General features: G+C 38.8%; 1 protein-coding gene across 6 annotated transcripts; it reads right to left on the bottom strand.

Moving 5' to 3' along the window:
• Positions 1–35,994: 35,994 nt before the first annotated feature.
• Positions 35,995–133,328, bottom strand: TOX3 (TOX high mobility group box family member 3). Of its 6 annotated transcripts, XM_056500916.1 has the most exons (9): positions 133,213–133,328; positions 125,283–125,307; positions 121,113–121,372; positions 60,775–60,840; positions 56,600–56,854; positions 42,461–42,730; positions 40,914–41,141; positions 39,504–39,584; positions 36,025–37,863 (listed from the first exon to the last, which is right to left on the bottom strand). In XM_056500916.1, the coding sequence occupies exons 3-9, from the start codon at positions 121,128–121,130 to the stop codon at positions 37,123–37,125; spliced, it is 1,659 nt and encodes a 552-aa protein (XP_056356891.1). In that variant the 5' UTR covers positions 121,131–121,372; positions 125,283–125,307; positions 133,213–133,328; the 3' UTR covers positions 36,025–37,122. The 6 variants fall into 6 exon arrangements, with proteins under 6 accessions (XP_056356889.1, XP_056356890.1, XP_056356891.1 ...); XM_056500917.1 differs by lacking the exons at positions 125,283–125,307; positions 133,213–133,328 and adding an exon at positions 114,723–114,901 and having other exon boundaries at positions 121,113–121,350; XM_056500918.1 differs by lacking the exons at positions 121,113–121,372; positions 125,283–125,307; positions 133,213–133,328 and adding exons at positions 114,723–114,901; positions 120,035–120,083.
• Between the last annotated feature and the right edge of the window lie 10,851 nt (positions 133,329–144,179).

Here is a 144,179-nt window from a genome sequence, read left to right as displayed (position 1 = left end):
AGCACTTAAAGGATAAATCCTGAAGCCTTTGTGCTGCTTTTTTTGCTTTTTTTTTTAAATATTTTTCCCCCCTCACAGACATTGATTTTACCAAGAATGTACTCTGCTCTCAGCACTTATTGCAATCAACATGAAAATAGTGTGGTACCTCTTCTGAGGGTACCTTTCTTGTTTTGTCTCCTGTTACAAAAGATCATTTAAAGTGAATGATACAGCTGAAACCTGCTGCTTAACTCCTTGTAAAAATGTTCTCCTCTTTTTTTGTCCTTAAATACAGTACTTAAAGAAACCTTTTATCAAGCCTTCCTCTTGTCATGATGAAACTGGAAAATAGTGGGCTAAAGATAGTCCTGCAAGGTCCTCCTAATGACAATCTTTAAAAAGTTACACAAAATGCATGCCTTAAAGATTGTTTTAATTATCATCAGATAAACAAATTGTCCAACACAACTGAGAGAGTCAATCTTGGGACTGAACATTGTGGCCCACAAGATTTTGATTCCTAATTCTCCTCTGTGGTTAATTCTAAAGGTGCTTAGCTAAAAACAGTGTGCATGCCTCAAAACCCCACAGAGATACTGTCCAAGACACCAAAAACCTCAGTGAGAGCCACAAGGTAAACCACACAGTTTCTGACATCTGCCTGCATTACTTTCTTGTACACCATTTTTTAACCACCATCACATTTACCTGTATATAATTAATTTATTAACTAGGTGAGTAAATTCTATACATCTCATGTTACACTGGACATTTTGCTCATTTATTTTTCTACTATAGGGAAACACTTTTAGAGTAAACTTAGCTCTGTGATGAGGAGTTCTTTTTCCCCTTATAGCTTCAGCTGAAATTTAAGTCTTTCATGCCTTCATTGAAATCCCTTGCTGACATGCAGATACAAAGAGAAAAGAAATATTCAGACATCACTTTTATAAAGGATTAAATTCTGCTGGATATGACACTGAAGGTGAAGTTTTCAAAAGATAAAGTTTCCCATAGGATTGAATGATATAATTCTAAAAATGCTTTCTTAAAATGGCAGTTTATTAATAATGACCTTATGCAAGCAATTGCTGTGGAGCTTATTTTTGTGACACATTAGAAGTGAAGCAAGGCCATAAGATCCAGAATGTTATTTTCTACTATTCTTTAGTATTCAGACACTGAATATATTTTATTGACTTTTTAAAATTTTATTTTTATTTTAGACCAATGAGTTTATCAGATAAGTTCATTCATGATACCACACTACAGAGCCACCTTCCTTTAATCTGCAGGGCATGGCTTTGAGGATGAACTGGATATGTGACTGCAGCTCTGTGTCATCATGTTGCTAACAAAGTAAATGAGGAAAGCCAGCCTGAACTCTGCTTTCAGAGTCTGGTGAAATTAACCTAGTCTTTAATCAATTTAGTTTATTATTTAAAGGGAGGTGTGAGCTGCTCACCTCAGGTTTAGATCTTGTGTGTACTATTTTAATGCACAAAAAGATCTCATCTATGGAAAAGGGTGAATTAACTATAAATAAATTTCATTGTAATAAATTAATATGCATCACTGCTCCTTGTGCCACACTCTAACACTAGAAAATACAGCCACAAGCCCATAAGTTGAAAATACAGACCAGCTATAAATATAAGATACTTTGAATTCAAAATCCAGTTCATTAAATGCAAATGCCAAGAAAATTTACCAGAAGTTTTCAGGGAAATCCAATTATTGTAACTATGATAGCAAATCAATTCTAATTCCTACATATCTCTTTTTTACTATTTCTATACCATGTTACCTTTCCCTGGTTCTTATACTAATAAAACCCCTGAAGACTCTCATTATTATTTGACCAGAATAATTCCAAATAAATAGAATTTGCATGTGTTAAAGTGACTTTTAAAAACAGATTTTTCCAGTAAAATAATATGGACCTCAATACAGTAAGAGGGCTCCCAAAATATTTAGCAGTGGTTGTTTTTAAAACCCATCTGAATTTCATGGACAGGTTTTATCATGTGTGATTTCCATTCCATTTTCTTCATCTCTGTTATAGCATAAAATTTCATCAAGTGTAAATGTCAGATCTTTTCTTTATTATTTGCTAATGTCATAAAGAGCTGAATTGTTTGCTTTGTTAAAGGGCTTACTGAGCATTGACTTTTCTTTATTTGTATTTTACTACCAAAAATGTTTTAAAAATAAAATAATAATAAAAAAATCCCATCTGAAATGGAATTTAAATAACAGAGCAAGGTTTGCCATTATCATAAGTGTATAAAGTGCTTTGTGAGTAATAAAATGGATCATGGATTCTGGATAATTCAAACTGAAATGTTATGTTCAGTATCAAGATTAGATTACATTAATGTGGTTCATTTTAAATGGTTTAAAGGCCATCAGATGCATGTGAAAAGAATCTGTATCATAACTTAGAATAAATAGACTGAGACATTTGTTTATAATGTCAGTGCTAAACAAATCTATTACTACATTTCTGCATGTAACATTATGTTTCCACTGTTATTAAACAGGCAGAGCATGAAGATAAATTTAGCTTTAATTACAAACATTACCTTTGCATATTTATTAATTTAAAATGAAACAATGTTCACTAACCTCAGATTATTTATATTTTCTAATATTTTAATTAACTTTGGCTTATTTATATAAGCTCTTTGCTGCTTCTGGTCATACATAGCCACTTAACTTGTGTAATGTAATTTATCACACTACATATTATCCAGGAAATCGTACAATACTGTCATGGTTAGCTTTGCTGTAAGATACATAAGGGGAAAAGGAGAATTAATGAGTGAAGGGAACCCCCATTTAAGCTCACTCTTAGATATAAACTCCAGCCTTGCCTTTTTTCTTTTTTTATTTAATTGCACCCATCTAAATGAGATTTAAAGAAAACTCTTCTTATCCTGAAACTATTCCATTTGACACTATGGCCTTGATTCAAGATTGCTAACATTCATTCTTAAAGAGATTTGGGGAGGAAAAAAAGTCCTTTAAAGAGTCCATGTTTAGTATAGCTCAATAATGGGTAGATAATGGGCAAAAAGGAGGAATTAAGGTCATAATGCAGCCTGAAAATTTTCTTTGCCTGATTGAAGTATTTCAGAGGAAGAGAAACTGCTGAAGTTTCAAATCCCTGGATGAGTTTCAAATCCTTCCAACTTGCAGCAAGAAAATAGGAAAACAAGCTTAACAGTGAAATTCTTTACTGCTGCTTTACAATGAATGACTTTAAAACCACCAGTCAGCCAAACTTAGCTAAAGTCAAAATAGGACTCAGATGAGTCACCAGCAGCTCTGTCAGGCCCACCTGCAAAACCCCCATGGCAGGAGGGATGGGCAGGGTGGGTTTTGCCCAGCTCTGAACACAGTGACCTGGTTAAGGCTGTTACACAGCTTTTCTCTTAGGAGAGAGCTTTATGTATGACTGGGGAAGAGGCCAGGTGAAGAAGACATTCACATAGAAATTCTTCTGAAATTCACATAAAATTGTATTAAATATTAGTTTATTCTTATATGGGTTCTCTTTGTCCCACCTGTCTTGGAGAAAATGTGTTTAATGTTGATTCTAGTTTAAATATCAGTTTTAGAATTTATCATATTTTTTGTAATAAAGGTTTTATTAAATAAAATTTATCAATGCATTAGCTATCATTATTATTTTAAAAAATCTCTGCATCAGAAATGTCTTTAAATAATGTAAATAACATATTATTTTATTCCTGTCTCCAAACAGAGTTGCCTTAGTAACCACGAGCCAGAGACACTAAAGGGAACCAGATAAAGAGGCCTTAGAGTGGAATGAAATAGTAACATATTTTTAATATTAAATAGAAAGCTTAAATTAAGTTTTAGAAAGGCTTTAATCCCTGTGATCCTTATCTTTAGTATGCCACATATATCCTGAAAAAAAATAGGAAGTTTGATATACCCCATTTTCTATATGTTACCCCATTTGTACCCAATTCTGCAAAATTTTACCTGCAAAATGTTGAACGTGACTGGAATCAGCATCAGTCGTGTTGGGATGTAGCCAAATGCAAAGAGAGGCTGCAGGTGTCCTCCTCATCACAACCAGGTGCACCTTGCCAGCAGAACACTGAGCTTTGGGATCTGGTCAAGGTTTGGGATCTGGTCAAGGCTTATCAGGTCTGAGAGGAAATAAAGAGAACAAAGTCCAAATCAATCCTTTCTAACAGTGGAGTAGCAGAATAAAATTGAATGGGGTGGGCCAGGGGGAAGGGAGAAGGGGCTGGAATTATTTCTAAGGAGCAAGAAAGAGTTGGACTTTGTGGACACTTCCCCAAGATTTCAGTTCTCCAGTCATAACCTAACTAACTGACCATAAAGCCAAGATTCTCCTGCTACTTTAAGAAATTAACTTTTTTTTTTTTTTTTTAACTCTGACCCCCCAAAAAAGGGATTATGCCTTTTTAATTGTTGTCTTAATTACAAGTAAATGAGCCCTAATGTCATTTTTCTACTCTCTGCACCCAAGGCCAAAATTAGACCTCAGTCTTTATCTAGGACCATCTAAACTTCTGTGTCCTTAAAAAATATGCACCATGCTGAGTTACAGTCTAGCAACAGCAAAAAATAACCTTATTAATTATAAAGCACCCCTTTTCCAAAAGTTTATCACTAATCCAATCTAAGAGCAGTTGAAACTTTTTAGTGAGATCACATGTTAATTTCAGATAATCATCACTAAAACTGTCTAATTATTCCAATTCATTATGATGACTGAAACCTCCTTTGTCAGCTTTTTTGACCTCTATAGTTTTATTATTCTTTAAATCATTTATAGCATGTCTCTTGCCATAGCTGAAATTGTAATTAACCTTAGCAATATCTTCAAACATTTTATCAAGTTCTTCATCCAAAACTTTGGGAAAGGTTAAGAGTAGTAGGCAGAACTAAAAATAAAATGTCCTCAATGGTGGACCTTGTTCATCCAAGTTTGTTGTGAAATAATGATGTAAAACCAAGGTTATATATGAATGATGAAGGAAGAATCATCACTCTTCCTCTAAGAGAATATTGTCTTAGTTCCAGCATAAGATGACAGTATTTTTAATGATATCCAATTAAACTCAATAAACCAATTAGCATTAACTCTCAGGGTAATTACATCTCTGGGCTTGACAAAGATCATACTTCAACCAACATGCTAGCAGAGCTTAGAGACTGAATAAATGTGTGGTTTACCTCACAAGGTCATCTCCCTGATGTTATTATCCCTGACAAAGGAGTCAGCACTGCAAGAGCAGAGCAAGATGGCAAATGTGCACACTTGTCTGATCGGGCTCTTGCCCAATTTTCTTGATAGGCAAGAAACATCTCCTGGAAAAGCTTAGCAAAAATCTGCACCATTCCAGCCTATCTGAACAAAAATGGAGGAGAAAAGCAACCTAGCCATGCAGACATTAAAATAGGAAGTGCCAGGATAATGCAATTTTACTTTGTATGTGCTGGAAAAGCTGGCAGGGCAGAAACAAAAGCCATCCATGCGTGGCGTACCTGGGGAGAGGCTGCAACTGAGACACTCATATCTGCCTTGGAAATGGGGACTCATGCAAGTCTCAGGCTGCATTCACCAGCAATTCTATTCCTGTGCAAATAACTCACAGGAGAGGAAAATACCAAAAATTTGTTCAAAAACAAATTCTGCCAAGTTATGGCCATCTTAAAATACCTCAGAAAATGTTTGAAGATTGGACAGCTATCTACTCCACTGAGTCTAGTTCCAGTTTCAAACAAAAACATTTTCTTTAGATTTTATTAATATAGATTTTGCAGAATCAGTCTCCTACTAATCAAATGTGCAAAATGTTATTAGCAAAAGACAAGGAAAAAGAATTATCTTAATTTGATCCATTTTCTGAGGTGGGAAACTCTGCAAGAATTATTTATTACACAGCTTTATAACAGTTCCTGCTGGTGTTCACAGATGTCTTAAAATGCAAAATTGAAAAAGGCCATAGACATCTATTACTGCAATGTATACAATAAATTTATTTCTGATTTGAAACAAAATTGATCCCAAATTTAGTTCTTAGCTACTTTACCTTTCCCTAATGCCTTCACTTGTTCACATCAAGAAACCTTGGAAAAAGATAAGACCAAATCTGTTTGGGGTTTGTATCCAACATTTGGGAGCAACATTTGTGTGGCTGAGACTCCAAAAAACTTTTTTCAATTTCATAGCACATATCAGAGATGTTGTTCCACGGATGTTGTGTAAATAAACTTAAATAAACCAATTTAATCAGGCCTGCCACAGTACCTTAGCTATCATTTAATTTAATGTGATTTATATCTTGCAGATTTAATAGCTGTGTGATTTACCCACTTAACCAAAAAAAGACAAATATTAACAAATTTTCTACTGTGAACTCAAATTAAATATGATGGGTTTGTTTTTCTGGACTTTTTATTGTACTAAATAAAGCTCACAAACTAAATCTGTAGAGGAAAAAAAAATGTTCCTAATTATATCTTCCTAGTTTCTATCAAGAAAAATCAAAACATTGTTGCTGACACAGCTAAAAAGATCTCATTAAGTCATACTCATCCTCAGCACCAGATCTTTTTCGAGTAGCAGGTGATCCTTTATCCCCCTCTCTTTCCTTCAGGTTAACTGCGTCCAACATTTGTCCAAAAGACTGCAACACATCTCATGACATTTCATAAGCTTTATAAATTCCATTTTTCCGTTTTACTTGTTTCCTCTGGTAGTTTTAAATCAGTTTCTCTCTCCCACAGAGCAGAGGTCCTGACCTGACACAGACCTTTGACCGTGGCAGTGCTCACACAAGAGCTCACTTATCAGATCCCAGTGCCTCGGGAGCCCAAAGACAGCTGGCACTTACTGAGAATGGAAGCTTAGTAAAATTAATGATGCTGCACTGAAATGCACAAGGTAAATATTTTGATATGTTAGAAGAGCATATACACCCCTAAACCTCATCCATATGGACACTGCACATGAGTGGGGGCTGACCCAGAAAGGGAGAAGTGATGCTCAGTGCCAAAAAGTGGCTGCTTCCTCTCCAAAACAAATTTGATTCTTTTTCCTCACAGATTTCTATTTTCTGTAATTGAGCTTTAAAGTAAAAGGGAGGTCAGTCTACTCATCCTTGGCTTCCTTGGAAAATTACTGAAAGTCAAAGATATGTGGAGAGTACCATGACCCCTTCTGCACACCCCATGAAGGGGCAGCCAAGTGACATTTGTAACTCAATTTGTCGTAAAAGTTATGAAAATCAATTGAATTAATTAAAACGCTTGAGGAATAATATATCTAAAATGAAACTTTGGTATGAAATGCTAAGCAGAGGCAGAAGTGTATTTTAGCTAGAACATCAACTGGTTAATTTTCAAGAAAATTAGGAAATAGCTGCATTTCTTGCATAGAAACCTTCAGGAATTTAAAACATAAATTCTTATAAAAGCTAGGAATACAAAGCATGAATGAAGTCTTCATCAGAAATTCCATCAATTTTCACCACTGGAAAAAAAAGAAAACAACCAAAACTAGAATTTCCACAGAAAAAATAATCCATTTTTATTATAGCCCTATACAGGTTTGCTATTACTACCTTAGCGATCATGTTGGCTAAAATGTTTTCTATCTGAAGGAAATTCCTGGATAACTGCAACCTTGAGGAATTTAAGAGTGAATGTACAAAGCAGAGTGTCACAGAGTTCCCAGGCAGGTTTAGAGGAGAGCCCTTTATTGCCAAACCAGGCCTTTTCCAGCAATTAGTCCATTATCACCTTACATAGTTTTAAGGCACAACAAGCCCAAGCCAACCAACCACCATGCCCCAGGATGAGGACACATGGAGTCTGGAATGACAAAAGAGAAGTCAGTTGTAGTTTGATGGAGTTAAAGAATCAGTCTTAATGTGTTAGCTAGGTTTGAAATTTTATATTCCTTCACCAACTCTAAGTCTGTGCTAGAGCCAAAACAAGGGAAAACATTTTCAGGTCTGGGTTTAGAGCTGGAAAAGTGTAGCTATAGTCAGGAAGAGCACAGCAGGGACTGAACACTTAAATAACCACTATGCAGAAGAAAAAGGACCTTGGATGTAAGGGCTGTATTTCCTCCCATGTTCCTGGACTTACCTCATACATATAAAGAGGAGCACAGCTGCCTGGAAAGCCAGAGAGCTGCTTCCTAAAAGCTGTGAGATATCTGTAACTAATGTTTCCAACCAAGTTTTGTAATTGTCAGCAGAGACCACTGAAACTCACCAAAAATCCATCCAAGTAATCTGCATTTGTACCAGTAAATACATTGTGATTTAGGAATATTATAGAATGAACAGATTACTGTACTCCTTGTTAATCACTTCTGCTATTTAATTATCCTAATAATATCCTGCTGAGAAGAGGTACCTAGGCTGAGTCTGAATTACACTCCCTTCAAGAAGAAAAATTAAATTTGCACTGATTAGCAGAAAGAAGTGAGACAGGGGGAGAGAGCACTGAGTGGAGACCAGCAGTAGTCTATAAATTTGTGGAAGATGCTGGCACAGAGGAATTGTGTGATGGTCTCAATGGGGAGCACTGGGCAGCAGACAAGGAGTGGGAAATGCAATGGCTCTCCCTGCTGAGGCTTTGAGGGCAGACACAGAACATCTGAAATACCTGCAGCACCCCTGGCATAGTGGAGCTGCCCTTGGGAACAAGCAGGTGACCACTTGAGGAGCTCCAGCATAAATTTAAGCCATTCCTTATTTTAAATCTTGATATTAATTTTCTATGCATTGCATAAGGACTCGTGTTGGTTTGCAGGATTCATGAGCACCATAATGTCAGCTCTGTTTCTAACATATACTTACACCCACATATTAAGATTTTCACTCATCAGATGTAGCATGTCTTACCAAAAATGCAACTTTCACTTTCATGAAGACTCCTGGTAATATCAGTGGGATAAGGTTTATGAGTAGGAATTTGCAAACAGGTTCTTTGTTGGTAAACTTTTATTATTCTAGTGCAAACTGTCTTGGCACATAATAAAAGTTAAGAAATAAATGTTAACTGGAATATTAATATTACTGGTATGGTTGTTAAGATTCCAAAGATTTCAACTTTTTTTTTAACAACAGGATTTTTTTCCACCAAAAGGCTGCAGTTTAACAGAATCACTTTTCATTTACAAACAACTTGTGCATGTACCTTAGTGAGAAATTTCTTTTTTCCTGAGCACACGAAAAGATCAGGCCCTGATGTTAATAGGAAGCCCCCTGGCTTTATTAAACATAATGGCAGCCTTGCCATGGGCTTCAGTAAAAATAAATACATAATCAAGCTTTCAGTTCAGTGCTTACACATCCATTCTACTTTTCTTTTTTGCTAATAAGACATGCTCTAACTTGTTCTATGAAGTTCATATCCTTTCACAAATAAATACTTCTATGGCACTATCCTGTAGAAATGGACTAATCACAGTTAAGAAAATAAACTAAGGGAGCATAAATATAAAGCATCTCTTCCCCTCCCTTGTTCCATCTTCAAGTTTACTTTGATTGCAGTGGGATTGCTGGTAGAGTTGCACAGTTTACAAGCTGTCCCCTGAATCCTGAATGATGTGTCTCTTGCTGAGCCTGTGCCCCACAGGACCCACCAAGCAGACATCACACTAATCCAGTATTGAACTATTCAAGCATGTGGGAGTTTGAGCTGTCGAGAACTGTAAGAATCATGTGCAAGAAAGTCAGCTTTTTCTCTCTTTTCTTGCCCATTTCATATATGTAACTACATTTATCAATATATTATGTGTTCATCCCAGCACTCACCCATTTTGATTTCTTGCTTTGAAGAAGCCACTAAAATCAATCTAAACAAACCAATGAGTCTCATATGTTCACTTAGAGCCCCCTATGAAGAAAAGGTTTTACAATTCAAGCAAGGATGGATGTGGGGGGAGGCAGCTGCAATGGGACAACTCTCAAAGTGGTCACAGCTTCCACTGAACCCTCAACAACCACTGAGACAGTATGACCTCAGAAAAACTGGATAGTTTGGCAATCAAGAATTTATGCAAACCATTAACACCCTGGCTTCCTCTCCTGCCCAAGTTTAAGGGGAGGGGAGGAAAGGTGCCCATCTCCTGCAGGGGGACTGCCTGGCTGTGCCTGCCTCCTGCTCAGGCTCTCTGGGCTCCAGTGTTTGAAAAGAACCAGCCCCATTCGGTTCAACCACAGGGCTGGGCATGGCTTTAAGGATCCCATACAAAATTCCAAGAGACTCCTCAGAAATGCCTTGACAGATTTACTCCTGGGTTACACAGTGTAATCGACCCAGCACTTCTGAGAAAGGTTTTCAAGAAGGAAGAAAAAAGCCTTAAGCTTTTGGCCATGCTTGGTGTGGAGATGCACTATTGTGTATTGCCCAAAAAAAGGTTAAGAAAAGTAGATCAAGAAAGCAGACAGTTCCTAGAGTTATGGGACTCCATGAATGGAAAAATCCCAGCTTGAGCTCTCTGTAGAAAAGTGGGCAATATCTATTTCAGGAAAATTTTTATCATTTATTATGTCATAAGCAAAAGAGTAAAATAAACTGTTTATTATCATGTATAAAATGCTTTTGACCAGCCAACTGAAAAACTAATTTCATTTTCTCATTACACTGCCTCAGGCATCCTTTAACGTCAATTTTTATTACAGACAAAGAAGGGAAATTAAAATGATCAGTTACAGTGGAAGAAAAAACATTTGTTTCAGATTTTTAAAAAGTAAGACTAATAAGCACTGAACCTGCTACTCATTCTTGGTAATTACCATTATTTTTGCAAGAAATGGAAGGGAAGTCCTGGGGATCTGTATTTTAATGCCCCAGAAGGAACTCTCCTGTGTGGAAGTATTAAGGTTTCCAAGAAAATTTGAAACAATAAAACCAGGAGTCTCTGCAGAGACTGCTAGGTCTCATTGCACTGGAATAGGAAAGTTAGTTATAGAGATTCTCCCTAAAGGAGAATTAGAGACATTTTCTTGCTTCTAGGTGGAATTTATTGTTCTCCTTTGGGTATGATTAAGGCAGCTCCACCAGCACAGTCACATGCCTCCACATCCTTTCTACTTCCAAACTGCACCAGATTGCAACACTTCCATGGACTTGCCAAACACAACATCCACACACCCACAAGGGAGGCTGCTCAAAACCCCAGCCCAGGGGAGTCATCTCAGTCCTCTTCCTCCACACAGCCATCAGAGCAATCCCAGACTGAAAGTGGGACCCACAGGGATCCCTGAAAGAGACAGAGGAGGATAAATAAATATATAAATAAATATACAGGTGCCAATGTCCCAGTAACTCATTTTGTGCTGTGGTTTTTCACCAGGTCTGAAGCTTATTTGGAGACACATGTCTAGGAAATTGAGAAACAGAAAGACTGAAACAGCTGACATAAGCATTTCTCATTTTGCAATTTTTTTTCCTTTTAGTTAGTTTGGGTTTGTTTTCCTTGAAAGATTCAAATAGTGCTACTAAGCTGATCAGCACACAGAGCCTGTAGCAAAAGATTTCATCATCTTGCCTGCCAGAGCTTTCCTGATCATCTGCTGGGGGCTGGCAGCAGGGAGCACCTTCATGGGGATAGCATCAACTGTGCAATGGCACCCAAAGTGATGTGCTTTCCACAAGGATCTTCTGCCATCAACTCCTCCAAAGCAGCATTTCCAACAAGACAATAACACAGTAGGACACTTCATAAGCAAAGACAATGTCACATCTTTTTGTGTAACAATTTCATAGGCACTTCCAAGCCAATCCCCAAGCTACTGACAGATGTGGGAATTCAGGCTATTCATTTTCCTGAGACAGCTTTAGGAGCCATCCTGTTTCCTTTCCTTCCTGTTCCTTTTCTTCTTTCCTTTTTTGTAATTTCCTTTCTTTCTCCAAAAACCTGGACTTCACCATGAATGATGAATTTTGAATGATGACAGAATATTACCTTAAATTACTATTACTGTCTTCAATGGAAAAGACTCCAGGGAAGTATATTTATAAATATATGATGCTTTCATTCACCTACATATTAAACAAACATCCTAAGACAGTGGAGCTGGTGTTGGATGGAGGAAGGAAAGCAGAAGCATGTGCTATGGATGTGGTCAGCTCAGTAATTTCCTGGAGTCAAACTACAGTGAGTGGATCCTTACCCACATGCAAAGTTAGCAACCTCTTAAACCCTGCTAAAATGGTAATTTTTAGGGGTCATCTACTTTCAAAGCATCCTCCAGGACAGTTCTTCCTGGGATCCAGGTGAGAAAAATCACTCTGGGCAGTTCAGGCCTGATCCTCTGCTCTTGGATCTTGATGGAATTACTCTGATTTATTCAGTAATTAGGCCATAATATGGTTTGCACATACCTGTTTGCAGTGTCACTCATGGAACAAAAATGTCCTCATGTAGATCTGAGCCACAGACGTGTTTTACTCTTTTGTTTCCTAAAGTTTGCTTAAATATTTTAGGCCAGTGCTCGAATGACCAATGAAAGCTGACTTACTATCAATCTCCTTTCCAAATGACACTTTGATTTAGGACTGCAGGGCACATCAGTTACAATATGACTAAGCCCACCTAAGCTATTCTTTTACTTAACTCTACATATTATCTGTAGGTGTTTCTCTGCCAGGCTAACACTGACACTGTGGCAAGTACCCTTCACTTTAAAGCTCTTCTGGCTTTTACCAGGCAAAACAAATGTTATTATTAAGCTGTTGAATCCTAATATAATTAATCCTAAAACAGGCAGCTGTAAAGAGTTAGTGCATATAAGGATGAGGAGCAAATGATTCTCTTATTGCACTCACAGGAACCAACCACTAACAGCACTGCAATAGGGTTTGCTTGGGTCTGTAGAGCCATCCAGGCTTTCAGGACATAAAAGTAATAAAACATTGGATTAAAGGTAGAAGAGGTGCTAAAATAACATTTCCAGAAAGCAAGAGAGCCAGTTAAAACAGAATGTACTCCCTATACAGAGGTAAATACAGCATTGTGGGAATACCTTCTATTATCCCTGTGAATATTCTCAGGAGGATAAGGAGCCTTTATACCAGAGATAATTAAATGCAGGCTCTTTACTATTATATCTGTTGTATTCAAGAGAGCAGTAGGTTATAGGGCAATAGACTGAAATTAGATTTTAGCAGAACATGTGTCCTGACCTTTCTTTAAAGCAGATCTATTTACTTTATAATGCAGTTCATCTTGTAGGAACTGATGTACTCATAGCCAGTGTAAAGGTTAAGACATATGTGACTCTTAAACCTTCTTGCTCCTAACTCTGACATAATTCTCTTTGTTTATATTGTGCAAAGAGATATTTTAAATAGCCAGTGTTGAAAATAATCTTTCTTTGTGGCTATGTTAATTTTGGTTATGGCAACATTTACACATCCAGTGGAGCAAATGCATTTCTAAATTGCAAATCTAATGGGCCTGATCTTCCCAGAGTAAATCAGAGCAGCTCTACTGAAACAAATACTGAAGCCAACCAAATTTCACTGATTTATATCTAGGTGCCTAACTTGGAGCTTAAATGGATTGAAGCCAGATTTACATGATTGTAAGCAGTAAGATCCTGGCCTTGTGTATTTTGATACATTATGGGCCAGATTGTGCAACCCTTATGTCAGTGGCACAACTTGCATGAGAAAGTGCTCACTGATGTGGCTGTGGGCTGCACAATCTGGCTCTGTATTACACAGATGTAAACAAGTTACCAAGAGAAAGTTATTAAGTGGCTTTGATGATCTCATAAATAAACATGTCATGACACTTAAGTAGCTTTAATAGTATCAGAACCACAAGAAATATGAACAGTCCTATATTACAGATGTCCTGTGTTGTACTCCTTAAACAAAATTGATGAGAGTTGATTCAACTATATCATGCCATGATTCTGGATACCATTTGATTTGCAGAGAAAAACCAGCATAAAATAGGACAATGTCATACTATACAATGCAAATAGGAGGTTTTTCACATTTCTCTTACTCCTCTTATTGTTGTTGTCTATTGATCTCCCAAAATCTTTTTTCCTTCACATGTGATTTTATTTTTCCTCTTGATCTTACCTGCCTTAATGCAATTTATCTTCCTAGCAACACCTTCACATTTTGAGCACTGCTTTTTTTTTTTTTTTTGTTTGTTTTTTTTGCATTAGGTAAAATTATTTATTAATTCTGCTATTAATTTAACACTAAGGCATATAACAGACATTGTAAGTGTGTGTGCATGCATATTTCACTGCCATTAATACAAATATTAACAAATCCTGATTCTGTGTATATCACGTTGTCAAATTCACAAGAAACACAGTCACAAATTTAAGCAGTGACAGGCAAAGTCATCAGAGGTACACTACACAGTAACTACCCCAAAATGGAGCCACTACTGTGCCCTAGCAGAAACAGGCTTTGGGATGGGATGCTCTGCATCCACTCAGGCCCTGTGCAATCACATTGCCATAACACTTCTCTTACTCAGCAGAAGGTGACAGGTTGTTGAATCAGCTCTGTTCACTATTTACATTTACTATATCTGTAGCTCCTAAGCACTAAACACTGCACAACACTTCTACCCAAATGTGTGGTGCTCTAATAAAGCACCATGAACATTAAATACAAAAGAAATGAACAAAAATGTATTTTTCTTTCAGAAAAGTAGTGTTCATCCTAGGGAAGTTTCCATTGAACCTACTCTGTTTACCCATTTGGATAATGATCAAAATTTTCACATGAAGGGATAATACTTGAACCTTCAATTGGTTGGGAGGGGAAAGTAAAGGAAAACATCTCAGCAACTTCTCAAGCATTGCTGGAAGCAAAGCAGAAGACTTTTACAAAATAAGCATTTATTTATGAGATTGGCTTGCAGAGCCTCCTGGAGATGCTGTGCACTCCAACATGTCCCACCCAAAAGCTGTTTGCCATGGACCAGGAATCAGTCACTTCCCAAGTGCTCAGCTCAGAGCACATTCACCAGCACTGGCACCTCATGGGGCTGGAAATGCAGCTCTCAGGGAGCATTCTGTCTCAGCAGTTACTCTGAAAAATCTGTTTCCATTTATGTCAGAAGACAAACAAAGCTAAAGTAACCAGAACAAACAAAATAGAAAGGCAGAGGGGGAATGTGTTGTGCATATACATAGCAACACAAATTTCTACCTTAATCTTTTTGAGAAATATAAAAAATTATGTCTTAGAAAAATAATTACCTTTTTTAAAAAAATAATTTTCCTCATCTTAGTTTTTGTACTTAATATTGTCATTCCCCTCATGTATTGTATGGAATGCATATGAATTACAGATTCTAGCCTTTTAAACCAGATTAAAAAGCAAAAATCAGTTAAACTAGGAGGTTTCAAGGGGAGAGTGTGGACCAATAGCTCTGTTCTGACATGATATGATAAATATCGATTCACTGGGCTGTTAGGCCTTTCTACTGGATTATCCCAAGTCAGTTTTTATTACTGTGTGCAGAGACAGCCAGAGCTGTACCACAGTTAGCAAACAGTGGCAGCAGGGAGGAGCCCAGGCTTGTGAGCAGCAGCACTGGGAGCCTCCTGCACAACCTGCCCCTCCCAGCAAAGATGGGCATTGCTACCAAGGGCTTAAGGCAAGACCAGAAAATTCTCCTCCTAGGAACTGCAAGCCAATATAGCACCTGAGGGCATCTGATGAGCTGGTAATGAGCCATACACATAGGCACACAGAGGAAAGAAGGGCCAGGGAAGGGTGTTTGCCAGGAATACTCACTCACTGCACATTTTTTTCTAACCAAGGGAAGTAAAAGATGATTTTAAAGGAGGACCTAGGGTGGGAGTTGTATCACTGCCTGCTCAGCTCTGTGTGCAGCTGGGCTCTCAGCAGCAACTCCAGTTTTATGATAGTCCTATCCCTGTCACTCTTCCCTGTTTTACAGCTACTCAAGTGAACACCTGAGCCTTGCTGATGCCCTTCAAGAAAGAGGAAAACAATTCCAGGTTTCTATGCAAGAACCAGACTTCAGAGAAAACCCTTAAATATTTTGATGGAGCCATGCCTTTTATCAGCAGCACCACCAGGATAAAAGTTTCTGCTGGCTAATAAATACAGCTGCAGCCTTAGCACTATCACACCTGCTGTAGAAATGGAAATTTGGAGGTTTGAAACCATTAATGTTTCTCTTGATACCATCCCTGCAGCATCTTCTCTGGGTCCTAGAGACACCAAGGCATGACCTTAGACTCTACCCCTACCACAAGCAACAGGAGGCAGAAGAGCAGAGAAAGAAACTCCCTCTCCCTCCCCTCAGAACAAAGCTTTACTGCAAGAGGGATGATCTGTCCAGGAGTGAAAAACAGCTCTGAGAGGAGCCAGCCTGTGTGATGGTTGCTATATGAGTCCACTTGCAGGAGTGAGAAGGAGCTGTAGCAGCACATATGGCACAGTGTGGTCTGTGCTTCCCCACACTGCCTCAGAGCAGCCAGAGATTGTCACTGGGAGCACTGACGAGCACAGGCTGGTCAGGAAAAGTCCTTGCAGCCCTGGCATTGGTGTCTCTCCTTTCCCTCCTCTCCTTTCCTGACATTTCCCTTTAGTTTCTAAACTCACCCACTCTCCTTCCTCAGAGCAACACACACAGGGGCTGCATTATGCACTGGGAGATAAGGGAAATGGTGAATCATGAAAAACAGTAATTAATGCTGAAATGCCATATGTGGTGTTGTTTTTGAATACATTGCATAAGATTAGTGTTTTCTATAGATATTTTTCCCAATAAAAGACTAGGCTTTCTCTTAAAGCTAAAATAAAAAGCAAACTCTGAAACAGCACCAAAAACCACAAGCTTGGTAATCACCCTCAGTAATGCAATTTCAAGTTCCACAAAAATTTACTTATTCTGACAAACTCCAAATCTGTGGAGTAATTACCACTGGCATAAGAGATATCTGGACTGATTTTAATGTGTACAAAATGGCTTCTGCAGTGTTCTAAGAGGAAAAGTAGATATATTATGGAAGAGGCTTTACATAATAACCTTTTTGTAAAGCTTGGATGGCAAGATGATTCTGTAAGACACTGAAGTCACATGTCATTAATCAGAAATGACAGTCTTTATTCATGTATATTTGACTGAAACTGCATAATTTTAGCCTCCAATAGCCCTGAATAAATGACCTTAAGTATAGCACTTTTTCAAATTGACAGTGATTGATGATGGACCAAAAAATTATGAACACTGAAGTAAACATGAAAAATAGACAAACCCTTTAGTATCACACAGATTTCTTGTTTGCACTTTTCCGATTCTTTCGCTCATTTTTATCTCTATAACCTTGCTCATCATGCTTTAATCATTTTTATACTGCTGCATTTGTTACATTTTGCCTGCAGTGCCCCCACACTAAACCCTGAGCTTGCTGAAAGATTCATTCAGATAAATGGAATTGATTTCATATTTTCCCATTCATGAAAAGAGTCTTTAAAGTTAGAAACTCTTTATGCAGAATGAAACCAAAGAAACTGATTACTTCTAGGCAGCATTTATCTACATCTCTTGACAAAACTACAGAGCACTTACTCACGTGAGCAGCATTCCTTACACAATGAGAGTTAACCAGCCCCAGCAGAGCTGTGCAGCCCTTTAGCTTCCAACTCCCTTTTACAAACACAAACCACCTGACTAACCATGGGATAAATAATGTAAACAATGTTCTCTAAGTAATTAAAACCCCACCCTATTGATCCTCTTACAAACCACTGTATGCTCACACTAATTGATGAAACAGTAAAGAGAAACCAGAACCTAATTAAATTCATTGCATAAACTGGTCCTATCTGTAGCAGCATCCACTGCTGGAATTAATTACTGACCCACCTCAGACCCAGCTGATGTTCCCTAAATGGAGAGGACACAGGGCTGAGCTTGGAATTAAACACAGTTTTTATTCCTTCCCCAGAGGGTGTGCTCGTATTGGAGCCTGAGTTTATGGCCTGACATCTGCACTGGGGACAGCTTGAACAAGAACCCTGTGGCAGAGGGGGTTCACCATTTGCTATAGGACTGCTCTGTCTCTCTGTGACCCACCAGGGTGGGACCAGATGGGAGATGGGCAAGTGCTGCCCTGCACCTATTCCCTCTGCCTCTGCCATCAGTCACTCAGCAAGACATGGTTTCTGCCTTCAGATGGGCTTTAGATGCTTTACTCTACAGAACAGACTTCATGGCACGAGCAGAGTGGCTGAGCAAGAAAAAGCCAGTGGCTTGCAAAATGAAAACACATTTGGATGCCTCTTGCAATTATCTCCTTACAAAAAAGCTTTAACATCTAAAAATTAAATCAGAAATAGGTGTGGCCCTATATTTTTCCCTCAGATCCAGTACTGGCCAAGTAGGGGCATCACCCAGAAGTCACCATAGCCCTGCTGCCTGCCACTGGGGCTGGTGGCTGAGCTGATCCATCGTGTATGGTTTGATCTCCCTCACAGTCCACAGGGCTGAGTGTGTGGCAGTGGTTTGTCGTCCTGGCAACTGAAACACAGTTCTGGATGCTGCTTTTATCTGGTGCTGTACAACTACACAAATCCCTTCTCTCTGTCAGGTTTAAATGAAAATTTTTGGGGTTTTGTTTCATTTTCTGAGGGGTTCTAAAGTAAAAATATTCTTGGTATTACTAAGAGCTGGTAGTTGTTGTGAAGGTAAGGATGAACTTTAAAACTTTCAATTGGTATTAATTCACTGTATTCCAAAGCTTTGAACTGATTCTGGGAGATTAAAATTCTGAAATGTTTCATTAAGAGTACACTGATGCACGTGCTGCTAGACTGTATAAAATGAAAGGCTTTTATTAGCACTTTTCCCTAGCATGAGAGTGACTTTCATATTGGATTAATACAGCTAATATTGCCACTGCATTATCACTTTATGAAAATTTGCTAATGAGATTTGAAATTGCTTAATGGAAATGTCCCAGTTCTTCCAAACACCTACCCTGCTGGCCACCTGCTGGAAGCTGGACTGCAGGGCCACTGCAGAAGTGGAGAGCCAGCACCTGGTGAGACAAACTTTGATTTTCTCCCACACTGCAGCATGTGATAACATTCCACATGAAGATCCCCTGAGTTCCACCATGTCAGCCTGGCTTGGGGCGTCACACAGTGTGACAGAAGGTGCAATCCAGAGCAATGAGCTCTGGGGAGCCTGTTCTCTCATTAAAGCACTTGTGCAACGAGGCTGAGTGTGCCCTGATCAACATCCCTGCCCTGCTGAGTGCTCCCCTCACTTTGGCCCCACACCTCTCTCCAAACTGGGGTGTCCAGGCCATGCTGCCACCCCTCCATGCCCCCAACAGCCCTGGGCAGTGGCAGCCACTGGAGTACGTGGGGACATGCCCTGCTGACAGGTCCTCTATTTCAAAATAAAAATTAAAACAAAACCAACCCAGAACCAACAGCAGCAAAAGTTATTCCCTACTGTTTTTTAAACAGCTTCCATTTTGGGGTCTGTTTCCAGTTTTAAGCTTAGCTTGTCTCACTTTGCTATTCCTTGCTCTGAGAAGGCATAACAATGGCTTGGGCACTTGCAGCAGTAGCTGCACTTCTGCATTTGCAAGAGGGAAGATCTTGGAGACATTTACTAGTGCTCAGTAGCACTTTGGGACTAAAAAGCCATCCCTACAGATATACAGCCCAGGTCCACAGGTTTGCATTAGATCCATTAAAAAGGAGCACTTCTCACTTCTTACAATAACTGCTGAAGGCCATCTGACTCCTCTGGTCAGCAATAAAGCTCCATTTTTCCCCTTATTTCCAGCTGTCACAGCTTTCTACCGGGCCACAAAGACAATGAGAAGGAAAACTGGGAAAGTCTTGGTCATAATTCTGCATTCCCTGGCACATTTCTCAGCTGTGGAATTATGCAACAGAGGAATCTGTCCTCGGGTGTGTGCTTTTCCCCTGCCATGTGTCATGGCTTGTACACTGCATCCAGTGCCCGGTGAAACAAAGAGAGCCCTCGCTGTAGGAGGCATTTGGGCTGCTCTTAGCAGAGTGAAGAGCTCTGTGCAGGGAGCTGTGCTGTGCTCCAGGAAATGCTGAATGCCAGTGTTTAGCCAGCAGGAATCTGGAGCACCTGAATTTCTCTTTTGGTTTTTGAGTATTTATTTTTATTTATTTATTTATTTATTGCTATCTTTTCATCCAAGTGAAAAGCTTACGGGAAAGAGCCACTATACAGTTTAAAAACAGATTAGTGAGCAGATGTTCATCTAATCCAAGAACCCACCAGGAATTTTAGTTTATTATTGGATTACATTTAGGCCACAAGAAAGATAAAGCTGCTACTGGAGTGTGCATGCATAATGCATATCAGGGCCATCCTACTACAGGTTTTAATGGAGAAACCCCAATTTTGGACACATAACCACAGTAACACTAATAGGCAACCCTAGTCAAGTAGTTCCACTTTCAAACTCAGCTTCTGGAGTCACTCAGATTCTCACCAGCAGAGATTCACCAACATCCCAGAAACATCTGATGTCTGGCTGAGAGCCATTAGGACTTGTTTCCAAGATTATAATTCAGACAATTTAAGATTTACTCTTTGTTTTCTTCTCACATCTCCACAGGTTGCTATGATTTCACAGCACATGTTGGAAAAATATACACCTTGATTTTAGCTCTATGCCAAAGGCAGGTGGTTAATTGGTTATGTCATTAACTGGTCAATCCCTAGCACAAAGGCATAAACAAAGTTACATGAATCAATGTTAATAAAATACTAAAACAAGGACTCCCAAACAGTCACCATGATCAGACATGAAAAACCACAGAATCAAGCAAAACCCCAGCCTCTGAGCCAAGTTCCAGCATGGCAATTGAGAGACCCAGAGCTCCTCATTCTCATTCACACAAAGGTTTCTGAGGCATCACTCTGGCAACATAAAAATACCTCAAAGGGGATATAAATATTCAATCCTTAAGGTCCATTTACATTGCTAGAGGGGTGTAAAATGGCCTTAGGGTAAAAGGGAATTAAGATAATAGATTTTAGGGGCAGAAAGGATCCCTGTGATTACTTAGTCTGACCACAGAGTTTTACTCAATAATTCATTTGTTGAGTTGATATCTTCTTGTAGCAGGAGTGCCTCTCAGTACCACAGGTACTTCCTGCCCAGTGAGCCATAAGGATATTTTGCAATGAATATGCCAAGGCTGCACAGTGCAGTGAAGTGCTCTCATGGCATCCAGACATCCCATTTGTAAGAGCTGAGTTTGGGCTAGAGCCCACCAGGCTGGGAGAGTCCAGGCTAATAGTACCACTTGAGCATTTTGGCTGGGGTACAGCATCAGAAGGAGCATCAAGACAGACATCCAAGGAAAGTTTATAACAGGAATTCTCTCCTCAACAGTTAAGGAAACTGACTTCACATGTGTGCAGAAGTCACAGCCTGAAACCAGAACTGTGGTTATATAAACCCCACTGTTCTGCTGCTGCTGATCATGGTCATTGGTGCTGAGAAGTACAGTGCTGAGACACACCTCCAGCAAAAAGTGAGGAGGTGGGAAGACCAGCACTAAGGTGGATGCAATAGTTCTCCTCTGAAGTGCAAGAGGATGCAGCCCCTGACACTGGGACTCATCTCCCCTCCTTCTGGGTAGAGAAGTTCACATGCACAGTGCTGGATCAAGCTCTTTGTGCTCTAGATGACCTAATTTTTTTTAAAATTGGGTTCAACATGCAGGCTCTTTCAAAAAAAACAGATGCTGCAAGTGAGCTGAAAAATCTTGGGTAATTAAATTGCAATAAAAAATTTGCTTCATTCATTAACTATGGTAATTGACCAAAAAGCAATAGGACACCTGCTATTTTCATTATAACTGCCCTGCTATAATTCAGGGTGCAATCTCCATGTGGAACAGATCATTTAAGTTTAACATGGCTTCAGATTATTGTATTAAACAGCTCATAAATGTGCTCACTTTTTATTTCCAATCACTACTTTCAACAGAGTTTGACCAAAGCTGAATCCTTAGTCTAGGATTTATAGCAAACAGCATTTAACCAGATTTCTAAGAGTAGTCTCATCTCCTTTTACCCATTCCTCCAGGATCTATCTAGCATGAGATGTAGTCTCTGTAGATCTTTCAAAGGTCAGTGGGTGTTGCCTTGTATTTTGCTTGTTATTTAAATGTGTTAATGTACTGCTTTATTGTTATTTTTATATATTATTTACAATGTATCAATGGATGGAAGTGTCCCCCTTGCAGAGTACTGTCTGACAAACAGATGTACTGGAGAAGCAAAAGAACACTTCTATTTTTCGAGTACAGAGCTGCCTTTTTTTTTTTTTTTTTTTCTATCCTGCAAAAGAAGGATTTATTGTCTAACTATATGGATGTGAATGCTGAGCCAATTCTGCAGCCCAGTCAGACAGGGTTCTTACTGCAGTAATATATTTACCCAAATAACAAGCATTGTGGAAACTGGTTGCAAGGATCCAACCAAACACATTTGTCACACTTTTAATTTAAGTAGTAATGGAGTATGAATAAGTAACAAGAGCGAAAAATAAGATGGATTCATATAAAGTAATAATTTCAGTGAGTATTTTACTGTAAAAATTACCCCAGAGCTCCTAAGTTGTATCTTGAGAATTTTAGCTAAGCTGCTTCTTGGCCGAGCTTTGCAAGAGCTCTGCTTATTTTCAATTTCAGCTGTACAACTTGTACAGCACATTGAATGATTTAACCAGGCAGATTTAAAGTTCAGTAGACAGCATTCTTTGTTAGATTTTAGTCACATACCAAATTCAATAGACTCTGCTGCAGGCGTACGTCAAAATGCCAGGAAGGCATGAGACATTGTTGAATATGTTGGAGTTTATTGTTTAGAAAAAATTAAACTTGGTCTCTCATTCAGTCTTTTTAATTAAATAGTCATACTCTAAAGCTCAAGGGACAAAGGAAAAGAGAGAATAAAGGCAGTTATTCTGTAAAACACAACAGATATTTCTTTATATCTGTGCTGAAGAAGTCAGTATATGTCATCTTCCCCAAGAATAAATACAAGTATTTTGGGTAAATATGTTCCAACCAATGAATTACCATCACTTCTACTAGCCATTACCTACATAAGATCATTAACAAACAAACAGCTTTCCTGCATAAATAGAGCTTTGTTTGTTTCTGCATAAGAACTGCCATCATATTCTCTGCTGGTGAGTTTTGGAAAACAAGTCTTAGGTCTCTCTATAAAGATTTCACACAAAAACTGAACAGCCATATGTGATAGCTAGCTAGAAATCAAGTCATTTTTCTGCTCCCTGTCTGCAAATTTGTCCTGAAATGTGAGCACTGAGCAGACTGTATGCTAAATCCCAGGCATGAGCATTAAATTGCTTAAGCCCAGAGAACTGCCAGGGTTCTGCCGAGCCTCCTGCTTCAAGGAATCTGCTCAAAGGCCACTATTAATAGTCTGACCACAAACCCCACCACTGGATTTGGAGTGGGAACACTTGAAAAGTGCTCCAAGTGTGGGCAACCACACCAGAGAGAGCAGCAGCCCTTAACTCCATCACCCTGCCCTGCTGGAAGGATGTTCGCTCGGCAGAGGTCACGGTGGGAAGCAGGCTGCTGGCCAGCACAGTTATGGCTCTGCTTTGCTTTGCTAAACCATCAAAGCAAGATTTTCATCTCAGACCATCCAAGGGGTGTGGTCCTTTCCACTCCCTGCCATGTTTGCCCAGACAGTAATGCATGTCACCAACCAACATTAAAAATAACGATGGTTTTGGCTGCTCTTTGCCTTTGACTGTGTGATCACCAAAATAACAACAGAAACGATAAATCTCTTTTATCCTAGTTGATGCTAAATTGTGTGACAGAAGTGCTTAATTCCTGCAAATGTAATGAGAATGGGAAGTGATAGAAATTCTAAGCCATTGAATTACAATCTTTAAATTGTAATCCTGTTTTCTTCCTTGCAGACTAATTCACAGTAACTTGCAGCAAATCAATCAGTAACTCTTTAGATTAGGCTTCTTAATATTCAAATTCTCAATTCTCTATTTATGAGGGTAGAGATAGTTCATTATTTCTCTTCATTCCAGATATTTTCAAGTGAAAAGTGAAGTTTTTCAAGGGTATGACTAAGATATGCACTACTTTCTTACACCAAACTGCCCAGTCAGTGAAGTCACCCCATTAGTGGCGATCACACAGCAGCCCTGGACTTACAGGCAGGAGCCTCCATCTGTTCCTTCTGAGTCTGAGAGTTCCTTGGCCAGTTTGGCAGAGCAGGTCAGTGCTGTGTGTACTCATCTTTAGTAGTATCAGAACAATAAAATAAGGAAATATTTCTAATGTATCTACCGTTTGAGAAAGAAAGAAAGAAAAAAAATTAATAGTTACTGCTCAGTACTTGGCAGTTAGGCTTAGGGCTTGGAAAAGTTTAACTTAACCCAATAGAGTAAATTTTCCCACTTTACTTGCCTTCCCACTCATGGATATTGCCTATAAAGTTTGTTCATTAAACTAAGCTTTAGCTTCACCACTCTGAAACTTTCCAAAGCCCGAGTAACCTTTTCAGCCATTTTAAAATTAGTCCATTTAGCATAGAACTTAAAAATAGGGGTTACAAAGGTTTACCCAGCCTGGTCTCCAGTGTCCATAACGAGCTGCTCTGGATGAGGGTGAGCACAAGACAACATGCTATTTTCACAGATTGCCTTCCAGTCTCCAACCAATTTTATCAGGAGACTTCCCAAACCAGAAATGATTTCTGTGTTGAAGAACCCTGAATGGATTTTCCTTGATGGTTTTAACCTGTCCACACTTTGAACCTTCATAAACTTTTAGCATCCTGACAGGAGGAGTCTGACAGGTTAAATATTCTGCAGGAGGGGATGGGATGGCTGGTACAGGTGCTTTACAGAGGAGGAGTGCAGGATTTAACCTTTTGCATAAGAATATCAAAGCAGGTATTTAGCTGAGAGTACAGTAACTATGTGGCAGTTTTATTCTTCTTTTTTAAGCAGAAGTTAACTTTTTTATTTAGTTGAACAGGCTTGAAGTAAATTCTACCAACTTTCATTTTCAAACTACAATAGCCAATAATCACTTACAATCCAGGTGCTGGGGAGGTGTGCAGAACCTTTTAAAATGTAAAATAACATGATTCTCTGACAAATAGAAAGGAAATCATTTCCAATCTAAAAGCAGTTGGAAAATTCATGATGTGTACTCATTAAAAGTGCCTTCAAGATACCAAGACAGGCTTTCTCTGTAAACGCCAGATGAATAAGAATGGTAAGTAGCAGCTATGATGTTCAAAACGCTTCAATGAACACAGTTGGTTTTGGTTTATGCTGCTGGATTGGCTTTTTTTAATCAAATCTGTATTGCTTAAAAGAGTTGTATATGTACCAAAAGTAGGAAAGGAGCAGGGCAGAAAATCTAATCCCAGTTCTGTGTAAAGACGGGAAAACCAGAAATATTGCTGTTGCATTGTGACCAAATATTGGGACAGTGGAGGCAGCACCTTTTTTTTTTTAAATTGCCAGCTGCTTAAATGCCTAAGTGTGGAAAGCAAGATGCTTCACTCTCTCTATAAGGAGAAACAGTATCTACTCTTTCAGCACCAACTGAACCCCCAAATTTTGCCCAACTTCAGTATTGCTCACAATCATTCAAATTGGGCTGCAAAGGTGAACAGGTCTGTGCTGGGTTCTGAGTCCAAAAACCTTCACCTTGCTACCAGCAGGAATATAAGCACAGCTCTGAGTTATAATAATTCTTTTACATTATAAAAGTACCAAAGCTGCTCTTCTAGATTTGGTCCAGTAGCTCCAAAGCCACCACAAGCTTTTCAAGAGGTGACAGCTAAATCCCAGTGATGCTAAACAAAAAGCATGGGATGGAAATTCTACATATGATACTTTACTTTTTATTCAAGTGCCATTAACTTCACAAAGGGATGATCTACCTACTTTGTTCCAAGGACCCACCTGGAACACCTGACTAGAAGATCTCAGTCTCAGCAATATTTGTCTTGAGCTGCAGATGATCAGGCTCTCACCCTCTACTCTTCCACACAGGAAACCCAGGAGGATGTTTTAAAGAAACAGGTGCAGTTACCAACATTTAAACATCACAGATGTTAATTAATCACCAAGAAAAATAGTCACCTGGTTCAGTTTTTCATGAAGCCACCTATTTATTCTGCTCCTTCAGTTTTAACACAAAACCTGTGTAACAAACTTTTCTTCTTACTCCACTTTTATAGAATGAAATCCTTAACCAAAAAGAACCAAAAAGCAAAATAAAATTAAAACATCAATCCTTTGGAAAGCCTGATTATTTCTATTTTCAAGGTCTGGAGAAAGAAGAGATGGATTATGAGCAGTTACAGGCTCTTCTACTGTTCTTAAATCTTAATTATGTTTTAAAGTCTGCAATATACTTCATAAGGAGCTTAACTTTAAGCATGAGCTTAAGAGCCATTGAATCCAAGGAGAAGAAGGCAAAGTGTAAGAATGCTGGTAACCAGAAATGGTCTCTTGGCAGGCCACAGGTATCATTAGCTTATCTCCAGGTTGGCAGAGGCCATTGACACCTGAAAGAGATTTAGAATGGTTTGATTTAGCTGGGCTTTTACTGGTTCTTATTTTTCTGTTGCTTAATTTTTCTGTACTTAAAATGCATGAAATTTAAGCAGGTTTTTACATCTGAATGTGTGCTGAATCAGTATGGTCAGACTGGCAGTAGGCCTGAAGATGAGTTTCTGCAATGCACAGAGAGGGCTGGAATACAGTCAGGACAGCCCACACCCAATCCCAAGCCCAACATCCATCACAAAATCAGCCAGGTGAATGTGTCTGTGGTGGTGTTGCACTTCTCACCCACCAAACTACACCAGCAGGGAGGATGGCAGGGAGCTCCTGGAACTGCTGTCTTTTTGTAGGTATTTCAGTCCATTGCACCAGACCCACCTTTCTCCTCAGTGCTTTGTTTCCAGTGATTTTTCAGCGGTGTCCAGAGGTCAGAGACAGATCAGTGCTAAGAACACCCCAAGAGCATCCCAAGAGCAGTAGGGATTTTGTAACTCTGTCCTTGACCCCAAGATACTGCAATTTAAACAACCTTGTGTCAGAAACAGAAAGACATCAAACAATCAAACATGCAGAATCACAGGCTGGAAATCATCTCTCCTGCCCTTTCCTTCTCCCCACACCTTTAATCTTACATGGGATTTTTTGCATGTGCATTGAAATAATTCTTTCCCTAAAGTAGCATTGACTGTAGCTCTGGATCTTCCAGTGGAGGTGTTTGAAGGCAAAAGAATCACAGTATCATAGAATGATGTGGATTGGAAAAGACCTTAAAGATCATCTCATCTAGTTCCAATCTTCCTGCCCTGGGCAGGGACACCTTCCACAGAGACCACACTGGTCAAAGCCCCATCTGACCTGGCCTTTGAGCACTCCCAGCGATGGGAGATCCACAGTTCTGATTTCCACATGCCTGGTGCAGGCAGCAAAGTGCCCTTGGTGCTCAGCAGGGCCTGCAGGAGCCCACAGAGCCCCACATGACAGGGAAGGTTCCCTGCTGTGCCAGGGGATTGTGTTGATGGAGAGCCTGGTGTCACGTTCCCATTGACACTGCCTGCCTGGGACTGGTGCTGGTGAGAACAGCAGCAGGACTGATGGCATGGCCTCGGGTCTGCATGAACATGAGCCCTGAACCAGTGGCAACAAGCAGAAAGCAGCATTTGCCCTCAAGAGCCAGGCTTGGACAGTGCCCTGCAGGCACTCTGCAAACCTGTCATGTTATTCCCACTTGCCTGTTATGAGCAACAAATACAGTTCTGGAGGAATTTTTGCTACACATGAAAGCTCATACACTTTGTAATTTTGAGAGTGCTGTCTTTGGGGGTTTTTGTGCTTTTGTATTTTGCTTTTGTGAGGTTTTTTGTTTATTTTTGGGTTTTGGGGGTGGGTTTTGGTTTTGTTTTGTTTTGTTTTGCTTTGCTTTGTTCTATTCTGTTTTTTTTCTGATACTCTCAACCTGAATGCTATTTTATTTCTCCATGTAAGTGTTCAATTTTTATTTTCCTTTGCTGTCTGTGAACTGGTTCCTGTTGGCTGAGCCAGATGATGCTGATACAGAGTGCTCATGTACCCTTGCATTTCCTTGGCTCCCAGATACTGGCTGGAGATCTGTGTAATTAAAACCATGCTTCCCCACATGAATGCCTGTTTGGAGACTGTTCTGAGTAGGCCAGCAACTGCTCCTTGTTAGGCTTCTTAAGAGTGCAAATTATCCAAATACATAGTACATGTAGTTTGTCTCTATGTAGATGACCAATTATCTTGTCATCCCCTTTTCTTTTATCCTGTTTCTTGCCTGTAGCAGCAGAGGGCAGGGCTTGTGCAGTGCCCACCTCCCTCCTGGAAGCACCTGGAATCACCCTACTTGGGAGCCAGGCTCCCCCAAGGATTGTGTAACTTTCCAAAGAGGTGACCTTCCTCCACTGCTCAGCTTTCTGGTATCTCAGTCCATCTGTTTGTTTGGTCCTCTTGTGCTCCTGGCTCCCTTGGAATGGCCCTGGAGAACTGGAGTTACTACTCAAGATAAAAAAAAAATTATAAGGCCAACAGTCTTACCAGTGTGGATGGAAAGGATTTGAAATCAGCTTTACCACTTTTTTTGTGTTAACCAAAACTCCTGTCCAGTTAGGAACACTTATAAGCATTTTGAATTTTTTACAGATAAGGTACCTCATCCTGGCAATAGCTTTTACAAGTATAATTGCACTGTAGTTCTATAAAATAAAATGTAATGCAAAATTTACACATTTCCATTACACAACAGTAATTGTGAATAATTTCACAAAATCTACAGCCATTTTTATGGCTATTTCTAACTCTGAGCTCGTGCACACTCTATAAACACCATCTGTAGAGAATGTAAGACAACTTCTGTTGGAGCACAAATATATAAAAGTGTATCATCAACTTTTCAGTGAGTGTCCAGTCACACAGCTACTGTCTGTACCTTCTAAACTCCATCAATTCACCAGCTTACCTTTTGGATTCACACTCCTGCTTTATCAAGCTTAAGTACCTCCTGTACTTTCTGTTTATTGCCAGAACATTTGTGCCCCTAGAGCACCTCCATCCAGCCTGCCTGGGCTCCATCCGGCACGTGCACCCTCACGTCCTGCCCCAGCCCCTCCATCTGCAGCCTGATTATGCACCAGCAGTTGACACAGAGCAGTGGTTTCCAAATTCTTGCTGTGAAAAGCTTTTGAGGTGTTTCAGTAGAAGGCTGCTGGTTGTGAATACGAAAGCAGGGGCTTTCCCCTCTGCAGAGGCCCCTTCTTAAGTATAAAGTACAAACAATGAAAATGAAAAGCAATAAAAAAAAAGAAAGATCTGGGCTTTGAATGCTTCTTAGGGTCAAGCACTAAACCCTCTTTTGACAGCTACACAACCCACACTTGTTCTCCTCAAGAGAATTTGACCTCAAGTAAGGAATTGAACAAAGTGCATATTTTGTCTACAGTGGACAATGACGTTGTTCTAAAGCAACAAAGTGCAGATAAAATATACAGATAACTATAGGGGAAAAAACCCACACTCCCTAAAATTAAACCCCACTATAATTTATGCACATTTAAAAGAAAAAAAAAAAAGTATTTTATTATTTCATTGACTTTGTATTGTATGGCAGAAGCTTATTAAAACATTATATTTCTCCTCTGTTATTGATTAACCAAAGTTAAATAAAATTATCATTTTGCTTAATGCATTTAAAGCACAAATATTTTCCCAGATGCTCTGCACAGGCACTTTGCAGATTTCAGTGGAAGTTGTTTACATGCTGAAACATTGAGCCTGGATAGAAACACTTTGCTGTGATAGCAACACACACCCAACAGTTTTCATTTTCTCAATTCAGAAGGAAAATTGCTGTTCCTTCCTCTCCTTCAAATTCGGTTTCTCCAAAAAATATTCCCACGTCATTGGAAAAAATTACAAGCATGCTCATAATGTCTGCATTTCTCTGTCCATTTTCAGCTAAACCCCGGTCCAAAGTATCCTGAAACAATTTGGATTATTTTTACTGGCTTCATGGGCTCTCATTTAGTCCTGAGCATGCTGCAAAGCTCATTTTAATTTTCCAGTGGTGGACTGGCACCGGGGAGATCCTGCCCCACAGAGGCTGCAGGTCACACCCCACGGCCACGGGACCAGGGATGCACAGACCCACCATGGGCTGCCCTGCTCCCTCTGAAATGCTCAGTTATACCTTGCTTTGACTTTTAACACCAGAGTGACATGGAATTATTTAAGTGCTGCACCCACAGTGCCTGGGACCAGCACCCATTCCCAGTGGGAGCTGCCTTTGTGCAGCTGGAAGGGCAGGGATGCAGAATTGTGCATCAGTTCTTTTTTTTTTTTGCTGACCAGCAGCTTTGAAAACGGAAAGAAATAATCAGAAAAAACTCCACCTTCAGTTTAAAGCCAAGTACAGCTACAGGAAACATCAACAGAAATGAAAGTATCACAATTTTTGTTCAAGGATGTTTAATTTGTCCAAGCCTGCTAGCAAGTTTTGGTCATTTTCTGATGTGAAGGATAACTTCATTTGGGTTAAATGAGAAAAGGAAGGAAAAAACCCAAGAGATTGTCCAGAATTACAGAAACACAAGAATCTAAACTGACACTCAGAAATACATGTATTTCACCATGGGCTCAAGATTTTCTGTAATACTTTTGTCTGCTGTAAGTGACCAAAACTCTCATAGATTTATCTGTCACCATTCTATAATGGAGAAAGTCTGTTTAAGGATGATAATTATCACTAGCTTCATCTATATTCTGTCAGTGCCAAGGCATGCTAAGCAGTAACCAAATCCTTTGGCAGTCCATGCAGCAAAGCACCTAACATGTTAACCCCAAAATCCCCAAATGCATGCCTAGATTTATGTATATTTTAGACATTTGCCACATACAATTAAGTGCACCCATCTGGACATCTCTTTAGTAAAACAAATATGTATTTTGTGTGTGCAAAATATATCAATTTCCTTGTGACCTGCTGGAACAGGAGGAACTCAAAGAGGGGCTAGAAGAGAAGTTCTTCAGGAGAATCTTTCCACAGGTGGTGAGCAGAAAGGAGCAGGGTGCAAGATTTTGTTTATTCTATATGTATATATATGTATACACACACATCAGAGCAGCAGTGATAATCCCCTGATCAACAGTCCATACAGTAAAATTTTCCAAAGTGAGTTCTGATTTCCAGACACTGAATATTCTTCACTTCCAAAATTAGGAAGAGGAAAGTAAGAAATGGTACAGCTACTATTTCTTTAAATATAACAGTCAATTCTTATGATTCCTGGAACATCAAAACCAATTCCAAGATTAAGTACCTTTAACTACCAGCAATAAAATTGTAACACGAGGGATTTATTACTTATACACTTTGTGCTAATGCAATGTATATGTTTGTTATCAGTACAGTATGGGCTATAGCACTAAAATAAACCAGCCTGCAGTAACTGCACCCTTTGGGTTTCACAAATATTGCCAGCAGGTACCCTGGCACTTTGTTTGCCTGCTTTACCTCTCTGTTTTGTAAATACAAATATTTGGTTAAGGCATCTGCTCAGTCAAGAGCTGTGACTGCTGATCCAGGTAGAAGTTTTCAGACCTGTGCACAGTAGAATCCCTCCTAATGACTGCAGATACAATTCACCATCAGGTGGGTAATTCTTTACACATTTATGATGAGTCAGTCATTGAATCAGCACTAGGGTGAGATATCTGTACTTGAAAAAGAGACCCATGACTTGTTTTTAATAGAATTTCATAACAGAAAATGCAGAAAATGTAAGATTACTTTTAGATTCTTATTGTTATTGCAAATACTTGGATCTGTTTGGAAAACAAATACAATGTTTTGCAATTAGACCCCTGATCTATGAAAGCACTTGAGCAACTGTATAACAAAGCACATGAGTAGTTACTTCAATGAAATTACTACTTTTATACATGAATTATCAGCTCATTTAAAATTATTTTCTGGATCAAAGCCTCTCTTTTACAATTAGAGCAGCAGAGTTACAATGATGTAGCAACTCCAGTTTGGAGAAAAATAACAGACCAAAGGTAACTGCATCATAAAGATATTCCTGGAGAGGAAAGAGAATAAATGATCCCTGGAAGAAGTGTCTATATAACTGCAGGACAAGTATAATTATCTGTTCAACTTTTTTTACCTAGAAGATTAAAATAAATTTAATTTCAAACCTTCCAAGTAAACTCTCCACTACTTCGGTTTGTTTAGGGGCTGAAGATGTTAATGCTCCAAAAACTTGGACAAAATACTCTTCTGGTTTTTAACTGAAGTAAACAGAATGCATTCTAAATCTCCAGTGTAGCCTATTGAAGTGTCACAGCAGCTTGTTCAAAGCAATACATTCACTTCTCAAAGATTTTAGTATTATAATCGAAAATTCTCTCCCTCCGATGCACCTGAGAAGCATTAACTTCTTGGTGACTTTAAGAACCAAATCCTTTAATACAAACCTAGCTTTTCCCACAGGCACTTGAAAATATTTAGCATTTTTTCAGTTGGATGCAATTTTCATAATAAAGTAGCTCACTTGGCTACCTGACACCACAGACAAAGACGCCGAGTGAGCAGCTCCTGCCAACTTAGAGCATGATCGCAGCCCTCAGTTACATATTAAGTAGGCTTTGAAACATCCAAGTGCTGTCACAATGCAAATAATTTATGTATTATATATTTTATTATACTTTTTTTCTTTATTCATATGTATTTTCTTCTGTAATGTCCAGGCACAAGTCTTTCATACCCCATGTCTTTCAGTCAGCCTTAACGGAGCATACAACAGTTCTTACATTTATGTAACATTTAAATTCCACCTCTGACCAGTTTTAGGTTACCAAAGCAGCCCTTTGGTACTATTCTGAATGGCACTGGCCCATCCCTATGGATGCTGCTCCCCATTTTTTTAAATTTCACTGGCAAACCGCACAGAAGTTTATGGGAATGACTTTTTTTTTTTTTTTTTTCTGAGACAAAACACTCAGCCTCAGTCTATCAAATCAGAAATGTTCATAGTTCACTGCATTTCTGGCATTTTCAAGGGCACAATTGTAAAACTACAGTATATTTTGTCAAATCAAACCCTACAATGATCCTGGTTTGCTTCCATCCACTTAGCCTATTAATGCAGGCTAATACTGCATGTTCTTGTGGCAGCAAACCCTAAAATGTACCAGGAGACTCCAGTGATAGATTACATGTACATGCTGTGTCATATCCAATTAACTCAAATTGACTGTGTACTGCATTATGCTGTTAGTGCATGGAAGATCAATAAATATGGAGAAAATCCAACGAGGCGCTCTCCATTCCCATCCAATTCTAGTAGGTCTGAGACAGATCATGCTCCTATGATGTGTGTGCTGCTGCTGAAGAGGGCAGGTGGTGCATAGACACCATTCAAACTTGGCCTATTCAATCTAAACTCCTCTAACTCGCCATTCATGCATAGCAAAACACCATCTGGTCCTATTTTGCCTCCAGCAATCACAGCTGACCAAAAACGATAATAACAGCTGTTGCAAAACAAAAGCCAAACAAAGGGGGGAGGGAAAGGTTAGAATGCAGTCCAGTGCTGCAAAATACTCCATGAAGTGAGAAATGGAAAAGGAGCCATTCAAATAGGAATCCCCATTGAAAAGAGTCAGTGCAAGACTTGTGGTTAAACTTGAGATATTTAATCCATCTGTCCTGCGAACCACAATGTTCAGGTGATAATATAAAATTGAGATTATGTTGCACAGAGGTATTTAAAGGCTTTGTTCTCCAAGTTAGAAACTAATGACCCTGTGTCAGCTAAAAATTAAACCTCCGTATGTTCTTTCATCATGTGTCAACCTGGGTTAATGTGAAAGTAGAATGTGGTTAACCGAGGTGATAAAGCATCTGAAACCTTGGGAAAAGAGGGAGCAGTTAAGTGCTTGGAAATGCTATGAAGAAAAACATTCTTAAAAACCATGTACAACACTGAAACCATACAGATTTTGCATTTTTCTTGTATAAATTGCGTATCAAGCGATTTAAACTAACAGTTTTATTTATGACCTATGATAGCACAGTTATTCACTTAGACTTAGGGAACATGAACACAAACTTGCACAGTTTGAAACACAAGATGTTCTGCAATATGCTATTGTGGGTAATGCAAAATATAATTTTGTGGCAAGTAGGGGGATGCTGCAGAATTTCAAGATTCAAATTTTGATATTTGAAATCTATAGTCCTGCTTGATGATTAATTTTCTTTTCTTTTTCTTTTTTTTTTCTAAGCTGCAGTAATTAAAACTATTTTTCCTGGAATTGAACATCAGTAGTTCAGCAGCTCTTAATCAAATGTGATAAAACCCAGGATTTATGAAACCATTTAATGAGTGTAATAACACCTGCTTCTCGCTGCAAATAGTTGAAAACAGACTTCAGTTGTAATTAACTCTTATCACTTGTGACATTTTTCCAACGATACTTCATAGGTCTTCAAAATGACAATTATAGAACTAATACACAATTACTGTCACATGCAGTTTAGCAATTATTTCTGAAGACATTTGTCTAAAGGTTTCAAAAACGACTATAAAATGGTTCCCTTTGTTATGTAACATTGCTTAAAACTGACACACACAAAGTCTCTCCCAGCCAGCCTCTGTCGTGCCATTTCTAATGCAGACAGGCTTCCTTGCACTTGGAATAAACACCCTCCATCCCAGGCATTATTAGATATCATGCTAAGGCTATTAGGAGCATGGGTAGCTGTCAACTAACACCTATTATGAAAAGCTTCAATTTATACATGATTTTTTCTGCTCCAAGAAATCTATAAATTTATAATTAGAATCTCTTGCTGTTCAATATTTGTACATAATAAACAGAGTACCTGAGGATGATGAAATATTGAAAGCTGAATTCATTTTGAAGAAACTCACATGGTATAGTACTTCTTTCCTCAAGTCTGGCTGCAACTTTTTGGGGATCTCTATTCCATTATTTTGGAGATGTGGTCTGAGCATGGGAACCATGCCTCAAACAGGATTAGGATTCTGCTCAGGCTTGACACTTGCTGTTTTTAATTTTCATTTTATCATAAGCAGTTTAAGATTGTTGCCAGTGGTAATTTGCAATTTTTATCAAGACCTCTTCATTATAGCTTCTGACAGGACAGATGCTGTAATTAATCATGCCAGACAACTGGGGATAGTGGTCAGACTGCACTCAGCACAGATATTGCAGGCAAAGAAGGGAAACAAGGAAATAAAGGCTCTCTCCTTTCTGTCCAGAGCAAAAATATACCAACACACTAGCAAAATGACAACACACTGGATATTAATGTTTTGAAACCCTTCACATGAAAGACCTGCCCACTCCATCCTCCCCACGCCACCACGGTCTACCTTAACAAGAAAATAAGAGTCAGACAACTCAGGACCAGCCCAAGAGCTGCTCACAGAGGAAAGCCCACAGCAGTAGCTGAGTTTACATCTGAAATTCCTGGATACATAGAAACCCACAGTTTGTGCTGATTTGCATTTCTGAACATGACTGCTGAGAGCCAGGTTCACTTCCCTGTTCCTGCAGACCACCAGCACTGGGCACCATGACTGTTCTGTGACTCCACCACTTCTTTCTCTCCCTGAAGTCACAGACACCTCAGAGAAGTTGCCCACAACTCTTCAGCAGAGCATCATGGAGGGTACAAAAGCCAAATGCTTGCTCTGTTCCCATAGGTACCTGCTCACCCAGAATATTTGGTAAAAATCCAAAGGAGTTTTAAAAAGTCCAAGAAAGCATTTCCAGAAGGAAACATTTCTGGATTCTTTATCAAAGACTTACAGCTCATCAGTTTTACTGAAATGTGTTTATTCTATAGCAAGATAAAAGCATTTATTTTAGATAAGCAAAATACAAACAACTTAATTGCTGCTATCATAACTCATAAAAAAGTATAAAACAGCATAAAAACACAATAAGCAATGTAGCAATTAATAATTCATGTTACCAGTGTTTACATTAAAGCCTCATTTATGAAAATTTTACAACACATGATATGAAAACTTACAACTTTTAAAGAAAATATTTACATTGATTATTCAGTTGTGGAGTTTCATTTAAATATTCTACTGGTTTTACAGCGTATTAATAACTTGCATTTCTCATCTTAGCTTTCTGTAATAACAGTTTTATTTAAGTGCATTTCCCTTTTAAAAATACAGTGTATTAAATCTGAAACTCATCACTTCAACACAGAATATAATATTCACATTTGTTCTGTAATTGGAATTAAAGTAAGAGGGTAAATGTCAATATATATTATCTTACGAACTATGGCAGGTTCATTTGGAGAAATGAAGTGAAAAGTTGGGTCCAACATTTAAGTCCAGTTACTTGCATTTGTTTTTCTGAAGACATTTAAGAGAGAGAAAAAAATAAGAGCTTTGGCAAAAATCTGTGATTTACTCTATTTTTTCATGACAAAAAATGCCATTAACTAACTCATGTCATACAAGTATGATTGTATGAAATCCAATCATAATTTTACAGGTAGTTACAACTGTGCTTTAAGGGCTTCATGAGTTCATACTGCCTTGAAGTGCATTACTCACTTTTAGAGAAAGAAGGGTTACAGCAAATAACTCTGAAAGGCCATTTTGCAGTCATAAGGTCCAGGTATTTATTAGGCCAGTTGATTCACATATTGTAGGTAAAGCTTAAATAAATTAAAAAGGCATCACATGAAAAAGAGAACAGCATTTTTTTCTTTTAAACAAAATGATTTATAGTCAGCTAAAAGATGATACACAGCTACATTGTAGTTCTTTATTGCCTATCTAATAGACACTTTAGAGGATCATTTGATCTGTTATGCATCCCTGCATAACTACCATCAACAATGTACAGTTTTCAGCCAAATATGGTTTACCCCTACCCCCTCCATCAACACAAAGCCATGTTGCAAGATCATTTATCTTCAGAAAATACTGACCTGCGACAATACTTGAGTCTGTGTCTGAGATTGTATTTGTGCCTGGTGCTGCTGAGGTGCTGGCTGAGGGCTCCCCATGGCAGGGATGGGAGAAGTGATCTGCGGGGCTCCTGGGGAGTGCTGCTGGGGGGAAGGCTGGGACTGGTGTTGCATGTGCTGCATTTGCTGCTGCTGCATTTGCTGAAGCTGTATGTGCTGCAGCTGCTGCTGCATTTGCTGCTGATTAATCTGCTGCTGAAGATGCTGCTGCTGCTGCTGCAAATGTTGCTGCATGTGGTGCTGAAAATGCTGCTGCTGCATTTGCTGTTGTATTTGCTGATGCATTTGATGCTGATGTAGCTGCTGCTGCTGCATCTGCTGCATCTGTTGTTGCTGCAGCTGCTGCATCTGGTGCTGCTGGCTTTGCATGGAGGGACTGACCTGGGATGAAGACGGCGTTGCCACCATGTTTGTGCCCATGGAGCTTATCAAGGGAGCTGCAATGTTTGTTGGCATGTTGGGTGCAATGGTAACAGAGGCTACAATCTGATTCATTGGCAGTCTCATGGTCAAGGGTTTTGGAGCAATTGCTCTGGAAAGGGGCTGCTGAAGAGTTTGGGGAGACGCCGACACCGTCGCGTGTTGAGAAAGAGAACTATTCAGAATGAGGGAGGAAGACAAATTTGTGGATGCCAGTGTTTGCTGAACAGAACGAATTGTCTGGGCCTCAGCAGATTCTGCAGCAGCCTGTGTTTGGAAGAGAAATTAATTGTCTTTTCAACAGAAAAAACATTGTTATGTTTACATGGTAATAAAAGTAACAGCTACTCAGGGACCTTTGCCACCTTTTGTTTTCTATCAAACAACGGATCAATCTCAAGTCTGAAAACAATCACTCACCACCAATACATTGCAGCACCTCTTTATCTGCCTCCCTATATGGTACCTCCAGGTCTTACTTGGACAAAAACTAACTTGTGTCCTTGACCAACCCCACACAGTCACAGATGTCACAGGCATTTTGTCACTGAACAGGCCCAACACATTTACACGTTTTTAGGAAAACCCTGCTCTTTGGGAGTGAGCAGCACACACACTCCTCACCCCATGAGTTATCAATGAGCAATTAACTGACTCTCTTCAGACATTTCCCTGAGAATGCAATAAACTGTGCTGCACAAGTGCCCATCCCTACCCTGAGCAACCATCTCACGTGAAAAAGCTCCAAAAAGAATGTCTTAATTTAGAGATGAGATACAATGACTTTGAGTGTCATTTCCACCTGCAATCTACCCAGAAGTTTCTTGGTGGTCCTGGTCCCATGGATTTTGGGGAAAAAAATATTATTTCTGATGGTTTTGAAAAGGGAACTTAAGATTCACAAAATAATATCCCACAAAGGTATTTAGAATTCCTGCTGGTTTTGAACTTAGCATTGTGATACTAAAGGCTTTTAGAATATTATCTAAGCCCCAGAGGCAACAGTAAAACACAGCTTCTTAACACAAGGGGAAGAAATCTTCCAAAAACATGTGCATAATTTCTGATGTTGTATTTTTAATCATTAATTAAAACACATGGCAATTTTCCATATTATTTACTAACACTCTGCAGCTTTCCATTCAAATAAATATCCTCAGGAGTTAAGACATCATCACCCTCGCTTGTTTTCTTTTGATTGAATATATTGTAACTGATCTTTGTAAAATATTATTAGATAAATAATCACCTTGGGAATGTTTTACCCTTATTTTAAATGTCTATAAGCACATTTCCATTTATGATATTCAGATGCAACAGAACCACAACCTGCATAGTGTTGCCATCTAGCAAGGTAAATTCTCAAGTAAGATGACAGAGCTTTTTTTCTTCACAGGTTTTATTTTAACTCAGGATGCACTAAAACTAGCCCCTTTTTTAGTACTCTCCAAATTCAGAGCCACATTCCTTTCCCCTCACCTGCAAGAACACTTCAGCTCTGTCACACAACAACTGCCTCCAACTCCACTCTGCCCTTTGAGAAGCAGCACTTGAGGAAAAACAAACCTCTGCCAACAGCTTGCAAATATTCATGTCAAAAGGTCAGTATATTTTTCATGACTGAATTTTATTTTGGTGGTGAAGTGCATTATTTTGCCTCTGCAGCTGAAGGAAGATGTACAATTACAAAGATGTTTTCTGGTAATCATTCTGCCAGTAGAGAGATGAAATTATTTTTGCAGAGACTAAGCAGGGTTTAAGCAACAGCACAACATCTTGTAGAGATGTATTACAGAAATCCTAGGATTCTACTTCCATTGTGCATAGCATCCCCCCCTTACCCCAAATATTTCAGTATCATTGGTAAAAGCTCACTTGCATTACATTGAAGGCAATATTAGGCTTACCTTAGAAACAAGGCTTGCTCTGTAGGCAGCAAGTGCCTTTAGGTATTCCTTTTTGGCAGCTTCAGTTTTTCTTTTATATACCTATTAAAAGAGACCACAATTTCACTAACTTCAACTATTAAGAAGTTTTTGCCACAATGCTCTGAAAATCACTTGCAAAGAAACAAAAAACATAAACCAAAACTGAAAACACTCTACTGTTAAATGTGCTTTTTCTTCTCTCAAAGTTCTAAATATTCTTGCAGGTTACAGGCTTTCAGGTCTACTTGCTGAACTTGAACTACAATTTATGTTGATTATCAGGAATAACAAAAGGCTGCTATTTGACATCAGTCTGAGCAGCCAACTGATTGACAAGACTACCTACACCCTCTTTCCTTCCCCAGAAAACAGTATTTTATTGATTCCAAGTAACAGGGGTATGAGAACATTGAGTATTTCAGATGCCAAAATGTATCAGCATTAGTCCAGAATAGCAAAACACACCTGAGCATTTTTTTTCAAAACAACTATTTGAACTACATATTAAAAAAAAAATCTGTACACCTTTAAAAAAAATGGATCAGAGCTTGGACTTGCTGCAAAGCCAGCATGAGAGAATCCCATTGAGTCAAATAAGAACAGTTAGGCAAAAATTACTAAATCTGTATTTTTAGTCATCAGCAAATTTAAAGTTCACCCTTAAATCATGTTCATTATCATCTGTTAGATCAGACTAAAAGTTTCTAAATGTATTTCAGAAACAAGTACCATTCATCTCTTGCCAAAAGGTGTCCTATCTGGGAATCTGTTCTCCCACAGAAGCTTCTATTAACTGTTACTGGGAACAGACAAACAAAGGGGATTTTTAACCCCCTTCAATCCATGTGCAGCAGTTCCATGTGTATAGGAAGAATAATAACCCTCAAGGAGGTACAAAGCTGATCACTCTGTACCAAGTTGGAGCTGGAGATAGCATTTCCCACACAACATTGTAATGAGACTCAGAGGATTGGCTTCAAAGGTTAGAAATCAACACGCTTTGTAACAAATTCATAAGGCAGATCAAAGGAAATGGTAAATATGCTGCACCTTCCTCTTTTCTAACTTATTAATAGGAAACAAGGGCTTTGAAATAGGAATCATCAAAAGATGGCTTTAAGAGGACTCCAGGACACTATAACCTGAGCTCTTTTACAAACTGCCCTTTAAAATTTAAAGACAAATACAGCCACTTAACACAACCTGTTGGCTCTAAAAAAAATGATTTTTAGATGGCAGGTCTTCATCAAGTTCAAAACTCAGTGTAGCTCTACAGATACAGAAATAGAGTTCTGCATCAGCAAGTAGCATGGCTCATTCAGAATCGAGGTAGGAGGAATTTTTTACAAGGATTCCTACATCTTGTGAGACAGCCCTGCATCAATTTACCTGTTTTTGTTCTTCTCCTAAACTGTCCCACATAGATGCCACTATTTTTGAAACATCTCCAAATGTAGCATTTGGGTTCTGTCCTTTAATTGCAGCTTGTGTGTCCCTGAAGAAAAGGGCATATGCTGACACTGGCTTTTGTGGCTCATTGGGGTCTTTCTTTTTCTTCTTCTTTGGAGTCTTGGGCTTCTTGCCAGAATCTGGGGCAGCTCTTTTTTCTCCAGTAGCCTAAGAAACAGTAAGTACAAGAACAGTCAATAAATGGATAAAATAAGTCAGATAAATTGCAAAATCTTATTGACAGTCTTAATATTATATGGATAAAGCTATTATCTAGGCAACACTTGTGAGAGTCCTGCTGTGCAGGCCCTTCTCTCTACCAAAGACAACTTAGTCTCAGTAATGTCATTGGATCTACTGGAACTAGATGCATGAGTAGTTACTACTCATTTTAAGCATGGTTCTGAGAGTCACATTTTATGAGCTTGACCTGAAAAAGAACACCCCAATGCTAATTTCTATTAAAAAAAAATTAAGCTTTAGTTCACAGCATATTTTGAAGAGGCAATCTATGTTTTTCCATTACAATCTCAGCACTTGAGACTCAAAAGGCAAAAGCTTAGAGGCATTTCCAAATTCCCAGGCTTAGACTGGCAACTTAAACATGGGCCAAGGGTTAAAAATCCCACCCTTGAGGGACAAAGCAGCAGCAGCTGGGCAGTTGGTGTTCATGTGCAGGAGCAGAGGCTGTGCCCCAGGCAGGGCAGTGCCTGGGGGGAGCACTGGGAGCACTGGGAGCTCTGGGCTCTGGCCAGGCACCGACAGCCCCTCTGCTCCCTCTGGGATGGGGATCCCCCAGCACACTGGGGATCACAGCAGCTCTGCTCCCCGTGTGTGCCTCGTGCCCTGGACCCTCTTTTGTTGAACTGTGCACAGATTATTGCAACAAGGAGATCAAGTGGCTCTAAATATACCACTATGATAGTAATTTACTTTGATATTTTGAGGATCCTGTACAATGAGCTTTCCACATGTATAACTTCCATCAACTTAATGAGAAGACCTTTCATGGAACAGTCTTAAATTAGGCCTTATACTGCTATAACAACATTTGTACTTCATTTGGTATTTTTTCCTTTATAAGAGATTTATTTAAAGGAAAATATAAGTTAACTAAATTTTCAGTTAGAAGAAAGCTTTTTTTACTTCTCTCTAAAGACATCTATGTTTTGCATGACTCCAGAGAATACCAAAATGACAAAACTGTCCAAAACTGATGCCTGAATAGATTCAACAGATCTGAAAACCTGAGCTAAATTAGACCAAAAGAAAAAAAATTATATCTACATCTATTCTTAGGTTTATTATTATGAGGTTAGTATGGAAACTTCTTAAGTAGAGATGGCAATCAGCAAATGAATCATATTCCATTTTACATGACATTTGTGTTTTGAATGACCACACTGCAGAGAGCTGGCACTGCCACATCCATGACAATGTGTGTGGATGTGTGAAGCTCACTCGCTGCAGCACACGGAATAACTTACTCTGCTTGATTCATCTGCATCTTCTTCATTGATAGAGCTAGATGGGGAAGGAGTGGCTGATTTACTTGCAGGAGGGGAGGGAGAAGTGTGTGGCAAATTAGTGCCTCCTAAATTTAGCCCCAGCTGCGCACTCAGCTGAGACTGGTTAATGGTGGTGAGCTGAGACGGAGCCATAATTCCCGAGTGAGCAGCATCAGTCATATGGACAATGGATCTCATGATCAGGGAGTGATCCTGCCGGTACTGGGAAACCTGTGTGTGACTCTGATCCTAAAAGAGATGGAAATGTTGTTTAGATATGAGCAGTTAGCACACAGCAGTATCAGGTGAAGTTATTTTAACAGGCTTACAGACCCGGCGCTGTCCACATGCAGTTTGCTTCCTTTCTTTCTAATGAATTAAATATATTTTTAATAAATTAAGTGCAGCAACAGTTACTATAATTGCCCCAGGCTTCACTTTTCCACCAACTGGGGCTGGTTATTTTGGTTTTTTTTACTAAGTATTTAATTTCTCTATTTTTAAATGTTTCTTCTCTTTATGTAATGAGAAACACCCACATAAACAATAGGGAAACAGACGACTGAGGATTCAGGAAAACATTGCAAATGAGGAGACACAAACTGTTGTCAGAAAGTAAACAAAATTGGGGCAGGATGAGGGGATATACATATAGGAGAGAGGAAAGCATCTTCCATTACTGACTTTCAAATATTCTTGTCCATTACTAGTAGCAGCAGTAAGTATAAACCAGCCCTGTCTGAGTGGGATTTTAAAGCTGTTTGAAACACAGAACACTGCCTGCCAGGTCTGGAGTGCATTCACTGCAGCAGGCTGGAGAACAGTCCAGTAATCCTAAACACTCCTAAAGGTCCCTGTTGGCAAGTATCACATAAAACTGCACATTTTTATCTTTAATCCAACAAGCAAATGTGTGGAAGCAGCAATCGATGTACAAATCACCGACTTTATTTTTCTTGTACTCCACGTCTCAGAAACACAAGTGCTTGCATGGTTTGGTGTCTACTGTTTCTTGAGGGCACAAACTGTGTCTCCTACATCTGCACAACATTTACCACATTTGTAAATAAAAAGAAGCAAGACCCTGAAGGTATAGTCAGCTGCAATCTGCCTATGAAAACTAATTTTTTTTTTTTGTGACCACACACAGATCAATAAACAATGAAGGAACATGTAAACAGAAAAGAAGATTTTTTAAAAAGTTAATAAGAGAATAAATAGCTCACAAATTGATTCAGCAACCTGATTAATCTACAGTCATTGTTTGAATAGCCAGAAACATGAGAAATAAATTAGATTTTGAAAACTCTTTCATTATTAATAAGCCACATTGCAATTAGTAGCAGGTGCAATGATCCTTAATGAAATGACACAGAACAAAACAGCAATTGTGGGAGCCTACTGGACTTCCACAACAGAGTCTGACCTTCCTGGTACTCCCTTATTAAGTATGGATAAGTACAAACCACGTTTCAAAAATCTGTGTCAGCATGGAGGTAAAAGTTTAGCCCAAATGGTTTTCCCTTACTTTTTAAAACTCTGCCCTCAACCAGGCAGTGGTTCTATGCTCCTGGAAGCCTTTCCTTGGCTGGGACAAGGGTGGCCAAGGGAAGCAACACACGTTAGAGAAGATGCACACCCCACCTCCTGTATCTTTATACACAAACACTGCTTCCCCACAGCACTGCATCATATTAATTCTGAGTTTGACATTCATGTCTCCTTCTGCTGAGGCCTATACAGTAAACACAAATCCTTCTTTAGCACAAAAGTACAGGTGGTGGTGCAGCTGGGTCCAGCACAGATCAAGTTAAGCTCCCGAGCTCCCGATGCAGGTCCTTGCACCAGGGCTCACCCTCATTTTCCCTGTGCTTCCCCAGCCATTGCCAGCTTGCCTCCCATCCCTTCCCCACCACACTGCTTCTCCTGCCTCTTAAATGCTTTTAACATTTTCAGTAAAGGACTGTAGTTCCTTAGAGATGAGTGTGTGTGCCAAAAGTGGAGCACTTGATACAGAAAGATCAAAACATCAGACTTATTGGCTGAAATACCCATTTGCTTCAGGGCACCTTTCTGTGAAAATTTACTGCTGTTAACTACAGGGTCATTTTGATTGTGACTTGTATTGGCAGTGGCATCTGGAAGTCATTCAAAGTCTTTTGTGAAACGATATCATTCTCTGCCTATTACTCCAATCATTTTAGCTCACAGACTTTATTGCAATGAAGAAAAACTCTGCTTTTTTTTTTTTTTTCAGCAAAGCTGAAGATCATCAGAATAGCCTTATCTCATAAAAACTACCTTTCTTCATTATTGTGCACAAAGTACTTTCTTGGAGGTGTTCTACCCCTAAAAGCCTTGCTTTTGTTCTCCCTTTATTGCTACATAATACAAGCCTTTCTGGCCTTTACACTGAGGCAACAAAATATGATGACATGGGTTACAAACCATTTACTCCAAGTCTTGTCATTTTGGTTGCATCTATGATTTTATTGAGACTAAATTCTCTTGACTTGCACTGACCCAGAATCTAATTTTATACACAAGCCCATGAATTCTTAACTGTCCCTTTTTCTGATACTATTTGATGCTTGCATGGGTTTTTTGTATCCACTTACTTAATTTCAGTTTTTCTTTTCTGTATCTTTTACTGATTTCTTTAGCCTTTTTTTTTTTTTTTTTTAAAATCTAAAGAGCTTCAGTGAAATCTAGGAATGGCAACAATATTTTGTAACTGGCCATTTAGAATTAAACTGATAAACTGATATCATATGAAAGAAAATGCTTCATATAATATCCAATCCCTTATTGTTCATATTGTACGTGCATATGAAAACAACAAACTGTATTTTCTGCACTTTCAGTTTAAGTTATATGGCTGATCAATATTAAAAAAAAAGAAAGGACTAGGATTTTCACTTTTTTGCTTTGTGGTACAGTGCTGTGGGCTTGAACTACCTATGGTACTTATACAAGAGCTTTTAGACAAAGAAGTATAAGCCACTTTTAATGTGCATACAGTGGTTTGGAAAGAAGGCAGGGAGGCTAGTTCATAGCAATATTAAAGTCCATGGCATTTTTCTATAGCTCCTGAGCAAACAAAAGTCTTCTAAGGGAGCTAAAATCAAGAAAACAAAATTTCCATCAATTATCTTTACTCATATTTTTTCCCTGATACTGCCAAAAGTCAATGCCAAACTGAAAGGATCAGTAGCATTTCATTATGTTTGAGATGTTTATCAAGAAATGTTTAACAACAAAAATCGTCCTATATCAGAAGCACACATGGAAATACAAGAGCACTGAAGCACCCACATGACATCCTAATTATTTTACTACATGAAAATTGAAAAGCTCACATATCCAAAAATAATCCACTGAGAATACTGGGAGAATTTTAGAGAATATCACAAGCTCTTTTACAAAAACTCAACCCAAACTAAATGTGGTACACAAGTATTAAAAGCATTCAAGTTTTTTGTAAGATTGAGTAAAAACAAGAGATTAGTTCTAACAAAAAATCCTGAACTTCCCAAGCAGACAGTATCAAGTTTTGATTGAGCCTGATTTGCTTTACAGCCTTAGATTGAAGTTAGGCAAAACCTGGTGATATCGATTCATCAACAGACACTGGAAAGCAAATAATGGAGTAAGGAGACTTTTTAAAAAGAAAATGAAAATGAAAATAAAGGAATGTGTAAACTCTCATGCCTTAATTTATACAGTTTCATCAAAGGTGTTTTTCAACGTACCATGGACTACTAAGTAAAATATATATTAATAAAAGATAGTTTGTTCTTCTATTAGCAACTCATTAAGCATCCAGTACTTAGTATGGCTTGTAATAGAGTTAGTATTTATTTTGACAGATAAATGCATCCAGCCATTACATTGAGAGATGTCCTAATTTGCATGTACCTACCCTGCATTTTAAGAATCATTTCCATACAGTAATTCTATCCTAAATTCCTACCCCGATATTATTTTAATCTCTGGGAATATTCAACAAGACATTTCAAAATATAACTAGGAAATTACTTTTCAGAACATTTTTGAGCAATACTGAAGTCTTGATTAAAATGAATGTCTGCAGCCTTCCATCATTTAAATATGCAATACCTCCAGTGAGACTCTGGTTGTGTGAGGACTGATGGAAGTGCCCCATGGAAGTGCCTAAGGAGAATGGAGGGCTGGGATCTGACCCCACACTGCATGAGACAGTTTAAGGGAATTCAGAAATCTGCCAACCAAAAAAACGAAGGAATAACTAAGTAAAACCCAACATTTATGGTTATGTTCACTGTGCCCTGGTTTCAGAAGTTGACTAAAACTATTATATATTCTATTGCCTGAGGAATTCATCACTGTCAATGTAACATAAGCTGATGCAATATTTTAAAGGATGTATTTAAGTTGAAGCAAATGCACTGCAATGTAGACTGAAATCCTCAGTTGTCCCTGACTCTAAATTACTCCCTTTACTTTTAGTCAAGTCAGCATATCTCTAGAAGAAATCCTCAATATTCTTTTTCTCCACAAGTAAAGCATAGATAAAAGAATCCATTAATCTAAATTTTTACAGGATTGGACTTCACTGCCAATCAAAACAAATCAAACTAACAGGATGCTTTTCTCTGTCAGAGATTAAATCCTTACTTAATAGAATACAAAACAGTTGCACTTGGTACTGCCACCACTGGAGAAGTGTCCTTCCTCTCCCCTCCACACACACCATCATCACTAATAGAGCTGTCAAACTGCACTTATCAGGAGATACTACAAGGAGCAGCTTCTTTTCTCTGGCAGTGAAAAAACTCCCATGTTCCACTTCATGTCTCTGTAAAAAAGTAAACCTTACCTAATTTGATTCCCAAAAAAAGTGTACAAGAAACAGTACATGTCAATTTAAAAAAAAAAAACAACAAAAATTATATCTTCACCTGGACCTAAGAGATGGGTTGGTGACAAGAGGTTCTCACACATTCCATTGCCTGAAGAACATGAAGAACATGCCATTTTTTGGTCTGTGTGCCCATCCAGTCCCTCTACTCTCTTCTGTTCACACATCAACCACAGAAGAGACATGAAAAGAAAAAAATAAAACAACAAACCAAACCAAAACCCAAAACCCAAACCCAACAATCATGAGGGCCCACTGATTTGTTCCTTAAATCTGAGCAACTTATTTTGGGGGTCATGGGGGCTACTATGGGGGTCATACAAGATAGATATATTATCCAAATCAAGTCACTCATTTGTGGCACTGCTTCTTGCACTTGCACAGATTTATTATACAACATACTACATAATATACTGCATATATATATATATATATATATATATATATAATGGCACCTGGCAGTACATAGTATCAGTTTTATTCCTGCCTACCCCAGGGCTGAAATTTTGCCCCTTTGTGGTTTGTGCTTGATTCCTTGAGAGAGTACCTGGAACAAAGGCTAGACAGTGCTAAAGGAATTCAGTGGGTATTTATTAAAAGGCCTCCAAAGGACACACCTGGGCAGTTCAAGAGTTACACCCAAGATGGATGGTGGGTCATGAGTTTTCACACTTTTATAAGTTTTGATCAATTTACATATTGGGGTTAATTGCCCAGTTACAGCTCCAGGTTATGAAGTCCCAAACTCCCAGATTGCTCTCCTCAGTTCACTGTCGTTTACAAGTTTTGAGCCTGAAGCTCAATGGTGTCCTTGGCTCTCAGGCTGGGAAAGGATTGTTTTGTCTAACTGAACTGTGAAGAGAACTTACAACATTTTCTATGAAGTTCAGAGTTATATAGTAGTGCAGTACAGAATCTGAAAAATGTGAAAGCTAAAACTTAAGGCATCAGCATACGCACCTGGGATGTTTTCTGCAATGATTTTCACCACTGAGCACTTGTTAAAGGCACACACTGCAAATGTCACTAATGCTTTCCTTGCACCACTGGCAGGGGTGGGAGGTGCAATGTGAGACCAGCAAACCACAGGTGAAAAGCCCTTCTGTGGAAGGGTCAGGCAGCAGAGCAAAGGGACCCCAGGCAGTGCAGCACCACCTCAGAGATGAGATTCCAAACACCAAGGGGCCAGGGCAGGGCCAACACCCAGGTACCTGCCAGACCAACATACTCCAGATCCCAGGACTCACCAGCTCTGCAGCAGGGTGCTGTGGCCTCTGCTGGAACCAGCCATTACAGCATGCTCAGCTGTGAATCTCTAACAAAACACTTTGGTGAATACACGTGGTGAATACACAAAGCTCACAGCAAGGTCAAAGTGACACAACTACCAAACAAAGGGACAAAGACTCTTCTCTGAAATGCTTACAATTCTTTATTCAAATTCTTACTGGAGATGCCCCACCATCCTACCCTGGAGTGTTTTCTCTTTGGCAACTCTGTTGTTACCCAGTTACTTTCCTGTGAGCCTGCAGATTCCTCTCATGATCCCCAGCCCAGGCTGAAGGGGTCACACGTCTTGGTTGCCTCATTTGATGTTGAGTCCTTCTGCACCACCCAATTGACAACTTCTTGGTAATTTAATGTTTACACCATTTTGTAGAGGCATATTAACAGCTTCTACCATATTTTAAAGCACGTTTAAGGCACTCCTCTTGGACAAGGCACCCAACAGCACGATCCCAATTCGTGTGTGACTCAGATCACAGATCTGGGCTCTGATCTGATGAGTCTCTTGGCATGAGGAGCTTCTCTCCAAATTAGCACTACCAGTTTAGGTCTGCTGTATGCAAACAGTGACGACACATTGCAAACAAATCCTGGATAGTTGAAATTAAGTCCCAGAAAGTCAGATAAATGCTGTTAGCAGTTTTGTTACAACCTCCACAACTCAGGTGCTTCAGCTCCCAAATCAAAGGCAGACTTCAAAGGTCCTTATTATGCAGTAAGGAACGTGGGGAGAGAGTGAGGGAGCATGACAACTAACAAACATTATCAAAGGTAACAAGAATTGTGCAAGAAATTGCAGAAGGACAGACTTGGGTTACATGGCATTTTAATGTTTAAAAATTGCTATGAGTGTTGGTAGCTGTGTTCAGGAATATGTTTTCTTTAGGTTTTGGGGAGATTTTTCTTTTCTGTGAGGTTTCTTTGTTTACTTGTTGGTTTCTAAAGTAAATCAGAAAAGTAGGTCTCATTATGTTTTATATTATCAGATCCAGGTATGTATTTCTTCCAGCTACCTGACAATACAGAGTAATTATAAACTCTAAAGAGACTTCACATTTCCTCAACACTTGCAAACTCCAGGTGGATGCTGAGTTTTAGGTAAGCTGTCCAAGGGGAAACATGAATGGTAACAGCAGGGAATAGCAGGAATTTCAAAGGAAGTTTCCAAATTACCCAAGAGCGAGGGTGGCTGGACCCAGCTAAGCTTTGGCCAAGTACAGCACCTGCAGCATCTGCCTCATTCAACTGCTTTATCAAAACAGCACCTGATTTTAGAATTTAAACTCAGAAGGCAGAATATCTTAAAGCCATGGCCTAGGCTTAATGCACAGTTGGTGTCCACAGCCATAGACGTCTGAGTTCCTTCTGAGCTCAGCTCTTAGGAATATCAGACACTTCACTTCAGCTCCAATTCCTGACAGCTTTCCCAGGGAGCTATATCCTTTCCTCCAGATGCATATGGCACCTCACAGTATTTTTTGAAGCTGATGGATCTTGATTTAGGCACTATTATTATAAAATAGTCTCTTTCCCCAGACTACTCCCCCAATGTTACTGTGCATCTCTTCTTTCATGCAGGACTCCCACACAACATAACCTACCTATTTCAATTTTTATTATTTTTTAGTTTAGCTTAGTGCCTGCTATTCAGACAGGTGTCTTTGGCAACTGCTGCCATTTTGTTTCCTATGGACAGATCCTCCCTAGCACTTACTATAAGTGGCCAATTTTTAAGAACAGCAGAAGACATTTCCCTCTGTCATTAACACGGGGCCCATTCATTGGTCTGTACCAATGAGCAATGAGAGAAGAGTATGTCTCAGAAAAATGACTCTATCATCCACACTGAGAATTACAATGTCACTGAAATATGAATGTCACTGATATGAAAATCTTCACACTATTGTTTAGTAGCCCAGAGGCATCTTCCCATCAGGCCAGACCCACCTGCCCCCAGGGCCCTTCAGCTGGGCACCCACGTGCTCTGAAAGGCAACTGCAAAATGCCCAACTACCTCATCAGGTGTAAAATTAAATATTTAATGCCACACTGAAGAAAAACAAATTCCTCAGTAAAGACCTGGAAGTCCATGAGCAAAGCACCCAGCACCGAGCTGTGTCCCAGCCCCGCTGGGAGCAGCCACCAGAGCTGCCAGCTGAGTCCTGAAGGTCTCGTTTTCCAGAGCCTCCCTCTTGTTCTGAACATGGCCAAATGTCACTGCCCAGAGCCGCCCGAGCATCCTTTAATTCAGGGTTGCTTGAGATTAATTTTTCCTGGTACCACAAATTCTGAAAACCAGTGGCAATAACAGCTGCCATTTCTGCTGGGAAAGGCCACTGCAAACCAGACTAACGCTGCTGATTTAAAGCCCAAGCTTAGCAACACAGCACAGAAATCCAAGAAAAAAGAGAAGAGAATCTCTTTTTCTAGCAAGAGTAATTGCCACTTCTATAAATTGATATCTAGAAACTTGTGAAATTCGTTGTACATTTTGTATCAAAGATAACAATAAACACATTCATAACAATAACAAGGGCTTGTTTTAATAAACCATTCCAGGCGTTAAACACATTAATGACCCATGAAATAACTGTTTCATCTGCAACAACATTAAACAATGTTGTTATAACATTTTTTTAATTGAAAACCTACTCCATTCTCTCCAGATAAGAGATTACTGACTGGGTATTAAAAGAGAGATGCAAAAATAAGCTTCTTTGTAAAGGAAAATTAAACATATAAGTGAGAGGCACCCAGTCAGGTGAATAGTGAAATAACCATCTCTTGCCAATTTCAAAGCAACGTTTTTAGCTCTTAGTATTCTAATCTTACATTAATCTATTCACTTAAAGTTCATTAGTAATTTGGGAATTTAAAATACTAAAAAAGGTTTCAAGCTGTAAGTAAAAGGCACCACTGTTCAGAAACATTCATAATTTCTATTGTATGCAGCCTTTATTAAGCTCAAATTTGCACCTCATCTCTTTAAGGCCACATTCTTGAGATGTTTATTTTTAAAGTCTCTTCTTCCAGTAAAATCAATAGTCACCACAGTGTCTTTGATTTGAGCACAGTGCCACTCCTAAGGAGTAATATAATTAAAGATGAACATATTCCACTATGAATTAGCCTTATCTGTGCAGAATCCTGACTGCACTGGCAGCATTGCAACAATTATAAAATATAAACAGGCTCAAATCTTCATCTTCAAATAGGAAGCACATTTTCTCCAGCAGCATAAGTAATGTATGCAAAACTATCAGTCTGTTTTTCTAACAATCGTACGTTTTCAAATAAAAGAAAAAAAATCAGACTGAAAAAAGACAATTATTTTACTGTCTGTTTCTTAGATATCAGAAAGAGAATTTTGAAATTCATCAAAGCTAACCTTCTGTTATGTACAACAGGCTAAGCTGAAAAGAATGTTAACAAGTTCAATTTTCATTCAATCAGCACTACTGCTCTCTGAAATGTTTCATTGCAGGAAAGAAATAAAAATAATCTATATGGTAATTATGAGGATGAATCCCCCAGTAACTTTCAGCTACATGAAAGGTCAGTTCTATTCAAGATATTTTATCAGTCCCCTGCACATACTCCTGTCCTGTCATTTTAAATCTGAACAGCATTTTATTTTCCCATTTACAGCTACCTGCAGAATTAAGTACTTAAGCCAAATAAGAAAAAAAAAAAAAAAAAAAAAAAAAAAAGAAATGTTGAATGCTGGCAAAGGCTATAATAGCATGGAGATAAATCGTTCAGCTGCTCTCTCTCAAGCCTCTGGGGCTGCAGATTTTTCTTCTCCTGGTGCACTGTGGGTATTCAAAACTTGTTCAACATGATTTCATTTCATTTCAGGCACTGCCTGAGAAAACTAAATTACAGAATCAATCATACAGAAGGTCAGAGTGAGACTTCATTACAAGTATTGCATGCTTGCATGAATATCTTTCATTTATGACTGACCCAATATGTCACAATAGCTGTCTAGTAAAAATAATCCACTTTCTGAAATTGATGTACTACTGATGTCAATGCTACTCAGCAGGCTGGGCAGATTAGAGAGAGGTGTTAAAAAAAGGAACCCTCAGGAGCAAAACTTGTAGTTTTATAGAATTGCCACAGTTTGCAGATTAAAATTTTTTTTATGGGCAGCTCAACAGAAAACAGTATTAATATAAAATACAGGGAGTTGATTTTTGATGAGGATATTGCTGTTGATTTCTGCTTATTTATATTCAAGTATTTATAGGGATAATATTTGCATCATGTAAATCCATGCATTCTTTGAAGTCAAATGTACATCAACACTCCATTTTTCAGTGACTCCTTTTTGAACATCAGAATTTTATTTGCATGCTATTAAAATATTAAAATTAATCAAACTGTCTCCGTTTTATCTCCTCTTTTTGTTGCTGTTGCCTGTTTTTAAGCATTAAAAATGCTGTAAAGATAAACACGTTGAGTTTCTTGCCAGTAATAATGAAGTTAGTCAGCATTGTGACAAATTGTCACTCTTTCCATAGTGCATGTATCATAATAGCATAAACAATGGTTAACTCACCAATACAGTGTTGAGTAATTGCTAGGTCATGTTTATACTGAGAATAAATATATAGATATCTTGCACCATGAATGCTATTGTCATTACAATAGTACAAAAAGAATATGTTAAATCTTTTTTCCTTTTTCTTTTTTGTTTTCCATGTGTGTGTCTTCCTGTGAGTAATATGTGAGATACTTGCAGAAGCATTATGTGGTACCTAGCCAACTCCATACCCTAAGGGAGACATAGGAAAACCTTGACATAACCTATTTTTAACCATGCCTCTGGCAATTCTGCATTCAAGTTTATAGGTGAACATGTCAGGTAGTACATAGAAAAAAGCCAAAGACACACAGTATTAATCATAATTCTGTCCAAGCCCATTTTATTTTTTCAACATTCGTGATTTAAAATCTCATGACATTTCTTCAAGGTGAAATTCTTCTACCAGGCTTTTCAACAGGGTAGGACTACATTTACCTAAATTAAATATTGCTTACAGTAAAGCTCTCTAATGCTTCACGAGATAAGCAATAAACTCAATGCAGTTAATATTAAAATAATTTAAGTTTGTATTCAGCTCCAGAAGCTTTAGTGATTAGCAGTACACCATTAATACAGCATTTAAATAAGACTATCCCAGCATCGCTGGATAAGAACATTGTTCTGTAAGTGTATACGAACATCATAATTATTTTACAACCCCATCTTTAGTTCTTTCAGATATTGTAAATTCAATTGACCATGAAATGAAATTTCATAGTCAAAATGCCTCCTTTACATTTTTTTATTGCTGCAATAAAGCTTTTATAGCTCCAAGGCAAGGTAATTCATGAAATTTCTAATTTAAAGATGAATTCTAATATTATTAATAAATATTTACCAGTTTAATAAAGTGCATATTTTCTACATAAAATATTATATAATGTTTTCATTTTTTATTTTTGAAATACAGATTAACTGCTGGAAAATCTGACTACTAAAGAGAGCTATGTGAGTTCAGGGGAAAGCTATGTAAGGACCTTCTGTTAATGTTTTTAAATTTCCCAAAGCTACCTAGCATTTATGAGCAGAAGAGAAAAAGACTACTGACTAGAATAAAAGGGCAGGGGCCACTCCATCTCACAGCATGAAACAAATCAAGCAGTTGTGGGGAATGTCTGACACACAAACCTCCCTACGTGGCTCCTCCATATCAAACCACACAATTCCTCATCAATTCTCTGCAGCAAAACTGTAGCACACAAGTTCCCAATCCACAGCTTTGAACTGGAACTCACCCTAAAAATGCCACTGGACTACTGGGTTGAGAAGGCAGGAGCTTCCCTACATCTTTTCACCACCCTGTATGGGAACAAATCTCAATGGAGTCAGTGTAAACTGTGCCATTGATTTCTACACAGTGCAGTCGAGGGAAAAGGCAAAGATGTGGAGCCTCCCATTCACCAGAAGAGGTGAGTGAAGAGAGACATAATCTAGAGGCCTCTCCTGGCTGGAACTGTTAAGGTGACAGCATTTACTCATGGAAGAATCACATTCAGTGAAAGGTTGCAAAATTAAAGGGCAAAACTGGGCCAGGTTACAAACCACTCGAAAACACTGAGGGGGTACTCAGACCCATCACACCAATCCAGCCCATAACACTTTCTGACCAAGTTTCATTGTATTCAGTGCACACACTCTCCATTACTTTTGTTTTCAGGCATAACATTCCTAACTCTCAGGTTTTATTAATCTGATCTTCCTTCAGAACATGTAGAGTGCAAAATGAGATCTAAACAAATGCTATATCCTTCAGGGCCTGTTTCAGGCAGTGCCTGTTTTGGACCCACAGAATAACTGAATTCTGAACCTCCTTAGTAGGAGCAGCTTGTGGCTCACTCTGCATTAGTGCTAGCTACTCTTCATGACCTCCAAAGAAATATTAAAATTTGCAATGAAGTCAGCAGCCTGTAGAATTACAGAGAAATATTTACTGCCTGTTGGTTTGTAAATCTTTAATTAATTTTCACTTGCCAGAATAATAAAAAAGAAATCACAACATAACAGCACAACCTTTATTACAGTCCAGCAGTAAATATGTATTTTCACTATGCCAAGTTCAGCAAAAGGTCCTATATAAAAGAGCTAATCAGAAAAAATATAGTTGATGTAAAATATCTGTTCAAGCTAAACATTCACTCTCTCTTCAATATGCAACACAGAAACTAATTCTAATTGCAAGCACTGAGTTTAAAATGCTGAGTAGGATAAACTGGCTCACAGCTGTGTCTCATGGCTGGCAGGATGGATGTCACTGCACAAAGCTCTCACAAACCCACACTGGGAGATCCCCCGAGCCCAAAGGGAATCACTGCACCACCATGGGAACTGCCCGTGCCCCTCCCTTGCAGACTGCAGCCCTACAGTGTGTACAGGGTCTGGAGCAAACTCCACACATCCCTGCTTTGGAGTGTTCTCATTAGCTCTGGAATTAGCCCCTCGGTGCCCATCACCCAGCTCTTCCACACCCAGACCATGCCTCCCTGTTCCTGAGGGCTCAGACACAGCCCAGGAAGAGACCACCCTGCCCCAGCCCCTACAGCCAGCAAGAGCACTAGACACAGCAAAGTCTTTTTATGGCCCTATATTTCTGAGTATTGTCAAGGTAATACACCCCTATCACTTCAATTACAAGGTTTAAAAAAATTAATTAATTCCTTTTTATAAAGATTTATCCCATGGAATATACAAGGTATAGGGAAATACACTGCTTTTTTCCTTCTGCCATACTGTGTCTGGCTCTCCTTCTGAACTACTCTCAATACTGCACTCTCAAAATATCCTGATGGATGTCAGATGTGGGTCCTACACTTCAAATACAGACAAGCAATTCATTCTAAATGCTATAGTTCACACTGGCCAACACTATGATCTTTCAATTCTTGACACCAGTGCCAACTGTGTAACACATTTTTGAACTCTAGGAGCACTTGGGATGCACATGATGCCAATGGATATGGGCTTCCAAGTCCATTCCCAAAATGAAAATTCTGTGTTTGAAAAGCCTGACTGCTTCTTCATAAGAAATTTGTTCACAAACAGTATAACATTGCACTCTACATAACAAACATGTTTATCTTGCTGAGTCCACCAGTATTTAACCCTTAACCATTTGGCAATTGCCTTAGGGAACTGAGTAACAGCAAATCGTTGTTTGCTGTGTAACAACACGTGTGCCATCGTTCACGCAGAACACGCCTGGAACATGACACAGAACACGGGCAAATGCTTGGTCAGGCACCCAAGAAAACACACAGATCTTTTGAGGGGTCAATGAAAACTGAGAAATCTACATGTGACAAACACCATGAGGCAATGGGAACACACAAAGAAGCAGACCTACCATATGCAATCCGTTGCTGTGGATGACGCCGTCCTGCTCCACGAGATTCCGGGATATTGTAATAGAGGGAAGATCCAAGCTCTGCGGGGGAAACTGAGGCGTGAATTCATTTCCTTGTGCAGGCAGCTGGTCTGCAAGGCCCTGAAAGGGGAGCAGGATATCTGCCATGCCCAGGGCAGGGTCTGACTCGGGCGGGGGGGTAATGGGTGGGATTTCAAACTCCTCGTCCCCAAGGCTTGGCGTATGGAACGTCTGCTGGAAAAGGACAGGACAAGGCAAACAGTGTTAGGGCACACAGGGCTCAGCAATCACCTCCACACCTGCAGTACAAATCTCAGTTTGTTCTCAAATGCAAACTCTATAACCACACAATTTTTAAGTTTTGTATGCTGAATGGGTCTGAGGATCATTCTGATTAAAGATTTAAGTCTCATTATCATATGGCTTAAATGGAGTATCAGTATTAACAGTTTTTTAATGTGTACTTAATTAGCAACATCTGTCTGTTGTTAGTCCGAATATCAGCTACATTGGATTTGGCTGTATAACAAACTGCCACTTTATTGATATGTTAGTAAAATAGCACAAACAGCTTACATTACTCTCACGCTTCATAAAACACTGACAATTTCGTAGCCCACACACAACAGGAATTCAGCACTGACCATTTCACATCTTTTGTTTGCTTTTATCCACTAACAAACATGAAATACTGTCATTCTTTATTTCTTTTCCATCCCCAAAATACAGTGAAGCCTTTTAAACACAGGTTGTAATTTGGAGGAGAGATGTATGAAAGCGTGAGGGTGATTACAGCAGCTCCAGTGCTTTCTGAAGCAAGCCAGCTTTGTTTGAACAGTAGGTTTGTTATGAACTAAACACCTGTTAAGATGCCTTGAGCAAAACATTTACTGCCAGTTATCTTCAGGGTTTGTGCATGTTCGTACGTGTGCATGTGTCTGTCAAAGATAATCTTTATTCAGAGCCTGTATCTGGCTTCAACATTGCTGACTTTTATTTGGGAAACAAATGAGCTACGCTTATTCAAATTTTTTAAGAGTTAAATGAACTTTCATGTATTATTTCAGGTCCACTGCTACTTAATAATAGAAATTCTGTGCTTGAAATTAGGCCATTTTAAATGTACCCAAATCAGAACTGCCTTGATCAAATTGGGCAGTTTGCAATCCTAAAATAGGCACTCTTGTCTTGTTCTGGATATGCAAGGCTGCTCTGGGATTTGTTTGTTTGCATTAGTTCAGGATTCAGGTTGGGGTGGGAGGGAGAATTGTTTTATGTATTAATTACATTGTTTGAAAGAGTGACTTAATGCCAGTTAATTTAAAAATGATAAGTTCAGTGAAAGATCTCATTAACTGCTGCAAATTGTCATCCTTCAAACTGTTAATGATGATATAAATTAATAACCGCTTGAGAGAAGATGGAAACTGAAACACAAGAAAAACCTTTGCTTGCATATAGAACCTGTCAGCTGTCATTATCGGTCTCACACCAGAAATGATGGGGTCCCAGATTGCTGCAGTCTGCAGCACCATCAGAGTCTGCTGAGACTGTGCCCATCTCGCTCCAACTGCAAGGCTCTAACTCAATTCTGGATGTGAAGGCTGGGCCTGGATTAGGGAGATGCTTGACTTCCCCACTGCTGTATTACAAAAGGTGTGAATTTTTCTTCTCAAGGACCCTATGGTTCACAAGCACAAAGGATGGATTGGCCAGGAGAAGTGGTTGGCTAATGAACATAACCCTATGGCTGCATTTGCAGTTATTTTGGCACTAATGTGGTCTAGTAACAGATGCAACTGTAATTTGTGACTCATTTGCTACCCCATTACTGCTTAATGAAATCTAACATATCACATTAACAATACGGATAAACACTCATTCTTGATATGTGGCATTTGGCTGTTTTCATTACCACTGTAATTAACACTTGAAATATTATTTCAATAAATATTTAAGGTGCTTTAAAATGAGTCGTAGTAATCATGACATAGAGACAGAAAACATAAAGCAAATGTGTGGCTTCTAAGCCTGAATGTGCTCTAGGATTACACTCTTAAGACATTATTTACAGAAATAAAATGGGATTCTAGCTCAGCAGTGCACAGGCCCAAAATAATACTGAGAAAGCTACATTCATGTTAATGCAAAACCACTATAATTAAATACATTGTAATGCAGTAATTGCAAAGTAAGGTTCATGCTTTAATATGAACAGTAACACTTAATCATATTTTTATTCCTTGTTCAAGCAAAAGGGTTCAGTGAAATCAGTATTATTATAGTACATTTGAACCTCTCTTTACTTGACATATTTATGAGATATTAGTAATTATAAGAACTGGATCTTTTTTCCCTATCTAACAGAATAATTCCAGGACAGCTGCAGAAATATATAGCACAGCTAGATAATAATACAATTTTTTAGTTAGAAACGTAGCAGTCATCTTAATACTTATAGTATAGCTTAATACAAATGGGAGAGTATATTGATTAATATCTTAACATTTTTAAATCTGAATTTAATTCTGAGTGTAGAATTTATCCTAATATGTGTCCGACTATAAAAAAAACAAAAAAAAACCCCAACATAAAACAGACATAAGATTGAGAATAAAATAGATGTAATCTAAGAAGAAAGCAAGCCCCTTAGTGAAGTAGCCTTAAATCCAAATCACTGGGCTATTCTGTCTGTAAAAAGAGCCTGAATAGTATGCAATTTGGGACTGCAGAAAGGTGGTGTTATGACCAAAAGATGGTATAACATTTGTGAGATTTATCTTACCAATCACATTTTTTAAAGTTATTAACTTTTCAAATATTTATATCTCACACATATATTAAAAAAAAAAAAAAAACCTGTGTGCATGGTTAAATGCCATCTGTACTGAAATGTTCAAAACATTTGTTCCTTTTGATAAAAATGCAAATCTGGAGAACTGTTGTATCAACATATAACAGCCAATGTCTGACACGGTGAATTATCACAGCTGGAATTAAATTGTCTCTGAACAGCTGCTGGCAGCAGAGCTTTCATCAATGTTTGATTCAAATGTAGGAAAGAAATTCTACAGAAAGAAACATCATGTTGTCATTACAGATGGGGTTTGTGTTCATTATCACAAATAACACTGGAGCTAGTGCCAAACAATATTCCCTTATCTAAGCAGTCTTGCTGGGTAAAAAGAGATGGTGACCATTGTATAAATGATTCATAAAATCCTACCCTTAATTCTAACCTTCATATTTATTGTTACACCTTTCTGCTTATTTTCTCTGAGGTCACTGTTTTAGAAGTGCACAGGAATACCTGTGACTGTGTCCCCACTTACAATACAAAAATCAGGGCTGCCTGGTTTTCTACCCTTTCCTCATGTTGGGAAGATCATTTATGACATGCACCCTATAAACAGTTCTTGTTCTCCATATTGCTCTGCACAGACTAGACAGTGCATGGAGTAAGAGCTTGGGTTTCAGGGATGAGCAAAGGCAGTTTCTGTCTGGATTTGGGGTTAGGACTAGAGTGTTGGTAGTCTTTTAACTGTTATAATAGTATATAACTGGCCCCACCTAGCAGATACATGGAGCCTGGAGCTTCCACACTTTCTCCTCTTTCCATTCTCAAAGGCAGTGATCAAACACATCATCTGCATGACCCAGCCAGCCTCCACCAGCCCAGCCTCTGGGTTTGTTCTGGACCCTGGATTCAAAAGATTCCTTGATGTAGCACATACACTTCAGGCAACAGAGCTGGCTTTGGTTTTCTATCTCATATGAGTATTAAGAACCCAAATTAAACCATTTGTATCTATAACAAAAATTAGAACATTAGCTAGTAATGACTATTACTAAGCTTGCTTTCAAAGTGTACACCTACTGTGCTTTTTATTTGTTTCCTTCTGTTCATAATTTTTTTCCATACATAAAGCAGATTTGTTTCTATTGACATGTTATGTAAGTAACAGCCTTATGGACAGCTAAATTGACTAGTAATGGAGAGCTGTCAGGTTATTTTCTTTCTCATTAAAGTCTTTATTTTGTGCTCCATAAAACACACAGAAATTCGGCACTTCACTCTTCATCCATTCAAAGTCTGTTAAATTATCACCACAAACAGCAGAATACGAGCATAGATAAAAAATAAAAACATCTACCTCATTTGCAGCAAGAAATGCATTATTTGCCTCTGCCATGTTCATGTAGTTGTTATTGTTTCCAAACTGAAAGAAAAATAAATATTTGGATTTAATGTATGCCATGACAAACTTTCCTTTACCCCATCACTGGCATAGAAAAGATTGGGGGAAGAAAAAAAAACCCAACAAAACCAAACAACAAACAGATTAAAAGTATTTGCAGATGCTTTTTGAAGTCAGAACTCAATTGGATTCAACATTATTATTATTATTATTATTATTATTATTATTATTATTATTATTATTACATACTCTGCACCCCCCAGTCTTTACAAGGAAGATATTAACGTGTATCTCTCCAACTTTTTTTGCCCATGCAGCAAAGCCACCCCAGAGACCGAAAGGTGAATTTGGAAATTAAGAATCCGTTAGGAAGAGACTCCCAGGAAGGACATTTCTACTCTACTACATCCTTTCTGCCAGTGCTCCTGACCCGAAGGATTGCTGCAGCCAGAAGTAGCTGCTGTATTCCTGCTCCAAGTGGACCTGGCTTCCAGGAGCTGAAGGCCAGTCAGGGGAAGAATGAGAACCTGCAATGCTGCTCCTGAAGTCCCATTCTTTCTGCAAAGCTGAAAAGCACACAATCCCCCTTTGCTTGTCTTTCCCTCCAGTGGAGCTCCCATCTGCCAGTGAACATTGGCACCAGAACATTTTGCAAATCAGATAAACTGACACTGAGACCCCGAGATGTGCCCAGTGCCCCCTCCTCCCACTGAGGTGCAACTCTCCTGCCACATGCCAGTGACACCAGGGATTTCCTCCACTGCCAGGCATTTCCTCCAAATTATCAAGTATGAGCATTTGTTGAGGAAGATAGGTACCTTTACTTCTACAGACTAAACACAGGCAAGAAAGAGATTATCAGCATAATTCTGTGCCTTGTGCCCTTGAACAGCACTTCCAAAGGCTGATAACCAGTCCCAGAGGAGGGAGGCACCCAGTCTTTGCTCCAAGGAACAGACACCAGGCATGTCAGGCAGCTCTGGAGTCAAACAGGCTTTACATGTGCCCATTGCTTCTCCCAGGCACAGGGCACAGTGCAAGGCAGTGCTAAGCAGGGGAAAAGCCCCCATGCTGTCCCTACCACACACTGCTGCTAATGCCACACTGAGCATTCCTCCCTTAACTCCCATTTTATAGTTCTATAAAACAATGTTTTCAGGAAGGCTTTGTTTTATCTTATCTTGCTGGATCTTGGTGGACCTGCACCCCTCTCCTCAGCCCCCCAACAGCAAATCCTCCCAACAGCAGCATAAGCTCTGCAACCAGTGACCATGCACTTGCACAGGTTGTTCTTTCCAAACAAGAAACTCTGGGGTGCTTTCAGAGCAGCTGAGCCTCTCCTGAAAGCAAAAACACTTTGCTTCAGCTCAATTTGCTAACTGCACTTGGTGCCTGACTGTTTTTAGCAGAGAAATGTTTCACACTCTCCAGTTTCTCACTGGACGGACCAGTGATCCTTTCAAGAAAGGCTCTTTCCCTGGAAACTCAAACATCCACTTCTGGCAACAAGACAAAGTTAAAAGGAGAGTAAAAAAAAAATAAAAAAGAAAGCCTTGTGTACCTGATGGATTGTCAGATTGACTTAATAGGACATCAACAAAATTAGGAGACACTCATAGGGGAGGGAAGGAATACAAGATGAGATCCCTCATTCTGAAGTAACAAATTCCATTTGTGTACTTATCATTCTGAATCTTTCAACCTATAACACATGTTAAGCAACAGAGGCCTTAGCACAATATGTAGGCTGCCTCATAGCTATTAAAACTCTGTTATCCCCAGCTATGCAGATACTCAAGTAATGTCATCCATTTTTTAAAAGCCCAGATGTCACCCATGTTCGAAGATTAAAAAATTCAAGTAAAATTGCACATTCAAATGACTGTTTTGGCACATAGGGATGTGTGTGTGGATTTGTTGCACAAAGACACTACTTCAGCTCAACAGTGCGATCGACAGGATGGAATTTTTCATGTCAGTTAGTGGCAAACTAAGAATGATTTACATGAAATACTCAAATGGCTCAAATAGAGCTGTTCTTTCTACAGTAACAAAAAAAAAGAAAAAAAAGAAATCATGTTTTCAAAGGATACCTAAGGACAAAGGTGCACTAGACAAGCAAAATTCTAACACTGGATAAATAAGTGGGGACAAACCCCACCCTATTTTAATGACCTTAGTATCCTAAAGGCTCCAGTGCCTCAAAACACAAACGTGGCTGATTTTTTCCTTGAAGAGTAAAATTCTACGTTGTTCTGATGTACATATATTGCTCACAGCACAGCTACTGCTTTCTGATTGCCAGGGTGGTTTTCTTCTTTTCTGTTTTACTAAAGTAAAACAAAGGGGAGAGTGACAATTTAATTTTCCATTTTATTAAGACTCTGGAAGCAAATGATATAACAAAAAATGTCAAAGCTAAAAGTTACAAGTACATATCCTTCAAGTCATTCTGTTCTTAGGCTATAATATTTAAGACCCCACTATGTATGACTCAGGCACTGATGTCAGAAACTGGAATATTTCAGCTTTAGTTAGTATGGATCACAACTAATATTCTTTACATTTATTTTTTGTCTCTGAACTAGAAATCCATTGAAGGCACATAAGAATTATCAGTGAGTATTTCTAAGATTAAACTTCCATATTATCTAATGGTACCTATAACAACAAAAGGAAATAAAATGGTTATTATCTTAAGGACCTAAACAATTCAAAAAACAAATTAAGCTTAGAGTGAAATAAGAACTGGGTTAGAAATCCTCTTCTGAACAGTTAGTCTGCGAATGTAATTACTGAAGAAACTACAGCTAATCAGCTGTGAATTGTATCCATTAATTAGTATTTGCCCTGGAGAAATGAGAAAAATCAGTAACAATGTTAACACTGCAATGCACTGATGAGTACTGAAACACAGGGCCCTCAGCATTTAGTCAAGCAGGTGGCTCCAATGGTCCAAGTAATTTAAAAAGCTCTCACCTGAAGTGCAGAGCTGGAATTACAAAGCACTTCTTGCATATCTTTGTATCTATATAAGGCTATAATTAATGGCTTTTAATTTAGAAACACTTTGTGATCAGCTGGGAACAGTTATAAATCATTCTAAATAGAACAACGGGTTCTTGCCTATTTTAGTAAAATAATTTTTTGTGAAAAGACTCTTGTTGCAGACAATATTTTTCTCCATTTGTTTTCTTCAGAATCCCTTGCTCTGACCCCTCATAAACAGCTCAGAGCATTGGTGCAGTTGACAGAAGGGGTTCAAATTAAGGGGAGACCCAGCAGTTTGGCCTGCCCAGGTGGGCTCCCAGAGGATTTCCCTGGGACAGAAGAGCAAGATGCAGCACCCAGCCCAGCTACCTCTTTGTGTTGGGATGCTTTGCTAAGAACTTTGCCAGAGCAATTAGCAAGGTTTTGCATAAACTTTTTCATCTAAAGAACTCAGAGCATTCTTGCTCTGTAACTAGGAAAGAATAAAATGTCTCCAGCTTCCTTTGGCAATACACACCACTGCATTACAATTTTCCCCTTTGGTTTCAGTTCAAACTCTCTCTTCAGTTTTGATGAACACATTAAGTGGGAGTACCCAGCTGACTGCCACCACCAACCCATGGAAACCACACGCATCTGCCCATTTCAGGAAATGAGCTGCACACAAACAGAGCCTCTTCTGAACTTGCTGTGAATCACAGCTTCCATTCCTCATGCAAATCACTGCATTAAAACTACGACAGTTCAGTCCCCTACTCTTGTATGTTGGAAGGGCACCTGAATCTTGGCCCTGCTGAAATTCCTCTGGGCAGACATGAAGACTGGAATGAGACTGGATGCTTGGTTTTCTAACACCTTGTATAAACCACGTCCAGAAAACTCATTCATTCTAAAATAGCTGGTTGAAGCTCTTCTCCTCTCTTTGACTGCCAGACCTGAAGCCAAACACCTGGTCTTACTCAGCTTCTCTAGCAAGGGTGTGTATTTGTAATGCAAAGGGGAAATTCACATCCTCTCCTTCCTCAACAGATGCCCTGATGAAGACCAAATCAACTCCTGCCCAGCATTGTGATATAAATCTGTATCACTGCCACACTTCTACAATGTGCATGTTTTCTTAGACCAAACCTCTGGGGCCAAATGTTAGGCTGTTTGCAAATCAAGGGATAAGCCACTTGGAACTGACACAGCACAGTGCTACTTGGGTTTTCAAACTACCCTTTGTACTCACCAGAGCTTAAAAATTGGTTGGTTATGAAAGCTGAGACTAATGAGCAGTTGTTTTAAGGCAGAATTCTGATATGATGAACACCACAGAAAACCCTTGGCAGCTTGGGAAAAAAAATCAGTGATAAAATGTCCACTGAGTCTGAATTCCTACCAAACATATATTTAAAAAATCTCAAATGTTGAATTCTGGCCACTCTCTGGGCTCTTTGGCAACTCTGATTGACTCATTGTCAGAAGAGATAAAACAGACAAAAGAGAACTTTACACCACAAAACTATAATAGTTTAAAAAAACTTTCAGAACCAAAGCAAATAAGATTTGAAGGTTTTACTATTATGGACACACAAAATAACATTTTGAATCTATAAAAGTTAAGCAGAATTTTGATACTGATTTTAATGGAGAAATCATTTTATTTACAATGTTCAGTCATTAGCACAACCTGTCTTTAAATCAACTATCTTGTGGTGCAATTCTAATCTGAAAAACATTAGAACTTACATCTAGATATTAATTTCATCAAGAGGTCACATACAGAAATACATAAGCTACTTAAAACCAGACATAAAGGAGCACAGGAAACTTTTATCTGAGCATCTGAATTGAACAAAACCAAATGTTTAAAATACCAATACTTTTACAATCAAAAAGAAAATTTAATTCACCAGGAGAATTTGTTTAATATATACAAATATATAAATAATAATTCTTTTTACAATTCTGCTGTTTAATAGTGCATCCTCAAGGAAGAACCACCATGGGAAAGCTTATTGTTCCAGCACAGGAAAGTAACAAAACCATGAAATGTGAATAAATGTCCCAAATGAAAACTTAAAATATATCCAGAACAGGAATTAAACACATTTTAACACATTTTATCATCTACTCATAGCCAATCCATCAACTTAAATTTTGCTTAAAAGAAATGACTGCAATCTATACTCAAAGACTGCATATCATATATCTGAGAATCATGGGGTTTTTTTGTTTGCTTTTTTTTTTTTTAATTAAAGAAAACCTTATCCCAACCCTTATTGGAAAACAGAATTTGGACTTAGTTATCGTGACAGTAGCAGTCCTTCTTTCATAATTATTAGTTAATGTTTAATGTTTAAAGTTTGTCAGAATAATATTTCTAGTCAAAATTCTCACTGCCTGTAGAACAAGCTCTAAGGCTGTTCTATCACAGCACTACATGTCCACTTGTGTACATATTTTAGGCAGTTGCACATCCAAATTCTGTTATTTCTGCTGCCAATTTACTACTTATTGGAATCCTCAAATGATCACATTTTCAGTAGAACCCATATTTTTTACAATATAGCCATTAATAAAATCATTCTTTTATGGTGTAAGCATTCTTGTGGCTTTCATATAGAGAAATATCAACTAGCACAAATTTACATTATGGCAAGAATCTCAGTTTTATCTTCATATTTGGCAAATTAATTCCTCTGAGGTTACACTACCCATATGAGTAAAATGAAAGATAACAATCCCAAAAGATGTAATTACAGACCAAAACTAAATTACTTTGCAGGTCTAAGTACTGTATCTTAATAATTTCACTGGAGAACATCTTCACTGCATTTGGGCAGATTTGATTTTGCTGCCTGACCAATAATTACTGCTCTGGCAAATACAATGTCTGATAAGGACATCAATTAAGAATGAGCATTGTGTTATTTAAAAAAAAAAAAATTCATCATGTTCACAGCCTGTCTGATTGAATGAAATGCCAAATTAAATTAATGGAGATTGCTAAGTCTAGCTGGCTGGTGGGGAACCATGCAGAAAGTGGGACAGCATAGACAATAAACTGTCTGTAATTAAAAGATGAGAAGCTGGACTAATGCTACTTCAGCCTGATTATTCCAAACAAAACAATATACACTAAAATTATTCAGAAGTAGAAGGAGTGGGAGGAGGGCTGGGACAGGGGACTATCACCATCTACAAGCAGCAGTGTCCTCATCAGATGTATTTAATTAAGTACTGGGGGGGGGGGTTCTCATCAGAAAACACAATTTATTTTCTCAATGAACATAAAATTCTCCAATCCCTTCTGTCCTAGATGGATATCCAGTTAATCTCTGTAGAGGCTTTACTCCTAAATTATTGTGTGTTCATGGGAGGAGCAGGGAGTTCTCTTCTGGAAGAGTACATCGTTCATGGAAGTTTCAGTACTTCAGAAGCAGTAGATGGTACCCATACTATTTTATAAAATATTCTATTATTAGTATCTATTAGTATCCTATATTGATTTTGCTGCTAGAAACAATGAGGCAAATTGTTGTTTGGCAGGTGCCACACCAGCAACGTTGGTAGGGATTCATATCGTTGTAAGTGAATGAAGCATTGTTTTAAACCCTGCAAATGTAGCAGAAATTTTATCTCGGGATGAATGCAAAATGGTAGCCTTCATTTTGACACTGTATCAGTACCCACAGGAATTTGGGACTCACTCCTCTGGCAGGATGCCAATGTTTTGGAAGGTATGTGTTGTCCAGCACCAGAAGTATCATCACCATAGGCAACAGGCAGCTCTAGGAGGTTATGGACGGAGACACTGAGCATAAAGGAGATGGAGAGCTGGGCCAGATGCAGGCAGAAGACATTTGGGTCAGCCTCTGACCACAGGTCAGTCAGCACATAAGGCATCCCAGCTCCATCCAAGAGCAAACTGCTCTGTGTGTGTGTGCACAAGGGTGGGGACATGTGCACACAGACAATGCCTCAGTCAGCAGAAGATAATGTTTTGGAACACTTTCATTAAATACTGGACCACTAGGTAACATGTACTATATATGCCAAGTTTTTACTTGGACTTTCTGTTCATAATTTTAGAACAAATTTAAGGTTAGTGATGTTTATAGAACAGTACAGTAGCAATCACTTTCTGAGACAGATAACAGTGTTTTCTCATTTTCAGTAGCTCATTCTGGAAGAGCTTAATTTCCTGCTGGTCTCTGCCTACAAATCTGCTAGAACTCATCTTCATGGACTTGTGAAAACCACCCAGGAAGAGCCAGCCTTGGTGACTTTGGCCACCAGAACCTGCTGCACAGCAGTTATTTCTCTACATTTCTTCCCCATCAGGATTCTCTATCACACATGTCAGGATCCTCCAATGACCTGGAGGGAATGCAGGCCCTGTAGAAAAGCAAAGGAGTTCCTATAGGGGATTTCATGGCAGAAAGCTGCATTTGTTTACAACCATATCACTGATGATCAACGAGCCAACAGACAGGAGCACAAAACTTTAAAGTATCCATCACATCACATTCTCAATCCTGAATTTTAGGCAAATGAATAATCTCATTAGTGGTTCATTAATTATTGAATCTGTTCATAAATTTGTGTAGAATCATACATGTGATGGTCTTTTTGATATTTAAAATCTTAAAGCTTTTAATTCAGGGGACCATTCAGATTCCAATTTTTGAGTCTCAAACATCTGCCACACTAATTGTTATATATATCCTTATATAAGTGAGGCTATGCCTGTATATATATGTACACATACACATTCTCTCTCTGCTTAGAGCCAAAAAAATTCTCAGTGGGATAAAGTACTTGAGTAACATCTGAAAGAAAAATAGACATTTATATTTTATTCATGTAGCCTCAATATCCATCAGACACACTGTTTACAGATAGTACAGATTTAAAAATTTTGGAAAGCAATTAGAATGGAAACATTTGAAGTTACTTTAAAAGCTTTCAGCCAGCAAATAAAAACTTTGACAATAACAATAAAAAGCACTGACTTAATCTCTGTGATTCCAGCCAAACACTTTAATATGAACTCCTTCAGTGAATTCCACAGCCAAAAGCTGTAACTGAATGATATTTGCAAAGTGTGATACTAAAAGAGTCTTAGGAACAGTAGTGAAAGGAATATTTAATGGTCTCATGTTAGACATTTTCAGATCTCTTAAGAAGGACACATTCTATAAATGTTTCTATATGCAAGAAGTAACTTTGTATGAATATGCACAGTATTATTCTACTGATTGGCAGTCAAGGCAATTCAATATATGTCAGACTTTTAATGCTACTAATTCCATATTTAAATGCATGCATATTAAAATGTGGTTCAAAGAACAGTCCTGGTCCTAATATTTATACAAGTTTAAGTTGTTATAAAATTAGTCTGGATCCTGAAAGTGTTCTCCAAGACAAACATACCAACAATTTTGCTGTTCAAAGAGTTTCAATTTACTATTTTTACTCTTTGTAGTCAAGAACTTCTGTCCACAGTCTGTGGAACTGTGCCTTCAAAGGTAGTAAAATGGACACTCAAACATAGATTCTGGATGTATCTCTGTGTCTTCCTATATATGCTAAGATTTCTTCTCCTCTGTACAAGGCTAATACAAATATTAAACTTAGACCAACCCACAGAGTTTCACATTAAAAAGACCTTACAAGATCTACAGATGTTACTTCCCAGAGTTCTGAAGTACATTCCCTATTCACCACACCCTGTTATTGCCTGAAGCTTGAAACACTGAAAGATGCCAGATGTTTAGATATTCAGTTATAAAGCCAAGGAGAGGCCACTGTAGTTTAAGTCTTTGTTTAAAAATATATGAATATTTAAGGAACATGTTTTCTTGCTTTGTTTTCAAACCTAGACATGTTTGCAGTGATGAACTACGAAATTATTTTCCCAACCACTCTCATGAGCACATACTTGTTGCTGCAATAAACCAGATTAGGCATAAATGTCATGGAAGGAAAAGATTGCTAAAATGCAAAAAGAACTTACTTATATTGCTCCTGTTTGTATGGATTTTCCTACAATTTAGTGGCAATTTTGCTTCCACATGAGCAAAGGACTTCTCACACATGCAGTTTTCACTTCACCCATTTGATGTATGTATTTTACATTACTCTAAGCAGCTGAAATTCTGCATAAGCTTTCATTTCTGATGACATCCAAGGACATATGGCAGTTACAACATGCTCTTTTTACACAGCTGCTCAAAAGAATGATGCAAGTCTGAAGCCCAATCAAGCCTTTTCCACGGTCCCATGAGAAGATGGAAATGTCTCTTTTCTCCATGACATTTACCAATGTCCACAGCTTCTCAGAATGGCCTCCAACACAGCCACAGAAAAATTTGAAAAAAGGACCCAAACCAAGAACCAGCTGATGCTGGGGGTGCCCCTCCTATCTGATTCCCCAGTCCAGGTTGTGGCAGGAGCACTGGTGCCATGGCTGCAGCCACTGCCCCACGCCCAGCTCATGGCCAGGAGCACTGGTGCCATGGCTGCAGCCACTGCCCCATGCCCACTCATGGCTGCAGCCACTGCCCCACGCCCAGCTCATGGCCAGGAGCACTGGTGCCATGGCTGCAGCCACTGCCCCATGCCCACTCATGGCTGCAGCCACTGCCCCATGCCCAGCTCATGGCCAGGAGCACTGGTGCCATGGCTGCAGCCACTGCCCCACACCCAGCTCATGGCCAGGAGCACTGGTGCCATGGCTGCAGCCACTGCCCCACACCCAGCTCATGGCCAGGAGCACTGGTGCCATGGCTGCAGCCACTGCCCCACACCCAGCTCATGGCCAGGAGTGCTCCAGCACTGCCAGGACCTGAGAGCCAGCGAGGTCCTGACAGGCAGCAGCCCTAAGGCACCAAGGACAGCATCAAGGCCCTTCTTTAGCTCCCTTCCTACACCTCTGAGCACACCTGTACCCCCAGCAGTTCAGCTGCTGCAAGGGATACTCTTATAGGGAGTCTTGTTCAGTTGGGTTTTTTCAGGAGGCAAATGCATAAACCCAGAACTGGTTTTGCCACATGAACATTTCTGTTTCACTTCCCCCTTCAAGGCATTAAATTCATACAATCAAGCTGTTAATCATGTCTATCCCCCCCCCTTTATTTTGTATAAACTGTCTAAGCATTGAACCTAAGCATTTCTTAGCATAATGACAGCATTTTATACTTAGGATCCCAAGAAATACTTTTGCATCACTGTATTCAAGATTACTGTAACATTCTCGCACACGAATTTAAAGTGATGTGATTATACTGCAATAGGGGCTGTAAGTAGCTTTTCTTACAATCTTATATCAAATTTCACTCACTTCAGTGAAAATTGTAAATTCCTTTCTAGACTGTGAATCAGCTCTACTACACTAGCAAATTATATCAAGTTTTAAATGTAAAATTGATAGAGAAAGGGTGAAACAGATGTAGACATTTTATAACTATCATAATGGAGGATCAGTCAAGATACTTTCAGTCTAAAATCAGTACATGCATAAAATCTTAAATATCTCAACCCTCAGCCATGTTGATACCATGAGTCCCTGCATTTTTAATGAAATTAAATACTTTCCACTTTAGAAGCACTAATCACAACCAAATAGATACACAGCATTTTTTAAAAATCTCTTTTAACTCTACTTCACCATGTGCAAGGCTGTACAAAGCAAGTCTATTGCAAAGTCAGCCTGTGGGATGTAACTGCTCTTATTAAACACATACCCCAGGGAGAAACTGAGGAAAGAAACCCAGAAATGCCCCAAACCCAGTGCCAGAAATGCCCCAAACCCAGTGCCAGACCTGGCACCAGTCACCCTCAAATGTTCCATTTTTCAGTTTGGAAAACTCAGGTGTGTCAATATAACATAGATCACAGATGTATTTTGCAAACAGGCACATAACACATCAACTCCTCCTTTATTTCACATCAATCTGAAACGTGGAGGATTTCTCCATTATTTTTAGTTGGGGCATGATTACAAGTCCCACAGCAGGGAGGCCTCTGGAGAGTCTTCAGCAGCACCTGACTTTATTTAAACATCCAAGATGGAATTGGATGCAATGCTCTAAAATAACAGTATAGGAGAATTAAATTTAAGAGTAGATTAATCCCTTATGGTGGTTTGTATTCCTAATTTATGCCACAGAGACTAATCAGGCTTAATTTATCTATCTTTAGCTTCCCACTGTTTCATTCCAACCTAAAGGCAACATTTTGGGCAGCAGAAACTTTATTTTGTAGGTGAGTAACCTACTTTAATTGCATTTTCATGCATTACTACAGTGAAGCATTTTCTTCACTTAATTGGGTCACTATATTTCTTCTTGAAAGTGGGCACAGAAATTACTTTTGATATGGATTGCAGCCCCTGAGGTTCAGCTGAGAGGACACACAAAGGGTACACAGCAAATTCCATTTATGACAAATGAAATGAACAAAGTTTCAGTCAAATCTTCATATTAGGAAAATCCTGACATTAAAATATAGAGATTCTCTATAAAGCATCTCCCACATGCAGGGCTGGAGATGCCTGGCACCATTGCAAAGCCAGGCCTCTCAAGTCTTCAGGTGATCTTCAGCATTGGTGTGTCAAAACACTAATGAGTAATTAGTGTTAGAATTAAGTGCATATTAAAAAGCACACCAGTAATTCCTTCTCATAATTTTCAAATGGCATAAAAAACCCAAAGTTTTTAAATATAAAACTAAAAATTCTAATAAAAGCTCACTTGAACAGTCAAGTACTACCCTTCATGTCTTGATGTAAGCAAGCATGGGCTTTGATACATGCAAATTCTTGCATTTCTTTTCTTGAAGTATGAGAGACACCAGATCCTAGTGGCATTTCTGCTGCCAAGCTGTTCCACAGCTCACAACTCACACTCTGAATACATTCTCCTGCTTTACTGGACTGGGATAATTCAGTCTCCTTCTATTCATATCAAAGATGTGCAAGAAGTTGAATACTTCTTAGTCAAATTTAAAATGATGAGATGTAGCTTTAGCAGGAATTCAAAGTAGATGCATGCATTGTAATCACAATCAGTAGATGTATAAAAGCTGTAATCTCTTCATGTACTCTCTTTGTCTAAATGTTAGAAACTATGCAACATATTCCATATTCCCTGTTAATTCCAAGCCAGGTTGATAACTGGAGGTCAAATCAGAAAAGTCACAAGTTTATATACATGCAGCACTCTTTTTCCTTGTGACCTGAGCTCTACTAAAAACATTTCTTTGGGTGTCTCTGAGACAGTATTTTTCATATAGAAACCACTCTGAAAGAACCAAGTAATACCTTGCACCATAACCACATTCCATCCCACTTTCAGAATGGAAAATTCCCCAGAGATCCAAAATCTTTGGGTACTAGAAGTGAGTCCTGGAGTCAGGGCACTCTCACAAAATCCTGTATATTCAGGATTTTGTTTCCCAAATAGCCAGGGCTACACCTGCTTCATTACTACATTATATTTTGGATCACACAATAACTTTAGCCAAGTTTTACAACACAGACATGTTGTGCTTCTGTGGTATCAAAGCTGTATGAGGGTTCAGAACTTCAAATCCCATGTCCAGTTCTAGTGAGCCAGTGAAGTGATGTAAAACCATTCAAGGGAGCACAGAACATCCAAATTGCTCTGCCTGTTCACAGCAAGAACAAATCACAGGAAATCCATTCTGTTGCTTGCTTCATCACCTGCCAAACTGGGGTGATTTTGCTCTGCCATAAAGTTTCTCACTCACTTTTTCTACCTGAATTGGGAAATGCTGCACAGTGTTAGTGTTAATGTAATAGAGAATGCAGGAACAGGGAAAAAGCACATGATGTTCTGGCAGCTTTTTGCTATCAAAAGAGGAAAATAATAACAAAGGGTAGGGAAAATAAATAATGTGTCAGTTAAAAATAAAAGATATTATAAATAATTGCTTTTTCTTCATTTCTATAAGCATCTAGAACAGTTTCTCATAATATTTATTGTCTGGTGATTTTAGATTTAGAAAATCCCAAAACCAAGCCATCCACACAATAATAGTTTTGCCTGTAATTGCTTGCCTGATCTGCCCTGGAATTATATTAGTTTTCCACTGAAAGAGATTTCCTTTGCTAATCAAAGCAAAGTTGCTGAACTGTATTCTCAAAAGTGGTGAAGAACAATAAATGCATTTTAATGGAAGAAGGGAGTTGTCAAATACAATATACATAGTATGGTCTGAAGAGGAAGAAAAAGATATACAAGTGGTATAAAATGCTGTTCAAGCAGTGTGTACTAGGAGGCAGAGAAAGGGAGGAATAAAGACCCATAGAAAAGTACAGTAAGACAATGATTACCAGAGCAGAATAATAAAAATTAGCTTATCAGATAGGTAAGGAAAAGTTAAACTGAAACACGTGAGAGTTTAAAGTGAGATTAAAATAAGTTTTGAAGAAAGATTAACATAGAAAGGAAAAATTTTCAAAATTTAATGAAAAGTATTTATAATTGTAATACCTTGTAAAGCGTGATTTTGAGAGCGTCTAGAAAGGATTCAAAGCACCCATTTTTACACATGCTTTCATATAAATGCCATTCTTTCATAATTTGAAAAAATTGACAGGTTGCAAGAGCAAATATAAAATAAAAGGGTTATCAATTTTCATGTCAACATATATAATCTTCTGAGACAAGGAAAAAGTTTTTGCATACTGTTACACCATGCATGTGTGAAAAGGGGCTAAGGAGTATAAACCCTTCACTATTCTCAATTTTAAGATATCTTTCTATAGTGTTATCTCTTCCTATCTTTTCCTTCATAAACATAAGTTTAGGGAAATTCAGGCCTGTTTCAAGTCTCTTCCTCCCCTCAGAACACAACCCATGCTCAGTAATCCCTGTTTGCTTCAAAGATATGGAATTGTGTTCAGCTTGGGAATATCACAGTCTTTCAACCTCATTAATAGATTTTTTTTAATAAAAATCCTTAAGTGACAATTTCACACACTCCCCACACCAGAGTCATCTAAACAGAATCATCAACATTTAGAAAGGCCATCCTCAACAATGAAGAATATTCACAGCATTTTCTGCTTCCAAATAAAGGTGATATGCCATAAACATAACATAAAATGGTTATATCAGCAGCAGTGGGAAGCAAACTAAAAGATATTCCAGTGACTCAAACTCCTGATGTCAGCACTGCCACCAGCAGAAAGGATGCTAAGTGACCTCAAGTCTCAGGGAATATCTCAGCGTGCATCATCCTTCAAACCTCCACCCACTTGCTTATTTAGTTACTTGCTCTATAACTCAGTACACCTTTGCTTATGCTGATACAACTATTTCAGGTCCCACTGCAAAAAAAAATGAAACACAGAATTTGGGGAGGTAAATGTAATTAAAGATTCTTTTCCACCTGGGGCAGAAATGAAGAGTAGATGAAGGCATGTGTTGAACTGACAACAGTGGCAAACATGGCACACTGTGAAAGCACACATTTATTCACCAATAGAAATGGTAACAGTTTTAGTGTTCATCTCACTGCCATCAGGGGACTTTTTTTTAAAAGTCAGCATTTACACAGAAGCTGAATCATTAAGAGATGGCCCAGAAGGGACATGCTGGACATGTACAAGTCTGACTTACTGAAGTACAGCAAAAATTCTGTGTACAACTGAGCCCTAACTAAGGAGAAAGAAATGCACATGACCTAATGGAAGCAGTGATTATTAAGATTTATATAACCTCTAGATAAATTATACTTTGCTGTCGTGCACTAGCAAGAAACTTACAGGACAGAAGCAGGATTAGTTCAGGGAAATTATTAATGTAACAGTTAAAGCTTAAGAAAAGAGATCTGGCTTATACCAGATAAGAGACTGCATTATAACAGGTTATAGTTGCAAAAATAATTTTGATTGGCATATCATTTATACTAACTACTGCTTGGAACCCACCCAGAATATGCAGCATACTATAAACTGTTAGGAAATATATCTGTGCATTGTTCAATATTTACAATGTGCTTTATTTTGTAAATATAAGACCTGGCAGAAAAATTGTAGAGTATTAAAAATAGTTCTGCTTAAAAAGAATGCCCATTTTTCCTATAAAAAGAAGTATTTCACTAACAGTAGTTTATAATTTTGTTCAAAAACGTTCACAGTGGAGCTAAACAAACTTTCAATGAGGAAAATTTGATTGCTTTGTTCAGCTGCTCACACAGATTTCTATCTGTACTTATTTGCATATTTCTGAATATTCTCTTTCAGGCCCGCACCACTTTTGTTAGCAAAATCAATTTTCTGTTGGACAAAAAATGAGATTTGCTGTAAAGATTTTAAGCTTTTAAATAAACATGAACTGAATGGTGTAGAGAGCTCTCCTTTTAAGAAAAGATTCTTGCTGTTTGGAAAGAAAAGAATTCTTTGCATTCACAGGTATCATTTGACAGCAACAGATTTTTACATGAAGAGAGAAAAAATATACAAGGGCAAAACAAAAAGAGCTGCAATGTAATTATGTAGCTGTAACAGACTGATGCTAAGTTTCATTTTTAAGGAAAACATGTCCATATACAAAACATAAAAAATAATAAAATCTGATATAAAAGCTTTATTATTAGCTTTATTATTGATTTTCCAAAGCTTAAAGAATACTCATGGTTATGAAATTGTATCCTCTGCCTCTGAACAGAAGAATTGTTCTAAAATCCAACAGTTCTGCACAATCCTCAGCAAACACCAAGCAAACACAATTTTTTCTAGGTCTCTTCAGCTCTGCTAATAGTTATTGTTTGCACAACTGTAACTAAGTGCATTACCAACTAGTTGTTCAATCTATATAAATTTAAGAAACACACATTGCCAAGGAGTGACTCATATATCAGTCTATTATATGCTACAGAGCTGACTGTATTAAACAAATCACTTTCCCTACAGCTGAAGAATAGAAGCTATATACAGAGCAGAGGTTATTGTCTAATTTAAATCTTGGCTCCTTTCCCAGAGCTGTACAAGATTCCAATTTGTGGAAATGTTACTCTCTGCTACTGCCAGAAAGGCTACAGAAAATGGTATTGGGTGCCTTCCAGAAATATGTCTGCAAAATGCCAATCAACAAGTCACTAAAGATTAACAGTATGACTGTACCAAATTAATTTAAATTATAGAAACATATGGCTAGGATGTTTGCACTGCACTTAACACAACACCTGCTTCACAAACAGCTAAGTTTCCTTCCACAGTATAAAATAATATATGTCAAACACCTTGAACCCGATTCCTATAAATGAAAAAAGAATCAGTTCATAAACAGTAACCACAGGGTACCACAATCAGCTACAAGCCACCATTTTGTAATGGTTAAATCCCTTATTTATTTTAAATTCTACACCTACCCAGACTAGGCAGTCTTTTCCCATCATAAAGAAAGTAATTAGTGATAAGAGAAATTAAGAAAAAAAATGACAGAAATAAACATCTTTATATTCCATTATAGAAAACAAATATTTTAAGTTGATTTTGCTAGAATACTTCCAGACTTATAATTGTCCTTCAAATGTGGTGTTATTGTGCCTTCTCTCTCCCCCTCGATGACATTCTTAAGTAAAAGCTTCTCCTGAAAGGCTCTATAAGCTCAAAGAAATTTAAAAGATTAACAATCACAAGCAAAAGTCAAATATTTTGTATTTCCTCCATGTGTTTTTTCTATTATTTTTTAATTCCTCAATATATATGATCATATCATCAAATAAATAAAAAAATTTAAAAATGTGTGGCAGTCTCAGAAATATTTACACATTAGGGTATGCCATATTTCAGCTGAAGAGGAAGGGAGCTGTTTTATGTTTCTCTCCACTGCTTTTCTATTATTGCCTAGCTAATGGAAATACATCAAACAAATGTTCTACAAGAGCAATAAATATTAAAGTTGACCTATCCATCTGGAAGAAATGAGAACAATACTGCTCACTTTTAGCCCAAATATGACACTGATAAATGAAGCTGTGAGATTCCATCACACTTTCAGCAACCTGGGCTAAGCGCCCACCACGTGATTCTTGTACCAGCAATTTTCTCCATTCATCTTCATTAGGCAGTCACTTGACCTGCCTCCTAACATCCCTGTCAGATTTGAACCTTTAGGGGGCTGCTTGTAGTTTTTAACAATGCACTCTAAAAGCTTTACTCCCTTTTGGAAAAAACACCAGATGAACATAAAAGAATACATGAGCCATTTCTTCTGGAGAGAGAACCAGGAGCTGCTGCTCACAACTAAATCAGAGATCACAGCACCCAATGTGTGATGGCAGAACACAATGGCAGTTGTGTCCTCACAACCCAGAACAAACCACAGCCTGGCAGGAAGCACAAGTGGCCAAAGCCATCACCCTTTGAGCCATCAAAACACAATTACCTGTTCAAATCAGACTGTGTGTAACCCCCTGCCACAAATGGAATGCCCTTCAGTTCCTCCCTCACTCACTGCTTGAAGAAAGCTGGAACAGCCAGAGCATCCTTTACCCAGCAGAGTAAGAATGCTTCATCACATTAGCAGTGTTACATTACATCCTCATTATTTCCTTTTTCAACAGTAACAGCACAAATTTGATTATTCTGTAATAGTGAAAATGAATACCAATTCAACATGAATTTGCCAGTGTAATAAAAAGCTCCTAACAGGATTTTTAGCAACTTCCTTGAAAAACTTCATAGCTTTATGAACACTTAGGGAAATCAGAAAGGCTAAAAGTACCAAAAGGCATTTAGCTCTCAACATTAAAACTATCTCAGATATTCATGCAATTGCAATACCTTCATTAGGGTAGCTCTGCAATGTTTATCTGACAGGCATCTGATGTATTGACTCTTTTCTATTGCATATAAGTGGCTTATCTTTCTTGTTTCAAAGAAGTCTTTAGAATTATAAATATTGTAGACTGTCATGGTAATGTAGCAATTGAAATATACCCACATAGATTTCTTTTAGGCAGTAAGTTCTTCAACCCTTTTTCATGTTGATCAGGTCTTACATGAGTGGTTCCATGCAGCTGCTAAGCACACCAGGGACTTTACTCATCCAGGAAAACATTGCTGAATTCAAGTGTAGACAGCAGAATCAAACAGAAGATAGGTACTCCTGATACAGGGTTGAGATGGATTTTACTGTGATCACCAAAACATGAACAGACATGACTTTTATAAAAACCAAATAGAATGCTTTCATGGACAGGTACTTCAGTCATGCTAAGCTGGATTTACACCACTACAATTTTTACTTTTCTTTTTAAAAGCAATCAAACATCTTATTCTCTGTCATAATTTCAATGGTTTCTGCAAGTATCAGAAACTTTGCTGAAAACCTGAAAATACTGCCAAAAAAGCTACTGAGAGATGTGCCATTTAAAATCAAGACCTTGTATAGGTGTATTTGTGGTAGGTACATTTAACTTCCTGACCACAGAACACATTACAGGTAGTAAGTAATGGCTGATAAGGTGTAGTGCTTCCATGCACAACACAAGGAATGCTTGAGTCTAACCTGGAATGCTGATCTCAGCTTCTTTTTAATCACTCTTGCATGTTCCTACATCAGCATTAGAGCAATTGCACAACAATCCCTGGCAAGGCTTTCACCAGGCTTTTCTGAGACACAGGCAATTCACAAAAAAGCCATCAGTGACATGAGGTTTCACCTGAGCCACTATTACACTGTCTTGGTATTACCTGCCTTATCATCTGTGACTGCAAATGCTTTTATCAACACACACTGAGCCTCTCTTTGGAAAGAAAATAATGGGATGGGCTCTGTCTTGCCTGTCTGAGACGCTGAAGATTTCAGTTGCTCTGCACCAATTCCAAGCTCAACGTTTGTCACATTTCCTTCAGTGATGACGTGGCCTCGGTCATTTTCTCTGAATGAACAGATTATTCTCAAGAATGAACAAATGTCTCTGTGATGACAGAGATCTTCACAGAGGGTTTTCACAAGTGGGTCAGTCTATGACTGCTGCAGAGAGCTGATTCTCAACACAAAGCAGCTTGGAAAGATGAGCTGGTAGATCCAATGGTCCTCAAAATCACCCACACGTCCATTATCTGCCAGTTCTCTTTGTCTGAGGTGACTTCCTCCAAAAGATTAATATCAAGTTAATAATGAAACAAACTGCTCTAAATGGAGTCTCTGTTTATAGGATGACAATGACTTTTCAATATTTTACTGTAATCAGTTCCTGAAGAGGGCCTGATAGTGGCAAGATTGAAAAAATTGTTTTGCCAAGGTTGGGAGCTATAAAAATCAAAACACAATACAAGGAAAAAGGGAGGCCTGAGGCAGTTTTCAAAGAACTTGTTAACAAAAACACAGCTTTAAAGATGATCCCATGTATAGCAAGAGATACAACGTACATGAAAGTCTAAGATATGCCAGGGAGACAATCCTTAGGTCTCTGGAGATCTAAGAATAAAAAACAATCAATTAATCTGTTCTTAAGAAGACACAAATATATATAGGGAGAATTCCTGTGTTGGAGTTAAGAGAGAAAAAAAAACCCAAGCAAGCAACAGATACTCCAGGAACAAGAGTCAAAGAAATGAAACATATTTTCATCTATAGCTGATGTGTGCTGGGGAATGTCTCATCCAAAGTGATGATGATCTGCTGTGATAATGTCAGCTTTACCAACACCATCATCTGTCATGCCAGAATTATTCCCTGGCTCTTGGTGATGAAGAGGCTCTTCAATTCTTCAAGACTGAGTGACACTGAAGCAACCTGTAAAAGTGTTTGCTAAAGACCTTCAGAAAATGAAGTAGAAGTATTCTATATTGCATTAGGCTTTGCACACATTAGCACAATATTCTAGTTGGAATTAAGTTTTTCTCTGAGTAGAAACTTCAGTAAGCAGTTGTGCCTTGACCACAGGCAACTCAAATTTCATTAACTTTTTTCTAAGCTACTTTCTTAACTTTATTCAAAATGCCCCTTCAAATGCAGTTCAGTCATGAACTCTATCATTCACAGTGCAGCATTGTTTGTGTCGAGTCTTTGCAGCAGGGTTATCACTACAGGTTAATGGATTTGTGTTCTGAGAAGCCATGATTAGAATAGGTGACCTGTGTTCTGCATTATGCAGTGAAAAACATATCTAGCAGCACGATTGCTATCAAGTGTCAGAAGAGATACTGAGAGCTGTGTGTACAGACAGCACTAAACTCAGATGGTTTTATTACTCCTAGGCATTGTGCAGTGGTTAAATTTGACATGTAAAAATTGCTGAAGATTTGCAAACTAACAGTATATATCAAGGCTAATGCCTTAGTTAAGGAAATGATGTGCAGGATTTCAAGCCCAGCATGAATATGCATTTAAAATATTTGTGACAGTTTAATGGATATTTTCATTAGCAGAAGTTATAACAGTGGCAAAAATCTGAAATTTTAGACAAGAAGTGATGTTATTACAATAATTCCACAAAATTCAAAGAGAAAAATTCTTAGTGCTGGAGAAGAAATTAAAATTAAGACCTTTGAAGTCCCCTTCTGACACAGCTATTCCAATAGAAAAATCAAGTACAAATAAAGGAATAAATTTTCTGGTCCCTTCTGTAAAATGTTTCAAGCACTGTTCAGCAGAAAGTAGTAGATAACTTAAGGCTTTTCTCTTCCTCTTTATGGTTACAATCCATGAGCTGACATCAAGGAGAAAAACCACAGAAAACTCATTTATACCTAAAGTGGACTATAGAGCTGCTTGCCATGCTAGCAGGGCATCAGAAGTGGCCATTAGGAGAGCATTTAATAGTAACTATAACATTAGGAAGAAAAAGTAGCACATTCAAGGGAGAAGGCAAACTAATCACCTAGTGAATACTAACTTCTGCCAGAACAAACTGCACATGTGATGCAGTCTTGGACTTTCAAACCATTATGTATGCACAGCAACAGCCTTCCCTTCTTCCAAATTGGCCTTTTACACATCAACTCTTCTAGCAAATACAGTGATACTGCATTATGACACTGAACCCAATCAGTTGTGAAATGTGCATCAATAAAAAAAGCTTGCTAGGAAAGACTTCAATGGACACATTCAAAATTTAAGCACTTTCATGGCATTGTGCTTAGAAAGTCATTGACTTTCATGAGAGCTATACCTAGCATGTTCCCAGTTCCTGCAAAGGAAAGAATTCTTTCCAAGTTATGTTCAGTATGCTTGGAACAACCTGGGCTACAAGGAAGAGTGGATTCAGCCTGTCTGCATCAGTCTCATTCACAGATATGGCTTAGAGAAGCCCAGATTTTGACAACTCTTGTCCACTATTACAACTGCTTGCAGGCAGGCATGGCTGCACTCCCCAAACAATCTTGTTTTGTGCCACGTGCACACCTTCTGTCTACACAGCTGAGTTCTAACAATGACACTTAAAAATTCATGTTCCTTTTTTTTCCTCCCTGATAATCAGTCCTGAATCGCCAAACCACTTAGTTAAGCCAAATGCTCATTACACTTACACAAAATTAAAAAAAGCCCACACTGCCTTTAGAGGCAGTAATATATTAGCATCTGAACCAAGTTGTCCTCAGGATATAATTTCATTGAGCATCTCTTCCTCATTTATTGTAGTAGCTTAATCTGCCTTAGCTCTTGTTACAGCTTGTTTAAACTGTTCTCAGCTTTTTTTCTACCTAACACTTTCTACACTGGCTGTAGAATACTTTTGACACGACATGCTGTGCTAGGAGTTGCTGGTGATCATTTCCAGGGCTGTCACTGACATACTGTTTTTAATACTCATAACAGCACTTCCCTTTAGAAGGAGCTGGTCAAATCCTGCTAGAAAAGGTCCCTTGCACATTGGACTGGCCTCTTCAGGCAGCACAACTGCCAGCTTTGAACCAAAACACCTGTTTGTGACTTGCCAAGCAGTAACTCCTTGAAGCACCATCTCCCAGACTTTCCAATGTCAGCCTCTGCTACAATGAAATAAGGATCTCTGGGATAATGATTCCAAAATAATAACCTCTGTGAAATACTGAAAGACTGAGCCATTAAGTAACTGTCTCAACTTCTGCTGTTACCACAATCAAGTAAACTGCCCTAAAGGCTCTATTTTCAAAGCCTGGAATTTGTCACTCCACAATTGGTGACAATGTGTTCACCATCACTTGCTCAATGGGATAGGACAATTCAACCCATTCCACTCAAATAAGCACTTTCAGCATTCTGTTCCAAAACTCATTACACTCATTTCTGCAGCAAAGATGGTAAGTACTTTCTACAGAAGAGCATCTTTCTTACTTGGAATCACTCTGTTAAAAAAAAAAAAAAAATCAATGTGAGTGATGGAAAATTAAAGCATTTGATGAACTGAAGTACCAACCACATAAAACTTTTGTTATCCAGACATTTCCAGGCTGAAAAGGCCCAAGATGTCATTGACTATGAAATATGGATTATTTTTAAAAATCCAGATGCTACAAATAAGCTATTTTGAAAAAAAGCAGTATTTTGAATGTCAAAAAATCATTTAATGCAATGTGAAGTAGAACACACACTTCATGATTTTTTCAGGAGAACATCCATGAACATTACCTTTTCTAATAGGGCTTAGTGTATTTTGAAGTCTACGTAAGGAAAAAACCCCATAAACTAAGGATTTGATTTTCAAAGGGTAATATATCTGTCTTTTACTGCTTCAACAAAAAGCTGGTAGTTCAGCTCTCTTTTTATTTTGGAGGAAATTAATTTGCAACTTATTAGATGCTAAGGTCTGTTCTTGAAAGCTGAAGGAAAAAGGAATATTAAGAGCACCCAAACAATGTCCAGTCCAAGTAAATGCACTTTACTAAAAGTACAAATACCCTATGAGAAGTCCTAGATAACTTTGCTAATTTGAATCTGTATGTCTATGCATGCTCATTTTGAGCTTTTTTTTCTTTAAACAATGGTAAGTGCCATTTAAGTTAAAATAATGTCTGCAAGTGTTTCTGTCCCTCAGCAATAACCAACAGGAACATATTCCTCTGCATTTTTAATTTTTCTGGCACAAAAAATACTCTCACATCTGTGAGGACTGATTTGGAATCACTGCTCTTGGAAGACAGAGTCTTTTATTTATTTCTTCAACATGATTCCCTGAAGAGCTGGAAAGGCTTCAGAGACACAAATGGGGTAACCCAACAAAACCCCAATCTGTGCCAAGGGACAGGGGGAATAGTTTTAACACCACAGTGCAATCCCCTGAGCCCAGGGAACTGTAACCAGCCTGGGGACTTTTACTGATTACAGTCCAAGGCAGCTTTTTAATTTTCTTCCCTGGAAGCCACTGATACACATTTAACAGTCTCAGTGGAGTTACCTTTAGATTTTTACATCTTGCTAAGAAACATTCACTAGGAGAGGAAGGATGGAATTACAGCTAAGGAAATACCTGTACAGTTCTGGTTCTGCCACCTGAGTCTGCATAACCTTGATCAAGTCACTTAAGTTCTCTGTAACTCTTCTTCTAAACCATTTAGGTTTTTAGATGGCAGAAATATTATTTGGTTAATTAGATGCCCTAAGAATCAGCACTCATAAGAAGCAACTGATGGATTTTATTGTGGTAACTGATCTCTCCGACTCAAGTAAGCTAAGACTTCTTTTTTTCACTTAGTACAAGGATGATTGTGCAATGCAGAATATTAGGGAATATGAAGCTCTCTTAGCTGCACAGGCAGTACACACGTGCAATTCAGTATCTCTTCATATACATATATATATATATATATATACGTATATGTGCACTGAGCAGCAACTGCTGCTGCTGCCTCTGGTAGCACTGAAGAAATCCAGGACTGAAGATTTATGTTCTTTAAATATTTGCTTAATTCTCTTGAACAGAGACTTTTTTTCCATTATTCAACTTGATGATTTAAAATAAAAGTGATACTACCTCTGCACTTTGAGTTAGTGAAGGTTATAAATAGTTTATAGAGCTTAAGAATGGCTGCTCCCTTCGAGCCAACAAAGAATAAATGTTAACACTGGTGTGAGATCACAGTCAATGTCCAGAGCCATTACTTCATGCAGGTAAGAATTCCAAACTCATTTCACTACCACTTAGTTTTATTCTGGTGTGGAGTTGCTTGCTATATTTTACTCTAGGAAGAACAAAAAGGTCTATTTCCACTGCATGGTCCTGCAAGGAGAACACATAAAAAGTCCTGCACATTCAGTGTGAGATAATGTTTGTACCTTAAGCCACGACACTTGCATGCCGTGTATTTTCTATTTACACCATTGCTAGCACAAGTGGCTCTCAAGCCAGGACCAGCTCCAACGTGCCACGCTCCTGCAGATGGAAGCCAAAACCCAGGAGCTTCCCCTTCACTCCTGGGAGCTGGGTAAGGTGACAGTGACACTTCCAAAAGGTTGCTGAGGACAGAGGAAGGAATGGTAGAAACTGCTTTGCTGGAAAATTGCACTGCAACAGAGTAAATCATAGGAGAGCCACACGAGTTGCATTTTTCTCCTTCCCTTTTTTGCTAAAAGAATGAGACAGAGCTTGGCCCAGGAGACAGACTCCAGACAGACTCCTCCATCTAAAGATGAACACTCTAACAGGTAAAAACAACTCCCTTGTTTTAAGATGTGAGAAGCTGGTGTTTTCTCTTCAAAACTGACTTTATTTGTTTGGAGACAATCCTCCCAACTGCATTTGGAGCTAATACTCAACACAGAACTATTTATACTGCTCTCAATCCTTGGCTTACAATGCCTGCTTCCTTTCTGAACCAGCTTCACTGCAAAAGGAACACAAGAATTCTTCCCCAGGAAAAGCAAATCAGAAAGCACAAAAGATGCTACCTTTGCAAAAAAATGCAGCGTTGAGATGGGAGATTATAATTAGGTTTCTATTCCAAGTATTTCAATGCACAGTTAACCTTAGATGACTGTGCATAAACCTTTTAATTAGCATGTTATCTTTGGAGCAATTAATATCTTGTACCTCATATGTTATCTTCAAATTAAAACTTCCACTTGCTCAGCATTATTAATTAATCATTGTGAATCTGAGATGAAATAGACATCACTCAAGAGAATGTCAGTGTTTTTAGAATGTCACAGCCACTGACATTTCAGAACAATTATTTAGCTGTCTTCCAAGAGCACGAGGCTATTGCCTTTAGCTTACACTGTCTTCCTAGAACATACACAAACCCATGACATACATAAATTACATAAATTGTTTTACATCTCCAAACAAATTTTATTGTTGCATTATACAAAACATCTAACTATTGCAGTCAAGATAAATCTTAGTCAAAAATGCAAAAGTACATTTTTTTCAATCCTTAATAATCCCCTCAATACAATTACAAATCTTCCCCTCTGTCAGGGCCTGTAGTAGAGGATATAGCCAGCAGCAACAATTCAAAGTAAGAAGCAGTATGACTATTTGACCCTGAAGATACCAATATAGATGAAGATCTTTTATAAGCCACCGTGCCAACCTGATTTACTGTGATGAATGAATAAATTCATAGCCTAATAGCTTGTCTCTATATGTTTGATTTGAGACATTACAAGAGGAAATAATTTCAAGTGGTGAGTGTCCTTATAAAAAGAGTTTAAACTCTGGAATGCTTAACATTTTTTGCATCACATATGACATTTAATAAAAGTAAATACAATCCAGTGTTATGTGGCTGCTCTCTATTAACAAATAAAGCCACCTTTTATAACAATAAATTTCCTGTGCTTAAGCTAGAAACTGTCTTATGTCTGTTTATAAGCAAATAAATCTTCACCTAGACTGCACCAAAGGAAATCTGTATATTTCAAAGAAAACACAACAGGAATCAGTTGGAAAACACTGCATTTTCTTTAATTGGCTTAGACAATGAAGAGCATGACCTATAAATATTTAACAGACAAGATGAACATTTTCTTAGGGCTGCAACCCATCTGATTCCCAGTTTTCTTCTACAACCACTTGACTCCATACAGACTTAAACATGAAAATTTTCCACAGAAATAAATGTTATTAGTCAAAACACCTGCAGATTTAGGAAAATAATTTGCTCCTGCTTCTTCCACCTTTATTCTACAATAATCACAAATGGAAACAAAAATCTCAGTAGGGTCAAAAGATGGCTCATTGGTGAACTATAATTATACAGGATTCTGGTGAAGCCTGCTGATACACACAGTGTATACATATATACCTCGTCTGTGCCAAATATATTATGTACAGTTATAACATGCATGAAACTGTAGAAATGCCTGCAGAGCCAGGAACTCAGCTTCAGTGCACTACCAGGAAGTCCCTGTATATCATCACCATCATCATCATCATCTCTACTTTCACAGAACAAGTCAGTGAGGGACAGGCACCACAAACAATCCCAAGGTCACACAGCCATGTGATAACTGAAATGCCATTGGAACCCAAAGCCCTGACTTTTATTTTAACAAATACAGTGTTTCTTCACCTACAGTAAAGAACAGAAAAAGAACATGCATTATTTTAGGAAAACAATTCTGCGGGGGACTCCTGGAACAATTCCTAGCTTGAAGTAACAGGTTTCATAAGAATATTTAGAAAAATCTTGAACTCTATTTGGAAACGTAGGATGATAGAAGAACAGGACAAAAGACTAATAAAAGAACCACCATGAATTTGATAAGGAGTGAGCTAGATTTATATCACATCCACATCAATGTAAGTGATTTTTAAAAAAAAAAAAAAAAGATACAATTGTTCAAGCATAAAGGCTTACAAAAAGTTTTACCAAAATTAATATATTTTAAATTTCCTACCAAGAAACTAGATGGCTTTCACAAGATGTTCTTAATAAAATGCAGAGGAATTCTGATGGTAGTAGTTTTAAATCAAATATAATCTCTATTTAAATGCATTTTCTTTTAAAAGTCACTCTCTTTACACAATAAGCCCTAAGAAATGTATTTCCTGCTGAAATTACTCCACATCTTTCATGCCACAGGGAGAAATGGAAGTAGGATAGTCCAAATGAAGTTCTATTCACTTAAACCATCAGTAGCAAAGCCCAGAGCCTGAAGGTCACTTCAGTGCTGCCTCACACCCATGCACATCCAGAACTGTCTATTTGGATACTGCTGACTTTCAAACATCCCTAACCCATAAAAATCAGGATAATGGCTTATTACTAATTACTACAGCACAAAACCTACAGATTTTCAACAACTGCTTCTAAAGCAAATCTATTTGACATTGAATTAATCAGTACAGGTAGCAACAAATCCCAGATGTAACTGAAGGAAACGGGGGTGGGAGGATCAAAGAAGCTTTTTTGTGGCCTCCCAAAGGGAATTTGTTTGGAAGAGCCAAGAAAGACCTGAGCCTGTTCCTGCTGTGCTTTCTGCCCTGCACATCCTCCCCATGGCTCACACCAGAATGCATTCCACCCAACTCTCCTCTCTTGAACCAAAATCAGGAATCTTTTCCACAGTAGCAGTGAAGATGGATAGAATATTTGGTTTTGCCCTCACACCTACCCACTGATGGTTGGCTTCTCTTTTTTCAATGTTTAGTGAAAAATTCATCATTTTTACATGTCTCCAGTTTTGAAATTTCAAAGAATTGTATCACAAAATAACAGGAGCTTCATCAAACCCAAAGCCATGCCTGAATTTACTTCTTTTCCTGGCACACCTACAAACTTTTCAATTCTCAGCCTGGTGAAATTATCACATACAATAATTTAAATCTAATCTTAAGCAAGCCAATGCTGAACTCTGGAAGAATGATAGACATGATATAATAAATTTTAATTTTTTTTTCTTTAATCTGCAACCATTTTTCTGTATTTTCCTTTCCAAGGACATGATGACTGATTAAGAAATTTACAGAACTTTGTAAAAAACAGTTTTCAATTACCTTTAATAAATCTTTGGTATAAATGTGAATAGCTGCTTATGTAAATGAAGAGCATTAAATAATGAATTTAACGCTACTGAGCAAATGTCATTAACATTTTTTTGATGACTGGATGAACATTGGCTTTGTTGGTAAATGACATTTTGAATATTTAGGGTTTTATAAGGGTGTTTCACTTCTTTATATAGCAACAAATCTTCAGACAGTACTTGTGTCTGGTTGTAGAAAACTACAATTGATATCTTTTCCATATATACTTAACCTCCTACAGATTTATTTGATTCTCAATAATTACTATTCTCTGGTAAGAGGCATATGTTATTACAGCACACTGCACTCCCACAAGCTGTCCAGTCAGTGTATTTTAATAAATCTCTGCCAAAGCTGTATAAATTTGATCCTGTTTAAATTTAATAAGGATCAGAATATATCAAAGCACAGATTCCCATGAGAGAAATAGATATTTTGCATAGTTATTGAGTGCCCTATTCATAAATACAATGTGTAAAACCTAGACCATCAACCTTGAATTCCAAAAAAAAGAGATTAATGTGTGCAAAGCCAGCTACTTCTTAAATAACTAGTGAAATTAGTGTTTAATAAAACATTTTCCCCATACAACTGTTAAGAACAGCAGCACTGCCACAGTTTCACTATGATGATTCTAATACATAACTTTTGAATTTCTGCTGTATAGAAACTTAAGAGTACCTTCTCAAGTACCTTTTACAAATCTTCCATTGAAGATTTACCTACATAAGGACACAGATTCCTAAACATGTCACTTTTTGCCCTTTTCTATTCCTCACTGCCTTAGGCAGGAAGCAGATCAGCCACAAGAGCCACAGCTACTGCAGAACTACTTTAGGACAGTGAAGAGCATAAACATGGATTTGACATCCATTTCCTTCCATTTTCTGGAAGGATGTCAAGAGGAGGCACAAATTCTCAATGCTCTATTAACTCTAGGTAAATTTCACTGATTTTATGTAATAGCCTACAAAATTTTATGTTCTATTAAGTAGCTCGTGTTTCAGAGCCTGCTGTGCCAAAATACCAGGACACATGACTATGAAATTAGATGCTGATCTAGCAGCTTATGAAGAATTTTGAAGATCACTATCATAAACACAAATATAGCATGCATTCCAAATACAAATACATTTTTATAACTTAAGATATATTGTTCTTAAGATTCCAATGTTTTCTTTGTTTTTGCTTTAAGGAAAAAACTGTTTGCACGTAAGGAGAAAAAAAAAAAAACCCAACACCTAAACCAGATTTCCACTAACACTTGTAGAAACCACACCTGATAGCTGCTAGTCACAGAAAGAATTCAACAGTCCTCTATTGGAAAATTGCCTCCTTCATCATTAGTTTCTATTAGCAGTCATGTATATAACTATATGTGCAACCTACCACTCTCAAAATAGCTCCAATTTCTTTTATCTCCTTTGATGTTTACATGCCCACAGGTATGGGAAGGAGATCAGCTTGTATTTATCCTGAATTAAAATTCATATTTTAGTGTAAGAGTATGAAAGTCAAAAGACAAATCATTTTACATAGAGTAGAGCTCTTTCCCAAGGGGAAAAAAAAGACATACTAAATCAATTTGCCATTGTTTTATAAGTCAGCTACTGAGAATGAAATTACAGAGGGCTGAAATTAATGTGAGTTTTGCCATTGACTTCAATGAGCCAAAGATGTCATCCTCAGTGTTTTACTACACACAGAAGCCTGATGTCAGAACTGCTACAGCTTTATGAAGTACATTACAACATAATTCAATCCATCAAAGTGAAGACAATCATACCCTCACTCAGTCATTGGTCCCATTCACATCTAAGGTAAGGTTCATTCTTGTTTTCTTTTTCCCTTAGTGTCATGCAAGTGTTGGAGCTGGGAAACACCTCAGCTATGTTTGTCAGCAAAATTCCTTTACCAACATCAATGTATGGTGAAAGTGCAGGTATAAAAATTAAGTTGAAAATCCAAACTATACCAACTGAAATGTGTGGAAGCCACACCACAGGAAATGTAGCTGTGCCAGAATATTGTCATCAAAATCACAGCCCTTAGAGCACAATTCCTTTGAATTGAGATCAAACAGTATCACAGTATAACCACTGATCCTGGGTGAACATAAGTCTAGGCCTTTTATGTATCACCTGTAGTACATTTTTACAATTCTTTGTATCCAAGAATTTTAGAAAATATTGTTGGTTCCACTCATTTAAACATTCAGTGTTTAAGTACAAAGATGCTGAGTTAAGAGTATGGTGACTTGATTTCCTTACTTTTAGAGGTTTGGGTCTTTCAACTTTAATGTTATTTCAACAAAGGGCCTTGTGTTTATTGTGGAGATATTCTGCTGTATTTCCCTTTTCTCAGTTCATGAAATTTTCAATATAACAAGAAAAAACACTGCTCAAATTCTTATTTTGAAAACCATATTGTCATTTTTATTCAGCCTGTATTTTAATATAGCATCAATATTTAACTACTTCATTAAATGAAGTGTGACTTTTATAGTGAAAATGTCAGTCTTTGCAGTTCATTAAATTCATTTAAAGTATAGCTGCTTGATTTTTTTCCTGAAGGAATAAAGGACTATTAACTGAAGGCATAAACTTAGCATTAGAATGTACTTTTTTCTTCAAATTAACATTCAAGATTTGCAACAGTCTTTACAAATTTAAGAGATTGTTTGTATCCTTTTGCATTATCCTTATTTTTATAATAGATGTCACTTTTATAGCACATACAACTGTTTATCACAGTTGGATATGACCAGTAGGATGTCACAGAGGATATTAACATGTCACGTGCTATTATGAATCTGTGGAATCCTTCAAGTAATATTAAAAATACATTATTTTAAACTGTGGCATCTGGAAAAATAAATTGTATATGATGTAAAGTGTAATAACTCTTGGAATCCAACAGGGTTTATGAGTTCTCTTTTTCTGTTTCATAAAACATTCTTTGATGAGTATCCTTTTTCTTTCAAGGAGGGTTTCTATTAACTAATACAAAAGAACACAGGGAAAGCACCATTTCCACAAAGACAGCCCCATGTTTTTGCCATATGTAAGAAGTTCTGGTCCAGTATTACCTAGGATATTTGATTTCTGTGACTAATGTCTCTAGAAATAGAAAATGTAATTATTTCTGATTAATAAATTGATGTAATTATAAAATATTTTCATAAGAATAAACAAGCTTCTTTGAAATGTACTAAGATATGAAGGTGGTGATACTTTCTTTTCAACCTACTACTCCTTTCAGTGTTTGGAGCTGGGGTTAATGGCAGTGAAATCTTGGGTTTTGGAAGACAATCACGAGTTATTTTCCATTTCAGTGTTTAGGTCCTGTCCTTTCCTGCCCAACAAAGCAATTTAAAAAGGGCACTCCCTTGGAGTGATGATCTGAATCACTACCACAATGATGTTTCTCACCCTTCCTTTTCTCAGATTGCACTAACCAGTCAAGGTTAATTTATTTTAACATAGGTGGTGATTAGGGGAGGGGTTTGAGGGTGTGACATTTTAAAGGGCTTCATTGCCATAACTATGTCTCTTAAAAGCAGAATCCAAAACATCCTACAATGAATATTTTGGGTACCCTGACATACCACAAAGATTTAGGTTGGAACCAGGACTTTGAAAAGTATCAAATTATCCAATATATGATTTTAAAGTTCACCACATTCCCTATTTCTCTCACACATGGGCACTTTCATCAGTTCGTGCAACCAGCAAGTGGCACCAACTACTGAGGAAGAAGAAATGTAGAATGCAGTAATTAACATCTACTAAAGTTAAAAGGTTCCTTCAAAAACCTTCTTCCAAGAATGCTTTGCACAATAAAGTTTTATTTTCTAAGAAAACTACTTTAGATCTCCAAATTTGTTTTGCTACTGTGATTTGCTTTTTCTGTGTATCAAAAGCAACAGGGTTTCTAGGAAATTCTGATGTTTGAACTACCTTCCTTTGGATGAATTTCTCTAAAGAGTACTATAGGGAATAAAAACTGAATTATCATGTGGATGGAGTACTGAAGAAGGAGAGAAGAAACTCTAAAACTTAATTATAGAAGCAAGAGCCAAGTCACATATATGAAAAGCTAACGGGTACCAGTGACACCTATTCCAGATTGCAGTTTCAAATAAAATCTTTACACACTTTTTTTCTACACTGTAACAACTGCCAAACCAAACTGATGGGCTCCATTTTAGAAATCCCTTACAGCAAGGTTACATGGAGCTAAACAAAAATCGTTTGGTTTAGGATGTCCTGAGTTCATACCCATCTCCAAAGGCAGCTGTATTAAATCTCCATGGTCTGACAGGTCACAGTGACCAGCTCACTCCCACTGGGGAGCAAACTCCTCCCCAGCAGAGCAGAGATGGTTATCCTGGGTGTGAGACAAGGGCTTCATTCTCCCACTGCTGGACCTGCCAGGCAAAGGCTGAGCCATGCCATCCTTCCAGAACTGTTTCTCTACAAGTGCAAGGAGGATCAAATGGATCTCTGCTGCCTGCTCACCTTGTGCTGTCCTAGGAAGGAACATCAGACTGACCTCTGCTCAAAGTACCACACCAAACTGAGAAACTTCCTGCTTGGGGCTTTTCTTCAGTCAGGTCATCAAGGATTTTGGGCAACCTCTTCCAACACTCTGTTATCCTCAAAGTGATTTTTTTTCTCTTTACATCCAGTGTGAAACTCCCATTTCAGCTTCTCCCTGTTACCACTCAACCTCCCACCATGAACCCTTGAGCAGAGCCTGCCTCATCTCCCCACAGCTACAGGGGATGATGTCCCACTGTTAGTACTCAGCAGCCAAAGCAGGAAGAATAATTACTTTGGACAACTGAGGTTTTGAAGAAACCTTTTACATCAGCTACAGTCACCTGCTTTAAAGTTTAACTTTCACCTATTTCAACCTACTCTTCAAAAAAAGACAAAGCTAGAATCCTCTTGAAAAAAATCTATACTGGTTTTTAATCACACTTTAATAGCACAAAATTAATATACTTGTATTGGGACATATTAAGAAATAGCAGCAATGAAATTTGATAATAAGATTTCTGCAATTAAACTGCTTTATAACCAAGCAGCACACCTTCGCAGTATATTTCAGAGCTCAGTAATTACAAAATCATGCTGCAAATGCAAATAATCAGCTACCTAAACATGAGGCTACCAGTGTTCAGAAGGAGCCATCTCATTCTTAAAACCTCAGAACTAGCAGATAGTTACTATTGTTAAATTTTTCTGAACTTCTGAGATTAATCTACAGATTTTTTGAGTCTGAAACTCAAAATCAGTTCAGCCAAATCACTTCCAAAAATATCAGTGTCACATTCAGTGCTGTGAATGAGAGGCTTTCAAAGAGATCTGTGATCTACCAGATCTTTGTGCCACACACTGGGCCCTCTCTGTTTGAAACTAAACTAAACTGATTCCACTCCAGTTGAAGAATTCTCAAGATTCTGTTTGTTGACATACAACTTCAGCAGCTTTACCCTTATTTCATTGATTTTTCAAAGAAAATTACTTGGATGAAGTTTCAATTTATATACTCCAACCAGAGGACCATTTCAAGAAGCCAACAGATAATCTTTGCTTAAAATGAAAAAACACACTGTCCACATTTTTCTATCATGTAACAGGCCTGGAAAAGGGCATACAGGGGGAAAAAATAATTCCATCAATTAGAAATATATTATGTTAATAATAATGATGGTAATAGAGGACAGTAGAGACTTCCCTAAAAGAGTAGATAAGTAAATATGCTGGGGTTTTTTTTACATTGAATTAAAAATATAATACAAATGAACACCACAGGATCCAGTACAAAGCATATTTCCTGGGAATACTATATTCTCAAAAACTGAGGCAGCTGCCAGTTAGCAGAGCATGGAGGTGAGGAACCTGATGTGCCCTGGCAAAACACCCACATCAAGACAAACTATCTCATGATTTGATACCACACTTCTAGAGACTGTCAAGATTCCAGGTGTGGAGTGTTCCACCATCTCAGATGCTTTCCCTACCTCCTCATCACCACCAAGGAAAAGCTCACCACTTCTGAAGGATGAACTGAATAGCCTCTCCACATCTACCCACCATCTATAAATCTCATTTCTGATTTCATTTCTGATTGTTTTCCACTGTATAATTAGATTTCAGACATGCATTTTCTTTACTAGGTTTTATGCAATACCCTGAAGTGGTTATTAAGTGTGTAAATAACTAGCACATCTGTGGTTGCCTTGGCCAGAGTCTCACAGACTCACTCTGACTCACAGAGTTCATAACACAAATTCAGTATCACATATTTAGGAATGTAAAGATGAAACCTAAAAGAACATTAAAAAAGATTAAAAGTACAGCCAAGCCTAAGGCCTGTGTTTCACCCAACCAGATGACATTTAGCATCAACCCTGAGCCTTAAAAGTGATTCCAGCTCCTTCCCTATGTGACGGCAGCCTCAGCAGCTCAGCCCTCTGGAGAGAAATGCTTTCCTCTCATTCTCAGGCTAAGCTCATGGCCAGTGTTTACACAGCCATGCTTGGAACAACACTGTTTTCTCTCTCACCCTGCTCTTTCCATTATTACTGTTTTAGGCCATAGATACTGTCTCTTATGTCTTCTTCTCCTAAGAAAAAAAAAATTCTCCAGTACTTAAAAAAAAACCCTAAACTTTTCTGCCAGACCTGCAATTTTGTCTCTCAGTTCTTTCAAGCTTCAGACACGAAGATTATCTATACCTTCTCAGCTGAATGCACAATTTTCCTTCATTTTTGTTTGGTATATAAGCCCAAGAAAACATAACAATCATTCATTTATTTAGTAAAAGTAGAGACAAGACCAGTGAGGCCAATGTGTTGCTCCTGGTAGGGATGAGGGGCAGCAGCAGAGGTGTTTTCCACCAGCCAGAGTTAACACCTGCACCACAGCCTGTCCTCACCTAACACAGCAGCAGCACTCATTCCTTTGTCTTGTCAGCAGGTAAAAAAACTGGCTTTATTCTTTTAGGAGATGAATGGTTCACTGCCCAAGAAACTACTTTTTCAAAATACACCTTCTGAGCTGAATTTTTCCCAGCAAGTTTATGAAGCTCAATTCAAAAGCAGATACAACTCTCTTGTTCAAAGAGAGTAATTCCTATGTGCAAGAGCAGGATTGCACCCTTTCCTTTTGAAACCACAGAAGATTTTCTTACAAAGTAAGGATGAGAAAGAAAAAGCTGAATATGTTTTAAATCAGTTCTTACATGAAATTCAGTTTGTTTGTCTCACTGATTGATTATTTTTTTAAGATAAACATAAACCAGCTTCACAGGGAAAACTTCAGTAGCTGGGATCAATAAGCAACTGGCCTTGCTCTAGCATACATACTGAGATTCATCATCTAAAATCTTATTTCTTATTTCTGCATTCAAAGATCCCTGGATACTTGAGTTTTGGGGAAAAGGCTGCAGATAGGAGCTCCTTTGCTGGGGTGCCATAAACAAACTGAACAGAGAAGCAAAGATGAACCTGCTTCTTTCTTTTGATCAAATGAGAAGCAAAGATCAGTTCTTTAAAATGTAGGGAAAATTTTTAAATGGGAATAACAAGTATTTTCACCCCCTTCTACTCCTGCTTCTCATCAACAAAAGAAAGAAGTTTAAGAACTCAGACTGAAAACACTTGATCCTCAAATTGTAAATATTTAGCAGTGTTCCCAAGCCACTACTCCCTCTTTCTCCCAAGGTGTTTCACATCCCTTTTTCTATCCTTTTAAATCAACAAATGGCCATTTCCTTTGGCAACAGAGAATGCAAAGACTGCTTCCTACCACAGAAGTGTGGAAAATGAAGCAAAACTCTAAGAATGAGCAAAATACAAAGAATTGGGAGGAAAAAAAAATTAAAAATAAGAAGATCAGTGATTTCTCACTGTTAAAATTGTGTGTCAGATTGGTGGTGCAGTGTTTGTGCTCACTGTAGCTGCAAAGTATCAATCTGATTTCGAGAGTCCAAAGGTCCAGAATAACTTTCTTCCATGGATATTGTTCCTTCTTTTATTTTTGCATTTATTTTAAAAGAGAAAGGATTACATCTGGGGGAGCAGAAAGCAAAATGTATCCTTGATATCAGGTCTCAACCACACAGAGAATAAATGAAACTCAGAAGATGTAAAAATGCTTTATTTAAAAGTATATGGATATTTATCTAAAAGTATTTGGATAGATACTTACAGTATTATGATTTCTAGACTTTATCCTTTCATGTGCATTTAAAATACTCCATTGACGTCATGGTATTTTAATGGAGTCTTTTTTGAGTCACAGAAACACTCAGAATGAGGCATAACAACAGTGTTCACCTGCAGTTAGTCATAATGAATCAAGCTTTTATCACTGTCTCTCACTTATGCCTCATGATGGAATAACCTTAAAAGCTTCTGTGTAGAAATAATTCTGCATAAACACACAAATGACACAGAATATGATGCAGAGTGCACTATAATGCAACTCAGTTAGCAATCCAAAACTTACAAGCCATCATCAGGAGCCCCATGATCTCCAAAGAAGAGCTTTGTATCCTAATCTAGGTATTCTGTGCAGGAGCAAAGTGCCCCCACCCACATTTTCCAAGCAGTGGAACTGTGTTAGAACTGGCACAGACCAATACAATTGTCTGAGCTTTAAAAATGTGTGACTCTCCAAGAGTCACGTTTTCAATTTCACATTTATTAGTTACATGTATTACAAGCAATAGCTGCCAATTTTCTTTACAAAACCCAACACAAACCTCAAAAGAAAAAAAAATTATGGAAAAAAAAAAAAAACAACAAACAAAAAAAAAAAAAAAAACAAAAACAAAAACAAAAAAAAAACCCAAGAAAACCAGAAAAAAAAACAAAAACCTTTAATATGTTATCAAGTGAAGAATCAGGATTCTTTCCTGGTATGTAAACTCTCCAGCAGACTATTAACAGAAGGTCAAATTCTGAGACCTCCTTTGAGAAATTGCTATTTACTAGAGACAAGACTACAAGAGAGGAGATAGGCAGCATACTCCTATGATATGTTATCACCAGCAATATATTTGTGCTGATAGAAGTCAAAGCCAATCTTCCCCATCCCTACTCAAACACTTTCTAGCAGAGAAGGCAGGAAAAGGCTGCTATCCTATCACAAGTTGTTTGCCAACTAAATTTAGAAAAACAGTTTGCTACCTTAAACTGGGCAAGCTATAGCTGAAGATTGAGGCAAAATAAACACAGAAGCTCACACTACCATTGTCTAGCTGTTTGTTGTGAAGAATTACAGGTAGAAGAGCAAGATTGGTCTCTAAGCACTGGACATTCCACACATCTGTGTGTGCACAACTCTGAAGGGCTGTTTGTTTGCCTGCTTGAGTAGTTATTTAATGAACATATTTTCCTTTCATATGATCTCTGATTTATCACTCTGAGTCATATTTAGCCCTAGATTACACTGCCTGTCTTTCACCTAATTCAGAGCTGCATACACTGAGATTCTGTCCCAGCTGTGGGTGGCTCCAACAATGTCAGGTTTTTGGTATGTGGCACCAGGCAGAGCAGGCAGCAGAGCCAGGGCAGAGGAGAAAGCCACCCAAGGAATGTGCTGAGGCAGAAACACTCCAAGAGCCCTGCCACAGCAAAGGCACCCACAGAGCTGATTCCAGAAAGGGAAAATCTCAGAAGCAGCCATTGTCTCCATCAGGCAGGACAGGGAGGGCAGGGGGCACTGAAGCAGAGCACTGCAGCCACCAACACAGGGACAGCTGAGTCAGAGTGCTGGAAACAAACCCAGGTGAGACAAACAAGAGCACTGAGACTGCACACACAGAGGGCTTGTCACATCCTTGAAACAACTCTTACTAGAAGCCATACAATACCCAATGCACCGTACAAGCATCATCCAAGACCCCAGCACAGAGCAATTATGTTAAAAGAGGCTTAGATGAAGGTATGAGAATGAAACAAAGGCTCTTGTGCTCTGTCACAAACAGCAGGTAGATCTCTATCATGGAAGCAGTGATGCAAGCCACTGTTTAGGAAGCCTGGCTGCCCCGTGTGACATAACATCTGATTTACCACTCCACATGCTCTCCTTGGGTCTCAGCTGCACCACGGGAGCATAAAGATAGCTCTAAGTAGGTTTTAAAAACGTCAGGAGGAGAGGACAGCAGCAGCATCTTTTAAATCCCTTTACTTAACAATATCCTGAAATTGCAAATTATTTGGCAGAACAAAATAAATTGATACAAACTATAAATCTTATCGTTTGCAATACAGCAATTGGACACTCTCATCAAACCACAAACAGAAAAGTCACATAGGCATAAACATATTATTTACTCTCATGATTGCTATGTAGTACAAATCTATACTAAGCTCTTGTGTTTGCACCTCAGTCTATTTACACCTATGGTTTGCCCAGTGTAGTTTTGAGATCAGTCCAGTTTTTACTTAAAGTTCTGCTGTGAGAAAGAGAAGAAAATGCATCATAAAATTCTGGGATTTTTACCACATGTACAGAATAGGCTTTTTTAAATGCAAAGTACACTACATATTTCAAACTGTATCAAGAAAAACAACAGCAGAAAAAAAGAACCATGTTGGGTTGTGGTAGGAAACCACAATAACCAAGATTCTTGCTACAACAGATCAACAGCAAAATAGGCCCACATTTACATGGCCACCACCTATTATCATCATAATTTCAGCCACATGCTTTTCAGGAACTCAAAAAAGTAGCAGAATTAACCTATTAAAGCAAACAAAATGACTTTTTCCATGCCTAATAAAATTGTTCTTTATTTAAAGAATGTAAATAGAGGACTGTAAATCCCCTATCGGTAAACAGTTTACTGATAAAAGTACAGTTTAAAAAAAAAGCATCTTATTAAGAAAAGTTTTATTAAAAACAAATACTGAAATACAGTATTCCAAACCACTCAAAAATTCAACTATTTGTATAAGCCTTACAACCATAAAGAGAGTAGCATAGAAAGAACAGCAGATAAATATGATCTGCTCTGAAAATAAGCTACTCCAACATTCAGCAATTGATTTCTGCATGGTTTTAGCACCATTTTCATATCAAAATTAGACAGTTAATCAATACTGAGGTGTTTAAATACGTCCTGAACCTACAAACCTTTATATAATTCAGTGACTTTGAATGCAGGCGTTGTCCCATTGGGATAGGAAGGATGATTCATAAAGCTCATGTTGTTTCCTTGCAAAAAATGCACTAAAATCCCACAACAACAACAACAACAACAAACAAGCAAAGCCCCACCCCAAAACAAACAAAAAATCCTACTTTATTAATTTGGATGTCTAAAATTATTTAGATTCTAGGTCCCTATCTAATTTCTCTTATATTAACTGTTTAGAGAATTACAATACTAACTACAACCACTAGGAAAGCCAAATGCAGCAGAGTTTCTCTTGACAAAATTTCTTAAGGAAATCAAATGGAGAGATGAAGACACCTCACCTCAAGTGACCTCAACCATCTGCATGTAGACTTCATTTTCCACAAATCCTACCATGCTGGTAATTTTATGTATTTCCAACCTTTTGTTAGGTTGCCCAGTTGATGAGAACTCTTCAGAATATTCAATGTAGAGGAAGAAAATTCAACATTCAAAGAAATGTTCTGCTTTAACATAATGATTTAACAAATCCATCACTTACATACATGTAAAGCAGATGAGGAAAGGGAGGAGATGCTGCTGCCTCTGCAGCTCTCACCCCAGCCAGTAGCTGAGATCTCTGATCCCTTATTTCAGAGGTTACCAGTCCAAGTTTTGGCATTTCATCCCAGAACACCCTTTGTTTTTAACCTTTGTCACAACCCACTCTTTTCCATGTTAGTCTTGGCTCTCACAGGTCTTTGGCCAGGAATTATATAAATATGTGGCTCTAGTGACCCAGACAGTAAGAAGGGCTATACTTTAAAACAGTGAAAACAAAACATTGAATTGATAAAAATTTCTCCCATGAAATACCAAGGTCAGGCCTTATCTAATGCACATCTAAGTGAGTGAAAGATGCTCACACTGAATGGGTCTTCTATGGATGTAAAAAACAGTTTGATACAAGGGATACCTCCATCTTACAGTTTTTGAGAATGGATTGCTTTTCTTTTCCCTCTTGATATGGAGCTTTTCAACCAAATGTGGCTGCTGGGCAAACTGGTCATGCAAGAATAAACAGCAAACACTGATTCCAAGAGATGGAACATGAACTGTTCAAACAAACTGAAAACTAGATGAACTGTTTGCTTAACACAGTTTTCATTTTCAATAATAAACTAAAATAGTCTTGTTTCAGTAGCACACCTTTTCTAACACAATTCAGTCAGCAGCACTGGTCAATCATACTTCCAGCACTCTGTTCATAAGACTCAGTTATTTTTAATGTGATGAAAATAATATTTTCAGCTAAACTGTCCATTACCATGAAGTGAATGAAGAAGTTCATGAAAACATCTGTTTGGGTATTCAAGGTACCCATGGCAGAAGTAGCTGTGTAATGACAGTCTCCCCTTTTGGTTTTAATATTTCAGATGCCCTGCATGCCTGTGATTTTCAACACATTGTTTCAGGTATAAACAGAGAGAATACATTCAAAACAGGATTTGGACTGTTTTGACACATGCTAACATGCAGTGGAAAAGATGTGAAATAGAAATCTTGTTACAAAAATAAATAATAAATAACGTGGCAGCAAGCAGGATCTCATCTAAGTCTTCATCTGAACAGAGCACAGAGGCAAAGACCAGAAGGCTCTTGTGTGACATTGTTATCTAAAGTCCTGATTAGATTTTCACCTCAGAGTTCTCAATTTTGGTAGCAATCATCACAAAGATACTATGGTGACTGGCACTCTATAAATACATCACACAGACAGGTAGCAGTACAGAACACAGCTATCAGATAAAAGTGTGAAGCATTTGAAAATTCAACCCTGCCATTAGGTCTGTATAACAGTACTCAATTTTACGGCAGTAGAAATGTGATTACAGATAAAAAGGTAGGATTAGTGCTGTACAAATTCTTCTCCTCTTAAATTTGATCATCATCATTCAATAGCATTACTAAGGTTTTTAAGGAGTATCAGAATTCAGCAAATACACAGGCATGTATTAACTGTAAATTTAATAAAAGCTGCAGCACAAACCACAGGTCACAGTTTGACTGGCCTCGCTTTGTCAGACACTGCACAAAACTGCAACAAATGGATCACACAGCTGAGAGCCTCCTCTCGAGTATCTGCCAAAGAATAGAGGCTGCTATTTCCTGTGCTTCTATTTCAGATTTTATTATAAATTTGTGATAGTTCATTATAAGGCTAGGCTGGACTGGGTACCTGTCTGTGAATGGTGTACTATGGGTGGGACTATGGGAATGAGGTTCTTGTCATCCCTGTGGATTTGGTCAATGTTTCTCACTCCAGAGCCAGAGGTGTAAAGTGGGTCTCCATGTCCAGGGTGCACACATCCTAAAATATCACTATTTTAAAAACTCCACCCACTAGTGATTTCCACAGATACCTCAAGTACTCTAAATACCTGCTAAGCATTAAATTCAAACTCTTCATGTATTCCTTTACATTATTGTAAGCATCTCGCTGATATGGTTGTAACCCACTGTAGTGAAAACATCTAAAAAATATTTCTAAAAAGTGACTTCTATAAAGTATATTTTGTACACAATCAACTCTTAACCAACAAATGGTACATTCAGTACAGGAGCTGCATTACCTGAGCAACAGAAAAATTGTACACTGCACAATCCAATCAGTATCCCCATTACAGGTGTTCATTCTGAGCACCACAGGCTCTTGCACAGTTGTGGCATACAGGGGTTTCCTGTTCCACAACCAGCTCTTCAGCTATGTCAGAAAACCTCAGGGATGACTGTGCCTGCACAACAGCATAATGCAAGTTGGGGTGAGGATACAAATTATAATTATCATTCTGGTGGACATACTCATATGACCATTTCACTTCTTGGGACTAGGAATTATATAACCAACAATTTCAGTGCTGGACTGGACAGACAAATATTTTGGCAACTTTTTTATTCCCTAGCAGTAGTTGCCTAGTCCTGAGGTTTTGAGATATCCAAGGCAGGGGCTGGCTGTTCTGGGAAAGAAGCAGTTAGTGGCACACTTGCCACACGAGCCAGAAGATCAGTGGAAAATACTGGCTAGAAAATGTCATTTACTGAGTTGATACTGCAACAGAAAGTTTCCAATCCCCTACCTAAATTGTCTCCAACAAGACATGTATTTGTGTTTCTGCTACACATCTCTATTTTTGAGGAGCTCCCTGGTGCTTTGTGGCCCCTCCTCTCCCATGAGCTGGGGATGCACAGGAGCACAGCCCAGAGCAGCTGAGGCTGCCCCGTCTGCACAGCCCAGATGTAAACGAGCACATTTGCAGGGCAGCTGATGAGTGAGCATGGAGCTTTCTATCTTAGCAACATACATGCACCCATTGTCTCTCACCATCTGCTGCAGGAGGGGAAAACCTATGCATATAGAGCCACACTAAATTTGCAAGAAGAGTAGTTTTAAATTATTTGCATAACTGTAATCCACTTCTTCCCAACAAAACACACACTAATAGGAATGACTTAGAGCCCCAGTTTAGCTGCTACTAAACTACTGCTGTCTGCTTTACCTCTGGAAGAACAAGATAAACTTCCTGAGCTTCCTTTGTAAAATGAAAAATATTTCAGTCAAAAACATCAAGCTCTGACAATCTCACATGTATGGTAGTGCCTAAATTAAGGTATGTACGTTTGAAATTTGTATCCTTCAAGGACAATCTGTGTAGTAGAGATAAACATTATAAAATGCAGGCAGCTAAATAATGAAGTAAGGATTCTGGAATTTAATATGATTACTCAAGCACTGAGCTGTATGTATTTAGGTTTTGGAGTTTTCACTTTTTCCAAATGGCATTATAAGAATTACAGTTCCTTCAACCAGAAAAAAAAAAAAAAAGTATATGCCAGGATGAATACTAGTTCCCTAAATATTTTTAGTACAAGACATATAATTTACTCAATAAGTGAAAAAGTTTGTTTAGAAAAAGCTACTCAACTGTACTGAATGTCCAAAATCATTCTCCATCTGCAGAACCATAAAAGGGCTCAAAACAGAAGCAGAATGTTTTACAACAGCTGGTCTCTTTCAACTTTCTGTAATTTTTATAGCTCCTTTTTTGTGAATTTTTTTTTTAGTATACTGCAGCAGGATTCTTCTAGAAGCAAGCAAACCATGATTTCACTTGTGCAATTCCATGAAGCAGAAGTGGAACACTGTTATCCTGAACCACCACCAGCCAGACACACATGCAGGGTCAAGTTATGCACTCTCACATCAGGGCTGAAAACTTATCAAATATGGCCCTGATCCAGCAAAGCACTTAAGCACATGCTTTACTTTAAACATGTAAGTAATCCTATTAGAGTAAATGAGATTCAGCATAAACCACTGGACTGAATCTCAGAATACCTTGGTTGTGTCCCTGATTATGTCAGTGACCGACAGTGTCACCTTGGAGAAATCACCTCTGCCCTCGGCATGTGCATGCCATGTTCACCTCTCCAAGAGCTACCCCAATGAACCTTCTAGAAACTCCTACTAACAGTGATGGCAGGCATGCACTGCAGTCAGTTTTCAAACACCTGTCATGTACTCAACTAACTCTCCTCCAAAAAACCCAAGATGACATCCCTTACCCTTATGTCTTCTTACCCAGTACTGAGCACCAATTCCAAAAGTACAACATTGCTCTTAGAAAGCAGTTGGGATGGAATCCAGCCAATGGCTACCTGCAGGTCAGGGCCAGGACAGCTCCTCAGCATGCCTGGTTCCAACCCCAGCACTCAGGGTGCAGTTCTGCTCCCACCTCTGACCCTTCCTCACAGGGCACCCTGAGATCCCAAGTCCTGCCTTGAGGTTTATGGGTCAGTCTGTCACATTCCTGCCTGTGTTGTACCCACTGAAGGAAAAAACCCTACAGTCCTGGGAAATTCTGTTCAAAGCACGCAGGTGGAAGGCAGCATTGTCTCACTGGGTGTATTTGCACTAAAAGGCTTTATATTTTATATTTTTAGACACTATGATGCAAGATACAATTTTCCACAGGCAGGCCATATGCCATCAACTCTATGTCTTAATGATCTGGAGAATATTTTCACATAAATACTTCTGCTTTTGCACATAGATACAGCCAGGCAGTCTGTTTACTCTTGCCAGCACGCTGCTTCCCGGCAGTTGTCACAGGCAATGTCACTGTCACAAGGAGAATATGGATTCAGCTCCTAACAATGAAGCAGGCATGGATGAGTGGGCAAGATACTCAAATGAGTTTCAGAAAGACTTGAGGTGAAATACTGTCCTTAGTGAAATCAATAAAGGTTCTCCCATTTACTTCAGCAGAGTAAATATTTCAGCCCTTTTTTTCGTTGCCTTCTGGTCATCTCAGTACCTAACAGAACAATCATTTATTTTCCTTAGAAACACAGGGAAAAGGATACAAGACAAGGAAAGGAAGGCAGGGAGGCAAAAAAGATGTACTCTTTATCAGAATAATTTTTTTTAAACCACTTTTTACAATGACTCCTATAACCACAGATTATAAACAATGCAGAAAAGGAGATTACATTAACACAGTTAGGACCATCCTTTCTAGGAACTCATTCACAAATTCTTCTTCTGTCCTTGAAACACCTGTACACCACGTTGCTGTTTTCCCAGCTCAGCCAATGAAGAGCTCACAGCAACAGCAACACAATTCTGCGTGTGTCAGCCTGCTCCAGATCAGGCCTCCTGCATACAAAGGTATCTGTTATAAAACACAAGCATCATGAGCTGTACTCTGTTAATTAAAATATTTTCTGCTACAGACTGGAAGCCTGGCCTACGAGGTACTTGCCAAAATTATGTTCAGGAGTACAGCAAATGAAATCTGTTTCTGAATAGGCCAAAAGTTAGTTACTTTTGACTTCTTCTGAATGCACTCTCTGTTCTCATTGTGCAACTATGGGAAATACAGTTAAAAGGTTATATATAACTGTGCACTAGCCCAAGTTAATGGACACAAGAAACTACCAGTATTCAGAAGATATTCAAAATTTGGACGTAAAAAAAATTTAGAAAGAGCCTCTAGAGTAATCTGAGCCTGAGTTAAATGCACGCCACGCACAACACAGGAAAGTCACAGAACAAGTGAAATTTACAGTAAACATGTTGGCTGCCAGTAAGCATTACAAGTTTCCAAAATCGGCCGGCTTATCAGCGGACATTTCCCGCGCAATGTAGAGCTCCCGGGGTCCTTAGCAGCACCCAAAGCTGGGGCTGACATTTCATCCCCAGTTCCCATCCCCAGTTCCCATCCCCAATTCCCAGCCCTGCGCGCTCCTCCGCCGCGCGAACAAAGCCGCGCGCCCCGCGCGGGCGCATGCGCGGGCCGGCCGCGCGCCCCTGGCACCGCCACTGCGCGGACACGGACACACGGACAGACGGACACACGGACACGGGGACACGGACACGGAGACACAGACACAGGGGGACACGGACAGGGATACGAACACAGAGACACACGGGCAGAGGGACACAGGGATACGGACACAGAGACACCCGGACACAGGACACGGACACGAAGACACACGGACACGGAGACACACGGACACGGATACGGACACAGAGACATGGACACGGACACAGTGGGACACGGACATACACGGACACGGGACAGCCACTGGACACGGGGAGGCCACCGGACACGGGGTGGCCACCGGACACGGGGAGGCCACCGCGGCCAGCTGGACGCGGGGCGGTCAGCGCACCCCGCCTGCCAAACTTCAGCAGCAGCGGCTCCGATGGACACCCGCAGAGCGACACAGGAGTCCACCCACGACATCTAGCCAGACTCGATTTCTCTAGGAAAAAGTTTTGTCCAGCTGCTGAATCTGTTTGAATCCACGTTACTTCTCTCTCTGAAAGTGAGCTTTGCATTTTAGCAAAGTTTATCTCTTCATTTGGAAAGGTTTTTTGAAAAAAACAGGATTTAAAGTAAGTTCAGGCTTCATGCAGCACCCTTCTTTTCCCCAGCATCTCATACAGTGCCTCACAAAAGGCCCCAGAGGTTGGACAAACATAGCACCAGGAAAAACACAGTGTGAAAGGGATCTTTATGTGCATGTGTGAGGGCCCAGTGCTAATAGCTCAATGTGCTATTGACACATCACAGTGCAAACAGCTAAGTCTTTTTCAAAATAGCGTGAGTCAGAGTGTCATTCTCAACTTAGCCTTTCCTAGATTTGGGTAATTTGTGAAACAAATCATCCCCGTATTATTAAAACATATTTCTGTAAACGAAGGTAAGACACTAGGAAATGACTATTGCTTCTGACTAAGGTTTACTCTAAACACTGCACATGCCGCAGAGGTGTGAATAGACAGAAGTGGTACTGCAACTTCTCTGACAGCCCTCGCCAAAGCGGAGCGTTAGTTACCCTCCTGTACCAGCAGCTGATGCACTTTTAGATAATCCTCCCGTTTGGATAATCCTCTAGTTAGGAACTGGCCATAACAGAGCCGGACTGAGCCAAGAGAACAGATCAGAGGGAGGCTCCGTCCTCTCCTCGCAGGGCCCTCCGAGCCCACCGGGCTGGCTCTGTCCGCCGCGGCTCCCGCCCGGGGAAAGTTCGGCAAGTGCCGAGCCCACCGCGAACGCTGCGCGCTCGGGACGCGCCTTTGTTCGCGGCCACGGGGAGCAGGATCTCCTCCCGAGCTCCTCCCGGCTGTCTGCCGCTCGCACCCCTCTGAACCGCCCGGCACCGGCCCGAGGGCAAGATCCCCGGGGCGAGCCCCGCGGCCGCGGCAGGAGGAGCCGCCCGGCCCCGCCGACCGCAACTTTCCGGGGCCGAGCATCCCCCGGGCCCGCGGAGAGCGGCGGGCGCACCCGCCCGGCTCCGCGCATCCCCCAGCCCCGAGCCTCCCCGCCCCGACGGAGCCCCAGCTCCGGTCCGCGGGCAGCTGGCCCGGCAGCAGCACGAGGAATTAACACCCGCGGGAATAATCACCTTGTTGTAGTTGTAGTAACCCAAACACTGGGCAAAGTCCAGGTTGGAGGGGTCTCCGGGGAGCGCGCTGCCCGCCGCAGCCGGGTAAAATCTTACATCCATGCTGGAGATTTGGTCCACTTGGAGACGCCGCCGGGAGGTTTAATAGATCCACCTTCAAGTGCCTTCCCCGGGGTAGGGCCACGGGCAAAGCGCCGAGGGAGCGGAGCTGCGGGGCGCCGAGCCTGCCCGAGAGCGGGGACGAGCGAGGGCCGGGGGGCGGCGGGGACAGCGGGGAAGAGGCGGCGGAAAAGTGCAGGTAAACAAGGAGAAGAAGAGAGGAGGATGAGAGGAGAGGTGGGCAGCGGACCCCAGGTGGGTGCCCGTCCACCTCGGCGGGAGGAGGGGAGGGGAGGGAAGGAGGGAGGGCAGGGGAGAGGGAAGGAGAGAGGGAGGGAAGGAGGGAGGGCTGTTGTTTTTTAAAAGCTCAGTGCCAAGCCACAGGCTTTGCCTCCGCATTCAGGAGCAGCTGCTGTACACAAAGGAGCCACGCGCCAGGCGCGGACGGACGGACGGACGGACGGACCGGCCGCCGGCGCTGCTGCCCGCCCGACAAAGGCGGGGGGACCGTCAGGGCGGCGGGGCCGGGGAGCGGGGCACGGCGGGGCCGCGGCGCCCCGCGCTCCGGGGAGGGGGCGCTGGCCCGGGCTCGGCGCGCGGGCTGCGCTGGCCGGGCGCTGCGGGGCCAAGTGCCGGCAGTGCCGAGCGGCGGCGGCGCTGGCAGCGCTCCCGGCCCGCGCCCCTCCCCGCCCCGCCCGCCCCGCGCCCCCCCGCCCGGCCCGGAGCGGGCCGGCAGCGCCTCTGCCCATGGCTCTCCTCGCTCCCGGAAGGTTCCAGGTGAGTAACTTTCACCGCTTCCACCAGTTTTCCGCCCTTTTTTTTGGATAATGCACTTTATCGATTCACACCGCTGCCTTGCTGCGTCAGGTCGGTAGCAGGAGAAACGAGATTTTTCTAACGTGCTGTCAAGAGCAAGACTTTAAACCACAGTAGCCTGTCTCGCTTACAGAAACCTCCTCACACTCTCAAAGTGTCCGGGTGATGAATCAAAGCAACCCGCTAATAACCCAAATTTGTTTTGTCAGTCGTAGGCACAGCCCAGCCGTATCTGCTCCCTTGTACAGAGCTTTGCTGACCCGAAAATCTGCTCCAGAACTTTTGGAGAAAACGCTAAAGCAGCACAAGGCCATTTAACCTCACGACTTGAGCCCTGCAGACAAGGCGCAAGGAAGAAGGATGGAAACACGCCCTGGACTCAAGGCTTCCATGACAGGGAGAGGATTGCCTTTTGGGTCTAGGGCAGTTCTAATGCAGCTGAAAGAATGCCCCAGATGGAGTTTACTCAATTCAGCTGCAAAATAGCAATGGTAACAGAAGTATACAAGGCTTAACTGTACGACAGCAGTAAAGACCTTCTCTGAAGGACAGACATCCTGGGCCCAGCTCAGTCCCACTTCTGATGCCTGCCTCACGAGCTTAGTGCCCTGTACTTCATCTCCAGACATGATTTTTCACTGTCTGAAAACATCAGGCGCCAACTGTAAAAGTCAATAGCTACATCATGTAGAAAGGAATATCTTCCCAACTCCATTCCTAGAAATCTTATGTTCAATATTTGTTATGGCACAAGTAGCTCCTGGTTGCAAAGGACATGCCAGATCACCCTTATTCAGGATATTGATTCTGAAGTATCACACTTTAAAGCACAGGTCTCTAGCATGGTGATTTGCACTAAGAGCAGAATTAAACATAGCACAGATATGTATTTGTATTTCCATAGAGTATTCAGAATTCAACTTTCTAGAAAACTGTGTATGAATGAGTAAATGCCTCTATAGCAAAGATAACAGGCATACACTGTCAAATACCTAATCCAATTTCATATTCATTGTGGCAACCGTTTTTAACCAAAGGGAAAAGACCAAAATGTACTCTGTTGCTAGAAAATAAATGGTTAAGGCACATACAGCACAGCGTATTCACACAGGCACACCCCATATCTGTGGCAAAAAATTACTTATGCTCCTGAGAGAAACAAATTGTTCAGAAAAAGACAACAAAGCTGTTTCAGAATGCAACATCACATTGGAGCATTTATCCAACACAGTGATGGAAAAGTGGTAGTGTACAGGCACAGCAAACACCTTTCAACTGAGGCTGACAGTATAAAAGTAGAATTTTACCCAAGTGCACATGTTAGATTAAGCAGATTCTCAGGTATAGGAACAGGTCGTTGCCCTCATGTTCTGGATTCCTCTGCCATACGAACACAGCTATTTCCCACTGCTTAGTTCTGGATCTCTACACTTCTAATGAAATCTGAAAATATATTTCCACTGAATTCAGAGGAAGGTTACATGAGTGAGGAGTGGACAGCAAATGATTCCAAGTGTGGCTTCGGTCCTGTTGTGACGCTGCAAGCAGGCACTGCAGGGCTGCAGCCCTGTGTGATCCATGGGCAGTGCATGGCCTGCCGTGGCTGGGCACAGCTCCTGCCTGGCAGCACAGCCCAGCCCAGCTCACCTGTGCTGTGCCCCTGCTGCGGGCCAGGCACGGAGGCTGCAGGGGGAGGACCCGCAGCCTCTGCCCGGGTTAGGAGACTCGGCGTCAGGAGATGAGCTAATAATGGTCATGTAAATGGGGATGATCTTAAGTATTCTGCTGTTCCAACAGAGTTCCTTCTCAAAGTAAGAGAACAGGCAAAACAGTAATACACAAAATACTCTGTGTTTTGGCATCACTGCTCAGAAACTTAACGTAAAATCAAAACAGACTCAGCATTAAAAAAAAAAAAGAAAAAGAAAAAAAAAAAAAAAAAAAAAAGTAATTACATTCAAGCTAGGCAAAATACCCCCAAAGCATTATCTGGTGAAAATTTTTGAAATACTGTCTTGTTTATACTAAACTAAAATAGAACTTCAATATTTCAACAAAAAAAAAAAAAAAAAAAAAAAAAAAAAAAATCCAATTCCTGGATATAATCTCCCTTTGTCACCTCTACCTAGGGCCCAAAGTAAGTCTATTTAGAACTAGCATGACTGCAGTGAAATGGATAAGTGATCTAAAATGATCTAAAGAAAAACAGAAGTGAAGCTGGGATATATATGCTAATTTAATTTTCTTTTTAAATAAAATATTATGGTTTATGTGATATTGTACCAGAGAGAATTGTACAAACTAAAGAATTAGGCAAGTGTGTGTTTTTCTTTCTCAACACCTCTTCAATGTAGTTTATTAAATAAGTAAACTTGAGTAATCTCTGCTATACTTTTAATCCATAAACATGACGTCATTATGTGTTTTTCATTACAATGCATTTATCTCAGGAGTACTTTAAAGATGGAAAATGAGCCAAAGTATTTATAACCTTCTGTACATGATGCCTGAAAGGAGTCCAACAAATTCTTCTCTCAAGCCATTCTCTTAAAGGTCCTTCAGTAAAAGTATGGCTTTGAAATTCTACTTTTTTTTTTTTCTTTCAGAGTAGATGGAAGTATGAAGTATTTGCAATTTTGAGTAAGTATTCTTTTTTTTTCCCTGCTGGTTTAATAAAAGCCAGTACCTATCTACAATAAGTGGAGTACTCCAGTAATTTCCCTGGTCCTGGGTAGACTCAATTTCAAAGAAACTTTTGAAAAGCCTTTTTTCATAAAGGTTTGAATGTATGCCTACTGATGCCAACAATTATGATTCAGGAAGCAACACACAAATGGTGACTCTGTTCCATCTTCAGCTATACTTTCTTCTGACTCATCATCACAATTCAATTTTAAAAGCCATTAAGAACACTCAAACTGCTTTTCTGATGTAAGAACAGAAATTGTATTGAGTGAATCAGTCATATACAAACTTGAAAGTGTGCCTGCACAAATTCTCACTGCTGCCCAGAAACCTTTCAACTTGCACAGGTAAATGTGAATGTTCCAAGCCTGGCTGATTCCCACATGAGCCTAGCAATTTTTTTTTTTTCCCCCCTGTGCCAAACTTTGTATCCTTACAGCCTTTGCAAACCCTGTGTCACTTCAGTAACAAGGAAATAGTATCTGAGGCTCAGTAACAAAGACACTGGAATTTATTCCATCAAACCACAGGGTCAGGAAGGAACCTCAGAGGTAACAGCAAATAGACCAGATCTCTTAACACCCAAATTCTCAGGTAGGCAGCATGAGACCACACAGTTCCCTCCCACTGGCAAAGACAGCAATCATGGGAGAGGCAGGAACATGAGGGAGAAGGGATGGAACGAGCTGAGGCTGGACTGAAACTCTCTGCTCCAGTTTTACAATGCAGAGTCAGCATTAAAAAGACCTGACATTCCCTTCCACAACAGGATCCACATCTATTGCCCCAGCCCTCTCCACAGGTTTAGGGAATGTGGCTGAATTTACCTTGGGACATGTGTGGGAGAAACATCCAGATTCTCTGGGGGGTCAATAACAACATTTACCCACGAACTTTAGAACTCTTAAGTAGAATAAGGTACTTGGCAAATTTTAAAACATCCAGATGAAGTAAGCACTTTGCAAACTTTAACTCATCCAGACACAACAAGGTACTTACTGGAAATTTTTGGTTCAGCTTTAAGAAGAGGAAGGTAGAAGAAAGAGGGAGAAAGAGACAGAAAAAGGAGATAGAAAGGTAAAGATTCACCATCCTAGGACCCACTATTCCTCCAGTCTCCTACACTGTTTCTTTTGTCTTCTGTAAGAACTGGGAGGAAGAGAAAAGGGAGGAAGACAACATCTCTGCTGTCACCTGTTAAGACTTAGTCCCTTCTCCCCAGAGCACAGGTGAAGGATGGAAGGGACAAAACAAAAAGGGTGGAATACAGAAGGAGGAAAGAAAGACAGAGCACCAAGCAGGTCTGGTTTAGAAAAGAGTCTAAAGCCTCCTTGAATCAATAGAAAGTCCCTTTAATTGACTGCAATGGCTTTGAATTAGACCTATATTTTACTTATCAAGTACAGCTGCTGAGAAACAATAATATTTTGACTTACCCTTCAAAGCAACAACTACACTACTAACTTTGGGCTAAGAAAAAGTACAATTAATAGCATATTAATTCATTAGAGTTTATCTCACTGAAGTTCCCATCAGGTGGTAGAGTCAGACCGAGTTTAGAAGTGATCACACATGCATGAATATCCTGTATAAGTGAGGCCATAAAGAAAATACTTTTGTTCTTAACATTAAGTCAGATCAAATATTCATTGATATCTACATCTCTTAGCAAGTATCTCAAGCAAAGATCAATAAACACTTATTAGTCACTGACTACATTTCCTGCAGTAAAGGAGGGAATTTCAGCCAACAGATCAGAGAAGCCAAACAATGGGGGGAGCTGGAGTTTAGTGCTTGCCTGCCAGATGATCATTTGCCTTCTCATTGTCTCAGTTGCCACAACTAGAGAATTGCAGATCAAAGGAATATTTAAAAACTTTAGTCATTCCTTTAAAACATAAGTAATTATTTCAAAATACAAGTATAGATTGTTGCAAGGGAAAAAAAAAATCACAACTGCAAGTTTTTGGTAGTGAAAATTTTTTCAGGCCCAAATCAGGAAATTACTTTATGAAACAGGTAATTAAAAAAAAAAATTAAACTTTTCAAAGATTTACATGTGCCTCTTTGATGTTTCTGTGGATTGCTGAAGTCTCTTATTTCACCTGAGGTATTTTACCACCTCAAATCACATACAATATTTGAAATAATATTCTAGCAGAAAACCAGATATTTGAGTTATTTAGAGAGCAGAGATGACCATTAATACTGCTGAACTATGTTACAGAAAAAAGGTTTCTGCTGCTTTAAAGAAAGTATTCCATAACCTTCCAAAATAATCTGTGTGTAATGGACAATATAGGATTACTTTTTGGCAGAGGGAATATCCTGTTGCTATTGACTGCAGTGTTACAGTATCCTCACATACTAGTACACAGTTATTGTGAGATAAAGACCACGTTGAAAAACAAACTGATCGCTGCACTGAAAACAGTGAAGGAACTGTCCAGTGATATAAAAATTCACTTCTTTAGGAGAACAATGACTGGAACAGTGTCACTTCTAGATTAGCATTAGAGAATAAAAGTTGTAACTGAAACTAAGAAATTAATGCAGTGTATTCCTTACTTCTAGGGATGCCATTTTAAAGCAAGACAGGAAAATTGGTATAGAGATGATACTGTATATGGTTATATATATATATATACACACATAGATATATATAATTACATGTACATATATATAATTTATATCATCTGTTGATATAAAGCTGTGTGGTGTGTTTCTGGTTTTCTCCTCCAGCTCTCCCCACATTCATACATTTGTTGAATTTAAACTGCTGGAACTATTACAAGGTGGAAAAACAGCTACTGACATCTACTTTTTACAGGGAATTTACAAGGACAATGTCTACAGAAAGAAAAATATGCTCACCATGAGCAATCCAAATTCTTCTTTAAATTTCTTTGTTAGTCTAGAGGAATGTGATAGGCAGAAGCTTTCATTTTACAGTAGAACCAAATCTAATTACTTAAAGAATTATTTTAATGAAAAGTCTTAGTGAGATATACTGAAGTGTTTTTCCAGGTGAAAAAGGTTACATTTAATCCTTGTATTGCAACAAATTCACTCACTCATGTTTTCCAGTTCTAATTTCATCCAATGTTCTTTAAGGCAATGATTTGAAATGCACACACATGGCCTCTGATATATTTCAGGTGCACACATTGCAATATAAAGCACCTAAAGAAGGGTGTGGAGATGTTTCTGGAGCAATCTTTTTCTGAGATTTTGTGAGTTTAATTCAACAATCCCCAGTGCAAGGGCACACTCACCCTGAGAGGTGTGTAGTACCCTGGGGGAAAGGTGGGCAGCAGTGCCCTGGCTGTCCCCAGGGCTGGGGAGGTGGCTCTGTCCACCCTTAGTGACCACACTGCACATCCTCTGTTGGTGGCTGTGGAAGGGATGGGCCTTTGGTCATCTCTTGGAAGCCATCAAAGGACTTGATGAGACACTGCCGAGTTACAAGATAAAAGCAATGTATAGTTTCACAGTCATGCCTTAAAAACAAAAGTAATTATTTGAAAATGCTGCTGTCATCATGTCTCTTTCAAATGCTACAGTGACTTACCGTGGTACTAATGTCACACCATCTACCAGCACAGGTTATAACATAAAATAATTAGTGACTAATGCTAGAGGATGTGAAGATATATATTAAAAAAAAATTAATAGAGCTGTAGACATACAAATTTCTTTGGCTAGATCAGATCCATACAATAACTGGGAGTAGTCTTCCAAAGGACCCATTAGTTATCCTTTAGGTCTTCTAATTAATGATCTAGTCTTCTGGGAGCCTATTAATAACTCTTACATTAATAGCAGCATAATTCTAGCTGAGCATTAAAAAACTGAAGCACTATTTTATAAGTACTTGTACAATAGAGTTTGGGACTTAGTAATAGACACATACACAAATACATCAGATTAAAAATTAAGGAACAGAAGGTGTGATTAGGGACTGCAATAACATCTCTAAAATGAACTGCTATACTTTCATTCAGGACTTATGTTCAGTGATAGAGTTGAGGTTTTTTTTTTTTTTTTGGTGCCTCAGTGGGCCAGATTTCAGTGTTGAAAAGCTAATGACAGATTCCAGTTCTCAAGACTATTTCCTGAAGCTCATGAACAGAATGTGCCAAGCTGGTCTTAAAGAATCAGTCCTCATTACCATGAATGACTAATATTTAATAAAACATCTGATCACAAAACCAAATCTAAAAAAAAAAAAAAAAAAAAAAAAAAAAGTCGTAAAATAACACTCCAACTTGCTACTAAATGCAATGTTCTTTGATATAAGTCTATTTCAACTTCATTTATTCCAGGATTCTACAGCAGTCAAAATAATCAATGCAGAATTTTCCATGTGATTTACACATTGCTTTTTAAAATGAATTGTCTGAAACAAAAAAAAAGCTTTTTTCTGCTGCCTGGCTTGTTTTCTAAAACATATTCTCTTTCTTTTAAAGTGAGAGAACGACCTCTGCTTCAGGAACAATTTTCTGAGACAGTGTGTTTATCAAATGGCTTCTCTGCTTTCATGAAAACAATTTATTTTCACTGAACTCCTCAAGATAAGCATTGAAGTCAGGAAGAATGTACAATGACATTTATAATTACATTCAAGAAACAAATATTTTGCTAAAGAAAGGATTTGGATTTTTATCGATTTTAGAGATACAAAATATTTTCTCTCTTCCAACATACCATTTAATGATATTGTCTCCCTGAAATTACAAACTATATTTTCATATGCTGAAAGAAAAGCCCAGGACAGTAATCTTCTCATAGAAAGGCTACAGTGTGCATCCTAAACAATGAAATCTGTAGTATAATTCTTACAACCAAATTGCCTTCCTTGCCCCTGTCTTTGGAAATAATCTGCAGAAAAGGACAATTTAAACTGGAGAATACTGGCCCCTTGCAGAGCCTCCTCCAAACAACCCCTCTATGCCCAATCTTAGAAAAGAGACCAAACATTTGTCTCTTGAGAAGGCACATCCTTCTCTCCAGCTTTCCTCCTACGCTTTCCCCTTGCTCAGACATTTCTTAAGCTCCAGAGCTCAGTGCAGAGCCTGTGGACACAGGGCATGGTGCCTCCCATTCTCTGGGGAACTGGAAGACCTTGCTAAGAAATCTCCCTCTGCTTCCCTTATGGATTCATCCCTGGACCTGTTCTCAACCACCAACAACAGAAGCTCAGTCATGCCAGACAATTACTGCTTCCTGCTATATTCTCAAATGCCCTGAAATCAAGGTAGTCCACAGTGTATCTCATCTTTCAGGACAAAGCAGCCACAGATTTAGCTCTACACTGCCAGTATTTTGAAATGCAAATTCAATAACTACCTATGCAAAAGCTGCCCATGAATATATTTAGAGTTCCATTTGGGCTGCCTGGAAACGTGGGGTTGGTTGGGGTTTACAGGATTAAAAAGACATACTGCTATCACTCCAATGAATGCCCTTTAATTTGTGGGAATTCATTTTAGAATAAAAAATTTAAGATCTGATTTATTCCTTGTCCGTCAAATATCCTAGCTTTTCATTATCCCATTTTTTTTTCAGTGCATGTAGGTAGTTCTCATCATAAAGATCCCCTGATAAAGTTCTCCTCCAGAGACACACTCTTTTTGTAGGCTCAGCTAGTGAAGAAATATCATACATTTGTAATATTCAAAGAGAAGTTGAAAAAAAATCAAAAGCAGCTGAAAAGAGATTGTGTTTCACTAATATACACCAAGGCTTTATTTAAAATATACAGTGTTAAATTTGATCAAATATCAACCCACTATTCAGAGTGAAATAATCTCTTTTAATTTGCATGTATCTGTGTGTGCCAAAGAGAAGTGTGTTTGCTTTCAAGCAGGTGCACATCCTGCTATGACTAAATCTCTAACTCATCAAATTGCTTTACCAGTGTGGGACATGCCCTATTTCTGGAACAGCTTCAAGTATTTTCCCCAGCATTTCAGCCACCTGTTTACCGAGTTCATACTCCAAAGGAGATGCATGCAATTAGAAACAAGGAAATGAAAATAAATGACCTTGTTTGTTATAAATAACAAAGAGACTCAGCAAAATTAATGCAGTGAAGCCTGACCTTCTGACCTGAAAGAAAGAATCACCTCATTCCTTTGTAGCAGGCTCACAATGCTCCAGCACCAGGCATTGTTGTGCAGCTTTGCCTCTTTTGACGGATCTTAAAGGAGTATATTCTAAATATTAAATGTTTTACAAGTTAGATTAGGAAATTTGCATTAAAACGAATGTTGAAACAAAGTCAAGAGAGCAATGCTAAAGATTATCACAGCTTAATTTAGAGAATCCAGGTAAGGTGTGTGTATGGCAGTTCACAATAATACAGATTTTCAATTGAAAAATAAATATGGCATTCGAGGTGCTAAAAAGCCATGAAATGTCTCCTTCAGTGTTCAGTGAATCCATGAGGGAGAAAGTTTTTAATTAGCCAACTCCAGGAAAAGGAAACATTTTTCTTTTGTTAATTGTTTTTGCTATGATGGTCTGACTTTTGAAAAAAAAAAAAAAAGCAAAATACTTCCACAACTACTGCCAAAAATATACACTTTTTTTTTTCCTCATTCTTTAATTAGGCAAGTAGAAATGCTTTCTTTTGTATGAAGCTTACTGAATAATGTTTCTATGGGTTACATTTTCACTTTTAATTGATTCATGTCAGTCTGGAACAGTGTCCAGCTGCAACGGATGGCAAGGTGTTAGAAATTTGTTTCCCTGCTTGTCTTTGGAGAAAATGAGAACACAGTGTTGTTTTTGTGGCAGTCCTCACAAAAAGAGCAGTGTGTAATTACAGTGCTGGTTCCCATCTTGTCAGTCTCCCAAACAAGTCTGTTATTAATGAAGCAGCTCAGAACCGTTGCAGAAATGAAAGGAAAATGCATTTGCATCTCATTGAAAGCAGTCCCCACAACAGGTATTGTTTGATAAAGATTTTTCCAAAACTTGTTTTGTGGGTTTTCTTCCCCTTCTTATCTCATTTTCAATGACATCCATCCAGCTGCTGAGGTACAGCAACACCCTTCAAAGCAATCACAGCCTCAACTGTGCAAGTTCCTGCTCCACCCAGAGCACACTGATGGGACTGGGGATGGGGCAGCTCTGCCTGCAGTGCCCAGGGTGATGGGCACAGCCCAGGGACACAGACTGGGATGGGGCAGCTCTGCCTGCAGTGCCCAGGGACACAGACAACCACCAATTCAGGGCCACAGGAGGCATGGCAGTCACAGAGAGGCACTGGGAAATCAGTCTCATACACAGGAGGCAGCTCCTGGGCTGGAGCAGCAGCCAGACCAGCAAAAGGCACCTCATGCAGGACCATGACCAGAATCAGGAGCATGAGGGGTCAGTGGCTCTTCTCCTCCCCACCCTCTTCCTTCTTCCATCATTCTGCATCCAGTGGAGCCCCTCTACCCCCTTGGCATGACTCACTCCTGCTCCCAAACTTTTACAGTAAAAGGGTAACCTGAATGAATAATTTCCAGCAGAAAAAGAGCTGATCAATACAGCCTCTCCTTCTGCTCATGCAAGTCTCATGAACAGCTTGTGCTTTTGTCCAAATGTGAGTATCATTAAAAATGAAATACTCCTCATAGATAGGGATATGTTGAAGTGTTTGAATCAGAGTGTTTTGGGGCACTGTCTTCTCAATCAATCTGCATTTGTCCTCACAGATTGAAACCAGAGCACTCACGTGTCTAAACACTGATCTGGGAAGCCCTGGATGAGAAAACCTGCATGACAAACAGCTTCTGAGAGCTGAGCCCAACCAGAAGAAATTCTGCATTTGTGGAGCATGAAGTCACAATCTCTGTGCTGCTCTGGGGCTCCACATGTGACCTACCAAATACCCAGGCTGGAGAGGGGCTGTGGATCGGTGCTGACCCGCCACAGTATGAGGTGGAAAAGGAAGAGCAGAGCTGGGGATCCGCTACCAGGGCTCATGCTTAGAGCATGACTTACACACAGACTTACACTGCCAAGTTTACTGCAAGTCATGCAAGCACCAAAACCATGCTAATGTGCAGTTCTAACATGCAAGCTGCTCGTGCAAGCACAACCATTTGCTCTGCACCACATCCTTGAATGTCCTTGCAGTACGTGGGTGAGACAGACCTCACTGCTGGGAGGAGTGGTCTTTTCTGTAATGACAACCCAAAACAAATACTAACAAAGGCAAAGGACACAGAAGTGTTACATCCAAAAATCAGTGCTAGAGATATGCAAATAAAAACAGTACTTCAAAAGGCTTCAAATGAGTAGCATCCAAAATGCGTGATATTATAAACTGGGTTTAAAAAGCAGCAATTTTCAGGAGCATTGCTTTACATGAAGCACATGCATAACTGGCTTTGAAATTCAGCTGAACTCAAGTCTCCCTGGAAAGCAAATGGTGTAGTTTTACTCCTTGGCTGTTTCACTGATTCAGGAAGGGTAGCTACCCACACTGGAGCAGGAGAGCAGATATTTTTTTCCCAAGAATACAGGAGGCACATGCTGACTAGAAAATAGTTGCGAAGAACAGAGTTCCTACACAAAAACCAGGGCTCACCCAACTGCAGCTCTTGCAATTCACAATTAAAGGCGCCACATGGTCAAAGTTATTGTCACTGGATCTGGCTCTGGACTGAACAACCACAACTCTTAACTCATTCCTTCATTAAATGCTTTGCCATTCCTTGAGAATGAGAAAAATCACATTTTCCTGTATTCCACTGGTAAACAATATCTTATATATATTAAACTGTTCTATAGTAGTCATCTGTTCTTTCCAAGCTGTGACAGGACTTTGAATTATGTGCTCTATCAGCAAGGGCTGCAGTAAATTCCCCAGTTATGCCATGCGTGGCAGGAAACACCCGTGACAATGAAGCGAGCAGAGAACTCATACATGACGGAATCCACGCAGCAGACTGGTTTTTGGGGACAGTTGGGCCTCAACAAACAATCCTTTCTTCTCAGTCTATAGAGGAGCTGCACTGGGGCCTACTTTGGCCATTAGTCTAAGGAAAGCCTTTGTTGAACATATAGCTGCTTCTCACATTGAAAGAATAAATCACATTCTTATTCTGGGTATGTCTCCACTGCATTCACTGATGTGAATGTTGTTCCATGGCTGAAAAACTGGGTAAACAGCGTGCCCTGTGCAGCTCTGAGCTGTTGTGGCTACATTACTGCCTGAAAAACCTCATTTACAGCCAGCCTGGATGTGCCTGTAAGAGCAGCAGCCCTGGCAGAGATCTGTTCTTCATACGGCATATCCCCTCTTTTCAGGAATATTTCATTCCTCAGGCTGGATTACCAGGATTTGAACCACTTTGGAACCCACTTTACCTGAGAAGGAGAAGGGAATATCCTATCTTTTCTATGTGCCTAGTGAAGCAAAACACAAACTAGGAATGGTTCTGAATCTATAGGGTTTTTTTAGGGTTATGTCGATATATGTTAATTTCTCAGGCACACATCCTAGAAGTACATGTATAGTGCATGTTCCCCTTCTAATACTTAAAATCCAGAGTAATTAATGTTCCTTACTGCTTCAATGTACTGCAATTCAATATTCATTCACCTTCACAATCATACACCTCTCTCCACTCTTCAAAGTGCTTCATCTTTTACTATTAACTTACATTTATGTCCATCTCCATATCCTCGAAAGCAAAGGGAAGCTCCAGGTTTCAGCAGACCATAGGGACCTCTGCTGACAGTTTCTATGGAGGCGTCATCCTTGGGTGAATACAACTGGTCTTGCATCATACCTGAGCCTCAGTTACTGGAGATTAAGTTTTCTATTTGATAGAGTGAGTCTGATGATCCATCATCACACTGGTGGAAAGGCTCCCATTGCCAGGCAGGATGTTACAGCTTCAGCTCAGCTTTTGATGGACTCCTAATATTAAAAAATGTAGCACTTGTTAGTCCACGTACAAACAGAATTCTGCAGGAATTTATTTGTCTCTGGCAAAAAAAAAAAATCCTTTTTCCCTTCTATCCCCCATTTTAGTTAGCACTTTTCCATGAAGTGTTGTGTTACAGAAGAGAACCATAGTTGAACAAAAGGGGAGCTCCTGGTAAAACAGGGAGGCTCTCGGGAAGCACTGATCCCTGAACAATTTTAGTTCAGAACTACAGCATGCAAATTTCTGGGTTATGATTCCATATATAACTAAATAAATAAATACACACACAAATGTATATGTGCGTGTGTATGTGTGTGTGATGTGTGCATTTATGTACTCCTCTGCACAGATGGAAATTTAAATTAATTTTAAAAAAGAACCCAAAACCAGAAAAACCCAACCAAACCCAAAAATCAAGTAACTCCTCTGATGACACAATCTTTTTTGTTACACATGTTTTCAAACAGGATAAATGGAAGACACAGAAGCATATACAGTAAAGTAATGTTTACTCCCTCTTTCCACATCCAATTTACTTGTGCTGTTGGGGAGTCACTGCAAAAAAATTTCCAATAACCACCTCTAAATTAAAATTCATATTTTGAAGTTTTTCTCCTTCTTTTATTATTTATTGCAATAGAGCTGCCTTGCAAAAAGATTATGTATAATTATTGGCAAAGAAAATAGCTCACTGTAAGTGCTAATGGTAAATGTCTATGTTTTTAAAACCTTAGATACACTAACCCTTCAAATTATTGTTTCAATTGTTTCTTCTTCTTGCTGCCATTAGTGAAATATTTTATATATGCAATTGCTTCCAATTTGTGTAAGGAATTCCAAATAAATACAGTGGCCATTGATTTCTCTTAGTTCTTCTCCTTTGTTCTTGAATCTCAAAAGAGTTCAACTAACCTGGTAGCATTTATCCTGCCTATTCCCTTCAGAATTATCTCTGACTCAATGAGATGACCTCCTAATTTCCTCTGTTCTATAGACCTGCTTTCTCTAACTTTAACAAATAACTAAGGTCTCTCTGCCCTTGTACCATACTAGCAGTGGTTTTGAAGCTTTTCTGATTGTACAATAACTTTTTTAAAGAATAATTAAAACCAGAGACTGGTCTTTTGAGCATTACCATGATACTGTCATGCTTCACCAGTATCAGACTACATGAAGCCTCTGTATTTGCATTTCACACCATACTCTGATTCTTTTTGCTGTTCTTTTTTTTTTTCTTTGATTTTAATTTTTTTCCCCCTGCTGAGAACTTTACAGTCTTACTGCTGTCCATAGGTGTGGGCTGTCTTTGAAAGTGTGTTATACATTCTTTACTGATTGCAAGCTTGTGGTCTTTCCTATTCTCCTCAGTACAGTTGATTGTGTTTAAATACCCTGACTCAAATAAAGTGAGGATGTGACCTCTCATATCAACTGTTCCTCCACATCAACCTCACCTTGGTCTCATTTTGGTGCCCTTCTCTCTATTGAAAAGGCCCATAGTACACAAGGATGATGGAAAGTGCTGTGTACAGAAATATTCTCTTGTAACCACAGACTATCCAAACCACATGCCATGACTTACAATCTGCCAAGAACTCACTGTCCAGGACTATACTTCAAGTCTTCAGGCATTTCCAGCCAGGCACTATTCCCAATAATATGGTTGGTATATTCTTGAGTGTTTCAGTTTCTCCCAGAAATCTGGGTTGATTTTTAAAGTTCTAATTTATCTCAGTATTCAGAGTCTATTTTAACTCCTTTTTCTGTTTCGGTGTCTCTTCTTTTTATTATCCTTATCTTCATCAAGAAAACTGACTCAAAGAATTTAACATCTGAACAATGTAGTTCTCTCAACCACTGGTAGGTTACCTTTGCAATGTCTCAAACTCAGCTGCATTCTCCAGTGACCTCATTTCTTGTGTATTCAGAAAATCTCTTATTTATCTTAGCCTTCTCACAGACTTCTTTTATTTTCTTCTTTTTACTTACACTTTCCCCTTTGTTCTGTAATCTTTCAATCTTCCCCTGCTTTATCTTGCAGATGATTGATATATGCATTTCAACAGTCTCAACTGCTATTTTATTTATCCCAAATAAATATCCACACTGGATGGCAGGTAGAATTCTCTAGCTACAAAACTTCAGCTTTGAAAATCTCCTATTTTATTTTCCATCCATACCCTTCCATGATCCCCTCATGCTTTTCAAAGCTGTTCTTTCTTCTTGCACTTTTTGATTTCACTATAAACCTAGCTTGGTTATAACACCTCATATCAAAATATTCTCCCATTCTTACATCTCTAGTCATGCTATATTTATTATGCACACCCATGAAAAGGATTGTTCCCTTTCTAGTCTAACCTTTTAAATTGTGCAAAGAAGCAATATTATAGCATTCAATCTGTGATTTGAGTTACACACCCAGACTGATTTAAAGCTAGACGGAGAGGCAATTCAAGTATGTTGTGTGTTTAAAGGACTCTGTGTGAAATAAAAAGAAATCTATAATGTTACCCTCAGGATTTCAGGCAATGATATTCCAAGTCTGAAAGAGAGGGAATAAAGAAACTGAAAAAGGATACACACCACTGACCAATCAATTGAAAAGTACGGTAAATGGAAAACAGAAGCCTCCCTGGATTTGCCTTATGGGCTGACAGCAGTGGCTTTGTATAAAAAGACAGAGCACTTATGATCCACTTTCTACTTGAGACATTATAAATTAGTTTTTCTGAAGGCATAATCCACCGTAACAGATTCTAAGGTGGTGTGGAAAAATCCCACCACTCGTTGATATGAACACTAAATGATGCCCTGTCTGTCATGGATCCCATGTCTCTTTGCTCAGGCAAAGCCTGTCTCTGGGAAACTCAAAAAGTTATTGAAATGCACCAACCTTTATTGCAAAACTGAGCTGCACTGAGGGTGATTGCAACCTTTATTAAGACTCAGGAGACTTTGGTTAGGCCTCACAGTAGACAAGTTACAAAAGGCTTCTGTCTTTGTGCTACTAAGTGCAGGAAAGAAACCTCCTACAGGCTTTGAATGAAGATGAGAGGAGCTCCCCTGCACCCAGATTTCCAGCAGGGATCCTGGCTTGCCAGCTCCTTGCCAACACACAGAGCCTCACCATGGGCAGCCAGCTCCATCTCCTTTCACAGACACAAAGCCCACCTCATTACTTCTGGATCCCAAACAAATCTTGGGGACCTATTTAGTGAAAACTCACATGCAAGAGAGAAACTGTCTGGGGCAGGATTCCCCAAGTTCCTATTACATGGCTGGGAAACCACAGAAATCTCAAAACAATAAAAGTGGGAGCACATAGTGTCCGACCATAGAGATAGACAGAGAGATCTCTCAGAGGATCAGTGGTTTTAGAGCTGGGTGGTGATGCAGGGAGCATTTTCTGACACCTTTTTAAATATCTGTAACACTGTTCATTTCTCCTGTACTTCTGATTTTCTCTCAGCTCCAGGAGTATTATAGTGGCATCTCTCCGAATATATTAGGCTTTATAATGATGTTATAGAATTGTCAGCAAAAGGAAATGGAATTACACATTAGAAGAGCAAAAAAAAGGGAAGTCAAGCCTGCCAGTAAGGCTTCCTATCTCCTTCAAAAACTTCCTTTGGAAACATGGTGGAGAACAAAAGAAGTCTGTGCAGGCAACCTGTGTCACTCCACACTCATTAGCACTACTCTCCAGTGAGCAGCACAGTTAAGCTCATCATGACTTCTCTAAAATACTAATCATTGTTATTTTCAGTAGGATTCCTTGCATAAGGAAAACCATAAGAGACTTTGCAAGCTCACTTCTAAAAGACAGTAAGTGAAATATTCTCCTCTACAACACTTCTCTCAAACAAGTTGAACTTATTTTACAAAACCACAACTCACCTTTCTAGTACAGGGACACTCCAGGCTGTAAAGTAAACAGGCAAATATTAAATGAGGTGACTGACTCAAATATTTACACAAGCAAAATCACTCTTATTTTGTCAGAAAACAAATAAAGTTAAAGTTGGCAGAGTTTTATAAGCCATCACACTTCACTTTGTTTTTCTACATTTTTGTGGCCCAAACTTGAAAGGCAAGGTAACCTTGGTGACTGCTGAGGTGGCACACAACTGCTCAGGACAGTCCCACCACCCTCAGGACTTCAGTGGTTCAGGACAGCAGACACCAACTCCTCTGAAAATGCGTGGTGGGCATGTGATTTGGATAAAGAAAAGTTCCAACAGAGCCTCACCCTTTCCTCTCATTCTTGCAGAACATGAAAAAAAATGCTTTGTTTTCTAAGTGCAATATATTAAAGGAACGTAATGAGGAAGCTTTTGTTTATATTACAGGCATTGAAAAGTCCTACCTCAACATCTCAGTCACATCATTGTTTTGCTAGGAGGGTTTTCAGAAGGTGGAAAGAGACAATGGAAAGATAAAGTCTAATGGACAGGATAAACACCTTCCCTGGAAATAATGCAAAAATTATACAGAGACTATAAAAAACCTACTTAGTTTTAATGACAGATTTATTTCAGAACAAATCAGGCTTTATAGAAATGCTTAGCTTAGCTATTCTAGCACTTTTTGTGTACAACTTAAGTGATATAACTTGATAGGGAAGGCATTGACTGGAGACTAGAAGGAGATAGCTCTGTTCCAAAACAAGGCATGTAAAGGTTGTAGGCATGTTTGGTGGAGAGTGCCCTAACTCATTACAGAATGGGATTCGTATACTTACACAGTGAAAAGCTTGGATTAGGCACACAACATAATTTCCATTATGTTAATGTTGCTTTAAAATATATTGCACAGAGTGCTGCAACAATCAAATTATCAATTATAATGTCTACTCTGAGTAGGAAAGTGTTGCAAACAGAGGGCTGATTACTGCTTCAGTACTTCCAATCTGCATACTCATTGTTTAGTACAGGGAAAACAAATTATCTTGTGTTGGCCCTAGTTCAAATTTAATTAAATGAGTGCAAAGCAATTATAATAAAGTACAATAGTATAGTAATGAAAGGAAAATAACTCATTAACCTATTAATCTTTATTTATGTTCCTCTCAAATAAGTATGTAATTTCTTTATCACTGCATCCCATAAGAAACAGCAGCTCTCACTGCTCATGGCCTGCTTTAGTGGGGCTTATTTTGTTAAAGATCATTGTATGACTTCACTGTTACTATTTATATAGATTTTATTTAATGTGTCTGATTTCTCCTCTCCCTTACACAGTGTATTTTAAAACCCTTTCCCACATATCTGTGATGTAGATTACAAACCTGTTCACACCCCCCATTTTCTTTTAACACTTGTCAGCTCTGAAAGGTAAACCTCTCTAGGAGCATTGCTGTGCTTCTGTCATTGCATAAGGGAGGGAGCATTCCCAGAACATCTGCTCAAAAAGACGCTCTTACATTGAGACATAAGATGAAAACGTATTATTTTTAAGAGGACCTGACACAGCTATTGCTTTACAATCTTTATGGGTATAACAACACACCCCATATTTTATTTTCAAATGTGGTTTTTTGATTCTTCATTCTGACATTTATCTAGGCTGCTGGGTTGTTTTGTGATTATGGCAAATCTCAAGTTTAAGGAAAACCAATATTTTTAGATGATTAGCAAAATATTACACTGTGGTGTACTTTAATTGTGCTTGCTTTATGCTAGCTCTTATTATTACCTTATCTCTCCAGAACTGGTTTTGTTTTCAATGACATCTTACATTCCAGTGTGTACATTTAATGTCACACACCAGTGCTTAGGTTATTGCAGCCAGTCAGGGTTGAATCTGTCCTTTCACTAAGCTGAGCCACTAACAAAAAAAAAGAAAAAAAATACAAAGCACAAAAACCACACCAAACCATCACCAAAACTACACCATAAAGAAGTAGCAAGATTATGAACAAAGATGTATTTTAGAACATTTTATGAAATAGCAGGTTTTTTTCTATTAGACTGAGGAAACTAATAGCATTGATTTTTTTTTTCCTACTAAATGAAATGAAGTAGAGGTTGGACTCTCCCATAAGCAGTGATTGAATACTATCCTGGAGAGTGGGACAATTGGTAACTGCTATATAAACTATAAGAAAAATCAAATTAGAAGGACCACAGATTTAAAATGCAGTTTTCACTTCCTCCATTTAAGGTTTAATCACTGGCACATATTGAAGAACAAAGGTACCTGTGTGAAATGTTTAATCAACAGAAATACAATTCTGAATACACATAATGGATGAATGAAGGCTGCTTTTGAAAACTGGGAAACAAAACTTTCACAACAGAGTTTACAGTGTCAGATGTCCTGAGGCTTCTTCCTTTCCATGCATGGACCCTGTGCAGGCAGGATCCAATCTTACTGCCTTAAAGGATTCAAACAGAATAGCTTCCAAAAAGTTATTAACAGATTCTCTGAGAGGACTGTAGAGGTGCAAATTTACAGCTCAGATGGCTGAGAAACATACAAGTTCACCATATCTTTCCTCTTCACACATAGCAAAAAACTTCTGCCTTGCAGAGTGTATTTCTGGTTTCACAATCTGCTGCTGAGAACTCTGTTAGCAAGAAATGGAACTCTTTAATCATAATGACACTTAATGAGTCACTCTATTCTTTGCACATTTTTAACACTCAGTTCTTTATTTCACACTTACTGCTCAATTCTTGCTTTTATATTATTGCAGCACTAGTACTGCACTAATACAAGCAGGCACAGAGTTGTGTAGCCCTGTTGTGTGGTATGGGACAACTGGCATTGTTCATGGTGACATTGTCACTGACCTGCTGGAGAGCAATCAAGAAGTGCAGAGGCATCACCAATAGGTGGCACATTCGTATTTTGCAGAGTACAATGCCATAATTATTTTTGTTTGTTTTTGTTTGTTTGTTTGCTTTGACAATGAATCATGTTTTAATTGCAGTATTTCAACATGTGAAGTAACTAAATCATTAAAAGAGGAAGAAAGACAAATAAATAAATTTCACTATGTCCAACCATCAGACTCTCATATAAATTGTCATCTTTTCTGTCCAGAGTTAAATACTTGTCATCAAGCTAAATCAATGTTTATTCTCTATGTACAGCAACCACTAGAGGGGAGTTTGACACTCACATTGCAAGTTCACAACAATATGCTAAACTGCAGGGAAATGTAGATCAGAAATCTGCAGTAATTAAAAAAGACCATCCTGCCAAACTCACGACTTCTCACCATCTTTCCAGATTACTGAGTGAGATGATTTCTATCTGACTTAATAAAAGTCTAAATCCTGCTGCCAGTGGAGCTTTGTCCGGCTTCTTGATACATAAAATGAAGCAATGAAGCTGCAGTGAGCCGAGGAACAGAATATGAACCGTGCTCAATAATGAAGACAAATATAAAATAGAATTGCTGAGATGAGACTAGACTTCACAGTCACTGAACTTTTTGAGCCCTAGGACAGTTACACAAGGGAAGATTCTTCCTGTCTTACCCCTGCCTGCAGATCACTGGCTAAATGTGATATTTGGTGAAAATATGCAACTTGAAAATATGCAATGATGTCTTCTGTGTGCACCTAGACTGTACAGTTAACTGGCCTTGATGTTTCCTCCTGTGTTTCTTGTTTTTATTTAAGTGAATTGCTACTGTACGGTGTACCACAGGATCAGGTTTTGAAAAAGAATCAGTCTCCCTTTGCTGTGGGTACAGTGCACACCATCCATGAAATTTTCCCTTAATGCAAACACACAATTTCACTCAAGTCAACTTACACCTGTAAAAGGTTTGGCCATACCCATATAACCCTAAAGATACCTGCCAGGACATCAGACATGTTTCAGAATGCTTGGTGGGGGTGGGAATTAGGGCACAACTCCTCAAATGCCAGGGCACAGGGAGCTACAACTGATGCATGTTGTTTGATCCAGTTTGATCCTTTGTACACCCACCTCTTTAGCCAGAGGGAATACTTTAAGCCTAATTGATTTAACCTATGAATCATACACAATATCATCATAACACAAGCTCATGTACCACAGCACCATACACAACTCCTGTAGTAAATAAACCAACGCCATGGATTCTGCAGCTTCTTAAAACTGTAGTTTGCATGACTGTGGATATTTTCAGGTGCAAGCACACATCTGTCACAAGCAGAATATATCTATATAAAATAATTTTTCTATAACTGAGTCTAAATGTACTTCTACTGATCTTCAGAATACTGAAAGAGTGCAGATACAAAATAATGAAAAAAATAATCTGCCTTCTAGAAGAAAGAAGTGAATGCACTGCACATTGCTTGTCACAAAGAATGTATTTAATCCATGCTCTTATTTATAGCATCAAAATGTTTTTGACATAGCAAGGAGAGTAAAAAGTCAACAAACATGAGACAAAGACTAAACAAAACTGCATTCAAATTAACTCAAACAGTACTGAAAGGGACATCAATCATGTAAGAATATATAAAGCATACATTTAGAAGTTAAAGATGTTGTTTATTACAATGACATTCCTATTGTGCACCATAACATCCCATTCACCTGATTTACTCTAACACCTAGCAGTGTAAATCAGTGGGTTTTTCCACTGACCAAAATGACATTTCTGTGGCATACAACTGATGCAAGTGGAGAATTTGACCCGATATCTGAAAACCTTCCATTAAATAAGTAATTAGTGTACACAGGTGTTGTTTTTCCCTAGTAATTGATGTGCAAGTCTAACCTTTTCTAAAGCCTGGCCATTTGCTTGACAGACAAGAATTTATTTTCCTCAGTAATGAGCACAATTTCATATGGATGTGCTTTTTTTCCTCCCCAAAGTAGAAAGACTATCTAGATTTCAGCATTTAATCTTCCTCATGACAAAATCTTATATGGCCCTTAAAGACCTTCTGCAGCTCCAGTGAGTTTATGCAAGATACTGGAACTAGTCCTTCTGGAAGGCATCAGCTTGGACACTGGAATGTGGACACACATGCCTGAAGATCTGGAAATATATTGAGAACAACTGGAGATTGCTGCCCTAACCATTCATACTGGAAAGCTTCCAGGAACCCATAGGTAGTTCAAGGCAAAATGAGGCAAAAAAAGGCATTTCTTCATGTTTACAACTTAATGACAATATTTTGCACAACAGCTCTCCCTCCATGGGGCATGGGACCAACCTTATAGAAGTGATCACAGTTTGACTGCAACTTTTGCAGCAGAAAATCAGTACTTTTGTCCATCATAAGAATTATCCTTCATAGATTAATTCCCAGCATGAAAATTAGGCATCTCTAGTTTAAAGAGATTTCAAGATCCGTGTATTGTGATCCGTATTGATCGTGAAAGGACTATAGGTCTCCACTGCAACACTTAAAATTATCCCAAAGAATTAAAATGATCCTAAAATACTTCATGAAAATAGAGCACCATGTCAATGCTTTCATAAATCCAATGCAAACCCTGCATCTGGAATAGTCCATAAGTTTTACTCTGTTCAATATTCAAAGAAGATTACACACATGACAATGGGATGAACATGGACATCTAGATAAACTTACAATAACTGGTTAGAATTTGCCAGCCTTGCCAAATTAGTAGCTCTAGAAAAAAATCCTTAAAGTCACTATTTACAAAGTGTGATTCTTCTGTTTAATGGTGACAGAGAATTCAGTATGTAGTCCAGATGGTTGGTTGCACAGATAAAATCCAGCATGGCTTTTTGGTGCTATGGGCAGGCTGTCTGACTGGCTCACACTGTGACAGACAGATAGATTGATAGACAGACAAACAATGACTTTCTCTTTTTCAAAGTGTTTTGCTGATAATACACACAATTTTTTAAAAAAATCCAGCTATGCATAGATCTCAGTTACAGAACTACTACAGAAGAGATGGGAAAACATCAGCAGAGTTTCATTTCAAGTTTACAAGTTCAGATGTTTCTGTTGTCCCCTTAGGAAAGAAAAGGGCAAGGACTGAGTTTGAAAACCTATTCAATAATAGATCTTAAGCTCTTAGCTAGAGCAGGACAATTCTGGGCTAGCACAGTGATTCCCCAACAGCTGGTATACACACTTTGTAGTACTACAAGCTTTTGGCAGAGAAACTCAACTAACACTGGATTCTATTCCCAGTGCTGTCTTTCCCCAACTTTTAACCCAGGGCAATTTAGCTAACTTCTGTCTGTTCCTGGTTAGCCATCTGGTAAATAGATAATATAATTGCATCCTTTATAGGCTTATTGTGGGGCTTAATTATTGAAAGTCTTTAAGATAAGTCAAAGTTCTTGGTGAAGAGTTGTGCAAAGCATTAATAAATAATAATGGGGGCAGCATTAAGAGGAGGGGAAACTTAAAGCTGAATTGTTGCATAACAGAAATGTGCCCAGCTAAAGCAAGAGAGATATAGGTAAGTGATTAGTTGACATGATGTGAAAAGGAAGGGAGCAAAATCACTCAACTAATTGCACTAGAAAATGTAGAAAAGGAAAATAGGCTAAGCTGAAATGACAAAAATAGTAAACTTGGACAAATGGGAAAGGACAGAGCTGGCAAAACAGAGTAAGTTATGTGTCACTGGAGAGGTGTCAAGATGGGACTAAGCCAGGAAGCTTAAACTGACTGGAAGGAGAATTCCTCTGTGCTGCATGATTCGTGTTTCACTCTGCCGCGGTTCGCTCACTTCAGAGCGTGGCTCACACGGGCTGCCCTAATGGACAGCTGTGCCACGGGGCAGCTGCCCTGCTGTGCCTCGTCTGCAGTGGGCGGCTCCTCGGGGAGCTGACAGCTTCTCCTGAACGTGTGGCATTTCTGGGACAGACATCTGCACAGGCATCTCCATAACAGCCTAAGGGGAGCAGTGTTGACTCCCTTCACCAGCCTGATCATGTGCAAATTACATCATCTGCACTACCTTCATTTCCTAAGCATAATTGCCCTAAGTGATCCATTGATTGCTATCTGACACTCAGCTTTTCTCTTCTCATCTCCCAGATGTTCCTGGTTTTGTCATGGCTCTCAGCTCCATCAGAGATGTGACAACGCATATTGAAAGGGCATGGTCGTATGCAAAGAAAGAATTATATCAGATAAGTACAGTAAAGAACCATAGTGTTTAAATAGCATTATCACAAATTTAATAGTTCACAAATTAAACACAATTAGCTTACTGTTTATTCAGCTTTCATTGGAAAAGTTGTTTTATATGCTGGATTTCTTTATTGCAAAGGCCATGCACTTTAGATAGCATTTTTTGAAGAACCCTAACTTTTTTTTGGGAAAATAATAGATATTGATTTAAATAGTGGGTTTTTTTCTGCAAGTCCTTCTTTCAGCTGGAAATTTTTGGATAAAATTATATTTATAAAACCATTAACTATATCTTCTGCTTGTTTCACATAGTTCTAAGGGATAGCCCAATGGGGGTGGGAGGGAGGTATGTGAACAAAATATCTTGTCTACCAATGTCAATGGGCTCTTCTCCCCTAAGGTACAAAGATAACCTTTGGCTTTCCAAAATATTTCAACCATACTGATGAACACCCCTCAAAAAAACAGAAGGAGTCATAAAGAAGAATACCAACTAGCAAGGAGAAAAGATGATAGGAGGAGGACTTTCTGGTTATTTTCCATACTGCTGAGTCCACAGTGCACACTCTGAAGTATACTGAACAGTTAAGTGACTTTGTTCCACACAGTAAGTTTTGAAAAACCATTTGGCATCCTCACTTTTTGCTAAACATTGGGCCCTGCTCAAACTTGCTCTTAGAAGTATGAATTACTCAGAAAAAATCCATGCCTTTTAGCAATACAGTATTAAATATGAAGAGTGAGCTTACCTTCTGTCACTCCACTACTCATTTGCCTGTTACTGACAATGAAGGTGCATCACTTCCATTAAAACTTCATTCCAGCTTTCATGTTTTTCTCTAAAAAGAAAGCAAGTGAATCCTTGATCTGTCAAAGACAAATGTTATTTTGTTTTAGTCTGTCTGACCAGTCCATCAATTACAGTCACTCATCTGCTGTGGAAAAGTGAACAGAGCACCATGAATTTGCTAACATTGCATCTGCCATTACATTTTTCTTTGATAGTAAGTGAGGCATAATAAACCTTGATCTTTTCTTGTATGCTGCTTTTTGTTTGAAAAGTATGATTCACTGGATAATACATGCTGTTCCTCTCCAGAATCACATTCTACAGTCAAAACAAATTTCTTCTTTGGATTCAACGAAAAACACTATTTGTTGTTCTTAAAAAATAATAATATAATGGAGGAAACTCCATGTGAAAATTTTAGGCCCATGTTTTCAATGCTGACACCTGCTGAGTGATGCATCACAGAAAGAGAGCCTATTATCACCATAAGAACTCAAGAAAATTCTTTCTGAATTCCAGTAAATATATTCCTTTTCAACAGCTTATTTGAGATATATGAATGTGATGAAATTCTGTGTTCTTTGTGAGTGAAAGTGTTTTCATTTTCATTCAGGAAATAATCTGTAACCCCCAATGACATTAGAAGGTTTATTTGTCTTTGAGTGCTCCATGGAAGTCATTTGAACACCTATGTCACAACTTTTCAGCCTAAAAGCTACATTGGTTATCATTTACACACACACAGTTGATCATTTAGGGGCTGGAAACGTATTCTAAGACCTTTCACTGCCAATGCAAAGGAATTTTCCTAACAGTACAATTTCAGTAAGCCTGCCTCTCAAATAGACTGTACTACTGAGCTGCATGTTTCCTCTAACACACTCATGACTCACCTTCTCCTATTATGCTTCTTGCAGAAGAACAAAAAAGCAAGGACAGCACCAGTCAATCCTTGTCTTTCACTCAAAGATAAAAAATTACATACTGTATCACAGATTAATTTATTTTCAAATGTTTATTTACATTTTATTTAGAAGCTTTCCCCTACAATCTGGGTAAGATTTTTCACTTTTTGAAGAAAGAGAACACAAAAGAAAGATGAGAAGGCCCAAACTAACCTAGATATAAGTAAGCCTACACGTGGGTGTAATCCAATTCAAAGAACAGGTTTCAGCTTGTGTTTATTGCTGTCTCACCTGAAGTTAATGGATTCACAGACTCTTATGAACCCAACCCAGTATGTCATCTGTGCACAGGTGAACTGACATTAATTAAATAAAATCACAACAGAAAATAGCAGTAATGCTCCTGTTAAATATCTTTTGCCTGTATATATGCAAGTCACTATGATTACTTTGACTCCACTGCTCTTTCCAACACTGAGATGCATGTGAAAAAGATTTTAAAACAATATGAGATAGGTTTCTCTCACCCCAACACTGAGGCTCCTTTAAAATATAAGGGAATGGAAATGTTGTATGATAAAATATTAATTTTTGGTTTTATATATTATTATTATACTCCCTATGTTGTTTTCTTATCTTGATCAGTTGAAAATTAGAATCTATTATATAGAAACATAACTTACTATAAGGACATAAAACAAGTAGGTACACAGAAAACTGAGTAATGCAATTTATAATTACCATATTTAATAAAAATTAATACATTTTCTATGTTTCATGGAGGAAACACATTTTCAACACTATGCTAGTAATTTCTTGCCTCCAAAAATTGTCTCTTCTAATGTATACACTCTCTAGAGGGAAACTCTAACTGTATTTATAAGTACACAATGAAACATAATATTCTTAATTTATTTGAGTCAGGAAAAATATTTGGAACATCTTAGCTCACACAGTAGGTACATTGTGAAGCAACTTCCAGTTATTAAAACCCTGAAACATAATGGGAATTTAAATAGTAACAGAAGATCATACACGCAAGCTCTGTTTGCTCAGTTAATATTAAAATTCTTTCATGGAATCACTGTAAGATACTTTAGTTTCCCTTTTTTATATCAAAAACTGGTGAACTCTTTGCCCCCTAATGTAACTTTATATAGTCAGAGCAACAGCAAGAACAAGAGAGAAAATATTTTTTATAAGCTGAAGGCCCCATCTGCCTTATATTTCCAAATTACTATAAATATTGTTATGTAGTTTCCATTTTATGGCAGCACCAAGGAAATCAAACTCTGAATCAGTACTCCCTTCCACAAAGACAAGAACAAACAACAGAGAAGCAATCCTTGCTCCAAAGCCATCAAATCTAATCAAATTATTAAAAATAGTAATACTGATCATTATGGTCTGTCTGTAAGGTTGCATTTAAATTCATCAGCAGATGCCACATCAAGCAGTATGCAGTCATAAATTGTTACCTAATCTGCTCAAGGACACGAGACCAACACTTTTGATCCACACCTAAGGGACTGTGACTGCAATAAACAGTACTTGAGAAAAATTAATTCACCGAATGCTTTGGTTCGGGCCTGACTCCTGTGGAAACACAAATATCCTCTTGCAGGAGGACACAGCTAAAACAATCTTTAAGGTACACAAATGTGAACTACCTTAGACTGCTACCAAGTTCCTAGAAAGGGCTGGATCTGTTTAGAACATTAATTGGAGCTTTTGCATTTTCTGAATTCCATCAGGTCTGCAGAGTTTTACTTTAATAGTACCATTATCATGAAATTTCCCTAAAAAAAAAAAAAAAAAAGAAAAAGAAAAAGAAAAAAAAGGTATTTATATCCATTTATATCCTTAAAATGTGTTGCTACCTGAGTTTCACATGCACTTTTTTGAGTCACCTTAACTGCATAGCCAAAGAGTATGTGAACTAGGCAGACTCTACTATAATTATGTAGAATTGCACATTTTATCTTGCTTGTGCAGTTTGACTCCATTTCAAAATGGTTTTGGTGTTTTTTATGTAGAGATTTATGCTAATTTCTTACCACCAATAAACAGTATTTCTAGACTTTTCACTTATAAAGGGTCAGCCATTAGCCATTCTCACTTCAATAACTGCAATGTACCTCTCATGGGTTAATACAATCTATCATCTAAGCTAGCAGAAATACTTCATAAAACACCCAGCATCCATCAGTTTGGAAGCTGCTAAAAAAAAAAAAATACAAATGGCTTGCTCTAAATTTAAGAGTTGAGAATCTTTTCTAAGCTTAGGAGAAAATGCAGTCATAAAACTGAGGAAGGTTCATGGCTGCATTGACATCTTTACTTATGTTCTTACCAAGACCAGTCAAACAATAATTTCTTGGAATTAGACTGTGGTGAGTTCAGATAAAGAAACCAGACCATGTAGTTCAAAATGCTAACCAGTATTTCCAGAATCTGTCTCCGGTGGAAGCAAGCACTGGTGTTTCAAAGCCATGATTACTTCAGCTCTGAGTTACTTGTACCACAGTGTGCATTGGTCTGTTTCTGAACAGCTCTGGGAAGCTGAGTGAGTAGGCCATAAAACTACACTCCATGGATTTCATATGAGTCTAAATGTAAACAACAGAACTTGCAACTAATTGCCTTTTAGATAAAGCTGACTTAAGCAATTGGGATAACAGAATCCTACAATACTCTGGATGCAACATACTAAAAATGTGAATTAATAAGTTAGCTGATATTGAGCTCCAGATGTTTCTTACTCTGGCAATGTTCCTTAAGTGATGATAAGCAGATTTACATACTTAACTAATATGCTTATTTAAAGAAAATTTCCAGATCCAGACTAGCATCCAGATTTCTTACTTGGCTTCAGATCAAAAGACATACTATCAAGAAGGATGGCATCCAGGAAAACCTTTTCAACATCTGCTTAGAACTGAACAACAGATATTTGATTTTCTGCAAATTTAATTTCAGGCAAAATTTTACTTCATCCAATAATTTTTATATCCTCAAGACAGCCTGACCTAGTCATTTTACATATTCAAATCTCAGAATGCAGCTCCTACACTGGAAAGACAGCAGTTGCTACAGAGAAGCTCTATTAGTTTGTAGCTCACATTTAAGATTGCTATGAGCAATTTCATTTAGAGTGAGACAATGGCTTTTTTGGAAGCAAAGCCCTTTCCTCACCAATACCATCAGTGATCTAAAGAAGCAAGCAGGTTCAAAAAAATTGTATATCTTAATTTTAATCTAAAAGAAATTAAGTTTCAGCATGAAAATTTAAGCTCTGCTGTTTCAAAAGGCTGAGGAATAGAAAATAATAGAAAATAATTTAATATTATTGAGTCACAGGTGGTATTCTTTGAAATTCTTATGAAAATTGTTTATTGCCACATTTAAGGCACTATAAGAAAAGATGAAATCCAAGCAAAAAATTAAAGAAAATATTTGGTGGAATGGAAACTATTCCAAATTTCTTCCCAGGTTACAGAGAGTAAAACACTGAAATACTAGGAAGGAATGTGTATATTCCAGGGCAGAGTAAAAAGAACCAGCCAAAAATAAAAAATACAGACTTCATTTTCAAAATAAATTATTTTAGAAGAAAATGAATTTTTTTTTAAAAAGTTTCCAAATAAGTTGAGCATTTGCATTTGCATAAACTTCTACTGAAAGCCCAGGTAATGATTATATAAACACAAAAGAGGTAAATGTTAAACAATGCATTGTGCCAGTAAATATGCAGACTGCTTGAGGAATGTGGCCAAGGCTTAGGAGAGAGGAGAGTAAAAACCAGCCAGTTTTCTTTGTGGTTCCTTGGTGTACATGAGAGAACAGGAAATGAACCTACCAGGTACTTGGCACAGAACAAAGCCCTCTGGATATGGATAACCACATTTCATGATTGGTCTCTAATACCTCATACCCACAGCTCTCAACCTGCTTTGCAAAGCATGGGAGTGCAGGAAAACTGCTAATCTGGATCACCCGCAGGGCCATGGCAGATTCAGAACATGGCATGAGAAACAAGAACACTCTACCTGCTGCATACTCTGATTCTTACTTTAACAAGAGAATATACTTCTACACTTCATCTGTTGTGGGGGGAAAAGACAGAAAATATGACAGGATTATTCCCTATATTGTACTCATGAAAAGAAAATGAAGGGAAAACAACATTTATTATTTCATTTAGTAAGTGTGTGGGTTTTTGTTTGGTTGGGGTTTTGTTCTTTTTTTTTGGGTTTGTTTTTTTTTTTGGGGGTTGGGGTTTTTGTTGTTGTTTTTTTGTTTTTTTGTTAACTGGCATTGAGACTTTGGAGTATCTGGGATTAACAGTACTGGTATCAGACAGAGTCAGACTTTCCCCCTGATATTTGTTTTGCCACTGAGTCCTTTCATTTCATCCACCTCCACCCTGAAGGCCATGGCTTTTCCCTTTCAAACATCTATACACCACACTCCTACTTTTGATTTGGCCGAAGTCCCTTGTCTCCTTGCCTTATTTCTTTAACAACTCTTCAACTGCAGAATTAGTGCTAGATGAACCTGCCCACAGGGCATCCATCCCAGTGCATCAGAGTGCAACAGCAAACAGAAAACAGTAGGGATTTGTTGTGGTTTTGGTTTTACAAACCACCACAGAAAGTTTGTAAATGGTTCAATTATTACATGAATTTAGAAAAGCAGGTTCTGATAAGGTTAGTTTCTCCAATGTGTTCCATGTGGTTTCACTGGCATTGGCACATTGTCTTACTCTGACCATGGAGTGATTTGGGCTAAAGCCCGTGCAGCTTTCTAGGGCAGGCAGAGACAAGGCGACAAAAATTTGTGCTCGTTCACTTTTTCATTTTCCCCAGGATCTGTGTCCTAGATCCCTGTGAGGTTGCACAAAGCTGTGGGCTAACTAGCTTATGAGAACACCCTGCTCCAGTTCCTGCCCCATCCCTCAGCCTCTTCCATCCAGTATGGCACCAGCCTGCAATCCTGGGGGCAAGTTCTGCCTGAGGCTTGCCATTTCCTGGGAGAACAGACCGGTTTTACTCTGCCCTTTGTACTAACCTCCCTGGAATTAGCCAGGCAGGCAGTAATGTAATTTTGTATCTCAAACCCCAAGGAAAAGAGAAGGTATCATACCACTGGAGAAATGTCCTTAAGAGGGAAACTAGCCAGCTCTGGTTCTCTTGTTGCTCAAACTCCCCAAGGCAGGTAAAGATGCTTTTTTTCAAAAGGTTTACTTATTTGAGGACACCCCAAGACATGACGCTGCTCTTTCCATTTCAGAGAGTCAGCCAGAATTCAAAGATGTATAAAGCCATGTATAATGAATCTGATCAAATGTGTTCTGGTACCAGAGCCATTTATCTTCTCATACCCAGGCCTCAGTCATGAAGAAAAACAGAGCTCTTCCCCTTGCAAACCATAAAATATTGCCCCTTAATTATCCTGAAATCATTAGGCACACTCAGGCACCCATAAATTTATGCAAATAATGTGAATATCATTTATCATAAAACACACACCTGCAAAGCACCGTAAAACCTTCTTTTCCCCCTTCTCAGGCAATGACAAGCATTTCAGTCAGTCCAAAATAACATTGACCTGATATTTAATGATCCAGCACTGTGCTAGTTTGCTCTATGACAGACATCTGTGTATAAAGTATTCAGCATAAAATAGATTCAAGGGAAGGAACAAGAACTGGTACACAACATTTCCAAAACTATTTATGTGATAGAGGAGCTGCATTACCAATTTTCACAAGTGAATTAAGATGCATACAAGATTTTCAAAATTGTAATAAACTGACAATAATTAGGCATTTGTGTGAATTATACTTTTTATCTCCATTTAATTATTCTCTTTTACTCACTTCTGTGATTAATTAGATTTTGTTTTGAAACATTATTCCTAACAGCTAACAATAAAAGATATACTAACTACTTGTAGCATAAGGAGGTTTATATAAGTCCCTTGATGGGGCTCAGAAGAAATGCAGACTGTAACACTTGCCTGAGGAGTCACAGCAGGAAAAGGTGCTAACAGTGGTGGTCTTCTACCCTGGAGGAAGGACAGCTGTGAATCAGGAAGGGGAAACCCATTAAAAACAGTAAGTAAAAAAAAAAATACTTCTTTTTTCAGGTTTTGGTAGGACTGTTGGTGCTGTTACTTTCTAGAGAAACTATGCAGAAAAAAAATTTGTAACCAATAGGAGGAGTTTTGTTAGCTAACTGCTATGGTGAAATGAACACTATGAAGGCACTTGGGCCATCTGACCAAAGAAGCAAATATTGTAGAGAGAGTTTAGTGTCATAACAGGCAGAGAAAGTGAAATGAGAAAGCACAGTCATGTTGTCCTGAAAGAGCCATGGAAAGGCTGTTGTAGGAACAGCTGGGCGGGAGGAATGTGTGTGGTGCACGAGGGTTGTTCTTCCTGGACAATACTGGGGACTTCCTACAAGGCCATGAACAGCTCAGACAAACAGATACAAGCCAGCAGCACCTGAGGTGACTGTGAACCTCAGAGAGGCTGACCAGAGATAAATGTGTGCTCTGTTTCCTTTCTTGACTCAAATCAGGGCTTCCCAGAGCTGCTACACAGAAGAACCTCGACTATAGTGTGGTACCCCATGGATCTCTGTCCTAACTCTGTGTGGAGTGAACAAGCCTCCCCTTCCTCCCCTTGAACACAATTCCCTTGTTCTTCCCATTACTTTTATTGCTGACAAACAATGAAAATTTGAAGTGTTAAAATGGAAATGAAGATAAGAATTTAACAAACCAAAGCGATTTCAGCATCAACCAGATAGTTTTACCAGCCTGACATGCTAATACATGAGTGTTCCTTTAGTATTAGAAAAGTCATCAAGCCATGATAAGGGAGACAAAAATCACTTCCAGTCTCACCTGGGAACTTGCAGCCAACAGCACAATTACACATGATGCTACATCAGAATATACTAAAGTGAACATTAGGAGGGTTTTTATTTATATGCATTCTGTCTGTGCAGCAGTGTCAGTTGACAGCTCAAAAGACTGCTTTTTCCCAAACTCCTACTTTTAATAATCTGCAAACATGATTGAAGGAAGCAGTAAGAAATCTAATAAAAATGAATGCAGAAAGGATTAAGGAGACAGCTTCATGACAATTTACAGTTCTACATAGCAGTCTCTTGCCACAACTTGTGATAAGACAAATCTTGTTTACAGTGTGTTAATCCCATGTCCCAATAATTCTGGTATGCAATGGATTCAACTCTTTTGCAGAATGGAGATGCTTCTGCATTAATTGAACAGCTGCAGGTAGCAGTAGCCTGAATAAGACAGCAAAGGCCAAGGGTTAGTCTAGATTACATTTTCCAAAGAGTCATTCACATCTCTCTCCTTCAGACAATGTTTAATGTAAGTTGTTTGGTTGTAAATTATAAGTAAAGCTACATTTGAGCTTTTCTGGGTCAATGATTGACTTTTACTGCACTCTAAAGAGGGAAATTTGAAAGCTGGCTTTCAGGTTTTTTCGTATAATAGAGATTTATGCATTTTCTATGACTAAAGAGGACTCTCACATCATGAAATACCTTTAGCCATGAAGAGTTTGTTTACATAGTACCAGGTACCCTCCTAGATCAATTCCCCCTAGGAATATAAAATTTAGTAATTCTCTTTGCAGAAGTAGTAAAAGTTCATGGACTATTACCTTTTTATCTGTGTACAGGTGTTAGGTTCTATCACTGCTTGCTCATGTTCAATCTCTTCATAATATTGGCTAATTAGACATTGCCCAAGCTACTGGGCTCAAAAGGTAATGGTTTGACCCAGATAGGACACATGTCTGAATCTCAGAAACCAGATTATATTCCTAAATCTGATATTTAATTTTCTGGAAACTGTAAGCTCACTTCATCTTCTGTGACTGTTTAATCTTTGACCTTTATTACTGTCTGTGTCAACTCTAAAACACTCTCTTTTTTCATATGGATACCTCTCCTACTTTGTCTGGCAGCATCAATATTCCACTAGTAAATAAAACAAAATGAAACCATTTATGAAAATAATTTCAAAAGTTTCAAGAATCCCATGCAGAGACAGGTATCTTCAGTTGCTGCTAGTTGGTAATAATCACTATTCTTCGGTGGTTTATTCATACATTTGAGAATATGAAAATACATTTTTCTCTAGGCTGCACTTTAAATCTGTAAGGGAAAGTTAGCTGTCCTTTAGTCAACATTCATTTTGTTTCTGGCCAGCTTGTTCTTGGAAACAATACCCTAAGTTTCTTGTCTTTCTGCCATTGGAATGGCTGCATCCTGGATCAAGTGCTAAGCACTCCAAAACCCATGAAGATGTATTGTGTTTAATCACATCTGTCATTACAGGAGATGGTCACCTTAGCAGAAAGATCACTGTAATGGGTTGCTAATGGGCTATTAAGGGGCTTTCAAGTATCAAGATGATCATCATAAGTAAGAACTGAGAGTCATTCTTTATTTCTGTTAAGATTAATTTTTCCCCAGTAATTCCATGGATTAATAATGCAAGGTTTGTGCACCTCAGGAACTGCTTCACGGTTTCTTACCATATGCTATGCAAATTCAATAATTACCTCTTGACTTCACAATTTAAAAATAAGGTGCTACTAACTCTGTTTAGGGATGGGGAAAATACCAAGCTGAGCAAGAGTTCTGAAAGGAACAATTGGATGATATACTTAAAAAGGGTCATGATTTGGTCAGAGTTTTCAGAACTACACTAACATACTCAGTTATAGTCCATAAACAGTTTTAAATGGCAAAAATGAAGAAAATATTTGTCACCTCAGATCAATCTTTATCATTGCTTTGCTCTCAAATTAATTTCTGGATACTAACACCTCTCAGAGCTTTGCAGAATGTATCAAAATGTTCTACATTGTTCCTAAACTGGTGCTCTCAGGGTTGATATCCTTTCAAATGAAAGCAGAAAACATGAAAAGTGGCATTATACCTTCAGATGTGGAATACAGAATTAAGTTTGGCTTATATAACAAATGAAAAGGAAGAAAGCAGGTTCTTTCCAGTCCTAGCTGGTTATATATCTTATAACAAACTGTCAAACAATTTTACTTTTATGTCAGAGTTTTTCCTAGGTCTAGTTCCAAGTTTCTTGTGAGTCGAAGAGGTCACTAACCTGTCACTAACAGATAACAGAATAAAGAGATTTACCTGCACTTACACCTCTGAGCTTTATAGGTTTTCATTGCAAAGCTGTGTACACACACATACAAGTAACACATATAAAAAGCTTGGGGCTTTTTTTGTTTTTGGGTTTTTTTTTGCCAGCAAGACACTTATTCTCAAGCTCTTCTTTACAGTTAAATATTTCTGCTTTCTTTTGGATCTGCCCTCTGATCAACATGGTCTGTGTGCTCTATGTTTAATGTCTCTTTGAAGCTGCTCTGGTGACTCTGCCTGTATTTTCTGACAATCCTGAGCTGTCCCATGTTACATCTCTTCCTCTCTTACTATTCCAGCACTATCTTGGAGGATAAGTGTCAGCAGGTGTAAAGGAAAAAGGAGACAAGTGGCACCATTATAGCACTGCTTTCACTTGAAAGGGGCTACTTTTAGAAAAGAAAGCACTTGCAGAAACTCTTATTTGATTGGCATCATTGTCTAGTGAAGCTGGCACACCATCTTGTGAGCAGGCACAATGCCATGGGAGCAGATGGGCATGTGCATGGGAAGCCAAAAGATAATGTACTAGTACCAAATGTGTGTAGTGGAGGGCAGGTTTCCCAGGCAAGGAACATCAGAATGGCAGCTCATAAGCTCCTGCACCTATGTTTAAGGGAGATAACACACACATTGAATCTTTACAATACGTGCATGGGTAAAACACTCCAGAACAATAGACTGAGATCCAAGAGTCTGGAATTCAGTGACTGCTGAAGGATCATCGTTTGCAACCTCCTGGAAGTAAAGGAGCTATGTAAAACCCCAAAAGGATATATTTACAGGTGCAAACTAGGATACTC

The sequence above is a fragment of the Oenanthe melanoleuca genome, chromosome 11 (genome assembly GCF_029582105.1).
Source record: "Oenanthe melanoleuca isolate GR-GAL-2019-014 chromosome 11, OMel1.0, whole genome shotgun sequence".
Classification (NCBI taxonomy): domain Eukaryota; kingdom Metazoa; phylum Chordata; class Aves; order Passeriformes; family Muscicapidae; genus Oenanthe; species Oenanthe melanoleuca.
The sequence above is the reverse complement of the archived record's forward strand: the minus strand, read 5'-3'. Positions and strand labels throughout refer to the sequence as shown.

Bases quoted from the DNA above. Each gene is read 5' to 3' on its own strand.
- TOX3 (XM_056500914.1), bottom strand. From the start codon at position 107,949: ATGGATGTAAGATTTTACCCGGCTGCGGCGGGCAGCGCGCTCCCCGGA. The intron at 60,841-107,847 runs GTGATTATTCCC...TTTTTCTTTCAG, and splicing joins GTTACTACAACTACAACAAG to TTTGGAAACAATAACAACTA. The intron at 56,855-60,774 runs GTAGATGTTTTT...GTCCTTTTCCAG, and splicing joins CATTTCTTGCTGCAAATGAG to CAGACGTTCCATACGCCAAG.